The 131,849-nt window shown below is 44.6% G+C and overlaps 2 protein-coding genes across 2 annotated transcripts in view; one reads left to right on the top strand and one right to left on the bottom strand.

Annotated features, from left to right (window-relative positions):
• Positions 1–18,706: 18,706 nt before the first annotated feature.
• On the bottom strand, positions 18,707–111,786 carry KCNAB3 (potassium voltage-gated channel subfamily A regulatory beta subunit 3). The gene is made up of 14 exons (XM_089661578.1): positions 110,872–111,786; positions 83,176–83,219; positions 72,056–72,093; positions 71,829–71,908; positions 64,774–64,818; positions 64,592–64,636; positions 61,178–61,221; positions 57,994–58,080; positions 50,877–50,962; positions 33,380–33,500; positions 27,323–27,417; positions 23,529–23,649; positions 23,364–23,452; positions 18,707–20,420 (listed from the first exon to the last, which is right to left on the bottom strand). The coding sequence occupies exons 1-14, from the start codon at positions 111,090–111,092 to the stop codon at positions 20,331–20,333; spliced, it is 1,206 nt and encodes a 401-aa protein (XP_089517704.1). The 5' UTR covers positions 111,093–111,786; the 3' UTR covers positions 18,707–20,330.
• An 11,102-nt stretch (positions 111,787–122,888) lies between these two features.
• Positions 122,889–131,849, top strand: part of LOC149436671 (uncharacterized) — a gene marked incomplete at its 5' end in the record, with an annotated part of 23,144 nt that continues 14,183 nt past the window's right edge. Inside the window, one exon of the mRNA XM_089661585.1 lies at positions 122,889–123,543. Coding sequence (XP_089517711.1) covers positions 122,889–123,543 — 655 coding nt within the window. The remainder of the gene's footprint in view (positions 123,544–131,849) is intronic.

The following is a 131,849-nucleotide window of genomic DNA, read 5'->3' as shown; positions in this document are numbered from 1 at the left end:
CATCAGACCAAGGACATCTAGTGGCAAAAACTACAGGGAAATCTCTGGATTGAAGGTGGCTATTACAAGCATTTTTATCTTGTTAATTTAGATGGAATTCATCTTTAACCCCTTGACGCCGGGCGCACGCAAATATGCGGCCTCTCGCCGTCTGGGCCTTGACACTGAGCAGCCGCATATTTGCGTGCAATTAGAAAATAAATATGTGCTGAGAGCTCCCAGCACATATGTCCGTAACTCACGGAAAGGTCCCGATCGAAAGGGGAGATCGGGACCTTTCCGTGAGTTACGGACATATGTGCTGGGAGCTCTTTTTTCTGATCATGTGACCGTGACCCTAAAACCCCACCCCGCCTCCCAGCTTCTGAAACTCTTAAAGAGTCGGGAGGCGCCGGCGCAAAGAGGTTAAATATAGCTAGTGTAAGGACGTGAATCTTGGAGCGATAGCAGTGTGAGGCAGTTAAGGGTGTATTGTGATGAACTGTCAATCTAATAAAAGAAGCTGCTGGAGGAAAGGACCTGGAGATATCTTCATCATTGTGCTGCTTCTCTTTCACCATCCATTCAGGAAACTGGTGGCAGGACGAGAACTGTGTTGATTAAAGCAGAATTCCAACCAAAACTTTTGCCAGGTTCTTGGTGCTGGCAGTGTCTCCATTGGAGTAACTTCACCTCATTTTCTGTTCCTGAGTCATGGTGGAAATCTCCCTAAAATTAAGATTTTTTTAAATGATATATATTTTTTAAATATTAGATTCTACTAGGACACGATCCTCAGAAGAAAAGGTGGTTAGCTGCCTAAATGTGAATCAGTTTTTTCTCAGAGCTGAAATCTTGATATAGCAGCTGGGCACAGATTGACCAGTGCAAAGTATTGCTGTTGGGTTTTGGGTAGAAGCCCCATGGAAGTCATGGAAATAATCAGACAGCATTGTACCACTCTCCATTTTCAGTCTTGGCTCTAGTCAGTTGGCTGGAGTCAGTGCATCATGAGCCACCACACACAGACGGATCCTGGACATGGGCTTCAAATATCGTATTCCTCTTGTCAAGCCGCTCCTGAACAACAAACAACGTCACAAGCGTCTTGGAGGAATAATGTAGAGGCCCAAGGGCCCCGAGTATGGAGGAAGAATGGAGAGGCCCAAGGACCCAGAGTATGGAGGAAGAATGGAGAGGCCCAAGGACCCCGAGAATGGAGGAAGAATGGAGAAGTCCAAGGACCCCGAGTATGGAGGAAGAATGGAGAGGCCCAAGGACCCCGAGAATGGAGGAAGAATGGAGAAGTCCAAGGACCCCGAGTATGGAGGAAGAATGGAGAGGCCCAAGGACCCCAAGTATGGAGGAAGAATGGAGAGGCACAAGGACCCAGAGTATGGAGGAAGAATGGAGAGGCCCAAGGACCCCGAGAATGGAGGAAGAATGGAGAAGTCCAAGGACCCCGAGTACGGAGGAAGAATGGAGAGGCCCAAGGACCCCAAGTATGGAGGAAGAATGGAGAGGCACAAGGACCCAGAGTATGGAGGAAGAATGGAGAGGCCCAAGGACCCCGAGTATGGAGGAAGAATGGAGAGGCACACACTGCAAGATGCTTGAAGTCCAGTGTGAAGTTTCCACAGTCTGTGTTGATTTGGGGAGCCATGTCATCTGCTGGTGTTGGTCCACTGTGCTTCATTAAGTCCAGGGTCAACGCAGCCGTCTACCAGGAGATTTTGGAGCACTTCATGCTTCCTTCCACAGACGAGCTTTATGGGGATGATGACTTCATTTTCCAGCAGGACTTGGCACCTGCCCACACTGCCAAAAGCACCAAAACCTGGTTCAATGACCGTGGGATTACTGTGCTTGATTGGCCAGCAAACTCGCCTGACCTGAACTCCATAGAGAATCTATGGGGCATTGCCAAGAGAAAGATGAGAGACATGAGACCGAACAATGCAGAAGAGCTGAAGGCCGCTATTGAAGCATCCTGGTCTTCCATAACACCTCAGCAGTGCCACAGGCTGATAGCTTCCATGCCACGCCGCATTGAGGCAGTAATTGCTGCAAAAGGGGCCCAAACCAAGTACTCAGTACATATGCATGCTTCTACTTTTCAGAGGTCCGATATTGTTCTATGTACAATCCTTGTTTTATTGATTGCATGGAATATTCTCATTTTCTGAGATTGTGGATTTGGGGTTTTCATGAGCTGTAAGCCATAATCATCACAATGATGACAAATCACAGCTTGAACTATCTTGCTTTGTATGTAATGAGTCTATCTCATATATTAGTTTCACCTTTTAAGTTGCTGCACTGAAATAAATGAACTTTTGCACCATATTCTCATTTGTTGAGTTTCACCTGTATGGTAATTTTTCAACATTTTGGAAACAGAACTGAACACAAGCAAATATTGGCTTAACATATTTTCTTTATTTGTATTCTTAATTTCATTTTATAGAAGCAAGCTTGAGCAATGAATTTTCTGCCTTCCAGATATACATTATAAATGTCATTAATTTGCATATTTCTTCATCTAAAAATCTTCCTTCCCGTCCATGCAGATCACATCACTCAGTGCTTCCTGTGTTCGAAAAAATGGCATTGAATCCCTGATCCAAGTCAATAGACAGCTAGAAAAGTTCATAAAGACCGTATATCACCCAGTCAAAAAGTTGTAGGCCTCTTCTGCAACATCTTCCCGACGTCTCACAGACAGGTCCCCTAAGGTCACTGCCTAGCTGTAGTAGAACGATAACCTTTCTATACTAACTAAAAAGCCCAAACCTAAAGTATCGATCTAAACCCAAAACAAAAAATGTATAAATTGCAGCTTATCAATCTTTAGATGTGGGGGCCGCGTTAGTTTTTTTTTTTCAGACTTGTTTTTTCTTTATTTTAGCCTGGTAATCCTGCCAGTAACATACTTTCTGTGTTTGACAACGCTTACTCACCATACTCATAGTGACCAATATCAAGGTCCTGGATCCCAGGACACAGTTAACCTCGGCCACCCTATATAGCACCCACTTTCTGGTGAACATGCTCTCAAATCATGCCCACTTAATGGGTTGGTCCCACTTCTAAAAACCACACTCACCTCTCAGGATGGCCATGGCCAATTCCCTATCTGTAAATATGTGGGGCCACCCACTTTCAGCTCTGATTCCCACAATTGGTGCCCATGTGCAGTATCCCAAAGAAGGATGATGTTGTGTTTGGGGGACATGGTATCAGTGGGAGAGGGGGTCAAGATGCAGGACTGTCCCGGCAAAACCGGGACACTTGGCATGTATGCATACTGTGCACTGGGGAAAAGCAATGTTATCATAGGCTGCTCTTCTGACTTAGTGCCATCCAAACCCCGCCTCTGAGAATGTGGAAACCACCTATCAAGCCCATCTCTCAGGTTAGACACAGACCCTACTTCTAAATATGTGGGGCCACCCACTTTCAGCCCTGATTCCCACAATTGGTGCCCATGTGCAGAATCCCAAAGAAGGATGATGTTGTATTCGAGGGACATGGTATCAGTGGGAGAGAAGGCCAAGATGCAGGACTGTCCCAGCAAATCTGGGACACTTGGCATGTATGTGTACTGTGCAGGGACGGACTGACCATTTGGAAACTCGGGCACTGCCCGAGGGTTCGGGGTCAGTAGGGGGCCCCATGAGATGCCCCTGGTACCTTTTTCATAGGCTTTTTTGAGTTTGGGCAAGGACATAGGGGCCCCATGATCCCCTATTGCCCGGGGTCCCATGAGTTGTCAGTCCGCCCCTGGTACTGTGACTGGGGAAAAGCAATGTTATCTCCTTAGGCTGCTCTTCTGACTTAGTGCCATCCAAACCCTGCCTCTGAGAATGTGGAAACCCCCTTTCAAGCCCATCTCTCAGGTTAGACACACACAGACCCTACTTCTAAATATGTAGGGCCACCCACTTTCAGCTCTGATTCCCACAATTGGTGCCCATGTGCAAAATCCCAAAGAAGGATGATGTTGTATTCGAGGGACTTGGTATCAGTTGGAGAGAAGGTCAAGATGCAGGACTGTCCCAGCAAATCCGGCATGTATGTGTACTGTGACTGGGGAAAAGCAATGTTATCACCTTAGGCTGCTCCTCTGATTTGGTCCCACCCATCATGTCCACTTCTCAGGTGATTCACACACAAATCATGCCTCTAAATATGTTGGGGTCACCCACTTGCAGCCCTGATCCCCATGGGTGCTGTGATCCCGTGACATGGCATCAGTAGGAGGGAAGGCCAAGATGCAGGACTGTCCCAGCAAATCCGGGACATCTGGCATGAATGCATACTGTGACTCTGGAGCAGTGCTAGGACAAAATCATCCAGCGCCCAGAGCAAAGATGCCAAATTGCACCCACTTCATTAGCTGCAAGCTAATCAGGAGGGGGAGAGAGAGTACAGGCCACACCTCCTCCCGGCTCTCTTCTCCTCTCCTTGCAGCTTCCAGCGCTGGCCTGATAGAAGTAGTGATACCGTTGTCACTACTCCTATCAGCCTTATAGTGGAAGGAACTTGTGATGCCCCCATCCCTACAAGACACACTGAGCCCAGGGAAGCCACCCCTTCTGCCCACCCCTCGTCCCGGCCCTGCTCTGGAGAAACAGCGTTGTCACCCATATGGAAGAAAAATATATTTGAAATATATTCTTCCAAAATATATTGACATATATTTGAAATGCTACAATTTTGGCCATATTCAATATATATATTTCAAAATATATTTCAATAAATATATATATATATATATATATATATATATATACATATACACACACATTGTATGTTGAAATGCATTTTTTATATATTACAAGATATATGAAAAATATTTTTAAAAATATATATTTTTTTAAATATATTCTTCGGATTTTTTTAACATATAAAAAATTAATTTTAACATATATTTTTACATATATTTGTAACAGCATTCCAAAAATGTAGATTTGTATTTTTAAAGACATACAGTATATTTGAAATGTATTTTTAAAATTATTTTTCATATATTTTGTAATAAAAACGCATTTCAACATGCAGTGTATGTGTGTGTATATATATATATTTTACATATATTGCATATGGCCAAAATTGTAGCATTTCAAATATATGTCAATATATTTGGGAAAAATATTTTAAAAATATATTTCAAATATATTTTTCTTCCATGTGGGCACCCTAGGCTGTTCTCCTGATTTGGACTATAAACACCTTCTACTCTCCTCATCTCCATAACATAGGGGACATTGTTCTGTAGCAGGGGCGAACTGACAACTCATGGGGCCCCCCGGGCAATAGGGGATCATGGGGCCCCTGTATCCTTGCCCAAACTCAAAAAAGCCTATGAAAAGGTAACAGGGGCATCTCATGGGGCCCCCTACTGACCTCGGGCCCTCCGGCAGTGCCCGAGTTTCCAAATGGTCAGTCCGTCCCTGTTCTGTAGTTCACAGACAGAACTAGCTGAGCTCATAGCATTGTCTGAGATTTCAGTCCAGTGCCCACTGAATTTCTGGCAGGAACAACAATTAATTTTCTGTAGTTGCTATAAACGTTATTAGGCCGAAAAAAGAAAACGAATGCAGCCACCACATCGAAGGATTGGTATCTACAATATATATATATACATTTTTTTAGTTTCTGAGTTTAGAGATCCTTTAATCCAGGGCTGACCCTGAGAATTTGGTAGGACTGCTGCGCTGTAGTGTCGACCTCTCGCTCCTGGCTTTAAGGACATATAGGAATTCTGGACTTTCGGGTCCTCGTAGATACTGACAACATGGGAACTATGGATCAGGCCAGGGCTCAAAGAACATGGCGGCCATAGACCCACGCTGCAGGATCGCGCTTTGAAGATTTGCCAGGTTCGGTTGCTATACATACGATGGGTTTGGTGCTATATTCTATAACCCGCGATTATTTTCTATGCTAGCGATTTCTATTTTACCTACATGTCATGCTTTTTATATCTTGTATAGGCGTGCAGCACAATGCCTGGACCATACCGCCCATCATAGCTGAAGGCAGTGATACCGAAAACACAAAATTCATCAGGTTTCTCTGAAAGTGGGAACATCGAAAAAAAAAAAAAGTTTCTTAGTGAGAATGCTGCATGCACATAAAGCCTCTGCAGATCCTGGACTCTGATTGGACGGCTTGGAATACAGATACGTATTAAAGCCCAATTGAACCTTAAGCTGAAATCATCTCAACCCATCCCAGGTACTGCAAAACAAAACGGGTGTGAAGTCTTACAGTCCATTATCTGTATAAAGCAGCTACAGCTTCTGAGTAGAAAAGCCTTTCTGATGCCAGCAGCTGCAGAGTGGGACCCTTGCTCCCGGTGAGGATACAGTGGTCTCTCCGCACACACCCCATGCTGTTTAACCCCTTGATGCCGACGTCACGCAAATATGCGTCCTCACAGAACTGGGCATTTTTATCCGTGGGGACGCACGGCGCGCTCCCAGCTCAAAGACCGTGGTGCCACTGACAGCTCTGGGTCCCGATTGTTAGAATGGGACCTGGGGCTGTCAGTGACACCGCGGTCTTTGTGCTGGGAGCGCGCCGTGCGACCCCACGGAAAAAAAGGGGTGTAAAGTTTTACAGTCCATTATCTGTATAAAGCAGCCACAGCCTCTGAGTAGAAAAGTCTTTCTGATGCCAGCAGCTGCAGAGTGGGACCCTTGCTCCCGGTGAGGATACGGTGGTCTCTCCGCACACACCCCATGCTGTTTAACCCCTTGATGCCGACGTCACGCAAATATGCATCCTCACAGAACTGGGCTTTTTTATCCGTGGGGACGCACAGCGCGCTCCTAGCTCAAAGACCGCGGTGTCACTGACAGCTCGGGTCCCGATTGTTACAATGGGACCCGGGGCTGTCAGTGACACCGCGGTCTTTGTGCTGGGAGCGTGCCATGCGGCCCCGCGGGAAAAAAAGGGGTGTAAAGTTTTAGAGTTCATTATCTGTATAAAGCAGCCACAGCCTCTGAGTAGAAAAGCCTTTCTGATGCCAGCAGCTGCAGAGTGGGACCCTTGCTCCCGGTGAGGAAACAGTGGTCTCTCCACAGAGGTCAGACACACCCCATGCTGTTTATCCCCTTGACGCCGACGTCACGCAAATATGCATCCTCACCAGGGGCGGACTGACAACTCATGGGGCCCCCGGGCAATAGGAAATCATGGGGCCCCTGTGTCCTTGCCCACACTCAAACCACACCCAAAAAAGCCTATGAAAGGTACCAGGGGCATCTCATAGGGCCCCCTACTGACCCCGGGCCCTCGGGCAGTGCACGAGTGGCTAAATGGTCAGTCTGCCTCTGGTCCTCACAGAACTGGGCTTTTTTTCCGTGGGGCCGCACAGCGCGCTCCCGGCAGAAAGACCGCGGTGTCACTGACAGCTCCGGGACTCCCGATTGTTAGAATTGGACCCGGGGCTGTCAGTGACACTGCGGTCTTGGTGCTGGGAGTGCGCCGTGTGGCCCCACAGAAAAAAAGGGGTGTAAAGTCTTACAGTTCATTATCTGTATAAAGCAGCCATAGCCTCTGAGTAGAAAAGCCTTTCTGATGCCAGCAGCTGCACAGTGGGACCCTTGCTCCCGGTGAGGAAACAGTGGTCTCTCCGCAGAGGTCAGACACACCCCATGCTGTCTAACCCCTTGACGCCGATGTCAGGCAAATATGTGTTCTCACAGATCTGGGCTTTTTTTTCCGTGGGGCCGCACGGCGCGCTCCCAGCACAAAGACCGCGGTGTCACTGAGAGCCCCGGGTCCCGTTCTAACGATCGGGACCCGGGACTCCCGATTCCGGGTCACATGATCGCTGTGATATCCTCTGATTGGCTATAACAGTGATCAGTCACTGTACAGCCCGGCCCCCTTGTCTTTTTTTTTTTCTCTCTAATACATAGTTTCATAGTTAGTCTGGCTGAAAAAAGATAAAAATCCATCCAGTTCAACCATAGAGAAAAAAAAAAAGTAAAAAAAAATAAATAAATACATTGTATCTCTAACTTCTGGAATAGAGGGGAAAAAAATGTTTGTTAAAAAAAAAAAAAGAAAGATAAATATTAAAAAATAAAAGAAAAAATAAAGAAAAAAATACCTAGATCGAGGTTTGAACCAGTTTGGTGCCAGGGTAAGCGTTTGGGTCAAAGGTCAGAATTTTTTTTTTTAATGGTATCAGTGTCAGTTAGTGTCAGTGTGTTTTAGGTAAACCAAAAACAAAATACGTTTGTTTCTGGGCTGTACTCCGGGTACAAACAACAAATAACATACACATATATGGTATCGCTGCGATCGTCAAGAGCTGGAGAATTTATTTTGGGTTGTTCTTTGGTGGTAGGTTATGGTAGTAATAAGCAACACACAGCTAAATATAAAAATAAACAAATAAATATTAAAAAATAAAGAAATAAATACCTAGATGAAGGTTTGATCCAGTTTCAGTGCCAGGGTAAGCGTTTGGATCAAAGGTCAGGATTTTTTATTTTTTTTAAATGGTATCAGTGTCAGTTAGTGTCAGTGTCAGTGTGCTTTAGGTAAACCAAAAACACAATGCACACTATTGTTTCTGGGCTGTACTACGGGTACAAACAACAAATAACATACACATATGTGGTATCGCTGCGATCATCAAGAGCTGAAAAATTTATTTTGGGTTGTTCTTTGGTGGTAGGTTATGGTAGTAACAAGAAACACAGCTAAATAAAAAAATAAAAAATAAATTTTTTTTTTTTTTTACTATTTTGGGCGTTTTACTTTTATAATAAAAAAAAAATCAGGAGATATCAATTACCATTTACCACCAAATGAAATCCCAATTTGTCCTGAAAAAAACACGGTATAATTCACCTGGATGTACAAAGTAGTTGTGATGATATGGACGGTTTACTAACACATGTCAACGTTGCAAAATTGTGCTTAGGCATTTACTGTAGATTTGTTTTACCCTCAGGCATGAAGGGGTTAAAAGAATCATCCCTCCCCTTCCTGTCACAGAAAGCAGGAAAGAGATCAGGAGCAGATCAGGGCAGAAGAGCTGGCAGATGCTTGCATTCCCGAAGGGGTTTTTTAAGGGGCCATCGACCCCAAATGATGGAGGAAGGGTGGGGTTACAGGCTGAGCCCCAACACTCGGAATCTTACATGTGCATTCATGGCAAGGCAGTAAAAGTAGGCGGGAACTGGATGCAGTCCTTTCCGCAACATGTGCTCCTATCCCACAATGTTGACTCACCTTTATCTATCACTTTCCCATACAAAAAAAAAAATGAATGAGGAATTTTTACAGCTCCGAGTTCCAGGAAAAACTAGTAGAAGAGTGCCAGGAAAACGGAAAATTCCCTTCAAAGTCTATTTCCCAGATTATTATTATTTATCTCTCCTTGTATAGTATGTGGGAGATATTCTACTATGGGGCAGTGTGCTGATTGAGCTTCATTCACAACTTTCTGCTGCCACCTTGCGTTCAAAGTAGAGTATTACATCGCTCCGTCCTGAAGTCACCAAAACATATTCGCTATCACTAAAAATAAAGCAGCAATCTATTATTAATAAGGAAAACAAGGGAGGCTTTTATGCAGTTATAAATATTTGAACATTCCCTCAAAAATATGAGAGGAAGCTATTTTTCTGCAACCCTTAATATAAAATATATATACACACATACATATATACTGCATGTTGAAATGTCTTTTTATTACAAGATATATGAAAAATATTTTTAAGAATACATTTCAAATATACTGCATGTCTTTAAAAATACAAAACTACATTTTTGGAACGCATTTACATATATATGTAAAAATATATGCTAAAATGACTTTTTGATATGTTAAAAAAAATCTGAAGAATATATTTTAAAAATAGATATTTTTAAAAATATATTTTGTTAAAATATATTCTTCACATTCTTTTTTAACATATAAAAAAGTCATTTTAACACATATATATATATATAGATTGTAAGCTCGAAAGAGCAGGGCCCTCGAACCCCTCGTGTATTGTATTGTTACTGTCTTGTCTCATGTTCTGTCCCCTTCGCTAATGTACAGCGCAGCCCTTTGGCACTATAAAAATACTGTATAATATATATATATATATATTTTTTTTTTTTTTTAACATATATTTGTAAATGCATTCCAAAAATGTAGATTTGTATTTTTAAATTTATATATTTTTTTTAATATGTTCTTCAGATTTTTTTTAACATATCAACAAGTCATTTTTACATATATTTGTAAATGCATTTGTATTTTTAAAGACATACAGTATATTTGAAATGTATTTTGTATTAAAAACGCATTTCAACATGCAGTGTGTGTATATATATACATATATATATATATATATATATATATATATATATATATATATACATTTTTATTTTTTTTAATATACTGAATTTGGCCAAAATTGTAGCATTTCAAATATATATCAATATATTTGGGCAGAATATTTTTAAAAATATATTTCAAATATATTTTTCTTCCATGTGGGTTGGGGTACTATTCCTCCCAATGATATGAAGCAGCATTTCTCCCATTGACACCAACAATGGGGCACCATTGATACCACTTATGGGCATTATTCCTCCCAATGATATGAAGCAGTACTCCTCCCACTGATACCAACAATGGGGCACTATTCCTCCCAATGATATGAAGCAGTACTCCTCCCACTGACACCGACAGTGGGGCACTATTCCTCCCAATGATATGAAGCAGTACTCCTCCCACTGACACCAACAATGGGGCACTATTCCTCCCAATGATATGAAGCAGTTCTCCTCCCACTGACACCAACAATGGGGCACTTTTGATAACACTTATGGGCACTATTCCTCCCAATGATATGAAGCAGTACTCCTCCCACTGACACCAACAATGGGGCACTATTCCACCCAATGAGATGAAGCAGTTCTCCTCCCACTGACACCAACAATGGAGCACTATTGATAACACTTATGGGCACTATTCCTCCCAATGATATGAAGCAGTACTCCTCCCACTGACACCAACAATGGGGCACTATTGATAACACGTATGGGGTACTATTCCTCCCATTAATATCAATGATGGGGTACTACTCTTCCTCCTCCTTACCACCATCCCTGAGGCCATGTTTATTCTCACTGATGCCGGGCCCAAAACTTTTTCTACCCCCCACTGGCCACAGTCCGGCCCTCTTAAAGTCTGAAGGACCATAAACTGGCCCTTTGTTGGAAAGGTTTGGAGAGCCCTGGTATATACCATGACCTGGACTAATGAGAACCTTCAAGTATTTGTTTTTTGTACAAAGTTTTCCCATCACTCTCTCCCTAAAATAAATAGTATTTGCTGGAGATAACCTTTAAGACTCAATCCTAAAAACATTTTGCACAATCAGACTCCTCCTACAAGATGTATCTTCTAATTGCCGCAGGATAATCATGCAAATGATCTGAAATCGGCATCATTCCCAGACTACAGAGAAGGTAGACGCACCCCGCCGCCGTGTCTAGGGAATGGCTACAAAGTGGATTGTACAATTCCACGTCCTTCTGAATTCATTGTAAGGGAAGCTGCTTATAACCTGACTCAGGGGGTTCCAGGGCCTAAGGCAAATGAAAAAAAAAAAATACATATTTGATCTGCAAATCTTTTAATTACCAAAAAAAAAGGGACATCCTACGTTCTCTCCTAGATCGCTTCCAGGCAAGTTAAATGAAGGTCACCAGTAATGAAGTTTGCCACATTTTCTGGAAAAAAATATCAGTTTTATGATTTTATTTCTGCAAAAAGTTGCATTTTTACCAGCAAGTTTGCTTAAAGAGACCGGGTCACCAACTTAAAAAATTTCAGATATAAGCACAAAAAAAAAAGTATTAAAAATGCTTATATGAAAAAAAGGTGTAGTCCTGTGCCAAAAGGTCCCCACTGAATGGGACTAAAAACCACTAAATAATAAATAATATAATAAATAAGGGTTTAAATAGATGTTCCTTTGCCGTTGATTAAATTTTTGTCATTTTTAAATATTTATTATATGAAAAATAGGTGTAGTTCTGTGCCAAAAGGTCCCCACTGAATAGGACTAAAACCCACAAATAATAATATATAATATTTAAACCTTTATTTATTAAACAAAGCTTATTTATTATATTATTTATTATTATTTGTGGGTTTTAGTCCTATTCAGTGGGGACCTTTTGGCACAGAACTACACCTACCTTTCATATAATAAATATTTAAAAATGACAAAAATTCAATCAATAGCAAAGGAACACCTATTTAAACCTTTATTTCTTAAACAAAACTTATTTAATATAAGTGTTCCTTTGTTATTGATTGAATTTTTGTCATTTTTTTAAATATTTATTATATGAAAAATAGGTGTAGTTCTGTGCCAAAAGGTCCCCACTGAATAGGACTAAAACCCACTAAATAATAAATAATAATAAATAATATAATAAATAAGTTGTATTTAATAAATAAGGGTTTAAATATGTGTTCCTTTGCTATTGATTGAATTTTTGTCATTTTTTTAAATATTTATTATATGAAAAATAGGTGTAGTTCTGTGCCAAAAGGTCCCCACTGAATAGGACTAAAACCCACTAAATAAAAATAAATAATATAATAAATACGTTTTATTTAATAAATAAGGGTTTAAATAGGTGTTCCTTTGCTATTGATTGAATTTTTGTCAATTTAAATATTTATTATATGAAAAATAGGTGTAGTTCTGTGTCAAAAGGTCCCCACTGAATAGGACTAAAACCCACTAAATAATAAATAATAATAAATAATATAATAAATAAGTTGTATTTAATAAATAAGGGTTTAAATATGTGTTCCTTTGCTATTGATTGAATTGTTGTATTTTTTTAAATATTTATTATATGAAAAATAGGTGTACTTCTGTGCCAAAAGGTCCCCATTAAATAGGACTAAAACCCACTAAATAATAAATAATAATATAATAAATACGTTTTATTTAATAAATAAGGGTTTAAATAGGTGTTCCTTTGTTATTGGTTGAATTTTTTGTCATTTTTAAATATTTATTATTTGGGTGCAGTGCATTAATTTTGTATTAATACATTAGGGTTACTAATCCCACAACAGTACAATCAGTCTGTATATGACGTAACGCATGCTTGTTATACTCAATGTGGAACCTAAGGGGTTAATCCTCTCCATTGTGTAAAAACTCTGTTTGATCCTGACTTCTCTGATCCTCCAGTGCCCCCTCATATCTCCTGATAAGACATATAGTGTGGAGACACTCTGCACATGCTTAGTTTGGTGTGTATTGCTAGAGAGGTTTTTTTTTGGGGGGGAGAGTGCATGTGATCAGCACAGGGCCAATTAGCACTGTCCAGACAGAGGTCAGGGGTCCTGCATCATCCTAGATCTGAATGAAAACTCCTCCTACAAGCTTTAATCAGTGCTCTGCTGGACACTGATAGAAGTCACAAGACTGTTCTAACTGCTGATGAGAAAAGGTATTGAGCAGTTTATATTTACTAAAATAATTGCATTTCCATGTTCTGTGTACTGTGGGAGACCAGATATAGTGAATGCAGGGTCCAAGGAGACCAGATATAGTGAATGCAAGGTCCAGGTAGAGCAGATATAGTGAATGCAGGGTCCAGGGAGACCAGATATAGTGAATGCAGGGTCCTGGGAGACCAGATATAGTGAATGCAGGGTCCGGGGAGAGCGGATATAGTGAATGCAGGGTCCGGGGAGACCAGATATAGTGAATGCAGGGTCCGGGGAGACCAGATATAGTGAATTCAGGGTCCGGGGAGACCAGATATAGTGAATGCAGGGTCCGGGGAGACCAGATATAGTGAATGCAGGGTCCGGGGAGAGCGGATATACTGAATGCAGGGTCCGGGGAGACCAGATAAAGTGAATGCAGGGTCCGGGGAGAGCGGATATAGTGAATGCAGGGTCCGGGGAGACCAGATATAGTGAAAGCAGGGTCCAGGGAGAGCGGATATAGTGAATGCAGGGTCTGGGGAGAGCGGATATAGTAAATGCAGGGTCCGGGGAGAGCAAATATAAAGAATGCAGGGTCCAGGGAGACCGGATATAGTGAATGCAGGGTCCGGGGAGACCAGATATAGTGAATGCAGGGTTCGGGGAGAGCGGATGTAGTGAATGCAGGGTCCGGGGAGACCAGTTATAGTGAATGCTGGTCCGGGGAGACCAGATATAGTGAATGCAGGGTCCGGGGAGAGCAGATATAGTGAATGCAGGGTCCGGGGAGAGCGGATATAGTGAATGCAGGGTCCGGGGAGACCAGATATAGTGAATGCAGGGTCCGGGGAGACCGGATATAGTGAATGCAGGGTCCGGGGAGACCAGATATAGTGAATTCAGGGTCCGGGGAGACCAGATATAGTGAATGCAGGGTCCGGGGAGAGCGGATATACTGAATGCAGGGTCCGGGGAGACCAGATATAGTGAATGCAGGGTCCGGGGAGAGCGGATATAGTGAATGCAGGGTCCGGGGAGACCAGATATAGTGAAAGCAGGGTCCAGGGAGAGCGGATATAGTGAATGCAGGGTCTGGGGAGAGCGGATATAGTAAATGCAGGGTCCAGGGAGACCAGATATAGTGAATGCAGGGTTCGGGGAGAGCGGATGTAGTGAATGCAGGGTCCGGGGAGACCAGTTATAGTGAATGCTGGTCCGGGGAGACCAGATATAGTGAATGCAGGGTCCGGGGAGAGCAGATATAGTGAATGCAGGGTCCGGGGAGAGCAGATATAGTGAATGCAGGGTCCGGGGAGAGCGGTTATAGTGAATGCAGGGTCCGGGGAGAGCGGTTATAGTGAATGCAGGGTCCGGGGAGAGCGGTTATAGTGAATGCAAGGTCCGGGGAGAGCGGTTATAGTGAATGCAGGGTCCGGGGAGAGCGGATATAGTGAATGCAGGGTCCGAGGAGACCGGATATAGTGAATGCAGGGTCTGGGGAGACCAGATATAGTGAATGCAGGGTCCGGGGAGACCAGATATAGTGAATGCAGGGTCCGGGGAGACCAGATATAGTGAATGCAGGGTCCTGGGAGATCAGATATAGTGAATGCAGGGTCTGGGATTTAGTAACGCTTCAAATAAAAAATAAATAAAATCCAATCAAAAATCTAACAATTGAACACTATAGAAAGGCAGATCTGAAAGCACATTATATTATATTAAAGATTTTCAATTATTTTTTTTAAATTTCAATAAAGAGCAAAATATTATTATAGTTTGGGGCCCCAGCACATGGCTTCAAACGTATTAAAAATGACAAATAAAGAGGATATGGTATTTCGAAGCAATGCTCGGGGGCTATAAGGAATAATTTTTTAAATTTGTGCTTTTATTTTATTATTTTTGGATGTACAGTTGTGCTCAAAAGTTTGCACCCCCTGACAGAAATTGTGAAATTTTGGCATTGATATTGAAAATACGACTGATCATGCCAAAAAACATCCTTCTATGTAAGGATGATGATCATATGAAGCCAATTATTATCAAATAGTTGTTTGGCTCCTTTATAAATCCTAATGATAACAGAAATCACCCAAAAGGCCATGATCAGAAGTCTCCACCCCCTGGATCAGAAGTCTCCACCCCCTGGATCAGAAGTCTCCACCCCCTGGATCAGAAGTCTCCACCCCTGGATCAGAAGTCTCCACCCCCCTGGAATGTTTGGCCTTGGTACAGACACACAAGGTGACACACACGGCATTTAAAGGTTACTTCCCACATGTGTGGCATTTTAAATTGCAATTAGTGTCAGTGTATAAATAGTCAATGAGTTTGTTAGTTCTAACATGGATGCACTGACTAGGCTAGATACTGAGCCATGGGGAGCAGAAAAGAACTGTCAAAAGACCTGCATAACAAGGTAATGGAACCTTATAAAGATGGAAAAGACTATAAAAAGATGTCCAAAGCCTTGGACATGCCGGTCAGTACTGTTCAATCACTTATTAAGAAGTGGAAAATTCAGGGATCTCTTGGTACCGAGCCAAGGTCAGGTAGACCAAGAAAGACTACAGCCACAACTGACAAGAATTGTTCAGCATACAAATAAAAACCCCACAGGTAATCTCAAGACAAATACAGGCTGCTCTGGAAAAAGACAGCACAGTTGTTTCAAGGAGCACAATACGAAAATACTTGAACAAAAATGAGCTGCATGGTTGAGTTGCAAGAAAGAATCCTTTACTGAACCAATGCCGCAAAAAAAAATCCCAGTTACAATATACTCAACACTGGCTTGATGCTCCTCGCAGCTTCTGGCACACTGTAATCTGGAGTGAGAAAACCAATATAGAGCTTTATTTTCGCAGCTCTAAGTGCTATGTTTGGAGAGGGGGCAACAAAGCCTATAGCGACAAGAATACCATCCACACTGTGAAGCATGGTGGTGGCTCACTGATGCCAGCTCTAAAGGCAAAAATTCGGAGCCTCATCAATAACTATTACAAAAGACGGCACGTTGTCATTGATGGTAAAGGGGGCAATGCACAGGGTTTAAGAACTAAGGGGGTGCAGACTTTTGAACGGGGGGGCATTTCATTTGTTAACCTGTTGCCATGTTTTGTTTTATGATTGGGCCATTCTGTTATCACCTACAGATACAGAATATAAATCTCATAAAAAAAAAGAGAAATGTTTAAAATTCCTTAAAATGGTACATACGGTATACAATTCTCCAAAGGGTACGCACACTTTTGATCACAACTGCATCTACTGGGGCCCCCAAAGTATGTTTTTGAACTGTTTTCTGAAATTTTAAATTATATTAAAAGGTGGCTTTAATATATTTCACTGTTTTCCCAGAATAATTGGAAATGCTTTTTCTATAAATGATCTCTTTAAAGACTTGCTAGGGAATTGACACTGCAGGAAAGTCACATTTACAGCACAGCCCCCTCCCTCCTTAGACATCACCTCTTCTTGGAGTGTCTAATTACTGCCTGCGCTGGCCCAGCTCCTCCACCCCTCTCTTCACCCCCCCCCACATAACCTTTTATGTAGTGGGTATTCCATGAGCAAAAGTTGAGTGGCAGCTCTGCGTCTGCTGGGGTTGCTGACATTGCGTCCAAGATGGCGGCACACTGCAGAAGTCATAGGGCTTATGGATGTCTACGCTTTTACAGGTCTATAACAAGCATAAAATATGTTAAATGCACATTAACCTGTTGGCGCCGACCGTACGCAAATAGGCTGCCTCTCTACACCTGGGCTGATATTTGCGCCCCCCCCCTCAAAAAAAAACCCCACACCTATGTCAAAAGCGCGCACCCTGCGTGCTCCCCTGGAACATTTACCGGCACTTCACAGAAATGTCTCAATTGCTTCTTGTGATTGGGACCTTTCCAATCACATGACTGCTGTGACAGCCAATCATGCCAGTCACATGACCCTAAACCCAGCTCTGCCTTCCAGCATCACAAACCCCTTAACCCCCCCTGGCGGTATTCCCAAGTGGGTAAAGTTTCAGCACCACCCTCCAGCACTTACCTTGTCCTGCGCTCCCGCGATGTCCCCCCTGCAGTGTCCCCTCCATCTCCTCCGGCCGATGCCGGCATCTGTCTTCCGGGTTCCGTTCCCTGCTACGTCGGGACGTACGGGGGACGGAACTGGCGGGAAATTTGAAAGTTGTAAAAGTGACATTCACTAAATACACTAAAATCACATAGTATAACATTCCTGTATCAAACCATTTCACATACATTTTGTCCCGAGTGCTTTGTCCGGCGCCCTGCCTGCATTTTTACTGTTCTTTCTGCCTGGAAACTGAGGAACGTCCATGGCGTCCAAAAAGCGTCCCTTTAGGTCAAAAGTGGGTTTAGACCGGCTAGAGAACAGCGATAGTAAATCAGAACCACTTGCAGAATTGAGTGATAATGATTCGTGGGGGAAATCCCTCATCAGACACTGAAAATGATTCTGCGACTGAGCTCAGCGATGTGCGAACTTGGCGCTCTATTTCACATTTCAGTGTTTTTGGTTGATTATATTATTGAATTAAATTTATTATTATTATATTATTATTTTTTATGATTATTTATTATGTTATAATTTATGATTTCGTGTTTGAAGTTTTATCATCCCCGGGATGTTTACTAGACTCTTGTTCGGACAGATTTCAGTGAGTTATTCCTAAGAATTACAGGCCTACAATAAAAAAACTACATATTTCCATGCAAAAAAAGTACCGCTTTGAGCACATAAATACTGACATAATCAGACCGCTAGGGAGGCTACAGGCGCCAAGGGGTTAAACCATATGGGAGGATTGGAGTGGTGAAAAAAGAATGTTCTGACAACAAGGGTCTCTTTAAATAGCAGTGTGGTGACAACCCCAAATACAAAGCACCAGGGGCGGACTGACAACTCATGGGGCCCCCAGGCAATAGGGGATCATGGGGCCCCTGTGTCCTTGCCCAAACTCAAAAAAACTTATGAAAAAGGTACCAGGGGCCTCTCATGGGGCCCCCTACTGACCCCGGGCCCTCGGGCAGTGCCTGAGTTTCCAACTGGTCAGTCCGCCCCTGCAAAGCACTAACCTTGAGCCACCAATAACATTTCAGCTTTCATTACTTTCATGTGGTCAGAATAAAGAAGGTTGATTGTTGATTGGACCCACCACATTGCCGTATTAGGGGCAGTCCTGTGTTCATACCCATCCATGACACGGTGTGATGACAAGCATTGCAGATTTTATTGCAGCTCTGGATGCCATAGATGTGAACGTGCATTGTGGTGACCCGTGTCCGATGGGGATGTTCTTTTGGAGTTAAACATGACATGAACAGACAGGTCCACTTTATGTCGTGCCCATAGGAGTCAGGGATGTGGAACCACAGAAAACCGAGAGTGGACGGAAGAGGAGATGGCATTAACTTTCTGCTGTTCCTGATAAAATGGAAGGGAATTCCTTCCTCCTGCGGGGTGATACAGACAGAAGGGGGTTATGAGTCTGTCCTCCTCCTGCAGGGTGATACAGACAGAAGGAGCTATGAGTCTGTCCTCCTCCTGCAGGGCGATACAGACAGAAGGGTCTATGAGTCTGTCCTCCTCCTGCAGGGTTATACAGACAGAAGGAGCTATGAGTCTGTCCTCCTCCTGCAGGGCTATACAGACAGAAGGGGGCTATGAGTCTGTCCTCCTCCTGCAGGGCGATACAGACAGAAGGGGGTTATGGGTCTGTCCTCCTCCTGCACGGTGATACAGACAGAAGGGGGCTATGAGTCTGTCCTCCTCCTGCGGGGCGATACAGACAGAAGGGGGCTATGTGTCTGTCCTCCTCCTGCGGGGCGATACAGACAGAAGGGGGCTATGAGTCTGTCCTCCTCCTGCAGGGTGAAACAGACAGAAGGGGGCTATGAGTCTGTCCTCCTCCTGCAGGGTGATACAGACAGAAGGGGGCTATGAGTCTGTCCTCCTCCTGCAGGGTGATACAGACAGAAGGGGGCTATGGGTCTGTCCTCCTCCTGCAGGGTGATACAGACAGAAGGGGGCTATGGGTCTGTCCTCCTCCTGCAGGGTGATACAGACAGAAGGGAGCTATGAGTCTGTCCTCCTCCTGCAGGGTGATACAGACAGAAGGGGGCTATGAGTCTGTCCTCCTCCTGCAGGGTGATACAAACAGAAGGGGGCTATGAGTCTGTCCTCCTCCTGCAGGGCGATACAGACAGAAGGGAACTATGAGTCTGTCCTCCTCCTGCGGGGCGATACAGACAGAAGGGGGCTATGAGTCTGTCCTCCTCCTGCAGGGTGATACAGACAGAAGGGATCTATGACCAGATTTAGACCCCCTTTAAAGGCCATGAAAGGTGAATGAAGATGGAGCTCAGGTGCGGAGATCTTACCACCAGAGTCTCTTTGAGTTTTAAGTTTGAGGGTAATTCAGCCCAGCTGTGTCCACCCAGAATTGAAATGTCTCTGCGATTTAGAAAGAGAAGAGCGATCGGTTTGGTTCCCCTACTGGGGATGCCATAAAGCTACAATAAATGGGGACTCTTTGTTAGTCCTGCTCATGCGAAACCTTGGCCAATCACGGATGTCCTTTTCTGCACTTCGCTAGATACATCTTGAATCCTTTGCCCCTCCCCTAGCAGGGTGACATGAAGTAATGCATGTACTGACCCTAGAGAACTAAGCAGGCGGCTGATTTTCCTCCCCTTATTGCTGGTTAAATGTTCTCCCGCTCTCTCAGCACTGCCAGAGTGGGGGAACCATGCACGAGGTGAGCGAAATTTCATATGTCCTATGTCCCCTTGCCTGGGAGAACACGCGGCGGCTCCAGGGTGTGCCGAGGAGCTCCTCACGCACGAGAGTCTTTCTTTATGTTGGGTTTGTTGCCGAGAATTTGGTCAATCTCAGTTACGACCTGTGGAGTCAGATGGGTCAGAACCTGAAACACAATGGAAGATACAAAGGATGGGTTCTGTCTCCAGTCATCATGGCAGGAGCTTTGAAATGATCAACTCAAACAGTCTAGTTATGGTGGAACTTTGGGCTTGCACCTTCATCTCTGGCCCAACAGGGACCTTCCTGCTCTTCTCACCAATGGACCTTGTATTGACCTAAGAGGCTTCTCACTTCCCACCCTTTAGACTCCTGTTAGTTACAGCAGGGGTTCAGAAACACTGGTCTTCACACTGACCCTCCCTGTAATCCCACCTCCAAGTCACTAGGTACCCCTAAAACCTCCTCCTTTCCTGAAACTTTATACAGAATTTCTATATTATTATTATTATTTTTATTATTATTATTATAATACAAGATTTATATATTCTCCTAGATTGTAAGCTCCAAGGAGCAGGGCCCTCGAACCCCTCGTGTATCACATTGTATTGTTATTGTACTGTCATATGTATTGTCTCCCATTGTATTGTACAGCGCTGAGCGAACTGTTGGCTTTATAAATACTGTATAATAATAATTATTATTATTATTATACAGGATTTATACATTATTATTATTATTATACAGGGTTTATATATTATATATTATTATTATTATACAGGATTTATATATTATTATTATTCAGGATTTATATATTATATATTATTATTATTATACAGGATTTATATATTATATATTATTATACAGGATTTATATATTATTATTATTATCATACAGGATTTATATATTATATATTATTATTATTATACAGGATTTATATATTATTATTATTATTATACAGGATTTATATATTATTATTATACAGGATTTATATATTATTATTATTATACAGGATTTATATATTATTATTATACAGGATTTATATATTATTATTATTATACAGGATTTATATATTATTATTATACAGGATTTATATATTATTATTATACAGGATTTATATATTATTATTATTATACAGGATTTATATATTATTATTATTATTATACAGGATTTATATATTATAATTATACAGGATTTATATAATATTATATACAACAACCTCCTCGATCCCCTACAGTCCGGCTTCCGTCCCCTACACTCCACCGAAACCGCCTTACTCAAACTCTCCAACGACCTGCTAACCGCCAAAGTTAATGGCCACTATTCAGTGCTCCTACTCCTTGACCTCTCTGCGGCCTTCGACACAGTCGACCACCCCCTCCTCATCAAAAAACTACACTCCCTCGGCCTCAGAGACTCTGCTCTCTCCTGGCTCTCATCCTACCTGTCACAACGCTCCTTCAGCGTTATCTATGATGCTACCACCTCCCCCCTCACTCCCCTCTCTGTTGGGGTCCCTCAAGGCTCTGTCCTCGGGCCCCTTCTCTTCTCCATCTACACCTCCTCCCTTGGCCAACTCATACACTCTCACGGCTTCAACTACCACCTCTATGCCGACGACACACAAATCTATCTCTCAACCCCCCACCTCACCCCCTCAGTCTCCGCCCGAATCACACATATCAGACTGGATGTCGCTCCACTTCCTTAAATTGAACCTCTCCAAAACCGAGCTCCTTGTCTTCCCCCCAGCCCGGACACCACCCCCCATTGACTTCTCCGTCACGTCCAACAACGCCACCATCAAACCCGCCCCGCAGGCCAGAGTACTTGGTGTCATTCTGGACTCCAACCTATCCTTCCAGCCCCAAGTCCAATCTTTAACAAACTCGTGCAGACTCCACCTCCGCAACATCACCAAAATCCGCACGTTCCTAACCCCAAAAACCACTAAACAGCTCATCCACTCCCTCATCATATCACGACTCGACTACTGCAACTCCCTCCTCACTGGCCTGCCTCACCGCTGGCTATCCCCGCTTCAGTCCATCCTGAATACGGCTGCCAGACTCATTCTCCTTTCCAACCGCTCCATCTCCGCCACCCCCCTCTGCCAATCCCTCCACTGGCTTCCGATTGCGCAACGGATCAAATTCAAAATCCTAACACTGACGTACAAAGCTGTCCACCATACTGCCCCGAACTACATCACTGACCTAATACCCAACACGCACACTCCACTCCTCACAAGACCTCCTTCTCTCTAGTTCCCTGGTCTCCTCCTCTCATGCCCGCCTCCAGGACTTCTCCAGGGTGTCACCCATCCTCTGGAACTCCCTGCCCCAACCCATCAGATTATCACCTACTCTCCTCTCCTTTAGGTGCACCCTGAAAACCCATCTCTTCAGGGAAGCCTACCCCACCCCCTGCTAACTTGCCGACCTCCTCCACTCTTCCTACCACTCCACCCCCCACAGCTATCTCCTCCTGTGCCACCATCCCCTCCCTCCTAGATTGTAAGCTCGAAAGAGCAGGGCCCTCAATCCCCTCATGTTTTGCATTGTATTGGTATTGTTCTGTCACATGTTCTGTCCCCCTTTGTAATGTACAGCGCTGAGCGAACTATTGGCGCTCTATAAATACTGTATTATAATAATAATAATAATAATTATTATACAGGATTTATATATTATTATTATACAGGATTTATATATTATTATTATTATTATTATACAGGATTTATATATTATTATTATTATTATTATTATTATTATACAGGATTTATATATTATTATTATTATACAGGATTTATATATTATTATTATACAGGATTTATATATATTATTATTATACAGGATTTATATATTATTATTATTATTATTATTATTATACAGGATTTATATATTATTATTATTATTATACAGGATTTATATATTATTATTATTATTATTATTATACAGGATTTATATATTATTATTATTATTCAGGATTTATATATTATTATTATTATTATACAGGATTTATATGGCGCCAACAGTCTGCTCAGCACTTCACAAAATAATTTTGCTGTGGTCTATGGAGGGAGGAGTACAACACTGAGCGTTCTTACCTGTATGGATCCCAGATTCTCCATTAACTGGTCACAATTGGAGACGCCCAGCAACACAGAACTGACTCCCTCGCTGCGCAGGCACCACGCTGGTGAGACAGAGACCCCAGTCATGACAGAACAGACAGGACAGGGACAAGGTGAGCGCATCGGACCGCTCCTTACCGATGGCCAGCTGGGTGACCGTGCACTTCAGACGCTCGGCGATGGGATGGAGGTCTTTCACCTTGGAGTGCTGCTTCTTGCCTTCTTCACTCCCAGCTTTTTCCTTCAGCCAGTGATACCCCTAAACCAAACAACACATCAGTCCCCACCCCCTACAATACATGAGTGCTGGGCAGAGCCTAGGCAGGAGCCAGGAAGTGTGCTAGGACTACAGGACACCTACCCTTCTCCATGGTGGAAGGGGTTCTGTAGCAGACATGTGCACAACAAAAACATTTGTTTCCATCCGTTACTTTAATCATTTTGTTTAGTGAAACTCATTGAATTCATTTGCAGAATACGTTTCGTTTTCCAAATTCAATTCAACCGAATTTAGAAAATTCAAATCGGCATTTGAATTTATTCTGTTCGAATTTCGGAAGACGGGGATATTCTTTCTATTCTATTCTTTTCTATTCTGATCTCTTGTTTTCTATTCTATTCTAATCTGTTCAAAATCAAATTTATTCTCATCAAAATTAGCATTTTGGAAGACGTCTATTCTATTGTTTTTTTCTATTCTATTCTCTTATTTTCTATTCTAATCTATTCGAATTTGAATTTATTCTCATCAAAATTTGAATTTCGGAATACGTTTATGTTCTTTTCTAGTCTATTCTATTGTTTTTTTTCTATTCTGTTCTCTTATTTTCTATTATTTTCTAATCTATTTGAATTTGAATTTATTCTAATCGAAATTCGAATTTTGGAAGACGTTTATATTCTTTTCTAGTCTATTCTATTGTTTTTTTCTATTCTGTTCTCTTATTTTCTATTCTTTTCTAATCTATTTGAATTTATTCTAATCAATATTTGAATTTCGGAAGATGTTTATATTCTTTTCTAGTCTATTCTATTGTTTTTTTTCTATTGTATTCTATTCTATTCTTTTCTGTTCTATTATCTTATTTTCTATTCTTTTCTAATCTATTCAAATTCTAATTTTTTTTCATCAAAATTTGAATTTCGGAAGACGTTTATATTCTTTTCTAGTCTATTCTATTGTTTGTATTCTATTTTCTTATTTTCTATTCTTTTCTAAACTATTTGAATTTATTCTAATCAAAATTCGAATTTTGGAAGACGTTTATAGTCTATTTTGTTCTATTTTATTCTATTGAATTCTATTCTATTGTTCTTCGCTATTCTGTTCGATTCTTTGTTATTCTTTTCTAGTCTAATATGTTCCATATTCCATTTTATTCTATTCAAAATTCAAATTTCAGAAGACAGTTATATTCTTTTGATTTTACTCTATTCTATAGTTTTTTTCTATTCTATTCTTTTTTATTCCATTCAAATTTATTCCATTTGACATTAACATTTTGAAAGACGCATAAACGCAAAAACGGATAAAAAATGCACTAGAACACATTAAAAATACATACAAAATGCACCGGAATGCATAAAAAAAGCATCAGAATGTATAAAAAATGCACTGGAACACATCAAAAAAGCACCGGAACGCGTAAAAAAAATGCACCAGAACGTTTCAAAAACGCATAAAAAATGCACTGGAACACATTAAAAATGCATGAAAAATGCACCGGAATGCACATGTCCTTAATTAAGGTGAAGTAAGAGGAGGAAGAAAGAGAAAAAAATACACCGGAACGTATCACAAGCGCATCAAAAATGCACCGGAATGCGTAAAAAAATGCTTCAGAACGTATCAAAAACATATAAAAAATGCACTGGAACACATTAAAAATGCATCAAAAATGCACTGGAACGCGTAAAAAACTGCACTACAACATATCAAAAACGCATAAAAAATGCACTAGAACACATTAAAAATGCATCAAAAATGCACTGGAATGCATAAAAAAATGCTTCAGAATGTATAAAAAATGCACTGAAACGCATCAAAAATGCACAGGAACACAAAAAAAATGCACCGGAATGCGTAAAAAATGCTTTAGAACATATTAAAAACGCATAAACAATGCACTGGAACACATTAAAATGCATACAAAAAGCACCGGAAAGCGTAATAAATTGCATCAGAACGTATCAAAAACGCATAATAAATGCGCTGGAACACATTAAAAATGCATGAAAAATGCACCAGAATGCACCTAAACACACCAAAAATGCACCGGAACACACATGTCCTTAATTAAGGTGAAGTAAGAGGGAGAAGAAAGAAAGAAAAAAATACACCGGAACGTATCACAAGCGCATCAAAAATGCACTAGAACACATTAAAAATACATAAAAAATGCACCGGAAAGCATAAAAAAAGCATCAGTATGTATCAAAAATGCACTGGAACGTATCAAAAATGCATAAAAAATGCACTGGAACACATTAAAAATACAAAATGCACCGGAATGCGTAAAAAAGCATCAGAATGTATCAAAAATGCACTGGAACACGTAAAAAAAATGCACCAGTACGTTTCAAAAACGCATAAAAATGCACTGGAACACATTAAAAATGCATCAAAAATGCACCGGAATGCGCATGTCCTTAATTAAGGTGAAGTAAGAGGAGGAAGAAAAAAAAAAAAATACACCGAAACGTATCACAAACGCATCAAAAATGCACCGGAATGCGTAAAAAAATGCTTCAGAACGTATCAAAAACATATCAAAAATGCACTGGAACACATTAAAAATACATCAAAAATGCACTGGAATGCGTAAAAAAATGCACTACAACATATCAAAAACGCATAAAAAATGCACTAGAACACCTTAAAAATGCATCAAAAATGCACCGGAATGCATAAAAAGATGCTTCAGAGTGTATAAAAAATGCACTGAAACGCATCAAAAACGCATCAAAAACGCATCAAAAATGCACTGGAACACAAAAAATGCACCAAAATGTATAAAAAATGCTTTAGAACGTATTAAAAACGCATAAAAATGCACTGGAACACATTAAAATGCATAAAAAATGCACCGGAAAGCATAAAAAATTGCATCAGAACGTATCAAAAACACATAAAAAATGCACTGAAACACATTAAAAATGCATGGAAAATGCACCGGAATGTGTAAAAAAAATGCTTCAGAACGTATCAAAAATGCACTTTTAACACATTAAAAATGCATCAAGAATGCACTGGAATACGTAAAAAAATGCACCAAACCACATCAAAAACGCACATGCAGAAGCTCATCCGGACCGCACCCTGACTGCATTTCTATGGTGTGAACCGGCCCTAAGCTGATGTATAATATACTTCTTTATCCTTCCCTGGTTCCTTCTCTCTCCCCTCTTCAGCATGCTGACCAGTTTCTTTTATTACCGTTTCCATTGTCATTACATCCAGTTCTCCCTGGGCCCAGTGACATCATTGCCTCTGTGCTTCTCTATGCAATGCAGGCAGATCATGGCTGATGGGAGGGGCCGGCAAGGGGCTGTACATAGCTCCCCGCCCCAGTACTCCTCTCAATAGCCCTCAGCTCTGATGCACAGAGTGGGCTGGGTCTGGGGAGGAGTTATATCACAGTGGCTTGATGGGTGGGTGTCAGTCTGGAGGAGTGGGCGTTCCTAGGCTTGCTGTATTTGCATGGAGACCGCCCTAGGTAACGCCCACATGCTATGTTGAGCCTCTAGAATTGAAAGAACGAGGCGTGGCCAGGGACGGTCAAGCTGGGGAGGAATGAGCTAAAAGATACTGGAAGTCCTCCAATCAGAACAAGCTATTTCAGTACAGGGGAGGAGTCTATTGAACTGTAAGGACTAGCACAATGCACCAGGAGCCACACCTCGATCTCTCTCATTCAGCCTTCCACACTCACCTTGAATGAAGCTCTGGATTTTTCGGGGATGGTGTCGCAATATTTTCCGGTGATCAGACCGCAGGCCAGAGGAGACCACGTCATGGAGCCCACGCCTGGAAGAGAAGAGGTCTACTGTGTATACAGCATGGTGGAGAATGTCACAGCCAGCACAAGATACAGAGCGGAGCCGGACAGAACAGGTCTCTTAAAGCACGATCTATGGACCGGGGAAGGCTGGGGGATGTCACCTGGAACCAATGATATCAAGATGAGCAGTCCGGGGTATGAACCTCAAACACAATATATGGAGATGGGCAGGCAGGAGTATGTCACGTAACACACAGTATACTGGATAGGGCAGGCAGGAGTATGTCACGTAACGCACAGTATACTGGATAGGGCAGGCAGGAGTATGTCACATAACGCACAGTATACTGGATAGGGCAGTCTGGAAAATGTCACATAACACACAGTATACCGGATAGGGCAGTCTGGAAAATGTCACGTAACGCACAGTATACCGGATAGGGCAGTCTGGAAAATGTCACGTAAAGCACAGTATACCGGATAGGGCAGTCTGGAAAATGTCACGTAACGCACAGTATACCGGATAGGGCAGTCTGGAAAATGTCACGTAACGCACAGTATACAGGATAGGGCAGTCTGGAAAATGTCACGTAACGCACAGTATACCGGATAGGGCAGTCTGGAAAATGTCACGTAACGCACAGTATACCGGATAGGGCAGTCTGGAAAATGTCACGTAACGCACAGTATACCGGATAGTGCAGTCAGGAGTATGTCACGTAACGCACAGTATACCGGATAGGGCAGTCAGGAGTATGTCACTTATCACATAGTATATAGGATAGGCCAGTCTGGAAAATGTCACATAACGCACAGTATACAGGATAGGGCAGTCTAGAACATGTCACTTATCACACAGTATACCGGATAGGGCAGCCTGGAAAATGTCACGTAACGCACAGTATACAGGATAGGGCAGTCTGGAAAATGTCACGTAACGCACAGTATACAGGATAGGGCAGTCAGGAGTATGTCACTTATCACACAGTATACAGGATAGGGCAGTCTGGAAAATGTCACTTATCACACAGTATACAGGATAGGGCAGTCTAGAAAATGCCACGTAACGCACAGTATACAGGATAGGGCAGCCTGGAAAATGTCACGAAACGCACAGTATACCGGATAGGGCAGCCTGGAAAATGTCACGTAAAGCACAGTATACAGGATAGGGCAGTCAGGAGTATGTCACGTAACGCACAGTATACAGGATAGGGCAGTCTGGAAAATGTCACGTAACGCACAGTATACAGGATAGGGCAGCCTGGAAAATGTCACGAAACACACAGTATACAGGATAGGGCAGCCTGGAAAATGTCACGTAAAGCACAGTATACAGGATAGGGCAGTCTGGAAAATGTCACGTAACGCACAGTATACAGGATAGGGCAGCCTGGAAAATGTCACGTAAAGCACAGTATACAGGATAGGGCAGTCTGGAAAATGTCACGTAATGCACAGTATACAGGATAGGGCAGTCTGGAAAATGTCACGTAACGCACAGTATACAGGATAAGGCAGCCTGGAAAATGTCACGTAACGCACAGTATACAGGATAGGGCAGTCAGGAGTATGTCACGTAACGCACAGTATACCGGATAGGGCAGACTGGAAAATGTCACGTAACGCACAGTATACCGGATAGGGCAGTCCGGAAAATGTCACGTAAAGCACAGTATACCGTATAGGGCAGTATGGAAAATGTCACGTAATGCACAGTATACAGGATAGAGCAGTCTGGAAAATGTCACGTAACGCACAGTATACAGGATAGGGCAGCCTGGAAAATGTCACGTAAAGCACAGTATACCGTATAGGGCAGTATGGAAAATGTCACGTAACGCACAGTATACAGGATAGGGCAGCCTGGAAAATGTCACATAAAGCACAGTATACAGGATAGGGCAGCCTGGAAAACGTCACGTAATGCACAGTATACAGGATAGGGCAGTCTGGAAAATGTCACGTTACGCACAGTATACAGGATAGGGCAGCCTGGAAAATGTCACGTAACGCACAGTATACAGGATAGGGCAGTCTGGAAAATGTCACGTAACGCACAGTATACAGGATAGGGCAGTCTGGAAAATGTCACGTTACGCACAGTATACAGGATAGGGCAGTCTGGAAAATGTCACGTAACGCACAGTATACAGGATAGGGCAGTCTGGAAAATGTCACGTAACGCACAGTATACCGGATAGGGCAGTCAGGAGTATGTCACGTAACGCACAGTATACAGGATAGGGCAGTCTGGAAAATGTCACGTAACGCACAGTATACAGGACAGGGCAGTCTGATAAATGTCATGTAATGCACAGTATACAGGATACGGCAGTCTGGAAAATGTCACGTAACGCACAGTATACCGATAGGGCAATCCGGAAAATGTCACATAACGCACAGTATACAGGATAGGTCAGTCCGGAAAATGTCACGTAATGCACAGTATACAGGATAGGGCAGTCCGGAAAATGTCACGTAACGCACAGTATACAGGATAGGGCAGTCTGGAAAATGTTGCGTAACGCACAGTATACAGGATAGCGCAGTCTATTTACTCGGCACAACATCATCTTTTAAATGTTTCCAAGCAATTGGGTATCGTGTTGTGTTTTTATGCATTAAAATTCAAAAAAGTGTATTTTTTCCTAAAAACCAATAAAGCAAATACCATGTGATATAAACAAAATTTGCATTTTATTCTCTAGGGCCTCTGCTTTAAAAAATACACTGTGTTTGCGGGTTCCGAGTATTTTTTTAGAAACAAATACAGATTTTTACATGTAAACAAAAAGCGCCAGAAAAAATGTTGTTCTTCAAGTGGATGTGAAGTGAGGCAGTCTGGAGTATGTCATTTAATGCACAGTATGAAGAGGGAGGCAGTCTGGAGTATATCACTTAAAGCACAGTATATGTCATTGGGCACAGTATATGGAGTTGAGATGTTGAGTATGTCATTTAAAGCACAGTATATAGAGCGAGGCAGTCTGTAGTATGTCACTTAAAGCACAGTATATATCATTGGACAGTCCAAGTATGTCACCGAAAGCACAGTATATGGAGCTGAGCTGTCGAGCATGTAATTTAAAGCCCAGTATATAAAGCAAGGCAGTCTGGAGTACGTCACTTAAAGCACAGTATATGTCATTGGACAATCGGAGTATGTCATTTAGAGCACAGTATATGGAGTTGAGCTGTTGAGTATGTCATTTAAAGCACAGTATATAGAGCAAGGCAGTCTGGATATGTCACTTAAAACACAGTATATGTCATTGGGCAGTCCGAGTATGTCACTTAAAGCACAGTACATGGAGTGGGGCGGAATATGTCACGTAAAGCACAGTACATGGAGTGGGGCAGAATATGTCACATAAAGCACAGTATATGGAGTGGGGCAGAATATATTACGTAAAGCACAGAATATGGAGTGGGGCAGAATATGTCACGTAAAGCACAATATATGGAATGGTGCAGAATATGTCACTTAAAGCACAGTATATGGAGTGGGGCAGAATATGTCACGTAAAGATCAGTATATGGAGTGGGGCAGAATATGTCACATAAAGCACAGTATATGGAGTGGGGCAGAATATGTCACGTAAAGTACAGTATATGGAGTGGGGCAGAATATGTCACGTAAAGCACAGTACATGGAGTGGGGCAGAATATGTCACATAAAGCACAGTATATGGAGTGGGGCAGAATATATTACGTAAAGCACAGAATATCGAGTGGGGCAGAATATGTCACGTAAAGCACAATATATGGAATGGTGCAGAATATGTCACTTAAAGCACAGTATATGGAGTGGGGCAGAATATGTCACGTAAAGATCAGTATATGGAGTGGGGCAGAATGTGTCACATAAAGCACAGTATAAGGAGTGGGGCAGAATATGTCACGTAAAGTACAGTATATGGAGTGGGGCAGAATATGTCACGTAAAGCACAATATATGGAATGGTGCAGAATATGTCACTTAAAGCACAGTATATGGAGTGGGGCAGAATATGTCACGTAAAGCACAATATATGGAGTGGGGCAGAATATGTCACATAAAGCACAGTATATGGAATGGGGCAGAATATTTCACGTAAAGCACAATATATGGAGTGGGGCAGAATATGTCACGTAAAGCACAGTATATATAGTGGGGCAGAATATGTCACGTAAAGCACAGTATATGCAGTGGGGCAGAATATGTCACGTAAAGCACAGTATATGGAGTGGGGCAGAGTATGTCACATACAGCACAGTATATGGAGTGGGGCAGAATATGCCACGTAAAGCACAGTATATGGAGTGGGGCAGAATATGTCACGTAAAGATCAGTATATGGAGTGGGGCAGAATATGTCACGTAAAGCACAATATATGGAGTGGGGCAGAATATGTCACGTAAAGCACAGTATATATAGTGGGGCAGAATATGTCATGTAAAGCACAGTATATATAGTGGGGCAGAATATGTCACGTAAAGCACAGTATATGGAGTGGGGCAGAATATGTCACGTACAGCACAGTATATGGAGTGGGGCAGAATATGCCGTGTAAAGCACAGTATATGGAGTGGGGCAGAATATGTCACGTAAAGCACAGTATATGGAGTGGGGCAGAATATGTCACGTAAAGCACAGTATATATAGTGGGGCAGAATATGTCACGTAAAGCACAGTATATGGAGTGGGGCAGAATATGTCACGTAAAGCACAGTATATGGAATGGGGCAGAATATTTCACGTAAAACACAATATATGGAGTGGGGCAGAATATGTCACGTAAAGCACAGTATATATAGTGGGGCAGAATATGTCATGTAAAGCACAGTATATGCAGTGGGGCAGAATATGTCATGTAAAGCACAGTATATGGAGTGGGGCAGAGTATGTCACATACAGCACAGTATATGGAGTGGGGCAGAATATGCCACGTAAAGCACAGTATATGGAGTGGGGCAGAATATGTCACGTAAAGATCAGTATATGGAGTGGGGCAGAATATGTCACCTAAAGCACAGTATATGGAGTGGGGCAGAATATGTCACGTAAAGCACAGTATATGGAGTGGGGCAGAATATGTCACGTAAAGCACAGTATAAGGAGTGGGGCAGAATATGTCACGTAAAGCACGGTATATGGAGTGGGGCAGAATATGTCACGTAAAGCACGGTATAAGGAGTGGGGCAGAATATGTCACGTAAAGCACGGTATAAGGAGTGGGGCAGAATATGTCACGTAAAGCACAGTATAAGGAGTGGGGCAGAATATGTCACGTAAAGGACAATCTATGGAGTGGGGCAGAATATGTCACGTAAAGGACAATATATGGAGTGGGGCAGAATATGTCACGTAAAGCACAATATATGGAGTGGGGCAGAATATGTCACGTAAAGCACGGTATAAGGAGTGGGGCAGAATATGTCACGTAAAGCACAGTATAAGGAGTGGGGCAGAATATGTCACGTAAAGGACAATATATGGAGTGGGGCAGAATATGTCACGTAAAGGACAATATATGGAGTGGGGCAGAATATGTCACGTAAAGCACAATATATGGAGTGGGGCAGAATATGTCACGTAAAGCACAGTATATATAGTGGGGCAGAATATGTCATGTAAAGCACAGTATATATAGTGGGGCAGAATATTTCACGTAAAGCACAGTATATGGAGTGGGGCAGAGTATGTCACATACAGCACAGTATATGGAGTGGGGCAGAATATGCCACGTAAAGCACAGTATATGGAGTGGGGCAGAATATGTCACGTAAAGCACAGTATATGGAGTGGAGCAGAATATGTCACGTAAAGCACAGTATATATAGTGGGGCAGAATATGTCACGTAAAGCACAGTATATAGAGTGGGGCAGAATATGTCACGTAAAGCACAGTATATGGAGTGGGGCAGAATATGTCACGTAAAGCACAGTATATGGAGAAGGGAAGTCTGGAGTATACAGGAGACAGGCCTTGGAATGAACACTCACCTATTTTATGATACAGCTCCGGCATTTGAGTCTCCACCTTTTCCCGCTGAAACAGGTGATATTCGGCTTGTTCACACACCGGAGGGATGAGATTGAACTGACGGGCCACGGAGTACGCTTCCTGCCACATCACAGACAGCACACAATACTCATAGATGGACAGTAAGGATGGCAATAGGTTATTGGTTTATTCATTAAAAAAACAACAAGTGGGGTGCTTAGAACCAATGAGCATTCACCACCAGGGGCGGACTGACCATTCGAACACTCGGGCACTGCCCCAAGGGCCTGGGGTCAGTAGGGGGCCCCATTAAATTCCCCTGGTACCTTTTTATAGGCTTTTTTGGGTGTGCTTTGAGTGTGGGCAAGGGCACAGGGGGCCCATGATCCCCTATTGCCCGGGGGCCCCATGATTTGTCAGTCCACCCCTGTTCACCAGACTGTATTTTCCTGGCTGATGGGTTCAACCAACCGTGGAAAATTGTATTTCATTTGTCTTTTTCTGTTTATATAAACAATCCCAGCAGATCACATGACAAGAGCATACAATGGACGGCTTCCTTTCATGCCATCCATTGTATACAAGTGTGTTGTTAGCTGTGATAGGTCACAGCGGTCCCATGGTACAGACAGGGCCAATCACTGCCCATCTGTGTCATGCGATGAGCTTTAGCCAACCACAGCCCATCTGTGACATGTGATGAGCTTTCGCCAATCACAGCCCATCTGTGTCATGTGATCAGCTTTGGCCAACCACAGCCCATCTGTGTCATGTGATGAGCTTTGGCCAACCACAGCCCATCTGTGTCATGTGATGAGCTTTGGCCAACCACAGCCCATCTGTGTCATGTGATGAGCTTTGGCCAACCACAGCCCATCTGTGTCATGTGATAAGCTTTGGCCAACCTCAGCCCATTTGTGTCATGTGATGAGCTTTGGCCAACCACAGCCCATCTGTGTCATGTGATGAGCTTTGGCCAACCACAGCCCATCTATTTCATGTGATGAGCTTTGGCCAACCACAGCCCATCTGTGTCATGTGATGAGCTTTGGCCAACCACAGCCCATCTATTTCATCTGATGAGTTTTGGCCAACCACAGCCCATCTATTTCATGTGATGAGCTTTGGCCAACCACAGCCCATCTGTGTCATGTGATGAGCTTTGGCCAACCACAGCCCATCTATTTCATCTGATGAGTTTTGGCCAACCACAGCCCATCTATTTCATGTGATGAGCTTTGGCCAACCACAGCCCATCTGTGTCATGTGATGAGCTTTGGCCAACCACAGCCCATCTATTTCATCTGATGAGTTTTGGCCAACCACAACTAATCGCAACAAAAGACACTGAATGGATCAGTTTCATTCAGTAAAAATGGTTGCTAATATTACCTCCTTGCCCTCCAGAGGATTCCCCCCCTTCCTGACTAGGCCATTTTTTGCAATATAGCGCTGCGTTACTTTAACTGACAATTGCGCAGTCATGCAACACCACACCCAAATTAAATTTACGACCTTCTTTCCCACGAATGGAGCTTTCTTTTCGTGGTATTTGATTGCCTGTGTGGTTTTAATTTTTTTCACTATGAAAAAAATACAATTTTGAGAAAAAAAACAATATTTTGGACTTTTTGCTATTAAACATGTCCAGTAAAAAAATGTAAAAAACACAATTTCATCATAAATTTAATTTCAGCCAAAATGTATTCTGCTCCATGTCTTTGCTAAAAAAAATCCCAATATGTGTAAATTAATTGGTTTACATGAAAATTATAGCGTCTACAAATGGCGGTATAGATACTGGGATTTTTTTTTTCTACTAGTAATGACGGCGACCAGCCACTTATAGTGGGACTGCGGGACTGCGGGACTGCGGCGGAGATTCTGACACTGGGAGGAACTGATTTGGTGTCACTGGCATCCCCCCACCCCCCCAGTGACACCAGTACAGTGATTTTTTTTGTGCTATAAAAAGGACCGACAATTTTGAGAAACAAAAACAATATTTTGGACTTTTTGCTATTAAACATGTCCAGTAAAAAAATGTTAAAAATCCAATTTTATTATAAATTTAAAAGCAACATGTATTCTGCTCCGTGTCTTTGCTAAAAAAAAATCCCAATATATGTACATTAATTGGTTTACGTGAAAGTTATAGCGTTTACAAATGGCGGTATAGATTGCACAGAAAAAATAATTTTTCAAGAGGATATTGCCAAAAGAAAGTCCCCCAAAGAAAAGCAATTTACATATCTAATAATTTGTTATTTAACCACCTCCCTCCCGTCCTATAGTACAATGACGGGTGCAAGGTGGTTCTCTCGTTCTGGGAGGACGTCACATGACGTCCTACCATTCTCACTGCGCATGCGCGGCTCAGGGAGCGCACAGCGCGGCAATCGGCGGTGCGCTGTGTCCCTCGGACACAGCGGATCACGGAAAGAGCCGAAGATGTTGGCTCGGTCATGTGACCAGCTGTGTCCAATCACAGCTGATCACATGTAAACAGGGAAATGCTGGTTATCAGCATTTCTCTCCTCTCGAGCTGTCACACTGACAGAGGAGAGGAGAGCCGGTAATCAGCTTTCCACGGAGGGGACATGTACACTGATCATCAGGGCACTGATGATCAGTGTGCCCTGATGATTAGTGTGGCCCCAGCAGTGCCACCTGTCAGTGCTCATCAGTGCCAGCAGTCAGTGCTCATCAGTGCCACATCATTGCCACATATCAGTGCCCATCTGAGCTGCCTTTCAATATCACCCATCAGTGCCAGTCAGTGCCACCTATCAGTGCTGCCAGTCAGTGTCGCCTATCAGTGCCAGTCGGTGCCGCCTATCAGTGCCATATATCAGTGTCATGTATCAGTGCCATATATCAGTGTTATGTATCAGTGTCATGTATCAGTGCTGCGTTTCAGTGCCCATCAGTGATGCCTGTCAATGCCCAACAGTGCAGCCTACCAGTGTCTCCTCATCAGTGCCCATCAGTGCCACCTATCAGTGCCCATCAGTGCAGCCTATCATTGCCCATCACTGCAGCCTCATTAGCGCACATCAGTGAAGGAGAAAAATCACTTATTTACAAAATTGTATAACAAAAACTAAGAAAAAACTTTTTTTCACAATTTTCAGTGGTTTTTGGTTTGTTTAAGAAAAAATAAAAATCCCAGAGGTGATTAAATACCCCCAAAATAAAGTTTTATCTGTCTAAAAAAAATGGTAAAAATTTCATATGGGTACAATGTTGCATGACCGTGCAATTGTCATTCAAAGTGTGACAGAGCTGAAAGCTGAAAAGTGGCCTGGGCAGGAAGGGGGTATAAGTGCCCTGTAGGCGAAGGGCTTAAAAAAAAAAATGGATATAAAAAAAAAGAAAAAAAAAAGAAGAAACGTCAAACTAAAAGTATAAAATAAAAAATGATCCCAAACCGTTACAGCTCCTCTTTCAGACCCCCCATGACGGGAGGTAGAGGGAGCTCCAGGCCTGGGACCCACGCACACACACCGGGGGCGCACCGGGGACTAAAAAGATCACTGCTCCTCTTCAAAGAGCCGCATGAAAAGGAATGTGTTTGCTGTGAAGCCTCTCCATGATTCTCGGATCTTTTGAAGCTGGGACCGTGTTTTGATGCGTAAAGTCCTGAACATCGCAGGCACGGAGCGCGCTGACCTCCTTAATGCAGCTTAATGCCGCCAACTTATCTTTTCTTTCCGTAACGGATAATCGTGCTTTCAGAACTCCGGATCCTCCAGCAGAGGATATTCAACCACCTTCCACATAAAACCTCTTACTTGTCTCTCCTTTCCTGCGCTTGAACCGCTGTTATCTCTGACTCTGGAGAGTGTAAACATGGCTCTGCTTCTCTGCACTGTATAGTATGGGGAGCACCATGTCTGTGGGCCAGGACAGAGGGCACAAACTGAATCAAGGATCCCTCTAGATACATACTGTATGTATTCTGCTGTCCGAAATTGCCTGTTTGGAATAATGTGTGTTGGGCAACACTTAACCAGACCTTAGCAGTTTGTGATCCACCTCCCTGGTGATTACATGAGTGCCATGCTGAATATAAATCATTTGTGGCTCCTGCAGGCCAGGATAGGAGGCACAAACTGAATCAAGAATCCCTCTAGATACATACATCTTCTGCTGTCCACAATTGACTGTTTGGAATCATGTGTGTTGGGCAGCGCTTACTAAGACTTTAGCAGTTTGTGATCTGCCTCCCTGGTGATTACATGAGTGCATTGCTTAATATAATCATGTGTGATTCCTACAGGCCAAGATAGGAGGCACAAACTGAATCAAGAATCCCTCTAGATACATACATGTTCTGCTGTCCACAATTGACTGTTTGGAATCATGTGTGTTGGGCAGCGCTTACTAAGACTTTAGCAGTTTGTGATCTGCCTCCCTGGTGATTACATGAGTGCATTGCTTAATATAATCATGTGTGATTCCTACAGGCCAAGATAGGAGGCACAAACTGAATCAAGAATCCCTCTAGATACATACATGTTCTGCTGTCCACAATTGACTGTTTGGAATCATGTGTGTTGGGCAGCACTTACTAAGACTTTAGCAGTTTGTGATCTGCCTCCCTGGTGATTACATGACTGCAATGCTGAATATAAATCATGTGTGATTCCTACAGGCCAAGATAGGAGGCACAAACTGAATCAAGAATCCCTCTGGATACATATGTGTTCTGCTGTCCACAATTGGCTGTTTGGAATAACACAAGTTGGGCAGCACTTAGCCAGACCTTAGCAGTTTGTGATCGGCCTCCTTGGTGATGCTGAATATAACTCATGTGTGGCTCCTACAGGCCAGGATAGGAGGCACAAACTGAATCAAGGATCCCTCTAGATACATACGTGTTCTGCTGTTCGAAATTGCCTGTTTGGAATCATGTGTGTTGGGCAGCGCTTACTAAGACTTTAGCAGTTTGTGATCTGCCTCCCTGGTGATTACATGACTGCAATGCTGAATATAAATCATGTGTGGCTCCTACAGGCCAGGATAGGAGGCACAAACTGAATCAGAGATCCCTCTAGATACATACGTGTTCTGCTGTTCGAAGTTGCCTGTTTGGAATCATGTGTGTTGGGCAGCGCTTACTAAGACTTTAGCAGTTTGTGATCTGCCTCCCTGGTGATTACATGAGTGCAATGCTTAATATAAATCATGTGTGATTCCTACAGGCCAAGATAGGAGGCACAAACTGAATCAAGGATCCCTCTAGATATGTATGTGTTCTGCTGTCCACAATTGGCTGTTTGGAATAACAAAAGTTGGGCAGCACTTAGCCAGACCTTAGCAGTTTGTGATCGGCCTCCCTGGTGATGCTAAATATAATTAATGTGTGGCTCCTATAGGCTAGGATAGGAGGCACAAACTGAATCAAGAATCCCTCTAGATACATACGTGTTCTGCTATCCAAAATTGCCTGTTTGGAATCGTGTGTTGGGCAGCGCTTACCAAGACTTTAGCGGTTTGTGATCTGCCTCCCTGGTGATTATATGAGTGCAATGCTGAATATAAATAATTTGTGGCTCCTACAGGCCAGGATAGGAGGCACAAACTGAATCAAGGATCCCTCTAGATACATACGTGTTCTGCTGTCCACAATTGGCTGTTTGGAATAACACGAGTTGGGCAGCACTTAACCAGACCTTAGCAGTTTGTGATCTGCCTCCCTGGTGATTACATGAGTGCAATGCTGAATATAAATCATGAGTGGCTACTACAGGCCAGGATAGGAGGCACAAACTGAATCAGGGATCCCTCCAGATATATACACATTGCTGTCCAAAATTGCCTGTTTGGAATCATGTGTCAGGCCAGGATAGGAGGCACAAACTGAATCAAGAATCCCTCTAAATACATACGTGTTCTGCTGTCCAAAATTGGCTGTTTGGAATCATGTGTGTTGGACAGCACTTACCAAGACTTTAGCAGTTTGTGATCTGCCTCCCTGGTGATTACATTAGTGCAATGCTGAATATAAATCATTTGTGGCTCCTACAGGCCACAATAGGAGGCACAAACTGCATCAAGGATCCCATTCAAATGAATGGGGCTGCTCTCCAATTGCCCCGCAACCATGCACAATGAACACGTTTGTGGAGTGCTAGTGCGGCGATCAAGGGATTAAAGCAGATGGGGAGGGGCCAATACAATGCCTCCTCACCACCAGTCAAATGCTGTCCTAAAAGCAATCTGGAAGCTGATTACTCTTTAGAGACCAAAGCTCGTGTGAACGAACCCTAAAGGATAAAATAACACCAGCAGCTTTTGTTTCCACCACAGTACTCTTTTTCTGCCAATAGATATTCTCAGCCTGATGGCCAAAATCTATCAACCCACTTCCTCTGAGCCCAGGTCATCCTGAACCTGTCCCTAGCCTGTGACTGGAAACTGAAAAGAAAAAAAAGCAGAACAGCGATCAGATCATCTCTGTGTCACTCTGCTCTCTACTCCTATCAGCATGCATCATGCTAGCACATGAACCAATTGGCCCCTTGTGCTGCTTTTTGTGTACAGGCCCTGTCTGCAGGGCTGATATCAGGTCAGAGTCCTGTACTTGCAATACTTGTATATAAAATTAATATTTAATGATTTATGAATGATTACAGAGCTGCATCCATTTAGCTTTAAGTACAGTCATCCTTTAATTAAATGCCTTGCAGCCGTCTGATAAAAATAAATCATTCTCCCTCGTTATGCAAAGCTACGCTTTTCGATTTCGCAAGTCTCTTTCCATTATTTTTTAACAGGAAAAGTTGAGATTTGTTAAAACCAGCAGAACTGTGTAAAGATGTGAGAAAGTAGCACCGTGCTGGGAGCTCGGTAATGAAAAGCAAATCTCTGCATCGCAAAAGAACTATAGAGTGTTGTGTCAGTATTGTCCAGCAGGTGTCACTGCGTCACCAGTTTTCTATGGACCATCTACCTGGCACATGCTCAGCCTCTTTCATATAAATCTGCCTTTGTTCACCTCCTTTTGAAATGCTAATAGCCTGGCCGCCATGTTGACCCCCTGATTTCGATTCTCCTTCAGACAGGTCCGCAGTCTTTCCCATGATGCCCTACTCTCAGATGTGTGCAGCAGATTTAAAATATCACCTGAGTAGCACAGTGGTTAAATGGTTAGCACTAGTACTAGGGTCGTTGGTTCAAATCCCAACCACGGTGCCACCTGCTTGGAGTTTGCATGTTCTCCCTGTGACTGCGTGGGTTTCCTCCGGGTACTCCGGTTTCCTCCCACACTCCAAAGACACGCTGGTAGGTTAATTGGCTCCTGTCTAAATTGTCCCTAGTATGTGTATGTATGAATGTGAGTTAGGGACCTTAGATTGTACACCCCTTGAGGGTTAGGGACCTTAGATTGTACGCCCCTTGAGGGTTAGGGACCTTAGATTGTACACCCCTTGAGGGTTAGGGACTGATGTGAATGTACAATATATATGTAAAGTGCTGCATAAATTGACGGCGCTATATAAGTACCTGAAATAATAATTTCAAATTCAGATAATTCATTTTGTTAGTTCTTTTGGATTCATCGAAATTTGTATTTTATTCTATTCCATTATTTTCTGTTCTTTTATTTTCTATTCTATTCTGTTTTGTTCTATTCTATTTGATTCTTCTCTATTCTTTTCTGTTCTTTTATATTCTGTAAATTGACGGTGCTATATAAGTACCACGGGGCCATTTCACATGACACACACCCAGGGCTTTTTTTCAGTCGGAAGAGCCAAGGAAGAGAGGTGGAAATAGGATGTAGACAGCCTGTGAAAGAGAGCTGAAGTTTAAATCCAGCACTCTGTATGTAGAGCACTCCTCAACCCTGCATTCTGTACACAGTGCATCCTTGAACTCTGCTCTCTGTACGAAGTGCACTCCTGAACTCTGCATTCTGTACCTTGCGTACTCCTGAACCCTGCACTCTGTACCTTGCGTACTCCTGAACCCTGCACTCTGTACCTTACGTACTCCTGCACCCTGCACTCTGTACCTTGCGTACTCCTGAACCTTGCACTCTGTACCTTACGTACTCCTGAACCCTGCACTCTTTACCTTGCGTACTCCTGAACCCTGCACTCTGTACCTTGCGTTCTCCTGAACCCTGCACTCTGTACCTTGCGTACTCCTGAACCTTGCACTCTGTACCTTGCGCACTCCTGAACCCTGCACTCTGTACCTTGCGTACTCCGGAATCCTGCACTCTGTGCCATACGTACTCCTGAACCCTGCACTCTGTACCTTGCGTACTCCGGAATCCTGCACTCTGTACCTTACGTACTCCGGAATCCTGCACTCTGTACCTTGCGTACTCCTGAACCCTGCACTCTGTACCTTGCGTACTCCTGAACCCTGCACTCTGTACCTTGCGTACTCCTGAACCTTGCACTCTGTACCTTACGTACTCCTGAACCCTGCACTCTGTACCTTACGTACTCCTGAACCCTGCACTCTGTACCTTGCGTACTCCTGAACCCTGCACTCTGTACCTTACGTACTCCTGAACCCTGCACTCTGTACCTTGCGTACTCCTGAACCTTGCACTCTGTACCTTGCGTACTCCTGAACCCTGCACTCTGTACCTTGCGTACTCCTGAACCCTGTACTCTGTACCTTACGTACTCCTGAACCCTGCACTCTGTACCTTGCGTACTCCTGAACCTTGCACTCTGTACCTTGCGTACTCCTGAACCCTGCACTCTGTACCTTGCGTACTCCTGAACCTTGCACTCTGTACCTTACATACTCCTGAACCCTGCACTCTTTACCTTGCGTACTCCTGAACCCTGCACTCTGTACCTTGCGTACTCCTGAATCCTGCACTCTGTACCTTGCGTACTCCGGAATCCTGCACTCTGTACCTTGCGTACTCCTGAACCTTGCACTCTGTACCTTACATACTCCTGAACCCTGCACTCTGTACCTTGCGTACTCCTGAACCCTGCACTCTGTACCTTGCGTACTCCTGAACCCTGCACTCTGTACCTTACGTACTCCTGAACCCTGCACTCTGTACCTTGCGTACTCCTGAACCCTGCACTCTGTACCTTGCGTACTCCTGAACCCTGTACTCTGTACCTTACGTACTCCTGAACCCTGCACTCTGTACCTTGCGTACTCCTGAACCCTGCACTCTGTACCTAGAGCACTCCTGAACCCTGCACTCTGTACCTTGCGTACTCCTGAACCCTGCATTATGTGCATAGCACACAATTAACCCCTGCACTCTGTATGTAGCACATTCCTGAACTCTGCTCTCAGTACAAAGCACACCCCTGAACTATGTTCTCTGTACATAGTGCATCCCTCAACTCTGCTCTCTTTGTACAAAGCGCACTCCTGAACTCTGCACTCTGTGCATAGTACACCCCTAAACCCTGGCATGCACTGTGTATGTAGCGCACCGCTCAACCCTGCACTCTGTATGTAGCGCACCGCTCAACCCTGCACTCTGCATGTAGTGCAATCCTCAACCCTGCACTCTGCATGTAGTGCACCCCTAAACCCTGCACTCTGCATGTAGTGCACCCCTAAACCCTGCACTCTGCATGTAGTGCACCCCTAAACCCAGTGGTGTATTTAGGTTTCGTGCTGCCCTAGGCAACAAAAAAATCAGCTCCCTCCACGGAGAGACTCTGACACTGACAAACACCCCTCTCCCCCATGATAAGAGCCTGACATTGACCAACAACACCTCCTCCCACCCAAGAAAGCCTTCCACTACCACCACCCCATACACACTGGCAAACCCCCCTCCCCACCCTGGCAAGAGAGAAGACACTCACCTTCACAACTCTGGACGTCCCCGGGAACAAGAGTCAGGCTCTACATGCACCATCAAGCAGCATTGCCTTGTGGTAAATACTCGCATGCTTAAACCCTGCACTCTGTGTGAAGTGCCTCCTGAACTCTGCACTCAACACTGCATACTCCTAAACCCTGCACCTGGTACATACTGTACTCCTAAACCCTGCACCTGGTACATACTGTACTCCTAAACCCTGCACCTGGTACATACTGTACTCCTAAACCCTGCACCTGGTACATACTGTACTCCTAAACCCTGCACTCTGTACATACTGTACTCCTAAACCCTGCACTCTGTACATACTGTACTCCTAAACCCTGCACCTGGTACATACTGTACTCCTAAACCCTGCACTCTGTACATGCTGTACTCCTAAACCCTGCACTCTGTACATACTGTACTCCTAAACCCTGCACCTGGTACATACTGTACTCCTAAACCATTCACTCTGTACATACTGTACTCCTAAACCCTGCACTTTGTACATACTGTACTCCTAAACCCTGCACCTGGTACATACTGTACTCCTAAACCCTGCACTCTGTACATGCTGTACTCCTAAGCCCTGCACTCTGTACATGCTGTACTGCTAAACCATTCACTCTCTACATAATGTGCTCCTAAACCCTGCACTCCGTACATACTGTACTCCTAAACCCTGCACTCTGTACATACTGTACTCCTAAACCCTGCACTCTGTACATACTGTACACCTAAACCCTGCACTCTGTACATACTGTACACCTAAACCCTGCACTCTGTACATACTGTACACCTAAACCCTGCACTCTGTACATATTGTACTCCTAAACCCTGCACTCTGTACATACTGTACTCCTAAACCATTCACTCTGTACCTAGCATACTCCAGAACTCTCCATTTTGTACGTAGAGCATTCCTGAACTTTTCATACGACCAAAATCTTTTAGTCGTTCTAAGCGCCCAAAGTTAACAGTGTGCAGCTGATAGTCAAACCCCCCCCCCCATATACATAAAGAGCGCACAACTATCCTTCACAGATCCTCATATATTCTCAGCAGAATCTCCTCAGTCAGAATGTGCTGTGTATGATATGATCTCCTCTCTCTTTCTCCTGGACCGTCTATTCGACGGCTTCCAATCTCCAAAGCAAAAAAACGAATACAGAGTAGTAGTATTTTCCACATAAAGTATAATAAGTGATAGACCCGTATATAAAACACTATGCCAAGCGTGTTCACCACTATGCACGCTAATTACTCTTACCCTCACGGGGGGGGGAATGTGCATGTGACTCTCCATCACTAGAATTAGTGTGCAAAAAGGGGTGTGACCACACTCCATCCACCTCCAATGTGCAGACAGATCGACCTGCTCATCCCCTTCAGACATGCTCCTTACCCTGCATGTGCAAACAGATGGACCTGCTCACCCCCTTCCCCTTCAGACATGCTCCTTACCCTGCATGCAGCGATAAATGCTTTTCAATACCCAATGTACTCTTCACTCTGTCTTTTCTGGTTGTATTCACTATGGATCCCATCATGAGCATAATGCGGCGCGTTCTACCATTGTTTCCTTCACGCGAAACCTGGAACTGACTGCGCTGGTGTACCGGGTCCATTTTAATACATGGAAAACGCTTTGCGTGCATTTCTGATTATGAAAAAAGGCTCCGGACAGCATCTGGATATTGGCCAGCCAAAAAACGCTTCTAAACGCAAATGCGCATAAACGCGTTTACAATGCATGTACGCGCGTTTATAAGCATTTGGCGTTTGAAACGCCGGTAAACTCTACTCCTGAATGCGATTTTTGGGCTTTCAAAAAAATGCCTGTAACCTCAACTGCCTGTAAATGACGGTAAACGATGATGTGTACACGGGCACGGCGGAAAACTTAAAGGAGAGTTCAGGGGCTGCTGAGAAAAAACACAGAAAAACTCCTAAACATCAGTTTATCAGCAACAGTGTACATGAGCTTTATGCAAGCCACAGACGGGTCGTAAATCGTTCGATTTTTCGGCCGAAAAAAAAATCGGCCGTCTTTCGCACTGTTAGTGGGTTAATTGGTCAGCCGTTTTCGGGGGTTTTGGCACATTTTTTTATCGGTAAAGTTGGAAAAAAATCGTCCGATTTTGCCGATCGCCCAATCTTCCCGGCAATGATGGGCAAATCGGCCGATCGCTTTACCGATAAAAAATCTGCGCATGAGCCGTGGCCTGCAAGAAGAGAAGAAAAAGAAGAAGAGGAAAAAGAAGCAGAAAAAGAAAAAAAAATAAGAAGAAGAAGAAAAAGAAGAATTCCAGTCGCTATTATATTTTATATGAAAAGTATTGCGGTTACAACATTGTATCTATTTGTATCCGAATAAAAACATCTGTATCCGAAATGGATACAAATGGATACATTGTTGCAACCACAATACTTTTTCATGTCAAATATAATAGCGGAGCTCTCTGCAAGGGACAGAAGTAATTAAATGCCGGCCGTAGAAGGAATGAAAATTGGCCGATTTTTCTTAACGCTGGTGGTAATGTCGGCCTATTGAACGACCGATTTTTTTTTTTTTTTTTTTTAAACGGCCGGTTTTTGACCCATCTATGGCCTACATTAGGCTCCATGTACATGGGATGTTTGGAAAACTTCTGATTTAGCTGCGTTTGCATACCACGTTTATGAGCGTTTGCGTTTAGAAGCGTTTTTTAAAGATAACCTCAGGAGACCTTCCAAAATGCCCAGAATGCACTGAAAAAAACAGTAAAAAATTAACTATTTCAGACATATTGAAAGAAGAGAGTAGAAGCAGAGAGAGCAGTATGTGTGGAGATGACCTGTCTTTTCTGGTTGTAGTCACTATGGATCCCATCATGAGCATAATGTCATTGTTTCCTTCACGCCAAACCTGGCACTGACTGCGCTGGTGTACCGGGTCCGTATGAATACATGGAAAACGCTTTGCATGCATTTCTGATGAAGAAAAAAGGTTCTGGACAGCATCTGGATATGGACCAGCCAAAACACGAGTCTAAACGTAAACACGCATAAACGCGTTTACATGAGTTTACTTGCATTTATCAGCATTTGGCATTTGAAACGCCGGTAAACTCTACTCCTGAACGCGATTTTTGTGCTTTCAAAAAAATGCCTGTAACCTCAACTGCCTGTAAACAGCTGTAAACGACGATGTGTACATGGACACATAGGACAACATTAGGGAGAGTTCAGGGACTGCTGAAAAAAACGCAGAAAAGCTCCTAAATGTGAGTTTATCAGCTGCAGTGTACATGAGCCCTAAAATCTACTCCTGAACGCAAGTTTGGTGCGTTAAAAAAAACAACTGTAAACTCAACTGCCTGTAAACGCCTGTAAAGGACGAGGTGTACAGGGACACATAGGAGAACATTAGGGAGAGTTCAGGGGCTGCTGAAAAAAAACGCACAACTGCTCCAAAACGTGTTTATCAGCCGCAGTGTACATGGAGCCCTAATTAGCGCGGATATTGGTGAACACGATTGGCATATTTTGCCCGGGTGTGTCACGTATTATACTTTACGTAGAAATTACTACGCTACATTCGTTTTTTTTGCTTTGGAGATTGGAAACTGTTGAATAGAAGGAGAAAGGAAGAAGAGATCATATGGTACACAACGCATTCGTCATACAGCCGGCCCTTTGAGGGCAACCACAACGCAGATGTGGCCTGCAATGAAATTGAGTTTGACATCCCTGCACTATGGGGTGCAGGGGCGGACTGACAACTCATGGGGCCCCCGGGCAATAGGGGATCATGGGGCCCCTGTGTCCTTGCCCAAACTCAAAAAAGCCTATGAAAAAGGTACCAGGGGCATCCCATGGGGCCCCCTACTGACCCTGGGCCCGAGTTTCCAAATGGTCAGTCTTCCCCTGATGGGGTGTATTTTATTTAAAAATTGCATTCATTTAGGGAAAGTGCTGGCACATTTGCTCTGTGTGAATGAGGCAAGATCGAACGATCTCCTTCTATTTCCTCAACAGGTCGAATGCTATTCTGTAAAAAAAAACAAAACTGAAAAATAGCGCATTATGGCCACTAGATGGAGCTGAGGATCATGCTGCGATTCATATCGCCATCTAGTGGCCACAATGCGCTATTTTCCCACACTCTGCTTTTTATCATTGAAGACCATTCGAACTGTAGAGGAAATAGAAGGAGAACTTTCGATTTTGCCTCATTTGAACAGAATAAATGTAACCACAGTTTCCCTGGATGAATACCTACACACTTGTTTTTATATTTATTTATTTCAGGTATCAATTTACACAGCACTTTACATATATATTGTACATTCACATCAGTCCCTAACCCTCAAGGGGTGTACAATATAAGGTCCCTAACCCTCAAGGGGTGTACAATCTAAGGTCCCTAACCCTCAAGGGGCGTACAATCTAAGGTCCCTAACCCTCAAGGGGGGTACAATCTAAGGTCCCTAACCCTCAAGGGGCGTACAATCTAAGGTCCCTAACCCTCAAGGGGCGTACAATCTAAGGTCCCTAACCCTCAAGGGGGGTACAATCTAAGGTCCCTAACCCTCAAGGGGTGTACAATCTAAGGTCCCTAACCCTCAAGGGGTGTACAATCTAAGGTCCCTAACCCTCAAGGGGTGTACAATCTAAGGTCCCTAACCCTCAAGGGGCGTACAATCTAAGGTCCCTAACCCTCAAGGGGCGTACAATCTAAGGTCCCTAACCCTCAAGGGGTGTACAATCTAAGGTCCCTAACCCTCAAGGGGCGTACAATCTAAGGTCCCTAACCCTCAAGGGGGGTACAATCTAAGGTCCCTAACCCTCAAGGGGTGTACAATCTAAGGTCCCTAACCCTCAAGGGGGGTACAATCTAAGGTCCCTAACCCTCAAGGGGTGTACAATCTAAGGTCCCTAACCCTCAAGGGGGGTACAATCTAAGGTCCCTAACCCTCAAGGGGGGTACAATCTAAGGTCCCTAACCCTCAAGGGGAGTACAATCTAAGGTCCCTAACCCTCAAGGGGCGTACAATCTAAGGTCCCTAACCCTCAAGGGGGGTACAATCTAAGGTCCCTAACCCTCAAGGGGTGTACAATCTAAGGTCCCTAACCCTCAAGGGGGGTACAATCTAAGGTCCCTAACCCTCAAGGGGCGTACAATCTAAGGTCCCTAACCCTCAAGGGGTGTACAATCTAAGGTCCCTAACCCTCAAGGGGCGTACAATCTAAGGTCCCTAACTCACATTCATACATACACATATTAGGGACAATTTAGACAGGAGCCAATTCACCTGCCAGCATGTCTTTGGAGTGTGGGAGGAAACCCACGCAGGCACAGGGAGAACATGCAAACTCCAGGCAGGTGGTGCCATGGCTGGGATTTGAACCGGCGACCCCAGTACTGCCAGGCAGATATAAATACACTCCTATGTGAACATGCCTGGAGACTGTAAAGACTCCCTTTAAAGTATATATTAACCACTTCCAGTCCAGACACTCCCCCCCCCCTTCCCCCCCCAAGCCAATTTTCAGCTTTCAGTGCTATCACACTTTGAATGACAATTGCGCGGTCATGCGACACTGTACCCATTTGAATTTTTTAGCATTTTTTTGAGACAGATAAAACTTTATTTTGGTGGTATTTATTCACCACTGGGATTTTTTTTTTTTATTTGCCATATAAATGAAAAAGTCCAAAAATTTGGAAAAACAAAAGTGTTTTTCTTTTAACATTTTGCAAATAAATAATTTTTCTTCATAAATCGTGGCCAAAATTTATTCAGTTATCTTCTTAGTAAAAAAAAAAAAATAACCCAAATTAGTTTATAACCAAAAATTATAATTTTTCAAAATTTTTTTTTTTTAATATACATTATTATGGGTTTTTTTTTGTATACTGTCACCCTAGCAGTACTGTGTCACCATAGTGACACTGTACAATTGTGGGGGGTGATGAAGATTGTTTTTTTTGTTTTTTTTACACTGATTGCTTTTACACCCATAAAGGCTGTAAAAGCAATCATTTCTCCTTCTCTCTGCATTCTTGCAGCCATTGAGAAATACTGAGTGAGCTGTGATTGGTCACAGCTTGTCACATGGTACAAGTCTGTTGTGAATAGCCCTGTACCATGTGATCTCTGTGATCATTCACATGTTTCACACATAGTAAGCAATGATGTCAGAAGTGACATCTTGCTTACTACTCTTCATGTGATCACCAATTGGCCAATCAGTAATCACATGATCGGGACCTCACATAAAGGTCCTGTACAACGATCGGTGTTCCACTGTGTCCGGAGGACACTGCGGGCACCGGATTGGGGTGCTGCGTGCTCCCAGGGAGTGCACACAGCTTGAAAATACGGGCGCCGTTTATGAATGGCAACCCGCCCCTGCACTGCCCCCGTCTGGCCGTTTATATACATGGGCTGGATGGGAAGTGGTTAAATATCACTTCGCTATCATAAGTAATCGCAATAGACACAAATGTGTGACTCCGAGCTTAAAGTGCACCTGTCATCAGATGTAATCTTTCATGCCAAGCCCAGGGGCGGACCCACCATTCAGGCACTCGGGCACTGCCCGAGGGCTCGGGGTCAGTAGGGGGCCCCATGAGATGCCCCTGGTACCTTTCATAGGCTTTTATGGGTGTGGTTTGAGTGTGGGCATGGACACAGGGGCCCCATGATCCCCTATTGCCCGGGAGGCCCCGTGAGTTGTCAGTCCGCCCCTGGCCAAGTCCATGCATGCTTTGTCACTGTAACACTTCCCAGCATTTATTACCTTTCACCGTATTCTCCCTGACAATGCCTCCATCTGCTATTCTCTCCACAAGGCAGGAGCCATCTTTGTTCAGGCATCACCCAGGATTATTATAAACTTCCTAGACTGAGATCCTGACTCAGAGATCACACAGTCATGTATATCCTGGTGCATGTGCAGACTGTGTTCACAAACGTCTGACACAGCTCAGCCCCTGCTGCAGTTTCACCTTGTGACTCACTGCAAAGTTAGTAAGTCTGATCATTGGGGGAGAGGAGACTAAGAAAACGCTTCCTCCTGCCTGCAGCAGACTGATGACATCATATCAGGCTAGGCAAAGTCACCAACTGGGGTTGGCTTTTTAACCTCTTCACGCCGAGCGTATGCAAATATGTGGCCTCTTGGCGGCTGGGACTTGATGATGCCGAGCGGCCACATATATGTGCGTGCCATTTGTAAACAAACATGTACTGAGAGTGCACGCCCTGCACGCTCCCAGCCAGGGGTGGACTGACACCTTATGGGGCCCCCGGGCAATAAGGGATCATGGGGCCCCTGTGTCCTTGCCCAAACTCAAAATAGCCTATGAAAAAGGTACCAGGGGCATCTCATGGGGCCCCCTACTGACCCCGGGACCTCGGGCAGTGCCCCAGTGCTCGAATGGTCAGTCCGCCCCTGCTCTCAGCACATGTGCCCATGAATAGGTCCCGCTTGGGAACTTCCGATCATGTGACTGCCATGACAGCTAATCACGGCGGTCACATGACCCCTTAAAGGGCCGGGAGGCGCAGGCACTAAGGGGTTAATAATAAAGGTGGAGCTTTTCTGGGCTGCATATTGTGATGTCAGGAAACTATTTATGAATATTTGTAAAATTAGTGATAGGTTCATTTTTTGTACTGAAGATCACGTACCATGATTTCCATCGCACTCCAGCGGGACGTCCCCCAGTACATCGCCATCCCTTGGTTGATCACAAATGTCATGGCTCGGACGATTTCTGGAAATAAGAGAAACACAGTATGTACCTAAATATTCACACTTCAGCTTCTCTGTCATTATACCTATTAGACTGTAAGCTCCTATGACCAAGACCATTATATTAAAGTGTTACTAAACCCTGGACCGCGCATTCACTATATCTGCTCTCCCCAGACCCTGCATTCACTATATCTGCTCTCCCCGGACCCTGAATTCACTATATCCGCTCTCCCCAGACCCTGCATTCACTATATCCAGTCTCCCAGGTCCCTGCATTCACTATATCTGGTCTCCCAGGTCCCTGCATTCACTATATCCGGTCTCCCCGGACCCTGCATTCACTATATCTGGTCTCCCCGGACCCTGCATTCACTATATTTGGTCTCCCCAGACCCTGCATTCACTATATCTGGTCTCCCCGGACCCTGCATTCACTATATCCGGTCTCCCTGGACCCTGCATTCACTATATCTGGTCTCCCCGGACCCCGCATTCACTATATCTGGTTTCCCTGGACCCTTCATTCACTATATCTGCTCTCCCCGGACCCTGAATTCACTATATCCAGTCTCCCCGGACCCTGCATTCACTATATCCGGTCTCCCCGGACCCTGCATTCACTATATCCGCTCTCCCTGGACTCTGCATTCACTATATCCAGTCTCCCTTGACCCTGCATTCACTATATCTGGTCTCCCCGGACCCTGCATTCACTATATCTGGTCTCCCAGGACCCTGCATTCACTATATCTGGTCTCCCCGGACCCGGCATTCACTATATCTGCTCTCCCCGGACCCTGCATTCACTATATCTGCTCTCCCCGGACCCGGCATTCACTATATCCGCTCTCCCAGGACCCTGCATTCACTATATCTGGTCTCCCCGGACCCTGCATTCACTATATCTGGTCTCCCACAGTGCACAGAACATGGAAATGCAATTATTTTAGTAAATATTAACAGCTAAATACCTTTTCTCAGCAGCTAAAGCAGTCTTGTGGCTTCTATCAGTGTCCAGCACAGCACTGGCTAAAGCTTGTAGGAGGAGTTTTCTTTCTGCACTAGGAGGATACAAATCCCCTGACCTCTGTATGGACAGTGCTGATTGGCCCTGTGCTGATCACATGCACCCTCCCAAGAAAAAAAACCTCTCTAGCAATGCACACCAAACTGAGCATGTGCATGCTTACGGTTCACTCTGGAGATAAGTGGTGGTCACTTGAAAAAGGGGAGGATCAGAGAAGACAGGATCAAACAGCCTTTTTACACAATACAGAGGATTAACCCCTTAGGTTCCACAGTGAGTATAACAAGCATGCTTTACTGCATCTACAGACTGATTGTACTGTTGTGGGTTTAGTAACACTTTAAGTCATCTACTGTATGTATAAAACTAGGGATGCACCAAAACCATTTTTTTACATCGAATATGGGTACCGATACTTTTTGTTTTTGTACTTACCTATACCTGTCCGAAACAGTTTTGTTTCAGCGGAGTTCCAGTTAAATTAAAAAAAAGTCAGCAGATACAAAAACTGTAGCTGCTGATATTTAAAATACAGCCACTCACCTGTCTCTCGGTCCCGCGGTGTCCTCACCATGGCTGGTTTCGCCGTCTTCTCTCCCCGGCGCCGTCATCTTCAGTGTGGGCACCCGGCTGTGACAGCTTGTGGCTTCACAGCTGGGTGCTCACTGCGCATGCGCAAGAAGCGCTGCACTTTGTGAATGGCCCCGTAGTCTTCTGGGACCTGTCATGTGTCCCAGAAGACTACGTGGAGAGGGGGAGGACAACTTCTACTTCCGATCCCCTTAGGCAATTGTACTGGAAGTGGGTACCTGTCAAAATCAGGTACTCGCTCCCCCCCCACCTGGTGAAACTTACATCACATCTCCCAGGAGGCTGCAGGTTTGGCACACAAAGTGGATGGGTAGGGGTAGGGAGGGTGGGCCAGGGGGTGGTCTGGAGGATGTACCAGAGGGTTTCATGATGGCGAGCTGGGGAATTTGGGACAGGGGCCTCCCGGAATACTTACATCACATCTCCCAGGAGGCTGAAGGTTTGGCACACAAAGTGGACAGGGAGTGGTAGGGAAGGTGGGCCAGGGGGTGGTCAAGAGGACAAGCCAGAGGGGTTCATTAGGGCCAGCCGGGGAACTGGGGACAGGAGCTCCTGGGAATACCTACATCACGTCTCCCAGGAAGCTGAAGGTTTGGCACACAAAGGGGATGGGTAGTGGTAGGGAAGGTGGGCCAGGGGTGGTCGGGAGGGTGTACCGGAGGTTTTCATTAGGGCAAGCCGGGGAATTGGGGACAGGGGCCTCCTGGAATACTTACATCACATCTCTCAGGAAGCTCCAGGTTCGGCATACAAAGTTGACCGGGATCAGTAGGAAAGGTGGTCCAGGGGGTGGTTGGATAGGTGGAAAAGAGAGGTTTATGAGGCTGAGCCAGAGATTAGAGAAAGGGGCCTCCTGGGGATACTTACATCACATCTCCCAGGAGGCTGAAAGTTTGGCACACAAAGTGGACAGGGAGTGGTAGGGAAGGTGGACCAGGAGGTGGTCAGGAGGGCATGCCAGAGGGGTTCATTAGGGCCAGCCGGGAAACTGGGGACATGAGCTCCTGGGAATACCTACATCACATCTCCCAGGAAGCTGAAGGTTTGGCACACAAAGGGGATGGGTAGTGGTAGGGAAGGTGGGCCAGGGGTGGTTGGGACAGTGTACCAGAGGGTTTCATTAGGGCAAGCCGGGGAATTGGGGACAGGGGCCTTCCGGAATACGTAGATCACATCTCCCAGGAAGCTGCAGGTTTGGCAGACAAAGTTGACGGGATCAGTAGGGATGGTGGCCCAGGGAGTGGTTGGATAGGCGGGCCAGAGAGGTTTATGAGACCGAGCCGAAGATTAGAGACAGGGGCCTCCTGGGGATACTTACATAACATCTCCCAGGAGGCTGAAGGTTTGGCACACAAAGGGGACAGGGAGTGGCAGGGAATGTAGACCGGGGGTGATCGTGAGGGCATGCCAGAGGGGTTCATTAGGGCCAGCCGGGGAACTGGGGACAGGGGCCTCCTGAGGATACCTACATCACATCTCCTAGGAGGCTGAAGGTTTGGCACACAAAGTGGACGGGAGCGGTAGGGAAGGTGGACCAGGAGGTGGTCAGGAGGGCATGCCAGAGGGGTTCATTAGGGCCAGCCGGGGAACTGGGAACAGGAGCCTCCTGAGGAGACCTACATCACATCTCCTAGGAGGCTGAAGGTTTGGCACACAAAGTAGACGGGGAGCGGTAGGGAAGGTGGACCAGAGGGTGGTCGGGAAGGCGCGCCAGAGGGGTTCATTAGGGCCAGCTAGGGAACTGGGGACAGGGGCCTCCTGGGGATACCTACATCATATCTCTCAGGAGGCTGCAGGTTTGACAAACAAAGTGGATGGGGAGCAGTAGGGAGAGTGCACCAGGGGGTGATCAGGAGGCTGGAGGGGTTCATGAGGGCGAGCTGGGGGATTGGGGATGGGAGCCTCCTGGGGATATCTACATCACATCTCCCAGGAGGCTGCTAGTGTGCACACAAAGTTGATTGGGATCAGCAGGGAGGATGGACCAGGGGATGGTAAAGTTGATGCGCCGGAGGAGTTCATGAGGGCGAGCCAGGTGGTTGTGGGTGGAGGATAGAGGTAGAGGGATGGGTGGGGGGGTCCATGATGGCGGGCCAGGAGGGAAGTTGAGAATGGTCAAGAAGAGTTGTCAGGGAGGTAGGTCTGACACACCATTGTAGCTGGTTGCCTGCACCCAGAAGAAGCAGCCATCTGAAGAGGACCAAGATGGAGGTGTGTGACCTGCCATGTAGCTCCTGAACCAGGGGCAGACTGACCATTCGAGCACTCGGGCACTGCCCGAGGGCCCGGGGTCAGTAGGGGGCTCCATGAGATGCCCCTGATACCTTTCATTGGCTTTTTCATAGGCTTTTTTGGGTATGGGCGAGGACATTGGTGCCCCATGATCCCCTATTGCCCGGGGGCCCCATGAGTTGTCAGTCCGCCCCTGGCCTGAACAGTGGGAGAATGCTGGATCTGCTCTGTGGGTGAGCATGTGCTTTGAACAGCACTACAGGTAAGCAGGAAAAAAAACTTGGGGGCTGTGTGGGGGTGCTTATGGGCCCCTAATGTTCATCATCCCACAAAGGTCACCTTCTTGCTTTGCCCTACGTGACCAAAGCGCGGCTTCGTGTTAAATTGCGCAGATTTGGTCTTCGGTATATGTGACTGTAATATTTGGTGATTCCACGATCTAGGACGCTGTCAATAGAGAGCGGGCGGGTAGAACCCTTCGTAGGTGTCACTAAGCGCGGCGCGGTATGTAGGGTAATCTAATACTTGTGATTGCTGTCAGTTTGGCGCGCATACGCCGACTTATAGCCTGTAATTGTACGCCGTCCTCCCGCCTGGCAGCCTCCCTGGAAGAGCTCCCATATTCTTGCAGAAATATTCAGATAAATATAGAATGGCCTATTTTTAGGTCTCCGTTCCTTTGTCCGTCTGTAGAGGGACCTGCACGCTTGGCGTGAGCTGCGGCGGAGGGATGGCGGCGGGGAGGAAGGGGGGGTGGTAATGCTTTGCAATGTGCTGAGGTCATCACAAATTCTAAGATGGGGGGGGATGGAAAGAGAAGGAAGAAAAGCGACAGCGGAGAAGGAGATGGAGGAAGACAGATGAGGGAGATAATGAGTCTGGGGACATGGAGAGTCTATAGAGGGGAAGCAGCTGATTGGATGAGGGGAGGGGGATTTCATAGACAGTGGAGGGAGCTGGATGTGAATGGACTGCAGGAGGTGATGGGGGTCCCGGGAACGGCAGAGGATTCAAGAGGATCTACAACTAAAGTGCCCCATGATGTCTGCAAACTCCCTGATTGGCCCAACATCTTCTCCCCATCTTCGGAGCCCCCCTTAACATGTCAGAGCCCTCCCCATCACATCAGACTCCCCCTGATCACATTGGAGCCCCCCCATCACATCAGAAGAGTGTCCCTTATCACATCAAAGCCCCTCCCCCGTTACGTCATACCCACCCGTATCAGATCGGAGCTGCCCACCCAATTTTGTCAGAATTCTCCCATCATATCAGAGCCCCATAATGTCAGACTGCCCCATCACATCAGAGTCCCCCTTATCATCTCAAAATCCCCTTTCATCACATCAGAACATTCCTTATCACGTCAGAGCCATATCACATCAGAGTCCCCCTCATCACATCACAGCCCCCCCGTTACGTCAGACCCACCGTATCAGATCGGAGCCCCCCCACCCAATTTTGTCAGAGTTCTCCTATTACATCAGAGTACACCTTATCATGTCAGTCAGAGTCCCCCCCTCCCATCACATCAGAGTCCTCCCATCACATAAAAGTTCTCTTTATCACATCAGAGTCCCTCTCCCATCATCTCAGAATCCCTTTTCATCACAACAGAACACTCCTTATAACACCAGAGCCCTATCACATCAGAGTCCCCCTCATCACATCAAAGTCAGACCCACCAGTATCAGATAGGAGCTGCCCCCCCCCCCCCCCCACAATTTTGTCAGAGTTCTGCTATCACATCAGAGTTCACCTTATAATGTCAGTCAGAGTCCCCCTCCCATCACATCAGAGTCCCCCCATCACATAAGAGTTCTCTTTATCACATCAGAGTCCCTCTCCCACCATGGCAGAGTCCCCCTTATCATCTCAAAATCCCCTGTCATTACATTAGAATACTCCTTATCACGTCAGAGCCCTATCACATCAGAGTCCCCCTCATCACATCACAGCCCCCCCATTACGTCAGACCCACCCCTGCATCAGATTGGAGCCCCCTTAATCTTGTCAGAGTACTCCCATCACATCACAGTCCCACTTATCATTTCAGAATTCCCCTACATCACAGTAGAACACTCCTTATCATTTCAGATTCCTATCACATCAAAGCCCCCTTATCACATCAAAACCCCCTTTACGTCAAACCTCCCATATCAGATCAGAGCCCCCCCCCCATCTTGTCAGAGTTCTTTCATCACATCATAACATTCCTTATCACATCAGAGTCCCCCTCATCACATCACAGCCCCCCCGTTAAGTCAGACTCTCCCCTGCATCAGATTGGAGCCCCCCCTAATCTTGTCAGAGTAGTTCTATCACATCAGAGTCCCCCTTATCATCTCAGAATCTCCCTGTGCTACCCCCCCTGAAAAATGGCGCCCTAGGCAAATGCCTTGTTTGCCTTGTGGTAAATACACCCCTGGGCCCTAGAGTGCATCCTTAGGTGACTGCCTGGATTCCAAGGAAGTGGGCTTGCTGCCATTTAACTCAGAAGACATCTCGTGGTGGTAAGGAATCGCTATGGGGGACGCCTTCGGACTGAAGGTGAGTAGTGCAGAAAATATTATTATTTTGGTTTTCCTTGGCAGTTCATTCTTCTTTTTTAAAAGCTGTTTGCATTTTGTGTTTTTAAGGCTGAACTCCCGGATAAACTAGTATTGTCTAAATACAAGAGTCCTGTGTATTCTTCCTGGAATCCCGGTGTGCTTTGTGTATTTCTTCCAGATCTGTGCAGTAATGAGACTTTTCCTCCTGTGATAAAGACCGCTCACTGCTGCTCTCTCTCCTCATGCAGGGTGACAGGTTTTGTCTCCGCCCTCCTTTATGACAGTCTGTAGTGGGTGGGGCAGGCTAGGCCCTTCCCACAGTTCTGCTCTCTGCACAGGCTATGTACACCGCAGTGATGATGTCATCGCTACTCTTACAAGGTCACATCTGGGTTTGCAAAGGAATTTTGTGCACATAAAGTGGATTTATATCCTTTGCGACTATTAGGGAAAATATTTAAATGAAAGTGTTTTGTTCTCGGAGTTCAGCTTTGAAACATGTAATTGCAGCAGCCTCCTTGTATTGATAACCAGCCCGTACCGTTTCCTGTAAATCTCTATTAATACCAATCCACCGGGCCGGGGTCACCGAGGGACGGACGGAAGGAAAGTAAAGATATGGAAGTGACAGTAATGAGATGGATTCACCTTCCATGGGGCTGTTTGCATCCATTCGATTTGCGAAGACGATATCGACGTATTCCAACTGCAGCCGTTCCAGGGACCCCCGGAGACCTGCAGGGCAGAAAGCAGCAATTAGAGACGGATCAGGAGAAAGGAGAACCTGAACAGAGACATGACGACAAGGGAGAATTAACCACTTAATGGTACCAACATTTCTACTGGTATGACATGTAGTAATATATTCAATGCTACACCTAATGGTGCCACCGTTTCTTCTGATATGATATGTAGTAATATATTCAATGCTACACCTAATGGTGCCGCCATTTCTTCTGATATGATATGTAGTAATATATTCAACGCTACACCTAATGGTACCGCCATTTCTACTGGTATGATATGTAGTAATATATTCAATGCTACACCTAATGGTACCGCCATTTCTTCTGATATGATATGTAGTAATATATTCAATGCTACATCTAATGGTACCGCCATTTCATCTGATATGATATTTAGTAATATATTCAATGCTACACCTAATGGTACCACCATTTCTACTGGTATGACATGTAGTAATATATTCAATGCTACACCTAATGGTGCCGCCATTTCTTCTGATATGATATGTAGTAATATATTCAACGCTACACCTAATGGTACCGCCATTTCTACTGATATGATATGTAGTAATATATTCAATGCTACACCTAATGGTACCGCCATTTCTTCTGATATGATATGTAGTAATATATTCAATGCTACATCTAATGGTACCGCCATTTCATCTGATATGATATTTAGTAATATATTCAATGCTACACCTAATGGTACCACCATTTCTACTGGTATGACATGTAGTAATATATTCAATGCTACACCTAATGGTACCGCCATTTCATCTGGTATGATATGTAGTAATATATTCAATGTTACACCTAATGGTACCGCCATTTCTACTGATATGATATGTAGTAATATATTCAATGCTACACCTAATATTACTACCAATTCTACTGATATGATATGTAGTAATATATTCAATGCTACACCTAATGGTACCACCATTTCTTCTGATATGACATGTAGTAATATATTCAATACTACACCTAATGGTACCACCATTTCTTCTGATATGACATGTAGTAATATATTCAATACTACACCTAATGGTACCACCATTTCTTCTGATATGACATGTAGTAATATATTCAATGCTACAGTGTTCATTGTTTGAGAGTCTGCACTGGTAATAACAGGGGATGCAGGACTTGAATCTCCCATCCAGTTGGAGGAAGATATCATGTTGGTGGAGGAGGTCACGATGTGACTCCCACAGGGACCATCAACCATCCCCCTGTTATGTTCTTCTCACATTACTACAACATTCTCAATTCTCTATAGTTCAATGCATCACAATGTAATGAGAATGTCAAGTACTGTATGTGAACTGCCATGTAGTCACCTTTATATCACAGACAAATCATATTAAAAAAAAAATGCAAACCATCCATTCACTAAAAACAAATAACATCATTGTCACTTCATATTCATGAGAACACAGCTCATCCAATCACTAGAGACCAGTGGGATCACTCTCACTTTATATTTATGAGAATACAGGCTTTACAATCACTAGAGACCAGTGACATCACGACAGGTCATGTTCATGGGAACACAACTCGTCCAATCACTAGAGACCAGTGACATTACTGTCACTTCATATTCATGAGAACACAACTCGTCCAATCACTAGAGATCAGTGACATCACCGACACTTCATATTCATGAGAACACAGCCCCTCCAATCACTAGAGACCAGTGACATCACTGACACTCCATATTCCTGAGAACACAGTCCGTCCAATCACTAGAGGTCAATGACATCACCGACACTTCATATTCATGAGAACACAGTCCGTCCAATCACTAGAGGTCAATGACATCACCGACACTTCATATTCATGAGAACACAGTCCGTCCAATCACTAGAGGTCAATGACATCACCGACACTTCATATTCCTGAGAACACAGTCCGTCCAATCACTAGAGATCAATGACATCACCGACACTTCATATTCATGAGAACACTACCTATCCAATCAATACTGACCAGTGACATCAATAACACTTTATATTCATGAGAAATCAGCTTGTCCAATTGATGGAGACCAGTGACATCACCGACACTTTATATTCATGAAAACACAACTCGTCCAATCACTAGAGATCAATGACATCACCGACACTTCATATTCATGAGAACACTATCTATCCAATCAATACTGACCAGTGATATCACCGACACTTTATATTCATGAGAACACAGCTCGTTCAATTGATGGAGACCAGTGACATCACCGACACTTCATATTCATGGGAACACAGCCCGTCTAATCACAGGAGACCAGTGACACACGAATGGTCATATTCATGGCAACACAACTCGTCCAATCACTAGAGACTAGTGATATCACCGACACTTATATTCATGAGCACACAGCCCGTCCAATCACTAGAGACCAGTGATATCACCGACACTTCATATTCCTGAGAACACAGCCCGTCCAATCACTAGAGACCACTGATAAAACCAACATTTCATAATTATTAGAACACAGCTTGTCCAATCACTAGAGACTAGTGACATCATCAACAGTTCATATTCATGAGAGTGCTTCCCGTCCATTGACTAGAAACCTGTGACATCATCAACAGTTCATATTCATGAGAGTGCTTCCCGTCCATTGACTAGAAACCTGTGACATCATCAACAGTTCATATTCATGAGAGTGCTTCCAGTCAATTGACTAAAGACCTGTGATATGAGACCTGAGAATCATCATATTCAAGATGCATTTCTCTGACTAGTGACAACTTGATTTTGCTTCAGAGCTCCAGCCAAAACCAAACTTTTGATTTTTGAAAGCAGTGGGATTGGTCAGGTTATTATCGCCATCTCTGTCATCCATCATCTGTGCCCAATGCCGGGTCTCATTACTTCTTATACAGTCACCAGGATAGCAAGTTAGGAGAAACTTTCCCAAAGGGGACATAGAGAGCAATGAAAACCTATTAGACTTTCTACCCCTCAATACTCTATACAAAACCAAAAATATGTTATGGCTGGAGTTGAGCTTTGAAGTATTTTATGGTATGGTTATATTTTTCTTGCCCATTTGTTGTCTACATTGACGGCTTACTCACCTTCAATGATATGTTTCCGAGAAAGGCCCCTCTCAGTCTCTGCCCTGGACAAAGTAGAAAAGTTAGTTATTGATTTTGTTAAATGCCTTGTATGCAAAACCTATAAACCTTATGTTGAAGAGCCCCAGTCATTGTCCATTCCAGGCAAGGTAACAGGTTATCTTGAAAGAACAACACCCAACTTATTAGGATTCACCTTTTCGACATTATCTACTAATTATTTTTTCCATCGGAGTCCAAAACCCACAAAAGCTCAGCGTGGTATCAGAGCTTACATAGGGTTAATGACTTCCTCCTCTCCCTGATGTGATAGTGTTGGGGTCTTGCACTGCATCCTTGGAGGGAGGAGAGAAGGTCACAATGCTCTCCTATACCAAGAGAAAACAGACATTCCTAAGAGCTCTAGTGGCAAAGGTATCAGAACATAGGAAGAATTGTTATTCCAAGAAAACCTGTCACTTTGAACTAAATGGAACTAAATAAACCACGGAGCTCTAGTATTCTAATTCAGGTAAAATTTCCAATTTTATATTAGGTTACAACTCTATGCTGGGCTTCCCAATTTTCCCTGGGTCCCAGATTTCAGTGATCCCACTGTTCTTGGACCTCCAACAGAAGATCTTAAGGTTATACCAGGGGCGGACTGACCATTCGAGCACACGGGCACCGCCCGAGGGCCCAGGGTCAGTAGGGGGTCCCATGAGATGCCCCTGGTACCTTTTAAAGGCTTTTTTGGGTGTGGTTTTAGTGTGGACGAGGACACAGGGGCCCTATGATCCCCTATTGCGCAGGGGCCCCATGAGTTGTCAGTTCGCCCCTGGGTTATACATATTTCAACATATGCAGTTTGGACCCACATGTGGTGCAACCCAAAGATTACATACATCGGGCTGAAATACAATAAAAGTAGAGGGAAAACCTTGTATGGTAAACTACAATTAAATTGTTGTTATTAATAGAGATGGAAAGATAAATATGAAAGCCAAAAATGTAAATAGATGATTGATAGGTAAATAGATGGATAGTCAAAGGTTCATAGGTGTCTGACCATCACTCCTATAAGAACTTGCTGAACATCCCTTACCAAAGTCGTGGGTACTGATATAGAGTTGGACTTTCTTGCACCTTTAACAGTCTACACTCTTCTGGAAAGGCTTTCTCCAAGATTTTGGAGTGTGTCTTTGAGAATGTGTGCCCATTCAGTAAAAAGAACATTTGTGAGGTCAGTCACTGATGTTGGATGAGAAGACCTGGCTCACAATTGATGTTCCAATTTATCCCAAAGATGTTCAGAAGAGTTGAGGTCAGTTCGTTGTGCAGGACACTTTCCTCCACACCAAACTCATCAAACCATGTCTTTATGGAGCTGGCTATGTACATAGGGATATGGTCGTGGTAGAACAGGAAAGGACCTTCACCAAACTGTTACCACAAGGTTCAGGATGCACAACTAAAATGTCTTTGGATAGATAGCTAGATAGATAGATAGATAGATAGATAGATAGATAGATAGATAGATAGATAGATAGAATGTAGATAGATAGATAGATAGATAGATAGATAGATAGATAGAGTTGGAAGGATGGACAGATAGATAGATAGATAGATAGATAGATAGATAGATAGATACAGTCATGGCCGAAATTGTTGGCACCCTTGATATTTCTCCAGGAAATCATGTATTTCTCACGAAACGTATTGCATTAACACATGTTTTGCTATACACATGTTTATTCCCTTTGTGTGTATTGGGACAAAACAAAAAAAGGGAGGAAAGAAAGCAAATTCGACATAATGTCACACAAACCTCCAAAAATGGGCTGGACAAAAGTATTGGCACCCTTTCACAACTGCGGATAAATAAGAATGTTACAAGCATGTGATGCTCCTGTAAACTCACCTGGGGCAAGTAACAGGTGTGGGCAATATAGAAATCACACCTGAAAGCAGATAAAAAGGAGAGACGTTCACTTAACCTTTGCATTGTGTGTCTGTCTGTGCCACACTAAGCATGGACAACAGAAAGAGGAGACGAGAACTGTCTGAGGACCTGAGAACCAAAATTGTGGCAAAATATCAACAATCTCAAGGTTACAAGTCCATCTCCAGAGAACTAGATTTGCCTTTGTCCACAGTGCGCAACATTATCAAGAAGTTTGCAACCCATGGCACTGTAGCTAATCTCCCTGGTCGTGGACGGATGAGGAAAATTGATGAAAGATTGCAACGCAGAATAGTCCGGATGGTGGATAAGCAGCCCCAAACATGTTCCAAAGACATTCAAGCTGTCCTGCAGGCTCAGGGAGCATCAGTGTCAGCGCGAACTATCCGTCGACATTTAAATGAAATGAAACGCTATGGCAGGAGACCCAGGAGGACCCCACTGCTGACACAGAGACATAAAAAAGCAAGACTACAGTTTGCCAAAATGTACTTGAGTAAGCCAAAAGCCTTCTGGGAAAACGTCTTGTGGACAGATGAGACCAAGATAGAGCTTTTCGGTAAAGCACATCATTCTACTGTTTACCGAAAACGGAATGAGGCCTACAAAGAACAAAACACAGTACCTACGGTAAAATATGGTGGAGGTTCAATGATGTTTTGGGGTTGTTTTGCTGCCTCTGGCACTGGGTGCCTTGACTGTGTGCAAGGCATCATGAAATCTGAGGATTACCAAAGGATTTTGGGTCGCACTGTAGGGCCCAGTGTCAGAAAGCTGGGTTTGCGTCCAAGATCCTGGGTCTTCCAGCAGGACAATGACCCCAAACATACGTCAAAAAGCACTCAGAAATGGATGGCAAAGAAGCGCTGGAGAGTTCTGAAGTGGCCAGCAATGAGCCCAGATCTAAATCCCATTGAACACCTGTGGAGAGATCTTAAAATTGCTGTTGGGAAAAGGTGTCCTTCCAATAAGAGAGACCTGGAGCTGTTTGCAAAGGAAGAGTGGTCCAAAATTCCGGGTGAGAGGTGTCAGAAGCTTATTGATGGTTATAGGAAGCGACTGATTTCAGTTATGTTTTCCAAAGGGTGTGCAACCAAATATTAATTTAAGGGTGCCAATACTTTTGTCCAGCCCATTTTTGGGGTTTTGTGTGACATTATGTCATATTTGCTTTTCTGCCTCTGTTTTATATTTGTTCCAATACATACAAAGGGAATAAACATGTGTATAGCAAAACATGTGTTAATGCAATACCTTTTTTGTGTGAAATACTTGATTTTCAGGAAAAATATCAAGGGTGCCAACAATTTCGGCCATGACTGTAGATAGATTATATATAGATAGATAGATAGATAGATAGATAGATAGATAGATAGATAGAGTTGGAAGGATGGACAGACAGACAGACAATCAGATAGATAGATAGATAGATAGATAGATAGATAGATAGATAGATAGATAGATGCACTTACTGTCCTCCCCAGTAGATTTTGGTTGTTACTACATAACTGGAACGCCTTCCGGAGAGAAAAAAGAAGATAAATTACACTTAATGGGGAGGGGGTCTCTTTACGATGGGGGTTAGCTGGGTATGTAAGTCAGATCATTGTGAAAAACTTTATTAGACTGGTTATATGAGCAATCCAGCACTCACCTCCACTCTTTCTTTTTAAGGATATTTCCCAAAGTCCTCTCTGCCCTGTTGATAGAACACATAGTTCAAATAATAAAGAAAAAAAGTACAGCAGGTGGAATGCGCTTGAAGGTTCAGTCCACCCGAAAGTAGATGATTACGTTTTTAGTACATCACCTGGCAGTCTTTTGGTGACTCTGTTGGTGAGATATCTGCATTGTTATGCCTTTTATGTGGGGCTCCCATTATCCCTTTTTTATTGTTAATGGAGAATTTAACTGGAGGAGGTAGAACACACAAAAGTGGGCAGGACCAGATCCTGGGAATTATGGCAGAGAGATCTTACTGTTGGAGTATCAAAACAATAATCGCGGGGCCCACCAGTTTCCACTTATATCTAAAATTAGTTCTTTTTTTAATATTAAAATCATTTGAATGTGAACTGATCTTTTAAAATGAATCTTCCTTACCTCTCATCAAAATCCCCATCTCTTTATTGAACATGAAACCAACCTTGCAACTCCAGCTTGAGCCAAGGCAAGTATACATATTCCATACCTGGGCGATCCCTGTGGAAGCTGCTGCTACAGTGATCCTTGCTGTCTTCTCGTTCCAGATTCCAGGCCGAGTAGTGGAGATTGTGACATCATCACCATACCTCTTATAGTTACATAGTTAGTTTGACTTAAAAGTCCATCCAGTTCAACCACAAAAAAAATTATAATCCTACACTCACAGTTGATCCAGAGGAAGGCTGAAAACCCAGCAAAGCACGATCCAATTTGCTCCTGCTGGGGAAAAAATTCCTTCCTGATCCCCTGAGAGGCAATTGGATATTCCCTGGATCAACGTTACCTATAAATGTTATATCCAGTTATATTCTGTGTATCCAAGAAAGAATCCAGGACTTTTTACAGCAATCCACTGAGCTGGCCAGAACCAACTCTTGAGGGAGTCTATTCCACATTTTCACAGCTCTCACTGTGAAGAAACCTTTCCGTGTTTGGAGATTAAATCTCTTTTCCTCCAGACGTAAAGAGTGCCCCCTTGTCCTCTGTGATGACCTCAGGGGGAATAACTCTACACCGAGTTCACTATATGAACACTGATGTATTTATACATGGAGATCATATCCCCCCTTATGTATTATACATGGAGATCATATCCCCCCTTATGTATTATACATGGAGATCATATCCCCCTTATGTATTATACATGGAGATCATATCCCCCTTATGTATTATACATGGAGATCATATCCCCCCTTATGTATTATACATGGAGATCATATCCCCCCTTATGTATTATACATGGAGATCATATCCCCCCTTATGTATTATACATGGAGATCATATCCCCCCTTATGTATTATACATGGAGATCATATCCCCCCTTATGTATTATACATGGAGATCATATCCCCCCTTATGTATTATACATGGAGATCATATCCCCCTTATGTATTATATATGGAGATCATATCCCCCCTTATGTATTATACATGGTGGTGATCATATCCCCCTTATGTATTATACATGGAGATCATATCCCCCCTTATCTATTATGCATGGAGATCATATCTCCCTTATGTATTATACATGGAGATCATATCCCCCCTTATGTATTATACATGGAGATCATATCCCCCCTTACAAATTTTTATTTTTTGCCAGTTTTGGAAACAAAAGGATCCATTTCTTAATGAATTTCACATTCTGAGTTCAAATATAACAATGAAATTTGTCAATTGGCTCTAGTTTTTCTGTAAACGGAAAGTTTTCTACTATAGGCGTAATGACTACATAATGCACAATAATTATATAGATAGATGTCTTTCCACAAATATAAAGCAAGTGATATTGACTACATAACAAAGCCTAAATGGCATAATATATTGCATAGGATTACCAAGAAAAATTATAGCCATAAGCTAAGTTGAATCATTTTAATACTTAGGATTCTCACTAGTTTTGTCTTCAGTTTGTGTAGGTTTTGCTTCTCTTGGCTTTTCTCTTGTATTCGAGGAAAGGGCTATCTCTTACAACTGCACGTGACTACACACTTCAGGTTCTTCCTCACTTGACTCAACCACGAAGGATTCTGGTGCTTTAGGAATTGGTAGCCCCTCTCCATGAGGAACTGGACGTATTGCCGATGGAATATTTGGATAGTGCACAGATAACTTTTTCTTCTTATTTAGCCCTTTTACAATTGGAGGCACCATACAAAAGTAACAATTACTAACATGATCTGTTGGCTCTCTCCAAATCATTGGCACAGCGAAAGGCATAGATGCCTTTTTTCCATTCAACCATTGCTCCAGTGCCGTCCCACAAGAATTGCAGCATATATGTGGTGCCCAGCTCTTGTCCTGGTCTCCTATCTTGCAGCCAAAATACAAGTTGTAGGCTTTCTTAATCATTCCTGTTATCCTCCTTTTTTGTGAGATAAAAGTTATTTCACCGCAGATATAGCAGAAATTATCTGCTTTATTCACACAAGTTCGAGGCATTACTGAGTAGCCTATATAAGCATAAAACGAAATGTAAAGACGCTGTCGAACTACAATCAGCTACAGATACTGCAGCTTTTATGCAGTGAAGTGATGCAATTAAAGGCTAATATTGCATCATCTCAGTATACATGCAATTTTCTATTGGTCACCAGTATCAATTGCGCAATATGCAGCTGAAGTTGCATCATAATTTTGAATGGTTTACGTCATTAGATGGGTGAATATATCATGGAAACTAGAGCCAATCAACATTTTTTAGGGTCATTTTCGTTTTCAGCACCCCAAAATTATGTAAGATTAGCTAATTTTATGCCCAAAACTTTTTACCTGTTGAACAGTGTTATACATGGAGATCATATCCCCCCTTATGTATTATACATGGAGATCATATCCCCCCTTATGTATTATACATGGAGATCATATCCCCCCTTATGTATTATACATGGAGATCATATCCCCCCCTTATGTATTATACATGGAGATCATATCCCCCTTATGTATTATACATGGAGATCATATCCCCCTTATGTATTATACATGGAGATCATATCCCCCCTTATGTATTATACATGGAGATCATATCCCCCCCTTATGTATTATACATGGAGATCATATCCCCCCCTTATGTATTATACATGGAGATCATATCCCCCTTATGTATTATACATGGAGATCATATCCCCCCTTATGTATTATACATGGAGATCATATCCCCCTTATGTATTATACATGGAGATCATATCCCCCCTTATGTATTATACATGGAGATCATATCCCCCTTATGTATTATACATGGAGATCATATCCCCCTTATGTATTATACATGGAGATCATATCCCCCTTATGTATTATACATGGAGATCATATCCCCCCTTATGTATTATACATGGAGATCATATCCCCCCTTATGTATTATACATGGAGATCATATCCCCCCTTATGTATTATACATGGAGATCATATCCCCCTTATGTATTATACATGGAGATCATATCCCCCCTTATGTATTATACATGGAGATCATATCCCCCCCTTATGTATTATACATGGTGATCATATCCCCCTTATGTATTATACATGGAGATCATATCCCCCCCTTATGTATTATACATGGAGATCATATCCCCCCCTTATGTATTATACATGGAGATCATATCCCCCCTTATGTATTATACATGGAGATCATATCCCCCTTATGTATTATACATGGAGATCATATCCCCCCTTATGTATTATACATGGAGATCATATCCCCCTTATGTATTATACATGGTGATCATATCCCCCCTTATGTATTATACATGGTGATCATATCCCCCCTTATGTATTATACATGGAGATCATATCCCCCCTTATGTATTATACATGGAGATCATATCCCCCCTTATGTATTATACATGGAGATCATATCCCCCTTATGTATTATACATGGAGATCATATCCCCCCCTTATGTATTATACATGGTGATCATATCCCCCCCTTATGTATTATACATGGAGATCATATCCCCCTTATGTAGTATTCTGATACATCAGATTCTCCGAATAACAAAATTTTTTGTCCGAATTTCAGTTTGTAACAAAACTGATTGCACATGCCCACCAATCAGTGATTTCTTTGAATTCATTTTGGAACATGCAAGGTGTTCTCTGAAGGCTGCCTGTGCCGAGCGAATGGCCCCCTGATCCCCCTGACACCACTATGCAGCAGGACAGCTGGAGACTCCAGAAGACAGCAAGGATAGCAGTAGTAGCAGCAGCTACTACAGTGATTCTCCACTTCCACAGGGATCCCACAGGTACGGAATATGTATACTTACATTGGTCCAAGCTGGATCAGTGTAACTATGGAAAAACTGACATACCTAAACTTCAGCTTTGAGTAGATGTGTACGTGAAGTTGTACACGGGGGGGGGGTTGCATTGACAATATTTCAACCAATTAAGACCCGGGAACTCCCTTGACAGGTAACATCACCTGTTTGAGCTACGTTTTCTTTGACTTGTTCTCAGTCATGACATCAGAGGCTACAGGAATAGAAATGGATCGCTAATCCAATATCATTCAATCACTCCCAGTAAGTAAGCGTTCAATAGTTTTCTGAGTGCCGGGAAAAGCTGACCACACACAAAAATTCTATTTCAGCTAATTGAGGCAATACAGGATGACAGGAGAGACTTAATTACTGAGAGTGGATGTACAGAATAACAGGTTTATTGGCCTGATGGTCTTAAGGCGGATATACGTGACTGCAAGTGATGAAAATTAACCCCTTCCAGTCCGGACACTTTCACCCCCTTCCAGTCCGGACACTTTCACCCCCTTCCAGTCCGGACACTTTCCCCCCCTTCCAGTCCGGACACTTTCACCCCCTTCCAGTCCGGGCACTTTCACCCCCTTCCAGTCCGGACACTTTCCCCCCCTTCCAGTCCGGACACTTTCCCCCCCTTCCAGTCCGGGCACTTTCACCCCCTTCCAGTCCGGACACTTTCACCCCCTTCCTGCCCAGGCCAAGTTTCAGCTTTCAGCGCTATCACACTTTGAATGACAATTGCGCGGTCATGCAACACTGTACCCATATGAATTTTTTAGCATTTTTTTGAGACAGATAAAGCTTTATTTTGGTGGTATTTATTCATCACTGAGATTTTGTATTTTGACAAAGTCCAAAAATTGTGAAAAAAAGTGTTTTTCCTATAAAATTTTCCAAATAAATAAGCTTTCTTCATAAATCTTGGCCAAAATGTATTCCAATATCTTTTTAGTAAAAAAAAATAGCAATAGGCAGTGACAGGTACTCTTTACTGAGAGATCTGGGGTCTATCATACCACAGTTTTCTCCTCTGCCCTTAAAAGCTTTAGATCATACGAAGATCGGTATGATCCATTGCTTTTTTCAAACCCCTAAGGGTTGGTTTACAAGTGGTGAAATGCTCATCGCATCTTGTTTCTAACCAATGGTGGAGCACTATTCCTCCCACTAACACCAATGGTGGGGCACTATTCCTCACTGACACCAATGATAGGTCACTATTCTTCCTACTGACACCAATGATAGGGCACTATTTTTCCCACTGACATCAATGATGGGACACTATTCCTCCCACTGAGATCAATGATGGGACACTATTCCTATAAAAAACTATAGACACTATAAAAAAATAAAAATCCCAGTGGTGAATAAATACCACCAAAATAAAGTTTTATCTGTCTCTAAACAATTCATATGGGTACAGTGTTGCATGACTGCGCAATTGTCATTCAAAGTGTGATAGCACTGAAAGCTGAAAAGTGACCTGGACTGGAAGGGGGTAAAGGTGTCCGGACATGAAGTAGTTAAAATATATCTAAAGCCAAGATTTTTTTTTTTACTCTTATTTTTAAGATCCTATAATGCACTGAGTATCCTGTGTATGGGTGCACACTGCATTAAATGTTTGTAGGGCTGGAGAGCTCGAATGCCTACATCCATCCCATACATTTATTTGGTGACCACTTGACGTTTCCCACTTCTGTTTCTCTTTATAATCCCGTCTCACTGTATGTTTTGACTTTAATTTTTACTAGAAAAAAAGCATTGAAATACTATTTTTTTTATAATTATAAATGCACTTGCAGTGCTCCTGCTTCAATGATCTATGCTGGCATAGCTGAGTAATGGCCACACCCCCTTCATGCAGAGCCTTCCACAGCCTTGTGAAGGGGGCGTGTCTGACCAGGTCTGTTAGATTACTGTGTGCACTGGGCAGTGTGGTCAGACTCTGGTGCCCATCGGACCGCCACTTGCAGTGCTCCTGCTCCAGTGATCTATGCTGGCATAGCTGAGTAATGGCCACACCCCCTTCATGCAGAACCTTCCACAGCCTTGTGAAGAAAGGGGGCGTGTCTGACCAGGTCTGTTAGATTACTGTGTGCACTGGGCAGTGTGTTCAGACTCTGGTGCCCATCGGACAGCCACTTGCAGTGCTCCTGCTCCAATGATCTATGCTGGCATAGCTGAGTAATGGCCACACCCCCTTCATGCAGAGCCTTCCACAGCCTTGTGAAGAAAGGGGGCATGTCTGACCAGGTCTGTTAGATTACTGTGTGCACTGGGCAGTGTGGTCAGACTCTGGTGCCCATCGGACCGCCACTTGCAGTGCTCCTGCTCCAGTGATCTATGCTGGCATAGCTGAGTAATGGCCACACCCCCTTCATGCAGAACCTTCCACAGCCTTGTGAAGAAAGGGGGCGTGTCTGACCAGGTCTGTTAGATTACTGTGTGCACTGGGCAGTGTGTTCAGACTCTGGTGCCCATCGGACCGCCATATTTGCGCAACTTTATAACAGCAAAGTGAAGATAATGTTGGTAGTACAAAGTCTATCTGACTGCCGATGTAGTTCTGTGACTTTAATTGGGATTTAGATCCCAATACCTTTAAATCTGAGTCTTCCTTTTTTATTAACGTGCTCAAAAAGAGTAACAACTTGTTTCAGCCGTTCTCTTTGTTATACGATTATCTTACAAATCAATTCTTCCTCCCGTCTACCAGGTGTTTGGCTCCGGGGCTCACACCTTACCTCCCTGCTGCATACACCTCCGCAGTATCGAACAGATTGACCCCGTGTTCGTAGGCAATTGTCATGAGATTTTCTGCCATCTGGTGGAAGATAAATGGACAGGATTAGTAGTTTTAGCAGACTTCATGGAGCTTCCGTAATGCCATATGCCCCATGCTGGCTTTTACTGTAGTGCCCCAACCACCTACAGTAGCCGGCTTCCTTGCAAACCTCAGCTATCTCCTTACCTCATCTGTGATCTGAGATCCAAACGTCACCCAAGTGCCTGCAAGACAGGGAAGGCGGACAAATTTGTTTTAATAACCCCAATATAATTCAGTAACAAAGACCGAGGTGCAATGGTGATAAGTAGCATTAAGCATTCTATAGTATCAAAAAGAAAATGTTGGTTTACAATGGTCAGCTGAATATCGATTGGCTGGTGTGGGTTACTGTACTTACTGCCTCTAGGGATGTTCTTTATTTAGCACATTTGCAATCAGGGGCGGACTGACCATTTGGAAACTCGGGCACTGCCCGAGGGCCCGGGGTCAGTAGGGGGCCCCATGAGATGCCCCTGGTACCTTTTTAATAGGTTTTTTGAGTTTGGGCAAGGTCACAGGGGCCCCCTGATCCCCTATTGCCCGGGGGCCCCATGAGTTGTCAGTCCGCCCCTGTTTGCAATACAATCCTGATTAGCAATGGGTTCTATTAACTTCTTCCCTTCCTTGGATATTAATGTTCCCCATACCCTGTGTTGGGGACACATTATTACATTTCTCTCCATGAGAGCCATCAGCTCACCCTTTGCATGGCTTGTGGCTCTCAATCACCACTGACTGACAGCAATCAATTAGATTGGTTCCCAGCCATGCGATTCATAAAAACTGCTACCTTCAGGCTTCAGTGGAATCTGAGAAAGAAGAGGAACAGGAGGCGCCAGACTAAGCGCAGTGTATTAGTATAACGTTTAATTTGTAGGTATAAAAACACTCACAAGAACAAGGATAAAATAAACCTCATCTGTGTTGGGTGTATGACCACTCTCCTCCGTCCTGTAGGGTACTGCCGGACATGCCAGAATGACAGATGGAGCCCTGGGTGCAGTAGAGAGAATCTTCCTTGGGTATGAGGATGTAATGGAGCCAGTCAATGGCATTGGTAATGGCCGCACAACCAGTGTGGAACGCACCGGCGGAAGTGAAGTCACCGGAAGAAGCAGGGGCGTATTTACCACAAGGCAAACAAGGCATTTGCCTAGGGCGGCATTTTTCAGAGGGGGCAGCACTGCCTTCTGGAAGAAGGGACATATGCAGCATGGGAACCAGGTGGGAGTCAAGAGAGGCTGCGGACTGCTTGATGGTGTATGCAAAGCCCGACTCTCCTTCCAGGATGTCCAGAGCTGTGAAGGTGAGTGACTTTCTCTCCAAGGGGGTGGGGGAGAAATGTGTGTTAGTGGAAGGCTCTCTTGGGTGGGTTGGGGGGTCAGGGGTGTTGGTCAATGTTATGCTTTCTCTGCTGGGGGGAGGTCCGACTTTTGTGTTGCCTAGGGCAGCACAAAACCTAAATACACCACTGATCAGGGGGTCAGTTGGAAGATCTCAGGAACACAGACCAAGCTGGCCCCTCTGATACTTCCAGTGATATCACTTCCGCCAGTGCATTCCACATTGTTTGTGCGGCCATTTTCTGGTTACAGACACCGTTGATCGGCTCCATTACATCCTCATACCCAAGGAAGATTCTCTCTGCTGGAGCGGTGGGTGCAGGTGCCGTTCAGGCATGTACGGCGGTACCCTACAGGTCGGAGGAGAGTGGTCATACACCCTAACACAGATGAGCTTTATTTTATACTTTTTCTTGTGAGTGTTTATATACCTACAAATGAAACGTTATACTAATATACTGCGCTTAGTCTGACACCTCCTGTTCCTCTTCTTTCTCATCTTTGCATATAGAGCTGGCCCTGCTCTATAGGATGACTAACGTTAACCACACTTACTCCCAGCCAGTATTCAGAGAAAGTTTTTTGGACTTTATTTACCATTTGTGTGCATTTATGATTTCATCATGTTCTATGTAAGTCTGAGCTGAATCATACTATCAATCTTTTATGACACATTTCTGTTTCCCCTTTTCATTGGAGTATCTATACATTTGAGCGCCAGATCTTCTTCCGCTTTTCAGTGGAATCACCAGTGCTATTAAGCAAGAAAGAGAGAAAGAAAGAAAAAGAGAGAGAAAGAGAGAAAGAGAGAAAGAAAGAAAGATAGAAAGAAAGAAAAATAGAAGTAAAGAAAGAAAGAAAGAGAAACAAAGAGAGAGAGAGAGAGAGAGAGAGAGAGAGAGAGAGAGAAAGAAAGAAAAAGAAAGAAAGAAAGAAAGAAAGAAAGAAAGAAAGAAAGAAAGAAAGAAAGAAAGAAAGAGAGGAAGAGAGAGGAAGAGAGAGGAAGAGAGAGAGAGAGAACGAAAGAAAGAAAGAAAGAAAGAAAGAAAGAAAGAAAGAAAGAAAGAAAGAAAGAAAGAAAGAAAGAAAGAAAGAGAAACAAAGAGAGAGAAAAGAAAGAAAGAAAGAAAGAGAGAGAGAGAGAGAAAGACAGAAAGAAAGAGAGAAAGAAAGAAAGAAAGAAAAATAGGAGTAAAGAGAGAAAGAGAGAGAAACAGGAGAAAGAAAGAAAGGAAGAGAGAGAGAGAGAGAGCGAAAGAAAGAAAATATGAGTAAAGAAAGAAAAAGAAACAAAGAGAGAGAAAAGAAAGAAAGAAAGAGGAAGAGAGAGAGAGAGAGAGAAAGAAAGAAAGAAAGAAAGAAAGAAAGAAAGAAAGACAGAAAGAAAGAAAGCGAAAGAAAAATAGGAGGAAAGAAAGAGAGAGAGAGAGAGAGAGAGAGAAAGAGAAACAAAGAGAGAGAAAAGAAAGAAAGAAAGAAAGAAAGAAGAAAGAAAGAAAGAAAGAAAGAAAGAAAGAAAGAAAGAAAGAAAGAAAGAAAGAAAATAGGAGTAAAGAAAGAAAGAAAGAGAAACAAAGAGAGAGAAACAGGAGAAAGAAAGAAAGGAAGAGAGAGGAAGAGAGAGAGAGAGAGAGAGAGAAAGAAAGAAAGAAAGAAAGAAAGAAAGAAAGAAAGAAAGAAAGAAAGAAAGAGGAAGAGAGAGAGAGAGAGAGAGAGAAAGAAAGAGGAAGAGAGAGAGAGAAAGAAAGAAAGAAAGAAAGAAAGAAAGAAAGAAAGAAAAATAGGAGTAAAGAAAGAAAGAAAGAGAAACAAAGAGAGAGAAACAGGAGAAAGAAAGAAAGAAAGAAAGAAAGAAAGAAAGAAAGAAAGAAAGAAAGAAAGAAAGAGAAACACAGAGAGAGAAACAGGAGAAAGAAAGAAAGAAAGAAAAATAGGAGGAAAGAAAGAAAGAAAGAAAGAAAGAGAGAGAGAGAAACAGGAGAAAGAAAGAAAGGAAGAGAGAGGAAGAGAGACAGAGAAAGAAAGAAAGAAAGAAAGAAAGAAAGAAAGAAAGAAAGAAAGAAAGAAAGAAAAATAGGAGTAATGAAAGAAAGAGAAACAAAGAGAGAGAAAAGAAAGAAAGAAAGAAAGAAAGAAAGAAAGAAAGAAAGAAAGAGAAAGAAAGAAAGAGGAAGAGAGAGAGAGAGAGAAAGAAAGAAAGGAAGAAAAATAGGAGGAAAGAAAGAAAGAGAAACAAAGAGAGAGAAACAGGAGAAAGAAAGAAAGAAAGAAAGAAAGAAAGAAAGAGAGAGATAGGGGGGGGGAGAAAGAAAGAAAAATAGGAGTAAAGAAAGAAAGAAAGAGAAACAAACAGAGAGAAACAGGAGAAAGAAAGAAAGAAAGAAAGAAAGAGAGAGAGAGAGAGAGAGAGAGAGAGAGAGAGAGAGATAGGGGGGGGGGAGAAAGAAAGAAAAATAGGAGTAAAGAAAGAAAGAAAGAGAAACAAACAGAGAGAAACAGGAGAAAGAAAGAAAGAAAGAAAGAAAGAAAGAAAGAAAGAGAGAGAGAGAGAGAGAGAGAGAGAGATAGGGGGGGGGGGGAGAAAGAAAGAAAAATAGGAGTAAAGAAAGAAAGAAAGAGAAACAAACAGAGAGAAACAGGAGAAAGAAAGAAAGAAAGAAAGAAAGAAAGAAAGAAAGAAAGAAAGAAAGAAAGAAAGAAAGAAAGAAAAAGGAGAGAAAGAAAGAATACACATTTCCTTTCAAAGGGTAGTTAGAATAGGTTTAGAATGGGGGTGGGAGCAGGTTTCAGCATAGTTATGATCTGACTGGACTTCTACCTTATTAATAGCACTACAGATTTCACTGAAGCTTTGAGGTGGCAGTTTTTATTGATCACATGGCTGGTAATCAATCTGATTGATTCCTGATTGTCAGTGGTGATTGAAAGCCACAAGCCATGCAAAGGGTTAGCTGATGGATGACTGAACTTCTACTTTAAATGTCCCCCCCTCCCTTGAGAGCCATAAAAGTTTGCATGGCTTGTCCCTCTCAATCCTGGCTGTCCCACTGACCATTGGCAACCAATCAGATTGGCTCCAGGCCGTGTGATCAATTTCTCAGCTTTGAGCTAGTGATCACATGGAGGATGGAGTCTGCTTTGACATAATCAGCCTACAGCCTGCAGATGAAAACAGGCACCTCCAGGCTCCAGTGGAAAGTGTATTGCTATCTATTTAGTATTGCAATTGTTAGATACAATTACATAAATAATAATAAAAAATAGAAACAAAAACAGAGCAGAGTTTTGATTAAATCAGTTTACCACATAAAGGCTTTGTATATCCTAAAATAAATATAAATATCATCTAGGCATGCAAAGTAGATAGTGCAATTGCCCAATTAACTGGCGTCAGCTGATGCTGCTAAATTGGTCCAGGGCATCTGGGGATAGATGGTCCATGGCCATAAAAGTCTATGCAAAGCAGAGCAACAGCTTTGTTTCCCGATCCCCCAGGACTCATACTTACCTTACTTACCTCCTTCATTCTATTTGCTTACACTGTTTGCACTAAAAAAAATAAATGTCTTGATGTATTGATTACGGGGCTGGACACAATTGTGTCTTTTATACGTCTGCCTGGAGTTTGGCTTTAACATTTCAAAAGAAATTTGCATATAGCTGGAGTCTGACTTTAGGGAGAACCTGTACTTTGCCTATTCAGGGTTTTTACTGTATTCTCTCCCTGCCACCTAGTTTGCCTATTGTCTCTGTACTTAAACCCGTACGGCATTGGCTTGTAAGCTGCACAATGTTTTTTCTCTAGTGAGCAAATGAGACGTCAGGGGAGCGTAAAGTATACCTTTGCTTTAAGACACGGGAATGATGTTTGAATAAAGAATAGCAGGCATTCTTTTCTTTTCAGAATAAAATATCTATTGTGCTCTGGGGAGGTGAGGAGATGGAACCGTTTCCATCACTAGAGTTGCAAACAAATCAAAAAAATATTATTTGAGATTATAAAGAGAGCAGGCATCCTAGATCAGCACAGACTCATTTAAAATGAATAATAGCAAAAAGGCAAAAAGGATTTATCACCTGAAAAGGGAAGTAAATATTTTACGGCTGGGTACAAACAACAGAAATCTGAAATTGAAAGCTATCATCTGCTTCCTTCGGTTTTGTAAATCTTACTGTTTGGAGGAATTTATGTTCTTAAAGAGAAACTAGAGTCCCTATGGCCCAAGGGTTGTAGTGGAAGTGATTTCTAGCAGTTTCTTGTAACTATTCCACAGTCTCTGTCTCTTGCAACATGTCCTACATTTATAACCACACTTGTAACATGTCTTCAATTTCTAACCATGCCTGTAGGAACTTTTTGGTCTACAACCACGCCTCTAACATGTCCTCAGTCTATAACTAGGTCTATAGGAAGCTCTCAGTCTACAACCACACCTCTAACATGTTCTCAGTCTATACCCACACCTCCAACATGTCTTCAGTCTAAACCATGCCTGTAGGAACTTCTCAGTCTACAACCATTCCTCTAACATGTCCTCAGTCCATACCCACACCTCTAACATGTCCTCAGTCTAAACCATGCCTGTAGGAACTTCTCTGTCTACAACCACACCTCTAACGTGTTCTCAGTCTATACCCACACCTCTAACATGTCCTTAGTCTATAACTATGCCTGTAGGAACTTCTCTGTCTACAACCATACCTCTAACGTGTTCTCAGTCTATACCCACGCCTCTAAAATGTCCTTAGTCTATAACTATGCCTGTAGGAACTTCTCTGTCTACAACCATACCTCTAACATGTTCTGTCTATACCCACACCTCTAACATGTCCTTAGTCTATAACTATGCCTGTAGGAACTTCTCAGTCTACAACCATACCTCTAACGTTTCCTCAGTCTATATCCACACCTCTAACATGTCCTTAGTCTACACCTATGCCTGTAGGAACTTCTCAGTCTACCACAACACCTCTAACATGTCCTCAGGCTATAACCATGGCTGTAGGATGTTTTCAGTCCACTACCACATCTGTAACATGTCTTCAGTTTATAACCACACCTCTAACATGTCCTCAGTCTATACTCACACCTCTAACATGTCCTCAGTCTATACTCACACCTCTAACATGTCCTCAGTCTATAACCATGACTGTAGGATGTTCTCAGTCATACCTCTTACATGTCCTCAATCTATACCCACACCTCTAACATGTCCTCAGTCTATAACCATGACTGTAGGATGTTCTCAGTCTATAACCACACCTGTAGCAGCATGTCTCCAGCCTACAGCCACATTTTTAGTATGCCCTTAGTCTATACCCACACCTATGGCATTGTGTCCCCAAGCTGTTACTACACTTGTAGCAGTATGTCCTCCATCTATAACTGCACCAGTAGCATGTCCTTAATTCATACACGTTAATTTCCTTAATTCATTGCATGTGTAGTAAATCCTAAATCTATAGCAACACTTGCAGTAACGTGTTCTCAGTTTATAATCTCATTGGTAGTATTTCCTTAGTTTATAACCACACTTGTAACACTTCCTCAGTCTACAACCATACCTGTAGTCCTTAGTCTATGACCAAACCTGTAAAATGTCCTTAGTCCATAGTTACACCTGTAGCTGCATGTCCCCAGTCTATAACCACACTTGTAGCTGCATATCCTCATTCTATAACCACACTTGTAGCTGCATGTCCTCATTCTATAACCACACTTGTAGCTGCATATCCTCATTCTATAACCACACTTGTAGCTGCATGTCCTCATTCTATAACCACACTTGTAGCTGCATGTTCCCAGTCTATAACCACACTTGTAGCAGCATGTCCCAACAATGTAAATATGTGGGTAAAAGGAGCAGCAACTATCTTGGCTTGGGAGCTGTGGTGGCCAGGTGATGGAGGGTACCAATGGTGGGGTGGTTCAGATGGTTAGGATGCAACCCCAGGCAGCCGAGCTACTATTATTTGGTCCTCAGTCATGGCACGGGGCTGGTCCTAGGGAGCCAGCTTGCACCCACAGAGAAGCAAGGTCTTGCGAGGTTACTGGAGTGGCTCCCTTTCTAGTCTTCGGGCATAATCTACAAGAAGCTGAGTGTCTGTAAGAACTGGTGGGAGGACTAGTGTTTTGTTCTAATGCCTCTCCCAAACTGTCTCTAACTCGGTTCTGAGATAAGGTGGTCACTGGCAGAAAAAGAGATGAAATATGTTCTATTCCTTTGTGGGGACCTTCATTCTCTGGCCATCTTCTGTAGCATGAGCCTAGTCTTTGACCAGCTCTTATATTGTGCCCCCAATCTCTCATAATCTCCTGTAGAATGTCCCCACTTTACTGAGCCTTTTGCATGTCTGAAATCTCTCTAGCCTTCTCCTGTAGCATGTCCTCAGTCTCTGACAATAACCTGCAGTATTTCCCCATTCTCTGAACATCTCCTGTAGTATGTCTCTGGTCTTTGACCATCTCATATAACCAGTTCCCATTCCTTGACAATAACTTGTAGCATGTCCCCAGCCTCTGACCGTTTCCTGTAATATGTTCCCAGTTTTTGACCATCTCCTGTAGTATGTCCCTAGTCTCTGACCATCTCCTGTAGTATGTCCCTAGTCTCTGACCATCTCCTGTAGTATGTCCCTAGTCTCTGACCATCTCCTGTAGTATGTCCCTAGTCTCTGACCATCTCCTGTAGTATGTCCCTAGTCTCTGACCATCTCCTGCAGTATGTCCCTAGTCTCTGACCATCTCCTGCAGCTTGTCCTCAGTCTCAGACCTGTAATATATTTCTAGTCTCTGATCATCACCTGAAGCATGACCCCAGTCTCTAGCAATTGTCTGTAGCTTTACATACACTAAAAATGACATGTGACACCCCCCAAAGGTCACAGTTGAGGGACTTTATGTATTAAGTTGAAATGATCAGCATAGAGCAGAACTTCACCCTCTCAATTAACATTGACTATTTTTTTTTTATCCTTATGCTGCTAGAATTAGTAAATAGAATGGAGGAGGAGTTTTCCCAGCTAAGCTCCTTCCTGCATGCCTGAGCTAAGGGCAGATGGAGTTCAGGAAGAAATTGATACATGAATCATATGCTCCTTATTAAAGGTGGCCACGGCCAGAAATGCTGGGGGGGAAGGGGGGGAGAGTGATTTCTCAGCAAAATAAAGCATGGAGACCTGGATGGATGGGTGATTTTGATTTTAATATTAAAAATAAATTAAATCATGTTGAATCATAGTTAAATCATGTTAAATCATTAAATCATGGTGCTCATATGCAGTGTAGTTCTGTTTTAAAGTGGAATTCTGTAACCCACAGAAAGACTTAAAGCGGAGTTCCACCCAAAAGTGGAAGCTCTGCTTGTTTGCCTCCTCCCCCCTCCACTGCCATATTTGGCACCTTTTGGGGGGGAGGGGATACCGGGTTTTAATAGGTACCCGCTCCCACTTCCGGCTCAGTTCTGGCGAAGTGAGCCGGATGTTCGGCCCCCTCCTTCCTCCCGCAGTCTCCCTGGAACCTTCATGGGTCCCAATCAGTTTGCACAGCGTGGCTCAGGCATGCACAGTGGGCACCCAGATGTGAAGCCGCAAGATGTCACAGCCTAGTGCCCACAGTTGAGATGCCGGCGACGGGGAGAGAAGAAGGAGAGAAGGGACTGTGTGGGTGAGCATGTCCCTGGACCCTGGGACCGGTGAGTCTGGGTTATTAAACGTCAGCAGCTACAGTTTTTGTAGCTGCTGACTTTTAACCACTTCCAGTCCGGACACTTTCCCCCCCTTCCAGTCCGGACACTTTCACCCCCTTCCAGTCCGGACACTTTCCCCCCCTTCCAGTCCGGACACTTTCACCCCCTTCCAGTCCGGACACTTTCACCCCCTTCCAGTCAGGACACTTTCACCCCCTTCCAGTCCGGACACTTTCACCCCCTTCCTGTCCAAGCCAATTTTCAGCTTTCAGCGCTATCACACTTTGAATGACAATTGCGCGGTCATGCAACACTGTACCCATATGAAATTTTTAGAATTAACTTTATATTGGTGGTATTTTGGTGGTATTTATTCACCACTGGGATTTTTATTTTTTTGCTATGTAAATGAAAAAGTCCAAAACTTTTGAAAAAAAAGTGTTATTCTTATAACATTTTGCAAATAAATAATCTTTCTTCATAAATCTTGGCCAAAATGTATTCACCTATCTTTTTAGTAAAAAAAAAAAACCCAAATTAGTTTATAACCAAAAATTATAATTTTTTCAAAAATGTTCTTAACATATTTATATATATATATATATATATATATATAAATTGTTTTTTAACATACTGTCACCCTAGCAGTACAGTGTTACCATAGTGACACTTTACTACTTGTGGGGGGTGATGAAGATTTTTTTTTTTCTTTTTTTACACTGATTGCTTTTACTCCCATAAAGGCTGTACAACCAATCATTTCTTCTTCTCTCTGGCTGCATTCCTGCAGCCATTGAGAAATACTGTGTGAGCATTGATTGGTCACAGCTTGTCACATGGTACAAGGCTGTTGTCAATAGCCTTGTACCATGTGACCTCTGTGATCATTCATAGATTTCACACGTAGTAAGAAATGATATCAGGAAGTAACATTTTGTTTACTACTCTTCATGTGATCACTGATTGGCAAATCAGTGATCACATGATTGGGACCTCAGACAGAGGTCCCATACAATGATCAGTGTTCCACCGGAAGACAAAGCGGGCACCGGATCGCGGTGCCGTGCGCTCTCCCAGGTAGCCTTGTACCATGTGATCTCTGTGATCATTCACAGATTTAACAAGTAGTAAGCAATGATGTCAGGAAGTGACATCTTGTTTACTACTGTTCATGTGATCACTAATTGGCCAATCAGTGATCATATGAATCGGGACCTCCCAGGGAGCACGTACAGGCAATGGACGCGGTTGGACGTTTAGAAACGTTCACCCGCATCGGCAGCCGTTTATCGACATGGGCCAGACGGGAAGAGGTTAATAAACACAAGAATGTCTGGAACTCCACTTTATGTACAATATTTCCAATGCTTATGTTCCTGAAACTGTCTGTAGATATAGATGGGTTCTTCAGTGGCCACAATGTGGAAACGAGAACTTTCAAAGAAGAAAAGTACATCACCAGCACACCAGGATCTCCAAAACGGGTCCAAAGCTTTATTCGGTGATCACATCACGGTATATAACAACGTTTCTGAACCACACAAGACCCCTTCATCAGGTGAGTCACATGCTTGAGGTCCTGTGTGGCTCTGAAATGACGCCACATACCATGATGTGATCACCGGATAAAGCTTTGGACTCTATTTTGGCCCTACATGACCCTAAAACCCCACCCGCCTCCCGACTTCTGAAACTCTTAAAGTCCCGGGAGGCACCAGCACGAATAGTTAAGGAGATTCTCTACTAATTTTTATAAATCAACTGATAACCCGAATTCTTTATTTGCGCTAATTTGAAGACAAAATAAAAAGCAATAATATGCAAAAATATATATTTATTAATAATAAAAATCAGTGCAAATGGTCATTAAAAATATAACTGGTGATGATAAATAATAATCAAATCAAAATAGCAGTTCAATGATCTAATCAAAAAAATCTAATCAAGAAAATTTTGGAGATCCTGGTGTGCTGGTGGCATCATTCTCGCCCAGCAGAAAGAACTGACATCATAGAGTGATAGCAAATCCCCTGACATTGTCAATCATGACAGCATATTGGGTTCTACAGGACCTACAACATTGGAATGTGTGTAATTAGATGTATGAGATGCCAGCCGTGATCTAAACACACGCTTAGTTTGCCTAGGCAACATATAAGATGCTATATATAAATGACTGAGGAAGAGAAGGAATCAGAGATGGAAGGAAGAGACTGATTCAGGACTCACTTACCTAGTCCAAGACAAGATACACGTAATCCGGATTTCCCCAGATTCCTGTGAGAAGGAAAAAAAAAGAATATTTGAAGAGAATTTTTTACAGAAGTGAGGTCTTTAGTATTACGTATTTGGTTGATAAAGTATTAGACTAGTTTGAATTGTATGACCTTTAGTCTTTTTCTTTTTTTTTACCCCTTAAAAAAGGGACAGGTCATAGCTGACCTATATTTTAAGGGTTTGCCCTTCCTTCACTAGTGAACTACTAGCCAAAAACAAATATGTACATGAGGTGTAAAGCAGTGGTGTTCCTAGGCAGGTGCGGGGGGGTGCGCGCCGCAGCGGATGACACATACCACACGGGGTGACACCGGACCCGCTCCACGAAAAGGTAAGTTGTAAAGCAAGCCGACGATCCCCGCAGGATGGATCGGATCTGCGGATTGAGCATAATGGATCGGAGTCTGATCCATTATTCTCCCCAATCCGCAGATCTGTGGTCAAGAACAAATGTTCATTAACCACATGCCGCCCAGCCACTGTAGAAATACTTTGGCAGGGCGGCACGGCTGGGCAAAACCATGTTTTAAAACGTGTGTTTGCAAAACAGGTAGGGGGCGCGCCATTGCCCTACCTGTGCCGCCGATCACGGTCGCGGATGTCAGTCGCCGGGTCACAGCAGTTCGTTACCGGCTGTGTCCTGCCGATTAGCGGCAATCAATGACAGAGAGCAGGTCTGCAGTAGCTCTGCTTTCTGTCAGTTCCCTGGCAGCTCCTGACATGCTGAGCCGGAGAGAAGAGTTTCTCTCTCCCGATCAGCCTGTCCCCATCCAGCACACACCCCCGCCCCCCAGTAAAACACTCCCCTCACACAGTTAATCCTTTCAGTAAGTAAAAAAGTTAACCCCTTCCTCCCCAGTGCCATTAGTACAGTGTCAGTGTTTTTTTTTTGCACTGATCACTGTATTGGTGTCACTGGCGATGTCAGTGACCCCAAGTCAGTTCCCCCCCAGTGTCAGAATGTCCGCTTCAGTCCTGCCATAAGTAGCTGATCGCCGCCAGAAGCCATTGCTGTCCAAAAAGAATATTGCAGCACGTTTGAAGTTTGCAAAAGAGCACCTGGATGTTCCACAGCACTACTGGCAAAATATACTGTGGACAGATGAAACCAAGATTGAGTTGTTTGGGAAGAACACACAACATTATGTGTGGAGAAAAAAAGGCACAGCACACCAACATCAAAACCTCATCCCCACTGTAAAACATGGCGGAGGGAGCATCATGGTTTGGGGCTGCTTTGCTGCCTCAGGGCCTGGACGGATTGTTGTCATTGATGGGAAAATGAATTCAAGAGTTTATCAAGACATTTTGCAGGAAAACGTACGACCATCTGTCCGCCAACTGAAGCTCCGCAGGGGATGGGTGCTGCAACAGGACAATGACCCAAAGCATACAAGTAATTCAACAAAACAATGGCTGCAACAGCACAGAATACGCCTTCTGGAGTGGCCCAGTCAGAGTCCTGACCTCAACCCCATTGAAATGCTGTGGCATGACCTTAAGAGAGCGATTCACACCAGACATCCCAAGAATATTGCTACACTGAAACAGTTTTGTGAAGAGGAGTTGTCCAAAATTACTCCAGATTGTTGTGCAGGTCTGATCTGCAACTACAGGAAACGTTTGGTTGAGGTTATTGCTGCCAAAGGAGGGTCAACCAGTTATTAAGTCCAAAGGTTCACATACTTTTTCCTCCCTGCACTGTGAATGTTTACATGTTATGTGCAATTAAACCATGGCAACATCTAATGTTTGTGTAGTATTATGTTCAGCAGACTGTGTTCTTCTATTGTTGTGACTTAGATGACGTTCAGAGCACATTTTAGGCCCAATTCATGCAAAACTCCACATAATCCCAAGGGGTACACATACTTTTTCTTGCAACTGTAACTTTGAGTTTACTATATATTTTTTATAGCTGAAAGTAAAAAATATCGTTTTTCAAAATTTTTGGTCTTTTTTTGTTTATAGCGTGAAAAATAAAAAGCGCACAGGTGATCAAATACCACCGAAAGAAAGCTCTATTTGTGTGAAAAAAAGAACGTAAATTTCGTTTGGGTGCAGCATTGCATGACCGCGCAATTATCAGTTGAATTAGTGCAGCGCCGAGTAGCAAAAAGAGGCCTGGTCATTAAGGGGGGTAAATCCTCAGGAGGGCAAGTGGTTAAGTTGTCTACTTTGTCATATATACCTAACTAAACCATTGACTAGAAGCTGAAATCAGCTTTGGCGATATTCCAAAGAGAATCACCCCCAGAGAATTGAAGTGAAGATAATTTATACTGCAGTTAAAATTTTTTCTAATCAACTCCAGTGCTAACCATAACTGTTTTCAGACTAAACGGTTCAGATAGAGATATAAGGCGAGCACAAATTGCCTATAGAAAATGAGAGTTATAAGTTACCAATATTGATTCTATGGTGGCAGTAATGGCTGCTTTAGGTCGGCTCACTTCTGTGAGTGTGTGTCCATCTGTCCTGCTGTTTCTTTTTCCTTTTTTTTTTCTTTGTCCATCTCCTACCTTTTATTACCCCAAAAAACCTAGATAGGCACAGCTTATCTCACCTAATTATGACACCACTCTAGGTGTCTTTTTCTTTACTAAATTATCCCAATTATCTGATGGGGGCAGTATAGGATTAGGAATAATTTTGGATTTTCCTACAAACGCCTGTGCCTTGTCATGAGTTGACCTCTAACCTTCAGCTTGCGAGAATGCAATAAACGTAAGAGGTAGTCGAGGTAGTCGTTCTTTTGACAGAACTGGTTAGACAAACTAGGACCAGTGTCACTGAAAATAATGTATTACCTAAGTGATTCTGAAAAAAAATTCTATCTATACATCTTACAGACATTGGCTGAGGTCATTTGAACTGAGATTGTTTAGTTATCTGACTTCTTCTGAAGTATACAGACGTTGTAATATAATACACTCAAATTAATTATTTATAATGTTGAAAACATAATATCTAAAATATATATCAATATGTTTCCATGATATATACCAATATGTATTAATTGCTAAAATCAATTAATATAGATACAATATATATATAAATATGGAAATTGAATATAGTAATATAAAACCCAAATTACTCAATTAGACAAATATCCACTTTATACAATAATAATAATAACACAATTGACATTTTTGATTAATAATTTGTCAAATAATAATAACACCAGATGTAATGTAAAGTTTAATATGAACACTTTTCCAGATGTTCATGAGAAAAAAAATGAACATGAAGAGTTCTTTATCCTTCATTCAGTCGAGACATGGACCCCTCAATTAGTCTTGCAAATTGGTACCATGGTCAGTCCTTATCTCGTAGCTGTCTGGTACAACCATACCCCCCCCCCCTCCAAAATTTACAACCTGGGTAAGTATGCTGTAAAAAACTGAGAATGTCTGATGTTAAAGTCTTTGTCCAGACCATAAAAATAGACTATAAAGAACTAAATGGCTTCCATCCACGGCTGGTGTTCATCGTGATTGATGCTGGATCTACTTCAGGGGACATTTTTTTTTTTAAATAAAAGACTTGTCAAAAACTGTTGCTCACTTGCTTCCCCCCCCCTTTCCTATGTATGTTCAGATAAGGGTCTGGTATGGATCTTAGGGGGGACCCCCATGCAGGGGTGGACTGACAACTCATGGAGCCCCCGGGCAATAGGTGATCATGGGGCCCCCGTGTCCTTGCCCAAACTCAAAAAAGCCTACGAAAAAGGTACCAGGGGCATCTCATGGGGCCCCCTACTGACCCCGGGCCCTTGGGCAGTGCCCGAGTTTCCAAAATGGTCAGTCCGCCCCTGCCCCCATGCTATTTTTTTTTATTGGTGGCATTTATTTTTACACTCAGCAAGTTACATTCAAGTTGCACCCATCCAAAGTCACATCAAAGTTGCATCCACGTTACACCCATCCAAAGTCACATCAAATCAATACTTTACTACTGACAAAAAAAAAAAAACCCAAGTAAAATGTATGTTCAAAAACGCAAAACACCCCACAACAAGCTATGTGAAATCGCACAATCCGCAATCTGAGTGAACTTATCCTAAAACTAGATAATGAAAGCCTGGTAAACAAAGGAGTCAAAATACTACTTGTTCTTTTATTGGTGAGAAAGATCCAGATATACCGCATAGGTGTGCGTGACATACGTATGTGAACTTAGGATCCTCTGTTCGTTTCAAGGGGAAAATAAAGCAAGTATTTTTCAGTCAGTGGGGTGATAACCAGGAGTGGGTAGTCCTGCTACACACAAAACAACAAAAACTGTAGCTGCTGACTTTTAAAAAACAGCCACTCTCCTGTCCCACGATCCCGCGGTGTCCCACCGGCCGCCTGGTGTTCCAGGCATCTTCATTGTGGGGACCCGGCTGTCACAGCTTGCAGCTTCCCAGCCGGGTGCCCACTGCGCATGCGCAAGAAGCGCTGCACTTCCTGAATGGCCCCGTAGTCATCTGGGACCTGTCACGTGTCCCAGAAGACATACTTGGTACTTCCAGGTATGGGATAGCGTGTGTCTCCCTTCCTCTCCTCTGTGGCCACACCAGTGCTTGGTGATAGGCCATACAAGTATACATCACCAACACATGGGGTAGGGGAGAGAGCTTTCAGCCCTTTTTAAGCTACAACTTACAATAGGGCTACTCTTGACACGGCCCCCAACAACCAAATCAAGTGGCAAGGCCCAGAGGGAAGGATACTGTAAGTATAAGCAGTAGGAGCCACCCATAAAGTCAACCTCCTGCATGGCCAAAACACAGGTTCAAAGGCTTTAAAGCATAATTCCAGGAGAACTGTAGAAGCCACGAATGGGGAACCCTCATATTTTTATTGGGAGTAGACAGAATTTCTGTTTTTTACATCTAATATCCTGGTGTTGTCATGTCAGCACCAAAACAAATGTTAGGAAGTAAAACCCGTTCCTAATTTCTAACTGATATAACACCGTAACCTTTTCTCTAGTGTCTCGATTCTCTCATTTGGGAAATATTAAAGTAGATGGAAACCCAATCACTATGAAAACATGCTAAAGTCATTTCAAAAGTCATTTTCCATATTTTTTAAACATGGCCAAATGTATGTGGGACAGACTCCAGACAACTGAGTTCAGATGTTTCTAGTGAATGGTCCTTCTGTTCGGGGAAGACCCTTTTTTGTTCAGTCATGACTGTGCCCCTGTTCACAAAGCCAGCTCCATAAAGACATGGCTTGTTGAGTTTGGTGTGGAGGAACTTGGGTGACCTGTACAGATCCCGGACCTAAACCTTACTGGATACCTTTGTGATGAATCGGAATGCTGACTGTGTGTGAGATCTTCTCATCCAACATCAGTACCTGACCTCATAAATGCCCTTTTGGCTGAATGGACACAGACACACTCCATAATCTGGTGGAGAACCTCCCCAGAAGAGTGGAGGACGTTAAAGCCACAAATAGAAGCCTATTAAGGGCAATTGTTTTGGAAGCGAGAGGGTGGAATCCCCTATTTATGACCACAGTCATGGTATGGGATGCTCAACACACTCATATACATAAATATATTTGATGGTCAACAAGTTTTTTGTTTTTTTTTAATCTGTCTTAAGCTTTATGGATATTATAGGCTGAACAGCAGGACTTTGTTAGAAATCTGCTAATTGAGGGACTATATTTTTCCCAGAAGAGCTGATATGCGGGCACATTCAAATAAACAGCCCCGCCTGGGGCTACAGAAGCCTGAGAACAGGAAGTGGGAGGGGAAAGAGTTGGAGAGCAGAAGGAGAGAGAGAGCTGTGTGGGCCACCAGAGTACCAGACTAGGCCACCAAGGGAGAGAGGAGAGGAGCCAGTAGGGATCGCTGACCACCAGCCTAGAGAAAGAGAGAGACATTCTGTCGGCAAGCAAGTCAGAGTGCTGTGACCGGACCGAGATCTGCAGTGGGGATGGAGAACCTGTGGGGGCCCCCATCCACTGAGAGAGACTGCCAGGACCTGCTGGAAGCCACAGATCAGGTGAGAGAGTCCCATACACCAGCCAAATAAGTGAACACTGACATTCCTTTCCAATTGGTCACTTTCCTGCACACAGTTGCGGACATTGCATATAGTTAATACGCATTGCAGCCTAGTTCCTTGGCCGCTACTGTTGAACACATTTGCAGCATAGTTTAATCATCAAAGCTGCCTTCTGCAGGCCAAACCACATAACTGTTGTCTGAACCATTGGCCTACCCTCTTAAAGGAACATCTACAACCATTGCCATTAGTTACTCCAGCCCAGAGAGGAGTTGCCCTTTGCCAGCAAGTGCTTCTGCCAACTTCTGACACCATTTTGCCTAAAATTTGCTTATTGCATTAACAAAAACACCAGCTAAACACCACTTAAAGGGATAGTATCTGTTTTTCCTTTTTCTTACCTTGTTTAATCCTTTGGGGGACTGCAACTTTCATCTTTTTCTACTTAAAAGGTCTGGATCGTTTTAGTGCACCAACTGGGCCCCAACAAGCGTGCAGAAGATTCCTCACTGCATTTAACCTCCCTGGCGGTATTCCCAAGTGTAGCTCGGGGTTAAGTTTCAGTACCAGAAGCGGTAACCCCGAGCTACACTCGGGAATACCATGCGACGCTGCTCTGCGATCCCTCAATCACTTACCTTGTCCTGTGCTCCTGCGATGTCCCTCCTGCAGTGTCCCCAGAAATGTAATCCGGCGGATGCCGGCATCTGTCATCTGGGTTCCGTCCCCTGCGAGCGTCGGGACGTACGGGGGATGGAAATTTGAAAATGACAAAAAGTGACATTCACTCAATACACTAAAATCACATAGTATAACATTCCTGTATCAAACCATTTCACATACATTTTGTCCCGAGTGCTTTGTCCGGCGCCCTGCCTGCATTTTTACTGTTCTTTCTGCCTGGAAACTGAGAAACATCCATGGCGTCCAAAAAGCGTCCCTTTAGGTCAAAAGCGGTTTTAGACCGGCTAGAGAACAGCGATAGTAAATCAGAACCACTTGCAGAATTGAGTGATAATGATTTGTGGGGGAAATTCCTCATCAGACACTGAAAACGATTCTGCGACTGAGCTCAGCGAACTTGGCGCTATATTTCACATTTCAGTGTTTTTGGTTTGATTATATTATTGAATTACATTTATTATTATTATTTTTTATGATTATTTATTATATTATAATTTATGATTTCGTGTTTCAAGTTTTATCATACCCGGGATGTTTACTAGACTCTTGTTCGGACAGATTTCAGTGAGTTATTCCTAAAAATTACAGGCCTACAATAAAAAAAATACATATTTCCATGCAAAAAAAAGTACCGCTTTGAGCACAGAAATACTGACATAATCAGACCGCTAGGGAGGTTAAAGAGACACTGACTACCCTAATTAAAGGAGCTCCTTTCTATTTCAGATTTAAACCTTGCCATCAGATCCCGAGAGCCCAAAGTGAGCTTGTTTCACCTTTAGTTTCCTTGCTCACTGGGGACTAGAAGCACCTCAGGTTTGAGGTTTTGGGTTAACTTCCAAATAGCAGGCCTGCCAACACTGATTGAGAATTTGCTGTATGGGTTGTTTTCTTTGCTTAGAATTATTAGGAGTGGTAATTGTATTACGTACACATATACAACTTTTTACTGTTTGACTGAGCTTACATCCAAATTTAATATAAACATCATATCAGCTCACTCCAATCGCTGTGTGAGTCTATTTTCTATTTAGAATTTACTCAGAAGGGTTCTGTGGTGTCAGCAGGGGTTGGGCTTTCAGAAGGGGTTCAGCGCAATAGGGAGCCCAAAAATAACTCAGCGACTCCTAAGGGGGTAGTGCTACAATAATAATAATAATACAATATTTTATTATCATTATTAACCACTTACGCTTCGGAATGTTTTATATTATTCATGACCAGGGCATTTTTTGCTATTTGGCACTCAGCTACTTTAACTGGCAATTTTGTGGTCATGCAACATTGTACGCAAATGACATTTATATAATTTTTTCACAAAAATAGAGTTTTGTTTTGGTTGTATTTGATTACCACTGAGTTTTTTTTATTTTTCATTACATACAGTTAGGTCCATATATATTTGGACACAGGAACAATTTTAGTTTTTTTCAGGTATTTACCAAAACGTATTCAAGCTATAGTTATATAATGGATATGGGCTGAAAGTGCACACTCTCAGGTTTAATTTGAAGGTATGTACATTCAAATTCAAGGAAGAGTTTAGGAATTACAGCTCTTAAGAATAGCCTTCCCCCTTTTTCAAGGGACCAAAAGTAATTGGTCAGTTGAATCAAAAACTGTTTCATGGCCAGGTGTGGGCTACTCCGTTATTTCTTCATCAATTAAGCAGGTAGAAGGTCTGGAGTTTATTCTAAGTGTGGTATTTGCATTTGGAATCTATTGCTGTGAACCTACATCATGCGTTAAATGGAGCTGCCCATGCAAGTGAAACAGACCGTTGTAAGGCTTCACAAACAAAACAAATCCATCGGAGAGATAGCAGTAACATTAGGAGTGGCCAAATCAACAGTTTGGTACATTCTGAGGAAAGAAGAATGCACTGGCGAGCTCAGCAACATAAAAAGGCATGGACATCCACGGAAGACAACAGTGATGGTTACATAGTTACATAGTTAGTCTGGCTGAATAAGACAAAAGTCCATCCAGTTCAACCATATGATCGCAGGATCCTCTCTCTATGGTAAAGAAAAACCCATTCACAACATCCAGACAAGTGAAGGACACTCTCCAGGAGGTGGGTGTATCATTGTCAAAGTCTACAATCAAGAGAAGACTTCTCCAGAGCAAATACTGAGGGTTCACCACAAGGTGCAAACCATTCATAAGCCTGAAGAATAGAAAAGCCAGATTAGACTTTGTAAAAAAAAAAATCTAAAAAAAACAGACCAGTTCTGGAAAAGCATTCTTTGGACAGATGAAACTAAGACGATCTGTACCAGAATGACGGGAAGAAAAAAGTGTGGAGAAGGCTTGGAACAGCTCATGATCCAAAGTACACAACGTCATCTGTAAAACATGGTGGGGGCAGTGTGATGGCATGGGCATGCATGGCTTCCAGTGGCACTGGGTCATTGGTGTTTATTGATGATGGGACAGAAGACAGAAGCAGCCGGATGAATTCTGCAGTGTTTACAGATATACTGTCAGCCCAGATTCAGCCAAATGCAGCAAAGATGATTGGATGGCGCGTACAGATGGACAATGATCCAAAACACACTGCAAAAGCAACCCAGGAGCTTTTGAAGGAAAAGAAGTGGAATATTCTGCAATGGCCAAGTCAGTCATCTGATCTCAACCCAAATGAGCCTACATTTCACTTGCTGAAGGCATAACTAAAGGCAGAAAGACCCACAAACAAAGAACAACTGAAGACAGCTGCAGTTAGAGCCTGGCAAAGCATCAGAAAGGAGGAAACCCAGTCTTTGGTAAAGTCCATGTGTTCCAGTCTTCAGGCAAAGCATCAGAAAGGAGGAAACCCAGTCTTTGGTAATGTCCATGGGTTCCAGACTTCAGGCAAAGCATCAGAAAGGAGGAAACCCAGTCTTTGGTAATGTCCATGGGTTCCAGACTTCAGGCAGTCATTGCTAGTATAGGATTCCCAACAAAATATTACAAATGAACATTTTATTTATGATTATATTCATTTGTCCAATTACATTTGAGCCCCTGAAAATGGAGGGACTGTGTATAAAATTGGTTGCAGTTCCTAACATTTGTCTTGATATCTATGTTCAACCCCTTGAATTAAAGCTGAAAGTCTGCACTTCAAATTAATTTGTAATGTTTCTTTTTTATTTATTCTGGTGGCATACAGAGCCAAAAGTATAAAACCTGTGTCCAAATATATATGGACCTAACTGTAAATGAAAAAAGACCAAAAATTTTGAATTAAAAACACAATAATTTCTACTTTCTGTTATAAAACATGTCCAATAAAAAAAAAATCAAATTTCTTTATACATTTAGGTCAAAATGTATTTTGCTACATGTCTTTGGTAACAAAAAAATCCCAATACGTATATATTAATTGGTTTGTGCAAAAGCTATAGCGTCTACAAACTATGGTATATATACTGCAATTTAAGCAGCTATGATGCTATACTGGTAATGACGGTGATCAGTGACTTATAGTGGGATAGGTGGGCAATAGTGGCGGGCAATCTGGTGAGAGCTGATGCTGGCTGGAAGAGACTCTAACTGACAATGACATCAATAGCTATACTGGTAATAGCAGTGATCAGTGACTTATAGTGGGATGGGCGGGCAATAGTGGCGGGCAATCTGGTGAGAGCTGATGCTGGCTGGAAGAGACTCTAACTGACAATGACATCAATAGCTATACTGGTAATAGCAGTGATCAGTGACTTATAGTGGGATGGGCGGGCAATAGTGGCGGGCAATCTGGTGATAGCTGATGCTGGCTGGGAGAGACTCTAACTGACTAATAGTGCTAATACTGTCACTGTACTAATGACACTGGGTGGGAAGGTGTCAGGGATCGGGGTATGACCAGAAGTGTGTGGACTGACACAGGGAAACGCAGGCTTCAGGTGTAGTAAATAATATAATTTATTAAGACTAACAATACAAACGCAATGCAAAACTAAACATAAACATAGTGCAAACAAACTAAACCAAACCTCCCAACAGATAACAAACATACAATACAAGAGTAGTCAGGCAGGCCGGGTCGGTAGCAAACGGGCAAACAGAGTACCAGGAGCAGGCGGGAGAGTGGTCAGGACTAGCCAAGGTCAGTAAAGGCAGAGTTCAAGCAGAGTCAGGACAGAAGTAACGGGATCAGGAAACCAAGGCCAAGCAAACAGTACAACAAGGCACTGACTGCAGGTCTGGCCATCCCTTAAATACACCACCTGCAATCAGCCCCAGGTGATGGCTAATTGCCGAAGTGAGCCTCTGGTTGTTGAGAGCACCCAACTGGACAGCCATGGTACTGCAGCCCACAAGGCAGGTGAGTCCCACCGCTATTGGCAAGTCCATTCCTGACAGAAGGGGTTAACATCTAGAGGCAATCAAAGGGTTAACTGTGTGCCTAACAATGTGTAATGTGTGCTGGTTTTACTAATAGATGTGGCTGTTTTTTCTCCCTGCTTTGCAGGGAGAAAAAAACAGCCATATCGCTGGCTCTGTGTACAGAGCCCGGTGTTGTTAGTAAACAGAGGACTGTACTGTGATTTGCTAAGTCGATCAGCAGTTCCCGGCTGTAAGTTATTGGCAGGGACCTGCTGACTGACTTGTGCTGTACCAAATGAAAGCACAGATGGGGCGGGAGCTGGGGCGCGCGCATATGCACCCTATACCTGGAAATGCTGGATTACATACGTGTACAAGATCCTGCGCAGTGGGCAGTCCAGGAGTGGCTTTTATTACTATTACAACTGTTATTATCATTACTGTTGCTATAATTATTATTATCATCAGTGTTTTTATATACTGTATCGTGATTATCCTGCATTCACTCTCTCACAGCGCCACCCTCCACGCTGGTAAGTTTTGATATGTAACCAATGATAATATTCCTGCCACAACCATGAACTCGTTGATGATGAATGTTCCTCATAAGCTGGCACGGATCTACCAAGGTCTCTCCCAGAAAGTACAGATCAGAATGTTCCGCGTCTCGTCGTTGATACATAAATGATACAGAATCATTACAAGTCTAGACTGGGGGGGGGTGACGAGAACCAGCATAAAATGTAAGAATAGCTCAGAAAAGTGTATTTGTTTAATAGATCCTTATATCTCGCTCATAGAAATGGTGGCCATTAGTCAAGCTGTCACGGAAAAAAAAAAATAAAAAAGATTAATCTGCTTATATTTCGCCTTCCCTATATTTGAAAAAAAACTTTCCACCTTTATTATATACCTTATTTTAGACCCAGTGATGTCATCACTGGGTCTCTGTTCTTCTCGATACAATGCAGACAGATCATGGCTGGCGGGAGGGGCTGGCAGGGTGCTGTATGTAGCTTCCTGACAACATCACAGCACCCTGCCTCAGTACTCTTCTCAAGAGCCCTTAGCCCTGATACAAGCAGTGGCCTGCTCTTTGGAGCAACTATGCAAATATAAAAAAAATGACTGATGAGTGAATGTCAGTCTGGAGGAGTGGGTGTTCATAAGTAGGCTGCAGGGGCGGACTGACCATTCTGGAATTAGGGCACTGCCCAAGGGCCCCGGGTCAGTAGGGGGCCCCATGAGATGCCCCTGGTACCTTTCATAGACTTTTTTGGGTGTGGTTTGAGTGTGGGCGAGGACACAGGGGCCACCATGATCCCTTATCGCCCGGGGGCCCCATGAGTTGTCAGTCCGCCCCTGGTAGGCTGTATTTGCATGAATACTGGCAAGGTCATCTTCGCCCTGCACGCAGGGGTAGATTTTCACGCGGAGCTTGCTCATCAATGCCTGGGACCAGTTGACCATCTAACATTGAGGCAGTTCCCTGACTAAGAGATGAGCCTTCACTGTGTGCAGTGAGAAATACAGAATTCCTCTGAAAACATGGTGTCCCCTCCAGGGGCGGACTGACAACTCATGGGGCCCCCCGAGCAATAGGGGATCATGGGGCCCCTGTGTACTTGCTCAAACTCAAAAAAGCCTATGAAAAAGGTACCAGGGGCATCTCATGGGGCCCCCTACTGACCCTGGGCCCTTGGGCAGTGCCCGAGTTTCCAAATGGTCAGTCCGCCCCTGGTCCCCTCTCACTACACACTGTAACTTTAGTAGTTGTTATATTAGGAGGGACGTGTTGGGCCTGCGCCCACCCCACCAGTCCAGTGTACCTCTGGTATCTTCACTAATGGAATGGGGTCCCACCGAGAACATAGCGCAGACCTCATGCATGCCCAATAATAACTCCTCACTTCCCATACCCTGTGACCAGGTCATAGATCTCCGTAAAATAGGTTCGGGGTCCGTTGCTAGTGGAAGCTGACTGCTTAGGAGGGTGCCAGCCAATGACCCTATAACTACTGGAGGGCCTGTCACCTTACCAGGTACTGTGCCTAATGACTGGTTGATTCGTGTCTAGAACTTGTGTTTGGTTACTCTTGGCAAATGAAATTCTCTTCCCTCTCTGAGTTAACCCCTTTTTTTGGTGACGTTGTTTCGTACCCCTTTGTGCTGTACAGGCCCTGGTTCTTTAGATATGCCAGAACCAACATGCACCCCTTTGAATAACTTGAGGCCAGGCTCAGGACAGTTAATTTAACTTTACTAGAGAGACATCTACTTTACAGTCCAGTATGAACAAGTCCAATCCCCAATCCTAACTACAATTGTGTGGCTGCCCAGGTATACCTCTATCAAGTGGTAGTCCATGCTTGCAGTCTCCAAAGCTTGGATGTCCTGCAGAACCCGGTGCCTTTAGTGAACTGCAAGGCACAGCAGTACCAAACCTACGAGCAGGGGCGGACTGACCATTTGAAAACTCGGCCACTGCCCGAGGGCCCGGGGTCGGTAGGGGGCCCCATGAGATGCCCTGGTACCTTTTTCATAGGCTTTTTTGAGTTTGGGCAAGGACACAGGGGCCCCATGATCCCCTATTGCCCGGGGGCCCCATGAGTTGTCAGTCCGCCCCTGCCTACGAATCAAGCCAGGAGCAGGAACTGGCCTCTCATCCTCCCCCTTTTTATATCACAGGTGGGCTGGCTGGGATCAAAAAGCCTGCGAACTGAGCACACAGAACTTAACCCTTTCCCTAGCCTGGATCAGTCGCCAACTTACTAAAACAGCATTACACCAACCTGCCTACATTTGCCCTCCCCTTTTCACAAGCAGTCCCAGATGCGTCTATAGCAGAAATCAACAGAACACAGTAAATACAACAATTTTACAACCGTTAGGATTTTAGAACATTATATGGCAGTAAAAGACTAACTTTCAAGTGGCAACAGTAAAAGCAGAACAAGAAGTCTTTTCTTTAAACATAATAGTCAGGGTCAGGCAATAGGACTCTTTCTCCCATGGCTAGGTGAATGTCCATCAATCGCTTGGTGAGTTCCTCTGAAAATGTGGTGTCCCCTCTCACTACGCACTGTGACTTTAGTAGTTGTTGCATTAGGAGGGATGAACAAGTCCAATCCTAACTACAGTTGTGTGGCTGCCAGGCATACCTCTATGAGGTGGTAGTCCATGCTGGTAGACTCCATAGCTTGGATGCCCTCCAGAACCCCGGTGCCTTCAGCAGAATGCAAGGCTCAGCAGTTCCAGGTTCTTTAGATATGCTAGAACCAACATGCACCCCTTTGAATAACTTGAGACCAGGCTCAGGACAGTTAATGTAACTTTACTAGAGAGACATCTACATTACAGTCAAGTACAAACAAGTCCAATCCCCAACCCTAACTACAATTGTGTGGCTGCCCAGGCATACCTCTATGAGGTGGTAGTCCATGCTGGTAGACTCCATAGCTTGGATGCCCTCCGGAACCCCGGTGCCTTCAGCAGAATGCAAGGCTCAGCAGTCCCAGGTTCTTTAGATATGCCATAACCAACATGCACCCCTTTGAATAACTTGAGACCAGGCTCAGGACAGTTAATGTAACTTTACTACAGAGACATCTACATTACAGTCCAGTACAAACAAGTCCAATCCCCAATCCTAACTACAATTGTGTTGCTGCCCAGACATACCTCTATGAGGTGATAGTCCATGCTGGTAGACTCCATAGCTTGGATGCCCTCCGGAACCCCTGGTGCCTTCAGCAGAATGCAAGGCTCAGTCCCAACCCATGAGTCAAGTCAAGAGCAGGAACCAGCCTCCTGATCTCAGCCTTCCCTCTTTTCATGTCATAGGTGGGCTGGCTGGGACCCAAAGATCCCACGAACTGAGCACATAGAGCTTAACTCTTTCCCCAGCCTGGACCAGTCACCAGCTTACTAAACCAGCATTAACCCAAACTGCCTACACTAGACCACACTAGGTAATGCCCACGTGTATTTCTGAGCCTCCATGATTGAATGAACTGAAATCCATTGCATAAAAGAGGTGGGTGAGGGACAGTCAGGCTGGGAGTAAAGGTCCAGATGATACTGGACACCTTCCAGCCAAGAAATGAGGAGGGTTATATCTGACTTGCTAAAGCGTCTAATGCACATTGTGAAAACCTCACGTAAAATCAGAATTAGCAAATTCAGTACAGGAAAGGAGCCAGTATACTGGGCAAGACAGAGGGGAAGGCCGGAGGTCAGCTTTAAGTAGTTACAATGCCTGTCTATTTTTTAAATCATTTTCTCTTTCTGCCACTATAGCAACAGTAAGCCAGGGACAGGACTTCCATAAACAGGTATCCCCTTGCTCATGCAAATGGCTTACTGTGATTTCCCAAAGGTCTACAAAGAGGCTTTATCTTTGGTGATGTAGTTGCATGTGTAAGCAAAGATAAGGCAACAGTGGAAGCTCCCTGGGGCCCAATGGGGGAAGGGGCTCCTTTCAGAAACAAAGAGGGAGGAAGGGAAAAAAAATGACCTAAAGTATCAACAGTGGTTGCTTAGCAGATCCTGCATTATGCCTTGTGTCCTGACAGCTCAGCCCACTGGTAGCAGAAGTAAGAATTGCTAAGGAGAGAAGTGTCCCTTCCCTATATCTCTATGGGGATGCCACTGGTATAGAGACATTAGATGCCACTGGTATAGGGACATTAGATGCCACCGGTATAGGGGCATTAGATGCCACCGGTATAGGGACATTAGATGTCACCGGTATAGAGACAGATGCCACTGGTATAGGGGCATTAGATGTCACCGGTATAGAGACATTAGATGCCACTGGTATAGAGACATTAGATGCCACTGGTGTAGGGACATTAGATGCCACCGGTATAGGGGCATTAGATGCCACCGGTATAGGGACATTAGATGTCACCGGTATAGAGACAGATGCCACTGGTATAGGGGCATTAGATGCCACCGGTATAGGGACATTAGATGCCAACGGTATAGGGGCATTAGATGCCATCGGTATAGGGACATTAGATGTCACCGGTATAGAGACAGATGCCACTGGTATAGGGACATTAGATGCCACCGGTATAGAGACAGATGCCACTGGTATAGGGGCATTAGATGCCACCGGTATAGGGGCATTAGATGCCACCGGTATAGAGACAGATGCCACTGGTATAGGGGCATTAGATGCCACCGGTATAGGGGCATTAGATGCCACCGGTATAGGGACATTAGATGTCACCGGTATAGAGACAGATGCCACTGGTATAGGGGCATTAGATGCCACTGGTATAGAGACATTAGATGCCACCGGTATAGGGACATTAGATGTAACCGGTATAGAGACATTAGATGCCACTGGTATAGGGACATTAGATGCCACTGGTATAGGGACATTAGATGCCACCGGTATAGGGGCATTAGATACCACCGGTATAGGGACATTAGATGCCACTGGTATAGGGACATTAGATGCCACCGGTATAGGGACATTAGATGTCACCGGTATAGAGACATTAGATGCCACTGGTATAGGGACATTAGATGCCACTGGTATAGGGACATTAGATGCCACCGGTATAGGGGCATTAGATACCACCGGTATAGGGACATTAGATGTCACCGGTATAGAGACAGATGCCACTAGTATAGGGGCATTAGATTCCACTGGTATAGGGACATTAGATGCCACCGGCATAGAGACAGATGCCACTAGTACATGGACATTAGATGCCACTGGTATAGGGACATTAGATGCCACCGGTATAGGGGCATTAGATGCCACCGATATAGGGACATTAGATGTCACCGGTATAGAGACAGATGCCACTAGTACAGGGACATTAGATGCCACTGGTATAGGGACATTAGATGACTCCCATCGGCAGCTCCTCCCACACACTACTGCTTAAGTTGGCCATAGATGGAGAGAATTTTGAACATGTTTGGAAAATTTGTAAGAAAATTGTCAGAACATTTGAATGTCGTTCGAAAGATCTAATTCGATTTTAACATTCGATTTTGGAATGAATGGACTCTACTCAACGAAAACCAAGTACACTGTTGGAAAGGAAATTCGTTACAGAAAAAATGTCCATCCTTCTCCTTCAAATTTTCTCGTCATTGCAGCTGAAAACAGTTTGTTTGTCAGTTTGAATTACTAATGATTAGAAAAACAAACTTTCTTAGCACATTCTTTTCCTAAGAATTTTCATTTGAAATTCTACCCATCTATGGCCAGCTTTCGACTAGCCATTCTCAAACAGGGTCCTGTGGGACCATAGGGTTCCGTCATGAGTTTATTACGGGTTCCTTGGGCTGTGCATGATTGACCTCCCATCTGATGGTGCCTGCATGGTTTTGAGGACAATGGCACTGAGCAGAGCCAGCTGTATCTTATAGACATGATTGGCAAGAAAAATTGTCCATTCACTTATTTTAACTACATTAAAAAATGTTACTTAAATGTGATTTTTTTTAATTAATCGCTCCTAATGAATGAATGGACAGGCTGTGTTCTCGTGAATATGAAGTGTCAGTGATGTCACTGGTCTCTAGTGATTGGACGGGCTGTGTTCTCATGAATATGAAGTGTCAGTGATGTCACCGGTCTCTAGTAATTGGATGGGGTGTGTTCTCATGAATATGAAGTGTTGATGATGTCACTGGTTTCTAGTGATTGGATGAGCTGTGTTCTCGTGAATATGAAGTGTCGGTGATGTCACTGGTCTCTAGTGATTGGTTGGACTGTGTTCTCATGAATATGAAGTGTCGGTGATGTCACTGGTCTCTAGTGATTGGACGGGCTGTGTTCTCGTGAACATGAAGTGTTGATGATGTCACTGGTCTCTAGTAATTGGATGGGGTGTGTTCTCATGAAAATGAAGTGTTGATGATGTCACTGGTCTCTAGTGATTGGACGGGCTGTGTTCTCATGAATATGAAGTGTCAGTGATGTCACTGGTCTCTAGTGATTGGGCGGGCTGTGTTCTCATGAATATGAAGTGTTGATGATGTCACTGGTCTCTAGTGATTGGACGGGCTGTGTTGTCATGAATATGAAGTGTCGGTGATGTCACTGGTCTCTAGTGATTGGATGGGCTGTGGTCTCATGAATATGAAGTGTCAGTGATGTCACTGGTCTCTAGTGATTGGACGGGCTGTGTTCTCATCAGGGGCGGACTGACCATTTCGAAACGCGGGCACTGCCCGAGGGCCCGGGGTCAGTAGGGGGCCTCATGAGATGCCCCTGGTACCTTTTTCATAGGCTTTTTTGAGTTTGGGCAAGGACACAGGGGCCCCATGATTCCCTATTGCCCGGGGGGCCCCCTGAGTTGTCAGTCCACCCCTGGTTCTCATGAATATGGAGCGTCAGTGATTTCTCTGGTCTCCTGTGATTGGATGGGCTGTGTTCTCATGAATATGGAGCGTCAGGGATGTCACTGGTCTCAAGTGATTGGACAGTCTGTGTTCTCATGAATATGAAGTGTCGGTGATGTCACTGGTCTCTAGTGATTGGACGGGCTGTGTTCTCATGAATATGAAGTGTCGGTGATGTCACTGGTCTCTAGTGATTGGACGGGCTGTGTTCTCATGAATATGAAGTGTCGGTGATGTCACTGGTCTCTAATGATTGGACGGGCTGTGTTCTCATGAATATGAAGTGTCGGTGATGTCACTGGTCTCTAGTGATTGGATGGGCTGTGTTCTCATGAATATGAAGTGTCGGTGATGTCACTGGTCTCTAATGATTGGATGGGCTGTGTTCTCATGAATATGAAGTGTCGGTGATGTCACTGGTCTATTAATTGTACTGGCAGACTTATATGAAATGTAAGCATTTGTTGAGCAGTTTTTCAGTATAGTATGTCATCTTATTATTGAATTTTTCTATAGTGGCAGCATCAATTCATAATGACTGTCTCTTCTTTAAAAATGATATATACTTAATAGATTTACTAAATTGAATTTGAGTCATAAAATATTAATTGTCTGCATTTAAGTCTGATATTTATTTAGCACGGAAAGGGATGTGATTTGTGTACATCATCCTCGAGGCATTAATTCTACATTGTGTCCCATCATTGGGGGTCTTCAGTCTTCTACACCCACCTAAGGAATGAATTGTTTTATGTTAGAAATATATTTCATTTCTGAATAATCAGGTGAAGTTTTTACGTTGCTAAACCTTGCTTAACCTTCTATGAAAAAATATTTAAGGTACGCAAACAATAGAAAATTAATTGTTAAACCCCCCAGATTTATGTCAATGAGATGTTTTCTGTGGATTCACCCTTAGAGGAACCATTCCTTCTAATGAACTGGTAAAGGGGTACCCATGCTGAGCTCACGCCTTTTCCAAAAACAGGTTATGTATTGTATGCAACAATCTGTCCAAATAAGACTACATAAGATGGGACTACTGGACCAATCACTAATCATTCCAGAAGGGGTTGGCAGGAGACCTCTACATATCTGGAGAAAAGGTGGAAGCGGATCAGCACTTTAGTATGAAAGTGGACTTATAAGGGTTCCAAAGGATCTCTAACAATTTTTAAGAGTAGGGTAATTGCTTGCAGTAGATGGAAAATAATTCAAACTGTGAGGTGTGTAGGCAGGTGTAGTTCATCTTTCCTGCACAGGTGGCGCTGCTCTGCGGCCACAATGCAGAGAGAGTGGAGGATATGTTCCTCTGAGGCTTCCGTAGGTGTCATAGGAGGGCAGCTGACCAATTGGATGATATTACTCCGGATGACCTCTGCGGCCATCTCAAGGTGGGGTGATGCTGTTATAAGCAGGGGCGGACTAACAACTCACGGAGCCCCCAGGCAATAGGGGATCATGGGGCCCCTGTGTCCTCGCCCACACTCAAACCACACCCAACAAAGCCTACGAAAGGTACCAGGGGCATCTCATGGGGCCCCCTACTGACCCTGGGCCCTCGGGCAGTGCCCGAGTTCCCGAATGGTCAGTCTGCCCCTGGTTATAAGGCACTAGTTCACTGCATTTTGCGTGTGCTTAGGTTAGGTTAGGGACAGGAACTCGCTGGCTAGGGAGAGGTTCCAGGGGAGGTGGGACAGAGTAGGGATTGTTCACCTATTCCAGAGATAGGAGACTTCCTTCTTCAGGTGCCTTGCTGCACAACTGCCTTCCAGCCGTCTCCTCTACCAGGTGCTGTCAGCATCACTGTATTGCCCCCTGCTAGAGCTACACAGTTCTCTGTATGTGTTGCTGACCATACCGGTCACATACACTTTGCTTCTGTTTTGTTGGACCTTCTGACTTTATACATCTCCTTGAAAGTTCTGATCTCCCTGAGTTTCTTTCCTCTCCTCTGGGGATCCATTGCCTGGGCCCCATCTACAGGTGCATCACAAGCTTAGATATGCTGGATCTCCGACTGAGTGAAACTGAGTAGTTTATATCCTTAGATCTCAGGTACTTCTCAGCAACATTTCACATGACCTTCAGTACTGTATCTGTGCCATATCCTAGGACTGTGCTATCTCAGATGTATCTCAGCATTGTCACAGCCGCATCTCAGTACTATCTCAGGTACTGTACATCTCAGTACTATCTCAGGTACTGTACATCTCAGTACTATCTCAGGTACTGTACATCTCAGTACTAAGTCAGGTACTGTACATCTCAGTACTATCTCAGGTACTGTACATCTCAGTACTATCTCAGGTACTGTACATCTCAATACTATGTCAGGTACTGTACATCTCAATTCTAGCTCAGGTACTGTACATCTCAGTACTATGTCAGGTACTGTACATCTCAGTACTATCTCAGGTACTGTACATCTCAGTACTATCTCAGGTACTGTACATCTCAATACTATCTCAGGTACTGTACATCTCAGTACTATCTCAGGTTCTCAGGTACTGTACATCTCAATACTATGTCAGGTACTGTACATCTCAGTACTATCTCAGGTACTGTACATCTCAGTACTATCTCAGGTACTGTACATTTCAGTACTAAGTCAGGTACTGTACATCTCAGTACTATCTCAGGTACTGTACATCTCAATACTATCTCAGGTACTGTACATCTCAGTACTATCTCAGGTACTGTACATCTCAGTACTATCTCAGGTACTGTACATCTCAATACTATGTCAGGTACTGTACATCTCAATTCTAGCTCAGGTACTGTACATCTCAGTACTATGTCAGGTACTGTACATCTCAGTACTATCTCAGGTACTGTACATCTCAATACTATCTCAGGTACTGTACATCTCAGTACTATCTCAGGTTCTCAGGTACTGTACATCTCAATACTATGTCAGGTACTGTACATCTCAGTACTATCTCAGGTACTGTACATCTCAATACTATGTCAGGTACTGTACATCTCAGTACTATCTCAGGTACTGTACATCTCAGTACTATGTCAGGTACTGTACATCTCAGTACTATCTCAGGTACTGTACATCTCAATACTATGTCAGGTACTGTACATCTCAGTACTATGTCAGGTACTGTACATCTCAATTCTAGCTCAGGTACTGTACATCTCAATACTATGTCAGGTACTGTACATCTCAGTACTATGTCAGGTACTGTACATCTCAATACTATGTCAGGTACTGTACATCTCAGTACTATGTCAGGTACTGTACATCTCAGTACTATCTCAGGTACTGTACATCTCAATACTATGTCAGGTACTGTACATCTCAGTACTATCTCAGGTACAGTACATCTCAGTACTATCTCAGGTACTGTACATCTCAGTACTTTCTCAGGTACTGTACATCTCAGTACTTTCTCAGGTACTGTACATCTCAGTACTATTGCAGGTACTGTACATCTCAATACTATCTCAGGTACTGTACATCTCAATACTATGTCAGGTCAGGGGCGGACTGACAACTCATGGGGCCCCCGGGCAATAGAGGATCATGGGGCCCCTGTGTCCTTGCCCAAACTCAAAAAGCCTATAAAAAAGGTACCAGGGGCATCTCATGGGGCCCCCTACTGACCCCGGGCCCTCGGGCAGTTTCCAAATGGTCAGTCCGCCCCTTTGTCAGGTACTGTACATCTCAGTACTATCTCAGGTACTGTACATCTCAGTACTTTCTCAGGTACTGTACATCTCAGTACTATCTCAGGTACTGTACATCTCAGTACTATCTCAGGTACTGTACATCTCAGTACTTTCTCAGGTACTGTACATCTCAGTACTATTTCAGGTACTGTACATCTCAGTACTATCTCAGGTACTGTACATCTCAGTACTATCTCAGGTACATCTCAATAATCTTTCATGGGTATATCAGTACAATCTCAAGGACAATTCGGTACCATCTCAGAAATCTCTCATGGGTAGCTAAGCACCTTCTCAGATTTACCTCTGTACCATCTCAGCACTATCTCAGGCATATCACAAGTATATATTTATACTATCTCAGGTATATCTTAGTACTGTCTCATGTATATCTTGGGTTTATCTCTATACTATGTTAGGTATATCTCTGTACTATTATTGGTGTATTTCAGCAATCTCTCAAATGTATCTCAGCTACAGTATATCTTAGCAATAATTCAACACCATATCAGATATACCGTATCTCAGTACTATCTCAGGTATATCTCAGGATTTTCTCAGTACTATCCCATGTATCTCTCATCACAATGTTATTACATATCTTGACACTATACAATCTTAGTACTATCTCAGCCTATCCAATCTCAGACACATCTCAGTACTCTTTCAGGTATTGGATGCAGCGCTAAAATGATAAATAGTAATACAAGTAAAATATTAGCAAGGCCCTTTGAAGATGTGCTCGGGCACGAAACGCGTTTGGTGGAGCCTAGCGGTGTACGTCACACTGCCGAGGCCGTCAGGAAGGCTGTCAGCCATCTTTGGAATCTCGTGTTTTCCAGTATTTTTTGCCAGATGTGAGTGCATTCTATGTTTTATACACAAATACCCATTAAAATAAAAATACTACACTATCAAGAACTTTTTTGGCTTGTTATTACACAAGCCTTTTAAGGTGGTGCGATTTGTGGGTCCCTGTCCATCGGTCATGAACATATGATGAGATGTCCCTGGAGAATGTATGATCTTTATCATTTCTATGCCTGCTGGCATTTGCTTATATTTTACTTGTATTACTATTTATCATTTTAGCGCTGCATCCAATTTATGAGAATTTGTTTTAGAGGATAGGAGGTATACCTTGATGCTAGCAGTTTCTTACCTAGCGCTTGTTTTATATTCTATTATATAACTCTTTCAGGTATATCCCAGTACAATCTCACGTACATCTTTGTACATCTCAGATATATCTCAACACTATCTCAAGTATAGCTCAACACTATCTGAGATATACTGTATCTCTGTACTATTTTAGCACTATACCAGGAATATCTCAGCACTATCTTAGGTATATCTCAACTATCTCAGGTATGCCTCAAGACTATCTCTGGTATATCATATTATTATCTCAGGTATATCTCAGGTATGTCTCAACACTACCCCTGGAATATCATATTATTATCTCAGGTATATCTCAGGTATGTCTCAACACTACCCCTGGAATATCATATTATGATCTCAGTTATATCTCAGGTATGTCTCAACACTACCCCTGGAATATCATATTATTATCTCAGGTATATCTCAGGTATGTCTCAACACTACCTCTGGTATATCATATTATTATCTCAGGTATATCTCAGGTATGTCTCAACACTACCCCTGGAATATCATATTATGATCTCAGTTATATCTCAGGTATGTCTCAACACTACCTCTGGAATATCATATTATTACCTCCGGTATATCTCAGGTATATCTCAACACTACCTCTGGAATATCATATTATTATCTCAGGTATATCTCAGGTATATCTCAACACTACCTCTGGAATATCATATTATTATCTCCGGTATTTCTCAGGTATATCTCAACACTACCCCTGGAATATCATATTATTATCTCAGGTATATCTCAGGTATATCTCAACACTACCTCTGGAATATCATATTATTATCTCCGGTATATCTCAGGTATATCTCAACACTACCTCTGGAATATCATATTATTATCTCCGGTATATCTCAGGTATATCTCAACACTACCTCTGGAATATCATATTATTATCTCCGGTATATCTCAGGTATATCTCAACACTACCTCTGGAATATCATATTATTATCTCAGGTATATCTCAGGTATGTCTCAACACTACCTCTGGTATGTCATATTATTATCTCAGGTATATCTCAACTATCTCAGGTAGCTCTCTGTACTACCTCAGGGATATCTCTATACAAGCTCATGTATATCCCAGGGATATCTCTATACTATCTTAAGTATATTTCAGCATTATCTCAGATATATCTTAAAACTATTCCAGGTATATCCCAGCAGTATATCATATATATTTCAGCAGTATCTTATGTGTATCTCAGAACTTTTTGTATGTATATCTCAGCATCATCTCAGATTTAACTTATTACTGTTTCCAGAGTATCTCAGCACTGTTTCGGGTATATCTTAATGATCTCTTGCATATATTTTAGCATTCAAGTGACAGTTTGTCTATAGCAAGAATTCAACACTATATCAGGTATATCTATACACAATATATCAGGTGTGTCTCACCATTATCACAAGTATATCTTAGGTGTGTATCAGCACTGTCTCAGATATATCTCATCACAATGTCATTACATATCTTGACACTGTCTTAGGGGTGTCTCAGCATAATCTCAGGTACATTTCAGTTACTATTTCAGGTACATCCCAGCACAACCAGGTGCTTTTCTCAGGTGTGTCTCAGCACTGTCTCAGGTATATCTCAGGTGTGCCTTAGCACTGTCTCAGGTATATCTCAGGTGTGCCTTAGCACTGTCTCAGGTATATCTCATCACAATGCCATTACATATCTTGACACTATCTCAGGCGTATCTCAGCATAATCTCAGATACATTTTAGTACTATCACAGGTACATCCCAGCACAATTTGAGATACATCTCAGTTACTATCCCAGCACAATCTCAGGTACATCCCAGCACCATCTCAGGAATATATCGGTACTATCCCTGTTACATCCCAGCATAATCTCAGGTATCTCCTAGATTGTAAAGAGCAGGGCCCTTGAACCACTTGTGTTTTGTTTTGTTACTGTACTGTCTCGTGTTCTGTCCCCCACTATAATGTACAGCGCTGAGCAAACCTTTTAGCGCTATATAAATACTGTATAATAATAATAATATCCCAGCACAATCTCAGGTACATCCCAGCACAATCTCAGGTACATGCCAGCACAATCTCAGGCACATCCCAGCACAATCTCAGGTACATCCCAGCACAATCTCAGGTACATCCCAGCACAATCTCAGGCACATCCCAGCACAATCTCAGGCACATCCCAGCACAATCTCAGGTACATCCCAGCACAATCTCAGGCACATCCCAGCACAATCTCAGGTACATCTCAGCACAATCTCAGGAATATCCCAGCACAATCTCAGGAACATATCGGTACTATCCCTGGTACATTCCAGCACAATCCCTGGCACATCCCAGCACAATCTCAGGTATATCCCAGCACAATCTCAGGTATATCCCAGCACAATCTCGGGTACATCCCAGCACAATCTCTGGTACATCCCAGCACAATCTCAGGTATATCCCAGCACAATCTCGGGTACATCCCAGCACAATCTCAGGTACATCCCAGCACAATCTCGGGTACATCCCAGCACAATCTCTAGTACATCCCAGCACAATCTCAGGTATATCCCAGCACAATCTCAGGAACATATCGGTACTATCCCTGGTACATCCCAGCACAATCTCTAGTTTATCCCAGTACAATCTCAGGAACATATCGGTACTATCCCTGGTACATCCCAACACAATCTCAGGAACATATCGGTACTATCTCTGGTACATCCCAGCACAATCTCAGGTACATCCCAGCACAATCTCAGGTACATCCCAGCACAATCTCAGGAACATATCGGTACTATCCCTGGTACATCCCAGCACAATCTCTAGTTTATCCCAGTACAATCTCAGGAACATATCGGTACTATCCCTGGTACATCCCAGCACAATCTCAGGAACATATCGGTACTATCTCTGGTACATCCCAGCACAATATCAGGTACATCCCAACACAATCTCAGGTACATTCCAGCACAATCTCAGGTACATTTCAGCACAATCTCAAGTACATCCCAGAACAATCTCAGTTACATCCCAGCACAATCTCAGATACATCCCAGCACAATCTCAGGTACATTTCAGCACAATCTCAAGTACATCCCAGAACAATCTCAGTTACATCCCAGCACAATCTCAGATACATCCCAGCACAATCTCATGTATATCCCAGCACAATCTCAGGTATATCCCAGCACAATCTCAGGAACATATCGATACTATCCCTGGTACTTCCCAGCACAATCTCATGAACATATCAGTACTGTCCCTGGTACATCCCAGCAAAATCTCAGGTATATCCCAGCACAATCTCAGGAACATATCGGTACTATCCCTGGTACATCCCAGCACAATCTCAGGTACATCCCAGCACAATCTCAGGTACATCCCAGCACAATCTCAGGTACATCCCAGCACAATCTCAGATACATCCCAGCATAATCTCGGGTACATCCCAGCACAATCTCGGGTACATCCCAGCACAATCTCAGGAACATATCGGTACTATCCCTGGTACATCCCAGCACAATCTCAGGTACATCCCAGCACAATCTCAGGTACTTCCCAGCACAATCTCAGATACATCCCAGCACAATCTCGGGTACATCCCAGCACAATCTCAGGTACATCCCAGCACAAACTCGGGTACATCCCAGCACAATCTCGGGTGCATCCCAGCACAATCTCGGGTACATCCCAGCACAATCTCGGGTGCATCACAGCACAATCTCGGGTGCATCCCAGCACAATCTCGGGTACATCCCAGCACAAACTCGGATACATCCCAGCACAAACTCAGATACATCCCAGCACAATCTCAGGTACATCCCAGCACAATCTCAGGTACATCCCAGCACAATCTCGGGTACATCCCAGCACAATCTCAGGTACATCTTAGTACTATTTCAGGTATATTGTAGTACTGTCTCAGGCATTTCTCAGCATTATCTCATTATATATGTTGAAAAAAACCTCATTACAATCTTGGGAATATCTCAGATATACTTCAGCACAGCTTAGGGGTAAATCATTACAATCTTGGTAATATCACAGGAGTATCTCATATAATCTTTGGGGCCCGCCAGTATATTTTTTGCATTAGTTTAGAAGTTTCAAGAAGTGGTTATTGTATTACTTTAAGACACTTTAGTACAGTAAAAGGTGACATTATGTATTCTGCTCTAAATTAGTTGCCTGTGTATTTTTTGTACATAACAGGCTGCAAACAGTCGATGGCCAAGCCTAAGTGTAAATGCTATACTCTGTAGCCCAACTGAAGCAGTAATTTGCAAGTATAGAAGACATACATAGAAGAAGTCCAATGTCATTTACTATACTATACCCACATATGTATCAGCTCTATGCCTATAGGAGAAAGTCACCTTCCCTTAAAATGAGTCAACCCCCCCAAAGTCTCCCAATTGAAGTATTCTGCATTCTCTTACCTGTACTTCATCCCCGTAGCTTTGCCCGTAGACTCCCGTAGGATGTGGGTAAGCAGTGGGAGCACCTGATTAGGGTTTTTAGTCCCCAAGGGGGGAGTGCGCTGCTTAATCTGCACACTGTTTCCCCCATTTTGCCCTCCAGAGGGGCGATTGGGGCAAAGACGGTCCTCACTGGTCCTACTTCTTAGAGTCTGCTCAGTGCAAGCAAATGAAACTTGCATGTTGAGACAGGTAAGAGGGGAAAGGTAGGGTTCTGAATTGTGAAAGGGTGTAGGGGTCCCGCTAATAAGAGGGGGCAGGGGTCCAGCACGGAGGGGTGGACTAGGGGTTCAACACCCTTGGGTACAGGGGGGTCCAGCAAGGAGGGGTGGACAAGGGGGTCAATACCCTTGGGTACAGAGGGGTCCAGCAAGGAGGGGTAGACTAGGGGGTCAATACCCTTGGGTATAGGGGGGTCCAGCAAGAAGGGGCAGCCAGATGGGATAATAGCCCTGGGCACGGGGGAAGGGGGTGACTAGTGGCCAGGGCGATAAGCCACTCACAGCATGAGGATGTGTTTGGAGAAAGAAAGGAGATGAGAGGTATAGAGAGAATGAGACAGAGGGGGGGATGGAGAGAGACTGGGGAGGAGGGTAGGGGGATGGGAGAAGTAAGACAAAAAAAGTGAGGAGTCCAGAAGGATGTATAGAGAATGGCAGGATGGTGCGTGGGTTAGGGAGAGCTGCAAGCAGAGGTGTTCAGAGCAGATTCCAGGGATTGGACTGATGTAGGGGGTGGAGGTTGCTTTTGCAGGACTTGCAGAGCTGGATGAAATAGGGAGAGGGCAGGCTGTGTGCAGTGTTGGGACAGCTCTGCAGTTATCAAGGGTACAGACTTCACACATCCCTCTCCCTCCCTGCTTCTCGCTCTCATCCCCCCCACTCTGCACCGATGCAGCTAATAGGAGCCCCTCCTCCTCATCCACTCACTACGCTGCATGCAGTGCATGCAGTTTGTTTACGGACGGGTGGCGAGAGGCCAGCCTGTGCTGCCCTGGCAAGAGCGATGCTCTGCAGGCGATGGCAGGGGCTGGCACCTTGCAGCGGAGGAAATGAAGATGTGAGGTGCACAGCAGGTGCCTGATAGGATGACGGGGATAGGATGAGAGGATGCTGTGCAGCTGCGTGTGGTTAAAGGGTGATGCTGAGTGGAGCTCCGCAGACTGCAGGTGATGGAGATGATGATGAGGGAGATCTGCCGGGAGGAAGGGGGGGGGCTTAGAATGGTACTCTGCAGGTGGCAGGTGGGGAGAGGTCATGCTGGTACTCCTTAGGTGCTAGGTGGGGAGAGGTCATTCTGGTACTCTTAAGGTGCCAGGCGGGGAGAGGTCATTCTGGTACTCCTCAGGTGACAGGTAGGGAGAGGTCATGCTGGTACTCTTCAGATGCCAGGCGGGGAGAGGTCAATCTGGTACTCCTCAGGTGGCAGGTGGGGAGAGGACATGCTGGTACTCATCAGGTGCCAGGCAGGGAGAGGTCAGGCTGGTACTCCTCAGGTGCCAGGCGGAGAGAGGTAATAATGGTACTCATCAGGTGACAGGTGGGGAGAAGTCAGGCTGGTACTCCTCTGGTGCCAGGCGGGGAGAGGTCATAATGGTACTCATCAGGTGACAGGTGAGGAGAGGTCATGCTGGTACTCATCAGGTGCCAGGTGAGGAGAGGTCAGGCTGGTACTCCTCAGGTGCCAGGTGAGGAGAGTTCATGCTTGTACTCCTTAGGTGCCACACGTGGAGAGGTCAAGCTGGTACTCCCAAGGTGCCAGGTGGGGAAAGGTCATGCTTGTACTCAGGTGCCAGTTCGGGAAAAGTCAAGCTGGCACTCCTTAAGTGCCAGGTGGGGAGAGGTCACGATGGTACTCCTTATGTGCCAGGTGGGGAGAGGTAATTTCATACTCCTCAGGTGCCAGGCAGGGAAAGGTCATGCTGGTACACCTCAGGTGCCAGGTGGGGAGAGGTCATGCTGGTACTCTTCAGGTGCCAGGTGGGGAGAGGTCATGCTGGTACTCTTCAGGTGCCAGGTAGGAGAGGTCATGCTTGTACTCCTCAGGTGCCAGGTGGGGAGATGTAATGCTGGTACTCCTCTGATGCCAGGTGAGATGAAGTCAGGCTGGTACTCCTCAGGTGCCAGGTGAGGAGAAGTCAGGCTGGTACTCCTCAGGTGCCAGGTGGGGAGAGGTCAGGCTGGTATTCCTCAGGTGCCCGGTGACAAGAGGTCATGCTGGTACTCCTCAGGTGCCAGGTGGGGAGAGGTCATGCTGGTATTCCTCAGGTGCCAGGTGGGTTGAGGCATGCTGGTACTCTGCAGGTGCCAGGTGGGGAGAGCTAAGGCTGGTATTTCTCAGGTGCCAGGTGGGGAGAGCTAAGACTTGTACTCTGTAGGTGCCAGGAGGGGAGTTGTCATTCTGGTACTCCTCGTGTGCCAGGTGGGGAGAGGTCAGGCTGGTACTCCTCAGGTGCCAGGTGGGGAGAGATCATGCTGGTACTCTTCAGCTGCCAGGTGGGGAAAGGTCATGCTGGTACTCCTCAGGTGCCAGGTGGGGAGAGGTCAGGCTGATACCCTGCGAGTGCCAGGTGGGGAGAGGTCAGGCTTGTACTCCTCAGGTGCCAGGGCGGAGAGGTCATATTAGTACTCCTCAGGTGCCGGGGGGGGGGAGAATTCATGCTGGTACTCTTCAAGTGCCCAGTAGGAAGAGCTAAGACTGGTACTCTGCAGGTGCCAGGTAGGGAATGATCAGACTGGTACTGTGCAGGCGGCATGTGGTCAGAGGTCAAACTGGTACTCGGAAAGTGCCAGGTGGGGAAAGGTCCGACTGGGACTGGTACTTTGCAATTGGGAGGTAGGTAGAGGTCAGACTGGTATTCTGCAGGTTACAGGTGAGAAGAGGTCCAGAGAGGTCAACTATATATGCTGAAAGTGCAAGGTGGGGAGAGCTCAGACTGGTACTCTGCAGGTGTCAAAAGGGGCGATGTCAGATTGGTACTCTGCAGGTGCCAAGTGGATATAGGTTAGACTGGTACTATTCAGCTGCCAGCTGCGGAGAGGTCAGACTGGTATTTTGCTGGCACAAGGTGTGAAAAGATCAGACTGGTACTCTGCAGGTGCAAGGTGGGGAGAGATCAGGCTGGTAGTCTCCATGCACCAGGTAGGGAGAGGTAAGACTGGTACTCTACAGGTTCAAGGTTGGTTAAGGTCAGACTGATATTCTGCAGATGCCAGGAGGGGAGGGGTCAGACTGGTACACTGCGGGTTCCAGGTGAGAATAGGTCAGGCTGGCATGTTGCAAATGTCAAGGTGAGAGTGGTCAGACTGGTACTCTTCAGGTGTCAGGTGGGAGGAGGTCAGGCTGGCATCCTGCAAATGTCAAGGTGAGAGAGGTCAGACTGGTACGTTGTAGGTGCCAGGTTGGGGGAGGCAGACTGGTACTCTGCGGGTGCTGGATAGAGAGAGGTTACAGTAATACTGAGGTGCTGAGTGGGGAGAGGTCAGACTGGTATTCTTTAGACATCAGGTGGGGAGAAGTCAGGCTTGTACTCTGCAGGTGCCAGGCAGGGAGAGGTCAGACTGATACTCTGCAGGTGCTGGATAGGGAGAGGTCAGAGTGAAACTCTGGAGGTGACAGGTTGGGAGAGGTCAGACTGGTACTCCCAAGGTGCCATGTGGGCAGAGGTCAGATTGGTATTCTGCAGGTGCCAGTTGGGAAGAAGTCAGGCAGATACTTTGTAGGTGCTTGGTCGGGAGAGGTTAACTGGAACTCTGCAGGTGCCAGGTAAGGACAGCAAGGTTTGGAGAGTTTACAATGGTACTCTACAGGTCTTATGTGGAGAGGTCAGGCTGATTCTTTGTAGGTTCCAGGTAGGGGGAGGTTAAAATATTACTTTTCAGAGCAAAATGTGTAAAGGTTACATTGGTACTCTGCAGGTGTCATGTGGGGAGAGTTAAGATTGGTACTCTGCAGGTGTCATGTGGGGAGAGTTAAGATTGGTACTCTGCAGGTGCCATGTGGGGAGAGGTAAGATTGGTACTTTGCAGGTGCCATGTGAGGAGAGTTAAGATTGGTATTCTGCAGGTACCAAGTGGGGAGAGTTAAGATTGGTACTCTGCAGGTGCCATGTGGAAAAACTTAAGATTGGTACTTTGCAAGTGCCATGTGCGGAGAGTTAAGATTGTTGCTCTGCAGGTGCCATGTGAGGTAAGATTGGTTGGTTGATTGGTTAAGATTGGTATTCTGCAGGCACCATGTGAGGAGACTTAAGATTGGTGCTCTACAGGTGCCATGTGGGGAGAGTTAAGATCGGTATTCTGCAGTTGCCATGTAAGGAGAGTTAAGATTGGTGCTCTGCTGGTGCCATGTGGGGAGACTTAATATTGGTATTCTGCAGTTGCCATGTGGGGAGAGTTAAGACTGGTACTCTGCAGGTTCCATGTGGGGAGAGTTAAGATTGTTGCTCTGCAGGTGCCATGTGGGGAGAGTTAAGATTGGTACTCTGCAGGAGCCATGTGGGGAGAGGTAAGATTGGTACTTTGCAGGTGCCATGTGAGGAGAGTTAAGATTGGTATTCTGCAGGTACCAAGTGGGGAGAGTTAAGATTGGTACTCTGCAGGTGCCATGTGGAAAAACTTAAGATTGGTACTTTGCAAGTGCCATGTGCGGAGAGTTAAGATTGTTGCTCTGCAGGTGCCATGTGAGGTAAGATTGGTTGGTTGATTGGTTAAGATTGGTATTCTGCAGGCACCATGTGAGGAGACTTAAGATTGGTGCTCTACAGGTGCCATGTGGGGAGAGTTAAGATCGGTATTCTGCAGTTGCCATGTAAGGAGAGTTAAGATTGGTGCTCTGCTGGTGCCATGTGGGGAGACTTAATATTGGTATTCTGCAGTTGCCATGTGGGGAGAGTTAAGACTGGTACTCTGCAGGTTCCATGTGGGGAGAGTTAAGGTTGGTACTCTGCAGGTGCCATGTGGGGAGAGTTAAGATTGTTGCTCTGCAGGTGCCATGTGGGGAGAGTTAAGATTGGTACTCTGCAGGAGCCATGTGGGGAGAGTTATGATTGGTACTCTGCAGGTGCCATGTGAGGTAAGATTGGTTGGTTGATTGGTTAAGATTGGTATTCTGCAGGCACCATGTGAGGAGACTTAAGATTGGTGCTCTACAGGTGCCATGTGGGGAGAGTTAAGATCGGTATTCTGCAGTTGCCATGTAAGGAGAGTTAAGATTGGTGCTCTGCTGGTGCCATGTGGGGAGACTTAATATTGGTATTCTGCAGTTGCCATGTGGGGAGAGTTAAGACTGGTACTCTGCAGGTTCCATGTGGGGAGAGTTAAGGTTGGTACTCTGCAGGTGCCATGTGGGGAGAGTTAAGATTGTTGCTCTGCAGGTGCCATGTGGGGAGAGTTAAGATTGGTACTCTGCAGGAGCCATGTGGGGAGAGTTATGATTGGTACTCTGCAGGTGCCATGTGGGGAGAGTTAAGATTGGTACTTTGCAGGTGCCATGTGGGGAGAGTTAAGATTGGTACTCTGCAGGTGCCATGTGGGGAGAGGTAAGATTGGGGCTTTGCAGGTGCCATGTGGGGAGAGTTAAGATTGGGGCTTTGCAGGTGCCATGTGGGGAGAGTTAAGATTGGGGCTTTGCAGGTGCCATGTGGGGAGAGGTTAGACTAGCACTCTGCAGGTGCCATGACGGGAGAGTTAAGATTGGGGCTTTGCAGGTGCCATGTGGGGAGAGGTCAGACTAGCACTCTGCAGGTGCCATGTGGGGGGAGTTAAGATTGGGGCTTTGCAGGTGCCATGTGGGGAGAGGTCAGACTAGCACTCTGCAGGTGCAAGGTGGGGAGAGTTAAGATTGGGGCTTTGCAGGTGCCATGTGGGGAGAGTTAAGAATGGTGCTCTGCAGGTGCCATGTGGGGAGAGTTAAGATTGGTACTCTGCAGGTGTCATGTGGGGGAGTTAAGATTGGTATTCTGCAGGTGCCATGTGGGGAGAGTTAAGATTGGTACTCTGCAGGTGCCATGTGGGGAGAGTTAAGATTGGTATTTTGCAGGTGCCAAGTGGGGAGAGTTAAGATTGGTACTTTGCAGGTGCCATGTGGGGAGAGTTAAGATTGTTGCTCTGCAGGTTCCATGTGGGGAGAGTTAAGGTTGGTACTCTGCAGGTGCCATGTGGGGAGAGTTAAGATTGGTACTCTGCAGGTTCCATGTGGGGAGAGTTAAGGTTGGTACTCTGCAGGTGCCGTGTGGGGAGAGTTAAGATTGGTACTCTGCAGGTGCCATGTGGGGAGAGTTAAGATTGGGGCTTTGCAGGTGCCATGTGGGGAGAGTTAAGATTGGGGCTTTGCAGGTGCCATGTGGGGAGAGGTCAGACTAGCACTCTGCAGGTGCCATGTGGGGAGAGTTAAGATTGGGGCTTTGCAGGTACCATGTGGGGAGAGGTCAGACTAGCACTCTGCAGGTGCCATGTGGGGGGAGTTAAGATTGGGGCTTTGCAGGTGCCATGTGGGGGGAGGTCAGACTAGCACTCTGCAGGTGCAAGGTGGGGAGAGTTAAGATTGGTGCTCTGCAGGTGCCATGTGGGGAGAGTTAAGATTGGTGCTCTGCAGGTGTCATGTGGGGAGAGTGAAGATTGGTACTCTGCAGGTGCCATGTGGGGAGAGTTAAGATTGGTACTCTGCAGGTGTCATGTGGGGGAGTTAAGATTGGTATTCTGCAGGTGTCATGTGGGGGAGTTAAGATTGGTACTCTGCAGGTGCCATGTGGGGAGAGTTAGGATTGGTACTCTGCAGGTGCCATGTGGGGAGAGTTAAGATTGGTACTCTGCAGGTGCCATGTGGGGAGAGTTAAGATTGGTACTTTGCAGGTGCCATGTGGGGGGAGTTAAGATTGGTGCTCTGCAGGTGCCATGTGGGGAGAGGTAAGATTGGGGCTTTGCAGGTGCCATGTGGGGAGAGTTAAGATTGGGGCTTTGCAGGTGCCATGTGGGGGGAGGTCAGAATGTGGCTTTGCAGGTGCCATGTGGGGGGAGGTCAGACAAGCACTCTTCAGGTGCAAGGTGGGAAAAAGACTGATACTCTGCAGGTGCCATGTGGAGAGAGGGAGGATTGGTACATTGCAGTGCCAGACGAGGAGATGTCAGACTTATATTCTTCAGATGCAAGGTGAGGAGAGGTCAAACCGGTACTGTGCAGGTGCCAGGAGGGGAGAAGTCAACTTTTAATTTCAAGTGGGGAGATTTTAAGCTGATGCTCTGAAGGTGCCAAGAGAGAAGACATCAGACTGGTACTCCGCAGGTGTCAGATAGGGAGAGATCATTGTGATACACTGAAGGTGCCAGGTGGGGATACGTCAGTCTGGTTCTATGCAAGTATCAGATGGGGAGAGTTTAGGCTGATACTGTGCAAGCGAAGATGCGGACAGATTACAATAGTACCCTTCAGCACCAGTTTGGGAGGGGTCAGACTGGTACTCTTCAGGTGCCAGTGTGGGGAGATCAGACTAGTACTCTGCAGGTACAAGGCTGGAAGAAGTAAGATTTGTACTCTGCAGGTGTCAGGAAAGGAGAGATCAGATTGGTACTCTGCAAGTGTCAGGTGGGAAGAGGTCAGACTGAGGCTCTGTGGGTGCCAGGCGGAGAGAGGTTAAATAATGACTTTGCAGAGTATGGCATGGAGAGTGCTCAGCATGTGCCAGGTGAGCCATTACATGGGGGCTCTGTGGGTTCCAGTTTTGATGTGAAGGTGGAAGTTATATTAAGACTTTGCACTTTCATATGGAAAGAGGTTAAACTAGTCCTAAGCAGATAAAAAGTGATGGCAGATTATATTGGTACTCTGCAATGCCAAGTGGGAAAAGGTTAAATTGATTCTCTGGAGTGCCAAATGCATACGGGTTAAACTGATACTATGAAGTGCCAGATGGGTAGAGGGTACCTTGGTATTTGGCTGTGCCAGATGGAGAAAGGGAAAATTGGTACTCTGCAGTGCCAGATGGGTAGATTTTAGCTTGGTATTTGGCTGTGCCAGCTGGAGAAAGGGAAAATTGGTACTCTGCAGTGCCAGATGGGTAGAGGTTACCTTGGTAATTGGCTGTGCCAGATGGAGAAAGGGTACAGTGGTACACTTCAGTGCCAGGTGGGTAGAGGTTACCTTGGTATTTGGCTGTGCTAGATGGAGAAAGGGTAAATTGGTACTCTGCAGTGCCAGATGGGTAGAGGTTACCTTGGTATTTGGCTCTGCCAGATGGAGAAAGGATACATTGGTACTCTGCAGTGTCAGATGGGTAGAGGTTACCTTGGTATTTGGCTGTGCCAGATGGAGAAAGGATACATTGGTACTCTGCAGTGCCAAATGGGTAGAGGTTACCTTGGTATTTGGCTGTGCCAGATGGGTAGAGGTTACCTTGGTATTTGGCTGTGCCAGATGGAGAAAGGATACATTGGTACTCTGCAGTGCCAGATGGGTAAGGTTAAACTGGTATTCTGCAGTGTCAATTGGGCAGGGGTTAAATTGGTACTATGCAGTTCATGGTGGGCAAAGGTTAAATTGGTACTCTACAGTGCTTGGTGGGTAAATGGTAAACTGGTATTCTTCAGTGCCAGATGAGGAAAGATTAAGTTGGTTCTCTGCAGTGCCACATGGGGAGATGTTAAATTGGTACATTGCAGGTACCAGTTGGGGAGAAATGCAGTTGGGATTTTGCTGCATCAGGTGGGGAAGGATTGACTAGGTTCTTTGCAGTGGCAGATATGGAGAAGTTAAACTGATGGAGGTCAGGTTCTGAGATATAAGTGGCACACTGAAAGTTCCAGCTGTGGGGAAGTTAAACTGATGCTCTTCCTCTTACAACGGGGAAGCAGGTTACATTGGAACTCTACTGGTACCCAGTGGGCTAAATGTTACATTGATGTCCTTCAGATCCCAGGTGGGGGAGATCCCAAGAAATGGTGGGTGACCTACAGGTGCCAGGTGAGAGAAGGAGGGCGGAGGAGAGGACACAATAAGCGCAATGCTCCCTGGTTACGATAGAAATTCTACCATTCCGGTGATCAGCAGGTGATGTGACAGAAATGCTAATACACATACGCTCTGCGGCTTCTAGGCCAGAGAGAGGCAATGAAGCTTATCCAATTAAGGCTGTATAAAGAAAAGAAGAGAGTAAGGAGAGGATACATGCGGCAACAAAGTCATATTTCACCGTCCATTGTTAAAACAACAAGAACAATGATTCCCATTGGTTGCTGTCACTTATTGTATACTGGGTGCTGTATAGCAGGTTCTGAAAAAGAACAATACTGCAGAATTCCAGAGTAAAACACGATTGGCAAGGAAGCAAGTATTCTTTAAAAGTATCAATATAGAGAATTATACGAGAAGCTTCATATTCCTGAGAACACAGACCATCCAATCACTAGAGACCGGTGACTTCATATTCATGAGAACACAGCCCGTCCAATCACTAGAGACCAGTGACATCACCGACACTTCGTATTCATGAGTACACGGCCCGCCCAATCACTAGAGACCAGTGACATCACCGACACTTCGTATTGCTGAGAACACAGCCCATCCAATCACTAGAGACCAGTGACATCACAAAACTTCATATTCCTGAGAACACAGATCATCCAATCACTAGAGACTAGTGACATCACTGACACCTCATATTCATGAGAACACAGCCCGTCCAATCACCAGAGACCAGTGACATCACTGAAACTTCATATTCATGAGAACACAGCCCGTCCAATCACTAGAGACCAGTGACATCACCAACATTTCATATTCATGAGAACACAGCCCATCCAATCACTAGAGACCAGTGACATCACCGACACTTCGTATTCATGAGTACACAGCCCGTCCAATCACTAGAGACCAGTGACATCACCGACACTTCGTATTCCTGAGAACACAGCCTGTCCAATCACTAGAGACCAGTGACATCACCGACACTTCGTATTCATGAGTACACAGTCCGTCCAATCACTAGAGACCAGTGACATCACCGACACTTCGTATTCCTGAGAACACAGCCCGTCCAATCACTAGAGACCAGTGACATCACTGAAACTTCATATTCATGAGAACACAGCCCGTCCAATCACTAGAGACCAGTGACATCACCGACACTTCATATTCATAGGAACACAGCCCGTCCAATCACTAGAGACCAGTGACATCACCAAAACTTCATATTCATGAGAACACAGCCCGTCCAATCACTAGACACCAGTGACATCACCAAAACTTCATATTCATGAGAACACAAACCATGCAATCACTAGCCACTTGTCTTCCACCTATAGCAGAAGTACTGCTACAGGGCAGCACGGCTGCACAAAATCACAAATACATATATGAATTGCATTTCCGGATAGAGGTCGCTATTGGTGGCTATGAATGTCAATCACCAGGTCCCAGCCGGCGATTCCCAGCCTCACTTGGCGATCGTCAGCAAAGCTAACAGGGAGAGACCTGTGTTTAAACAACATAGGTCTCTCTACTGTCAGCATGGGCATGCTGCTTTGTACCTCTCTGCGCAGCAGAGAAATACAAAGCAGCATGTCTCCAAAGTAAAACAGCACACAGTTAACCCTTTGATCGCCCCAGATGTTAACCCCTTCCTTCCCAGTGTCATTAGTACAGTGTCAGTGCTTTTTATTAGCACTGATCACTGTATTAGTGTCACTGGGGATGTCAGTAGCAGTTCTTCAGTCCCCCCCCCCCCCAGTGTCAGAATGCCCGCCGCAGTCCCACAGTCCCGCTATAAGTCGCTGATCGCCACCATTACTAAAATAAATGAAAATAAAAATTCCAGTATATATACCACCATTTGTAGACGCTATAACTTTCACGTAAACCAATTAATTTACACATATTGGGATTTTGTTTAGCAAAGACATGGAGCAGAATACATTTTGGCCTAAATTTATGATGAAATTTGATTTTTTTTTTACATTGTTTATTGGATATGTTTTATAGCAAAAAGTAAAAACTGTTTTGTTTTTTTTTACAAATTATTGGTCTTTTTTTGTTTATAGTGCAAAAAATAAAAACCGCAGAGGTGATCAAATACCACCAAAAGAAAGCTCTACTTGTGGAAAACAAATGACATAAATTTCATTTATTTACAGCATTGCATGACTGCACAACTGTCAGTTACAGTAGAGCAGCCCCCGTATCGCAAAAAATGGCCTTGTCAGGAAGGGGGGTAAATCCTCTGGAGGGCAAGTGGCTAGAGACCAGTGACATCACTGACACTTCATATTCATGGGAACACACATCGTCCAATCAGTAGAGTCCAGTGACATCACCGACACTTGATATTCATGAGAACACAGCCCATCCAATCACTAGAGACCGGTGACATCACCGACACTTCATATTCATGAGAACACAGCCCGTCCAATCACTAGAGACCAGTGACATCACCGACACTTCATATTCCTGAGAACACAGCCCATCCAATCACTAAATCAGTGATTTGTTGTGTACAAGTTAATACAATTGGACTATTAATTTTTTAATGGGTGAACTACAAATACATTTTCTATTCATCAATTCACCTATGTATCAAATTCCCATCACCACAACTCCACCAAGAAACCAGTGATAGTCGAGGTTTTAATTAAAAAATAACATATCGGATATTTATGTGTAACATTTAATAGATATTTTGTCTTCAGTGTTATGTCCAGTATAGCATCCAGGTCAGCTTCAGGTTTGAAATTTAAATTGGCCCCTGATAATTGTTAATCCATTCCTTTTTTTTTTTCGTTCCTGCAATTTATCCTTCATGTAGCAATTGTAGAAAATGTGCAAAAATGTGCAATGACGTTTACAAGATTTTTTTTTCCTTTAGTGTGCATATGCACTTAATTTACAGTAGCAATTGGCTTCCATAATTCCATCTGTACCTCTCAGTCTTTTGCTCCTTGCTCTCTCTGTCTAAGCCTTCCTGATCTCTCCCTTTCTGTATATGTATATATTTATCTGTTTATGCACTCTCTGTCCCTCCCTGCTCCCTCTCTCTGTCCCTCCCTGCTCCCTCTCTACCCCTCCCTGCTCCCTCTCTCTGTCCCTCCCTGCTCCCTCTCTCTGTCCCTCCCTGCTCCCTCTCTCTGTCCCTCCCTGCTCCCTCTCTCTGTCCCTCCCTGCTCCCTCTCTCTATCCCTCCCTGCTCCCTCTCTCTGTCCCTCCCTGCTCCCTCTCTACCCCTCCCTGCTCCCTCTCTCTGTCCCTCCCTGCTCCCTCTCTCTGTCCCTCCCTGCTCCCTCTCTACCCCTCCCTGCTCCCTCTCTCTGTCCCTCCCTGCTCCCTCTCTACCCCTCCCTGCTCCCTCTCTCTGTCCCTCCCTGCTCCCTCTCTCTGTCCCTCCCTGCTCCCTCTCTCTATCCCTCCCTGCTCCCTCTCTACCCCTCCCTGCTCCCTCTCTCTGTCCCTCCCTGCTCCCTCTCTCTGTCCCTCCCTGCTCCCTCTCTCTATCCCTCCCTGCTCCCTCTCTCTACCCCTCCCTGCTCCCTCTCTCTATACCTTCCTGCTCCCTCTCTCTGTCCCTCCCTGCTCCCTCTCTCTATCCCTCCCTGCTCCCTCTCTCTATACCTCCCTGCTCCCTCTCTCTATCCCTCCCTGCTCCCTCTCTCTGTCCCTCCCTGCTCCCTCTCTCTATCTCTCCCTGCTCTCACTTTCTATCCCTTCCTGCTCTCTTTCTCCTTTCCTATCTCCTATATTCCTTCCTGCTCTCTCTCTCTGTCCCTCCCTACTCTCTCTCTATCTCTTCTATCCCCCTTGCTCTCTGTATCCCTTCTTGCTCTCTCTTTATCTGTTTCTCCCTGCTCCCTTTCTCTATCCCTCTCTGCTTTCTCTCTCTTTCTTTGTCCCTTCCTGCTTTCTTTCCCTATCCCTCCCTGCTCTGTCAATCCCTGCTTTCACTTTCTCTATTTCAATACCTCCCTGTTCCTCCTTTTTATCCCTCCCTTCTCTCTCTCTCTCTCTCTCTCTCTCTATCCCTCACTGCTCTCTCTCTATCCCCTCTATCCTTCCCTGCACCCCCCCCCCCTCTCTCTCTCTCTCTTCCCTCTTTCTATCCATCTCTGCTCTCTATCCCTCCCTGCCTCCCTGCTCTCTCTATCCCTCCATGCTCTCTGTCTGTCTATCCTTCCCTGCTCTCTCTCTCTCTCTCTCTGTCCCTCCCTGTTCCCTCTTTCTATCCATCTCTGCTTTCTTTCTATCCCTCGCTGTTCCCTCTCTCTGCCCCTTCCTGTGCTCTCTCTATTCTTCCCTGCTCTCCCTATCACTTCCTACTCTCTCTCTCCATGTCCTTTCTCTCTCTCCCTCCTCTCTCTCCCCCGTCCTCCTCTCCCTCTCTCCCCATGCTCTCTCTCTCTCTCCCCCCTCCTCTCCCTCTCTCCCAATGCTCTCTCTCTCCCCCGTTCTCCTCTCCCTCTCTCCTCATGCTCTCTTTCTATCCCTCCTCTCTCTCCCCCGTTCTCCTCTCCCTCTCTCCTCATGCTCTCTTTCTATCCCTCCTCTCTCTCCCCCATTCTCCTCTCCCTCTCTCCACATGCTCTCTCTCTCTCCCCCATCTGCCCCTCTCTCTCTCTCCCTCCTCTCTCTCCCTCGTTCTCCTCTCCCTCTCTTCTCATGCCCTCTCCCTCCTCTCTCTCCCCTGTCCTCCTCCCCCTCTCTCCCCATGCGCTCTCTCCCTCCTCTCTCTTCCATGTCACCCTCTCTCTCTCTTCCGATGCTCTCTCTCTCCCTCCTCTCTCTCCCCCATCCTCCTCCCCCTCTCTCTCTCTCCTCCATTTTCCTCTCCCTTTCTCCCCATGCTCTCCCTCCTTCCTCTCTCTCCCATGTCACCCTCCTCCCTCTCTCCCAATGCTCTCTCTGTCCCCCATCCTCCTCTCCCTCTCTCCCCATGCTCTCTCTCTCCCTCTCTCTCTCCCTGGTCCTCCTCTCCCTCTCTCCCCATGCTCTCTCTCTCTCCTCGGTCCTCCTCTCCCTCTCTCCCCACGCTCTCTCCCTCCTGTCTCTCTCCCGTTCTCCTCTCCCTCTCTCCCCATGCTGTCTCTCCCCCCGTCCTCCTCTCCCTCTCTCCCCAAGCTCTCTCTCTCCCTCTCTCTCCTTCTCTCTCCATGCTCGCTCTCCCTCTCTCTCCCCCGTTCTCGCCTTCTCTCCCCATGCTCTCTCTCCATGCTCTCTCTCTTCATGTTCTCCTCTCCCTCTCTCCCCATGCTCTCTCTCCCTCTCTCTCCATGCTCTCTCTCTCCCCCGTTCTCCTTTCCCTCTCTTCCCATGCTCTCCCTCCCCCTCTCCCTCTCTCTCCCCATGCTCTCTCTCTCTCCATGCTCTCTCTCTCCCCTGTTCTCCTCTCCCTCTCTCCCCATGCTCACTCTCCCTCTCCCCGTTTCCCATCATTTTCTCTCTATCTCTCTCCCCCATTCTCTCCCTCTCTCCCCATGCTCTCTCTCTCCCCTGTTCTCCTCTCCCTCTCTCCCCATGCTCTCTCTCTCCCCCATCCTCCTCTCCCCATGCTCCCCCTCTCTCCCCATGCTCTCTCTCTCCCCAGTCCTCCCTCTCTCCCCCTTCCTCCTTTTCCCATGCTCTCCCTCTCTCCCCATGCTCTCTCTCTCCCCAGTCCTCCTCTCCCCATGCTCTCTCTCTCTCCCCCGTCCTCCTCTCCCCATGCTCTCTCCCTCCGTCCTCCTCTCCCCATGCTCTCTCTCTCCCTCCATCCTCCTCTCCCCATGCTCTCTCTCTCCCCCGTCCTCCTCTCCCCATGCTCTCTCTCTCCCTCCATCCTCCTCTCCCCATGTTCTCCCTCTCTCCCCATGCTCTCTCTCTCCCCAGTCCTCCTCTCCCCATGCTCTCTCTCTCTTCCCTCTTTCTATCCATCTCTGCTCTCTCTCTATCCCTCCCTGCCTCCCTGCTCTCTCTCTATTCCTCCATGCTCTCTGTCTGTCTATCCCTCCCTGCTCTCTCTCTCTCTGTCCCTCCCTGTTCCCTCTTTCTATCCATCTCTGCTTTCTTTCTATCCCTCCCTGTTCCCTCTCTCTGTCCCTTCCTGTGCTCTCTCTATTCTTCCCTGCTCTCCCTATCACTTCCTACTCTCTCTCTCCATGTTCTTTCTCTCTCTCCCTCCTCTCTCTCACCCGTCCTCCTCTCCCTCTCTCCCCATGCTCTCTCTCTCTCTCTCTCTCTCTCTCTCTCTCCCTTCTCTCCCTCTCTCCCAATGCTCTCTCTCTCCCCCGTTCTCATCTCCCTCTCTCATCATGCTCTCTTTCTATCCCTCCTCTCTCTCCCCCATTCTCCTCTCCCTCTCTCCACATGCTCGCTCTCTCTCACCCATCTGCCCCCTCTCTCTCTAAACATGCTCTCTCTCTCCCTCTCTTCTCATGCTCTCTCCCTCCTCTCTCTCCCCTGTCCTCCTCCCCCTCTCTCCCCATGCGCTCTCTCCCTCCTCTCTCTTCCATGTCCTCCTCTCTCTTCCAATGCTCTCTTTCTCCCTCCTCTCTCTCCCCCATCCTCCTCTCCCTCTCTCTCTTTCCTCCATTTTCCTCTCCCTCTCTCCCCATGCTCTCCCTCCTTCCTCTCTCTCCCATGTCATCCTCCTCCCTCTCTCCCAATGCTCTCTCTGTCTCCTTGCTCTCTCTCCCCCATCCTCCTCTCCCTCTCTCCCCATGCTCTCTCTCTCTCCCTCTATCTCTCCCTGGTCCTCCTCTCCCTCTCTCCCCATGCTCTCTCTCTCTCCTCAGTCCTCCTCTCCCTCTCTCCCCACGCTCTCTCCCTCCTGTCTCTCGCCCGTTCTCCTCTCCCTCTCTCCCCATGCTGTCTCTCCCCCCGTCCTCCTCTCCCTCTCTCCCCATGCTCTCTCTCTCCCTCCCTCTCTCTCCTTCTCTCTCCATGCTCGCTCTCCCTCTCTCTCCCCCGTTCTTGCCTTCTCTCCCCATGCTCTCTCTCCATGCTCTCTCTCTCCATGTTCTCCTCTCCCTCTCTCCCCATGCTCTCTCTCCCTCTCTCTCCATGCTCTCTCTCTCCCCCGTTCTCCTTTCCCTCTCTCCCCATGCTCTCCCTCTTTCTCTTACCCTCTCTCCCCATGCTCTCTCTCGCCATGCTCTCTCTCTCCCCTGTTCTCTCCCTCTCTCCCCATGCTCTCTCTCTCCCCCCATCCTCCTCTCCCCATGCTCTCCCTCTCTCCCCATGCTCTCTCTCTCCCCAGTCCTCCCTCTCTCCCCCTTCCTCCTTTTCCCATGCTCTCCCTCTCTCCCCATGCTCTCTCTCTCCCCAGTCCTCCTCTCCCCATGCTCTCTCTCTCCTCTGTTCTCCTCTCCCTCTCTCCCCATGCTCTCTCTCTCTCCCCCGTCTTCCTCTCCCCATGCTCTCTCTCTCCCCCATCCTCCTCTCCCCATGCTCTCTCTCTCCCCCATCCTCCTCTCCCCATGCTCTCTCTCTCCCCCATCCTCCTCTCCCCATGCTCTCTCTCTCCCCTGTTCTCCTCTCCCCTTCTCCCTCTAGCCTGCTTCCTTTTCTCTCCATCTGAATAGAACATAACGTAGAACATCTCAGTAAAATGTCCGTTACGGCCTGTACTGTACATCCTCTCCCATTCCTCTGCAGAAAAGACTATTATGTCATCAAATTTCAGGCCTCTTGCCGGAAAAGATTTTACCGTCTGATACATAAAAATGAGGCCGGGGCCAAGCGTCATAACAGCACCTGCAGCGTCCTCCAAATCAATTCCCTGGAAAAATGGTGAAAAAAAAAAAAGAAAGAAAATAGCAGAAGCAGGTTAAACCTCACATCATGGGGTTCACTGGCAGCCCCCCAACAAGAGAAGGGTTAAAAGAGGCTTGTGAGTTAGGAGGAAAGTTTGTATTGGGAGAGGCTGTAGCCGGGGAGGAGAGGCTGTAGCCGGGGAGGAGAGGCTGGTGAGTGAGATGGATGTGTAAAGAGATTTAATGCAGCACAGAGAAAACTGCAGAACCCACACTGCTACACCGAATTCTCTGACTCAGCATGTAGTGACGCAGAGAGAGAGAGAGATGGAGCTGGAGGAAAACAGGGAGACGGATGGACGGGGGACACAGCAGAGAAAATGACAGTTGATGGCCTGGAGAGAGAACAAGTGCCAGGAATAGGGGCCACAACTAATAAAAATAATAGACAATAGAGATATAAAAGGTAAAAATACAACAAAGAGAGAGGGAAGGTGGGAAATAAAATGGAGGATAAGAAATAAAAAATGAAAAGAAAAAGGAGAAAAAAAGAGGAAGCAGATAAAAAGAGTCGGCAGAATAAAAAATAAATATTTCATGGAAAGAGGAAAAACAAATAAAGAGAGAAAAAAACAGAAATACTGTCATCATGTGTTTTAAAAATAGATCTGAACTCGGGCACAAAAACGTTCATTCAAACTACGGACGCACCGCTACCCTTTTATATCGCCGATACTTTGCGGTGCGATTTGCGTCCATACAAAAGGGCAATTCTTCCTCCCGCCTGCAGCAGACTGAATTGATCATCTCATCCTAGGAGGTCAAGAACAGCTTTTTAATGATAGATGGTGGAACATTTTCAGAAAATTAATTGAAGAATTTCTTCATGCAACTCACATGTGCGGTGCTCTCTGAAGAGCGATCGGCATTCAGATCGCTCTTCGGAGAGAGCATTTGACAGGTGGGGAGGAGGCGCTGTATCGCCTCCCCACCAGGGGCGGACTGACAACTCATGGGGCCCCCGGGCAATAGGGGATCATGGGGCCCCTGTGTCCTTGCCCAAACTCAAAAAAGCCTATGAAAAAGGTACCAGGGGCATCTCATGGGACCCCCTACTGACCCCAGGCCCTCGGGTGGTGCCCGAGTTTCCAAATGTCAGTCCACCCCTGGTCCCCACTGTCTGCTTTAACCCCTTGGACCCTGTAGACGTTACTACAAACACGCAGTTGTGGGGAACTTGCAGAGCAGTCCATTCTTCTCAGGACTCATGGCTAGGAGAGTACTGAGATCACAGTAGTAACATCACCAAATCTCCTGAGACTAGCAGTCAGAGATGGCAGAGCCCTAAAAACTCCATCATTTTTTTAAATAATTAACTGGTTCCCGCCTGGCCAATAGCAGATTGATGGCCAGGCGGGGCTTTCGTCCCTTCGGGTGGACATCATATGACATCCGCCGAGTCACGCCACTCGCGCACGGCAATCAGTGGTGGGCTGTGTCCTCTGGACACAGTGCACCACCAATCAGGGTAAAGAGCCAATGACATTGGCTCTGTACCATGTGATCAACTGTGTCCAATCACAGCTGATCACATGTAAACAAATGCCGGTTATTGACTTTTCTATTCCTCCGCGCTGTCACAACGTGATGAAAGGAAAGCTGATAACCAGCCTCCCTGTGACAGGGAACATTTACGCTGATAATCAGTGCCCATTGGTGCAGCATATCAGTGCCCATCAGTGCAGATTATCAGTGCAGCCCCATCAGGCCAATCCCTGTTTATCAGTGCAGGATATCAATGCCCATCAGTGCAGCATATCTGTATCACCTATCAGTGCAGTCTCATCAGTGCCTCTTCATCAGTGCCCATCAGTGCCACCTCATCAGTGCCCATCAATGCAGCCTATCAGTGCCCATCAGTGCAGCCTCATCAGTGCCCATCAATGCAGCCTATCAGTGCCCATCAGTGCAGCCTCATCAGTGTCCAATCACAGCTGATCACATGTAAACAAATGCCGGTTGTCGACTTTTCTATTCCTCCACGTTGTCAAACGTGGGAACATTTACGCTGATAATCAGTGCCCATCGGTGCAGCATATCAGTGTCCATCAGTGCAGAATATCAGTGCAGCCCCATCAGGCCAATCCCTGTTTATCAGTGCAGCATATCAATGCCCATCAGTGCAACATTTCAGTGTCACCTATCAGTGCCAGTCAGTGCAGCCTCATCAGTGCCTGTTCATCAATGCAGCCTCATCAGTGCCTCTTCATCAGTGCCCATCAGTGCAGCTTATCACTGCCCATCAGTGACACCTCATCTGTGCCCATCAATGTAGCCTATCAGTGCCACCTCATCAGTGCAGCCTCATCAGTACCCAGGATTGTAGCCCATCAGTGCCCACCAGTGCAGCCTCAACAGTGCCCAGCAATGTAGCCTATCAGTGGCCACCAGTGCAGCCTCATCAGTGCCACCTCATCAGTGCCCATCAGTGCTACCTCATCTGTGCCAGTCAGTGCAGCCTCATCAGTGCCCATCAATGCAGCCTATCAGTGCCCACCAGTGCAGCCTCATCAGTGCCCATCAGTGCTAGCTCATCTGTACTAGTCAGTACAGCCTTATCAGTGCCCATCAATGCAGCCTATCAGTGCCCATCAGTGCAGCCTCATCATATTAAGAAAGAAAATGTGCTTATTTGCACTTTTTTAAACAGAAACTAAGAAAATGTTTTTTTTTTTTAAAGATTTGGTCTTTTTTGGTTTGTTTAGCAAAAAAATAAAAAACCCAGAGGTGATTAAATACCACCAAAAGAAAGTTCTATCTGTCTCTAATCTGATACAAAATTCATATGGGTACAGTGTTGCATGACCGCACAATTGTCATTCAAAGTGCGTCAGTGCTGAAAGCTGAAAATTGGCCTGGGCAGGAGGGGGATGGAAGTGCCCGATATTGAAGGGGCTAAATAGTCAACAGCTACATATACTGTAGCTACTGACTTTCAAGAGACAGACATTCACCAGCCTGGGAGACCAGAGCTGTCTTCACCAAGGCCACTTCTCCTTAGATCCCAAGGACCGCCATCTTGGATGTGGGAGGAGTCTGTGATTGTCACAGCTGGCTTCCTCTGCGTATGCGTGCGATTGTGCTGTGCTGTCAGATTAGCTCTCCAGCCTCCTGGGATGTGTGAAATGTCCCAGAAGGTTGTGGGTGGGTGGGCCAAGTTTAGTAATTTTAGGCTACGTTCATTAGTGGGTCAAACTGACATTCGTTTTTTGACAGCAGTGATGGAAAAATTCAAAGGGGCAGGATGGAAAATATTTTTAACAGTGTATGTTGTTTTCATTCGTGAAAGTCCAGTCATTCCAAAATCAAATGTTAAAAGCAAACTAAATTTTGAAGTACTTTCCGACAATATGCATCAAATCTTAGAATTAGAATTTTCTAAAGAATGTTCGTGCAAATATACGCATGTGTAGCGCTACCCCCGTAGGGGCCACTTGATAATGCTTGTCCCCAGTGGTTGCCTGACCTTGCAAACCTCCCGACACCTCTGACATTCTAGGTTCAGACATATTTCAATAGGATATAATATTGCAAGAGACACAATTCTTTAGTAACATCTCTATATTAGACTTTTTCAAAACAGTAGGATACGGGAATAATGGGTTTGGGATATACAACCCCAGTTAATGTATAAAAGCAGCACTCTGGTAAAACAGAAATAATCATTTAACAACGTTTAACATATTATACAGTTATGAGTAGTAAGCTTCAACTACTTAATTGCTACACCAGCAGCAACAGGGGGAAAAAAAGACTTATTGACTCATCAGCTCCCTCCGTGCCACTGGATAGATAGAGAGAGAGATAGATAGAGAGAGACAGAAAGAAAGAAAGAAAGAAAGAAAGAAAGAAAGAAAGAAAGAAAGAAAGAAAGAAAGAAAGAAAGAAAGAAAGAAAGAAATACCCTAAATTGAATAACAATGACCTTAGAAGAGAAAAAGTCTCTTTAACTAGAGATTGAAACCTGAGTCCTGTGATGTTTAAAATTCTTGATATGGTGGTATCCGCTGTCTTCTGCTAGCAATGGTGGGGCCCATAAGCATTAGTGAAAAATGGTAATTGAATGAAGTTACACAGATAAGCCGTGGTACTGCTCAAAGCAAAGTTCTCCTGGTAACTTTCTGCATGCAGTGTTTCTAATATGATGACAGAAAGAGGTTGGGCATCTGCCTACTC

The sequence above is a fragment of the Staurois parvus genome, unplaced genomic scaffold (assembly GCF_062004578.1).
Source record: "Staurois parvus isolate SC_StPar_1 unplaced genomic scaffold, SC_StPar_1.0 ptg001352l, whole genome shotgun sequence".
NCBI lineage: Eukaryota > Metazoa > Chordata > Amphibia > Anura > Ranidae > Staurois > Staurois parvus.
The sequence above is the reverse complement of the archived record's forward strand: the minus strand, read 5'-3'. Positions and strand labels throughout refer to the sequence as shown.

Coding starts and splice junctions, on each gene's coding strand:
- KCNAB3 (XM_089661578.1), bottom strand. CDS start 111,092: ATGCAAGTTTCATTTGCTTGCACTGAGCAGACTCTAAGAAGTAGGACC. Junction 72,094..83,175: donor TGTATCTTGTCTTGGACTAG/GTAAGTGAGTCC, acceptor CCTGTCTTGCAG/GCACTTGGGTGACGTTTGGA. Junction 50,963..57,993: donor TGCAAACAGCCCCATGGAAG/GTGAATCCATCT, acceptor TCTTATTTCCAG/AAATCGTCCGAGCCATGACA.